Source organism: Nilaparvata lugens, chromosome X (assembly GCF_014356525.2).
Source record: "Nilaparvata lugens isolate BPH chromosome X, ASM1435652v1, whole genome shotgun sequence".
In the NCBI taxonomy this organism is placed as follows: domain Eukaryota; kingdom Metazoa; phylum Arthropoda; class Insecta; order Hemiptera; family Delphacidae; genus Nilaparvata; species Nilaparvata lugens.
The window spans coordinates 71,964,105-72,108,283 of record NC_052518.1 but is presented as its reverse complement, the minus strand read 5'-3'; the positions used below and the strand labels follow the sequence as shown (position 1 = coordinate 72,108,283).

Below are 144,179 nucleotides of genomic sequence, written 5' to 3'. Positions count from 1 at the left end.
ATGCTTTAGTTATTCAAAGTTCAAAAAGCTATCAAGGCTTCTAATGGGTATAACATTTGATGAATTTAATGAACTGGCAAATAGTGTAAGATATTCAAAGTACTGTTTAGATAATGACACTGACAGTAAGGAGGTTAAGCATAACAATCAAAATTCAAACAATGTAAATACAAACAATTCAAGATTCTCTATATTATCCGAAATATATGATTTACTAGATATTGTGATTGATGGTTATTGTCATTTTCATTATGGCTGTAGCTGTGAATGTCCAGTTATGACAATAACTGATGTTAATGAGCTCTGGGAAGCATTATTTGATCTAGCTGAGCGTAAGTGTATGAAAAAGTAAAAAACATTAAGCTTAAAGGCGGGCGGCGGCGGGTGGCGGCATAGGGGGTGACGGGGGGGGACTTGTTTGGAAGGAGGATCTTGCAAGTGTCTATTTATTTTTTTAAAATAAGTACTTGAACAAAAATGGTGGTCTTCAGTAGGAGGAGGAGATTTGGTTTAGGCTGGGGGGGTCCGCAAAGTGTGGGGGATTGCTTGGAGGGGGATTCTGCAATTGGTACGCCCATAAATTTGTTTTTTTCAAATAAATACTTGAAATAAAATGGCGGTTTTAGTATCGGTGGGAGAACTGGTCCAGGCGAGGGGTTAGAAAATGGAGTTTTCCCGCGTGGAGCGTGGGGGGATTTGGGCGGGGTTTAGAGCCCCCCTGGGGGATTAGGCTCCGCCCCCTAATTAAAATACTGCTCTGTGATTGGTGCGTTCAAACAGCAATACCTTACTACTTAGTATTTTGTTTATATATCCTCCAGTAGTATATATCTACTATCTTCTATTTATATATACCTTCTATTTAGGCATTAGAGCCTCACATAATAAGATGGATGTGGTAATCTGTTTGAGAACTCAAGTTGATGGTTAGTAATGCGTTCTAGCCCTAGAGGATGAGGCACTTAGATAATACTCTATCTTTCAAAAGTAACTCATACTATACTGTTCATGCAAATTGCCACATCTATCATCACTATTGCGCTACTCCATTCCTGTCTAATTATTCAAGGACATATTTATACAATAAATAGATATGAAATTCACACAGTGTACTACATTACACCAACAATTGATTATCTTCAATGATGATCATTATAAACTAGATCAAACAAAGTTACATTGTTCCATAGTACATTCTAGCCCATTCTTCACATTTATTCAAGAATATTGTTAATCTCCAAAGATAATTATGTCATTTCATATTCGAATTAACTTATATCTACAAATACCGTACCAACTTACTGAATGGAGACTAATATTATGTATCCTTCTTCCTTTCTATAATAGGCTACTGTATTGTTGTTAATTCTATCAGATTGAGCCTTTTCTTTTGTGTACAAAATTCAAGCAGTTTATACTATTCTTAAAAACATTCAATAACAGCCTTAACGATACGCATATTGAGGAATGGAGTGAGGAAAGAAGAAGATTGTTGCTCAGAGAGCAAATATATACTTTTATATAGCCTACTGTCTTCCACTGGTAAGGTTCACTAAAAAAGAGGCCTACAAAAGGTGGTCAAATTCTTATCGTTGGAATTCGATAAACAGGCCTTCAGCACTAAAACCTAGTCCCATGCAGCTTATCGCTACTCAATTGCAAACGTTCATAATCTGCGTGAAAGCAAAGGAATATAATAGTATCAAAGTCAACTTTGTTTCAATATTTATCCTTCCTTTCTTGTTTTTCATTTATCTTACATATTTGAAAGGTACTCACTATGTTCATATGAATATTCCTTTATGCGGTCAATTACCCTCTCAACGTTTTCACTGCTGGTTGGACGGCTTGACGTCGTTCGTTTTATTATTTCTTCTTTTTCTCTTATTATGATAAGAGATGCAGTAGAATTATTAGATACAGCACCTATAGATTGTGTTGAGTGTACAGATATTCAAAATTTCCGTTGTAAATTTCTTGAGAACGGGGGACCCGGGAGTGCAACCCATCAAAAGTTTACAGTTATCCAACAAAATATTAGGAGTTATAAGAAAAATATTGATGAATTTAGCATATTATTACAAAGCCTCAATTATTATCGTTTTACATGTATAATTGTAACTGAAGCTTGGTTAGGTGATGAGAGTGATTTGATGGAAATCCCAGGTTATAGTTTGTTCAGATCATTCAATAATATCAATCAAAGCGATGGAGTAGTAGTTTATATACATAGTGAAATATCTGCTGCTTGTCGCGAGCTTCAATTAGGCGGTATTTCAACTTCTCTCTCCCTTACATTCGACTGGGCCGGGGTGCCATGTGAACTATTAGCTTGCTATCGTAGTCCCAATTCTAGTCTTGGCATTTTCATTGACTCAATTGATTCGTATTATAACAATCAGAGGAATACGATAAGTGTATAAAAATTCTTGCTGGTGATATGAATTGTAATGTTTTAAATGTCAATTCCCAATCAATAGAAGAGAGGTTTGTAGATGTGCTGAACGATGCAGGTCTCGTTTGCTGTGTTGACAAAGTAACCAGGTCAGCTAGCAACACCTGCATTAATCACTATTTTATCAAGCTGCCTCCCTTATTTGAGGTGGAATCAGTAGTAATTCAAACCTCAATCACCGATCACTATACTGTTTGCATGAAATTTTCTACTCCGGAACCTATCCCATCTCTTAAGAGGCAGTATAGCAGCCGATGTCAGCTCTGGAAGCCCATCCCATTAGCCAGGCAAGGGCTGAAAACCAGTGAGGATAGAATCTTAACATTCTATACTCTCTGCTAAAAACAGTACAGTGTGAGAAGCGAGAGCGCTAGAAGAGAGAGTGAGTGAATGGAAGTGCAAATACAAAGGCAGATGGCCGTAACCAATCGATTGTTGAGAAGTCTGTCTAGTCTAGAAGCAAAGAGAACATAATACTTCTTCTATTCTTTTGTCTCTGCAAAAAGCAACAAACAAGTCTAGAACTTAAGTCGAAATCACAGGCAAACACCTTGAAAACAAGATGACAACAAAAAGTTTCATGGTCCTTTTATATCGCTTGTATTTTGATAATCATTCAAGATATATTACCGTCTTTTGCTCAAACATTTCTGGAAAACCTTCCTTTATAATTTTCGATATGTGCAGTTTACCCCTATAACTCAAATTTTATCCAGTTATTACGTTGTAAAAGACGGAAAAACGTTTTCTGACATCTGTTTTTTATGATCAAAAATATTATTTTTGAGATTTCCATCATGGATATTATAATATGTATGCTAATGCTGGAAACTATTTGGAAAGTAGTTTTTATAGTGAAGCGTACAAGAGAACATCACGTAGGGCTATACTGAATTAGACTGGTTACTATATTACAGTATACTATTCTTTCGTTTTTTCCAAACTCTTGGCTTTGCTTGAAAGCCTATGTTATAGAAATTCTTGGAAAAAATCTTTTCATATATTTCTAGAATCTAGTATTTTAAACTTGATTGTGGAGGAATAAAAAATTATTAAAACAAAACACAAGCTCAATTCTTACATTACTGTACCGTACCCTTCAAAAGGAGAAGATTCAATTTTGGAAAAATTGTAAACATCAACAGTAACTACTTGTAAGGTTTTAGAAATGTAAATAGACTTTAATTCTTAGATTAAAAAATCATTTGGTTGAAAATTTCTTTATTTTCTCCATATGAAGAAATTTGAATGAAAAAAAAATTATTAATATAAATTTGGTTCCTTTTATTTTTGAATGGAAGTTGATTAGTTCAGACCTACTTGAACAGAAGCATAATCACAATAATATCACAAATCATGAGTAGTAGTCATTGAGTAAATCAAATCATCATATCAAATCATTGAGTACATTATATGAACACTTAAACAAACTAATAGAATGTAAAAATTGGAATTGATTAGAATATTATTCAATTAATTATAAATCATTATTGCTATAAAAAGAAACAAAATCCTACAAGAACGGTTTCTGAAAAACATCGAAACTGTCTCTCGAACTGTCAGTTGTCCTGTAAATCTTCTCTGAATAAGTATAATACAAGAATAATTATTCGGAAACATTAGATCATAACACACTATAGCTCACGTACTAATAACACAATTTCATATAATACAAGATTGAACCGCACAGAATTTGTATAAAACCCTACATACTTATACACCCATAGGCATTCAAACATGTTATTTCAACTATAATAGAACAATAATTATTCGAGAGCATTAGATCATAACATATTATAAGCTTACGTACTAATAACACAAGTTTATTTTAATCACAATCATATAATTCAAGATTGAACTGCAAAGAATTTGTATAAAACCCTACAAACGTATACACCCATAGAATTTCAAACAAGTTATTTTCCATCACGAACTGCTTATTATTAAATCACTTTTTGCTTTTAGAAAAAACGACTAGCAGTCAGATATTTTACAATAAATGAATGAATCTCTCACTGGACAACGAGATCTTTTGGCAGTTCCGCCATCTTCTTGGTTGTACTCATAGACAAGTAGAAGGATAGGATGGCAATTTTTAGTGTGCTGTTGGTGTCTATTGGATTGGTGTCTGTTGGTTCTGATGGTGTCTATTGGGTTTGTTGTGGCTAGGAAAGTAATCAAAGAGGATGTGGGATTTGAAGTTGGTTTGTTCATTTAATATACATTGTCTATTGCTTTTAAATTGGGTGTATATTTCAAATTGTTCTATTGTGTCTAATTCTGGTCCTTTGTTTTTTATGTGTATGATTTGTAGATCAGTATTTATGTTTGTGTGATTGTGATTTTCTTGAATCAGGTGGTCGGTGAATGCAGATTCTGTTTTTGTTTTTAGTCCCTGAATATGTTTCTTGTATCTTTGATTGAAAGAACGGCCTGTCTGTCCGATATAGAATTTATAACATTCAGAGCATTTTAGCTTGTATACTCCTGGGAGTTTGAGTTTTTTGTTGTCTTGAATTTTTTCTCTTTTATTGATTTGCTTGTAGATTTTATTTTTTGTTCTAAATGCTACTTTAAATGCTGATTTTCGAAACATACTTCCTATTCTGTTGGATTTGTTGTTTATATATGTCAGTGCTATGAACTTTTCAGTTTTGTCCTTCTCTTGTTTTTGACTTTTGATTTTTTGGAGTAGCTTGTCGATTAGGTTGTGTTTGTATCTGTTCTGTTGTGCTAGATATTTTATGGTATTGAGTTCTGCTTTGTAGTGTTTAGGTGAGAGGGGGATGGTTTGAAGTCTGTGTAGCAAAGATAGGAAAGCAGTAATGATTGAGAGCTCGACGAGAGCGGTCGTATCGGAGTGGTTGCTGAGTCAGCTGTGCAAAGTTTAAACGTTCCGTAACAAAATATTTCGTGCTAGTGAACCGTGCTGTAGTGAATATTTTATTTGAAGATTTAAAAATGTCTTGTTTTATTTGCTCTAAATCCGTTCGGAATTCAGGTGAGCTGATTTCATGTGTTGACTGTGAAGCGAATTTTCATATAGGATGTGTGAAAATGACCAAGGACGATGCGGACTACATAAAGAGAAACAAACAAATTTGGAGATGTAGCAGCTGTTCCTCTACACGTCGCAAAAGTATGGTGAGTGAATCGACAACAGGAAACAAGGACGTGACTCTCCAAGAACTCGCAGGAGTTCTTGAGGTAATTGCAGGAAATCAGACGTCAATGAAGGAGAATATTAAGAAAATGGAGTTGGAGCTTGGTCAATCAATTGAATCATGTCATCAGGCGATTAACGACATAAATAGGAAGTTTGATGAACAAAGCAAGCAAATTAGCACATGCCTCATCAACATCGATAAGCTTTCAACAGAAGTAGCTAGCCTCAGGAAAGAAAATGCAGAACTGAAGGAACGCGTCGAGGATATGGAACAATACTCAAGATCGAACATGCTGGAAATAAATGGTATACCCAAAAAACAGGATGAAGATGTAACAGAAATCATTTGTAGAAAGAGCGAAGCATTAGGACACAAAAAAAAAGCAGATGCAATCGACATTTGTCACAGACTTAAACAACGAAATGAAAACCTACCTCCACCAATCGTTGTCAAGTTCGTTCGTAGAACAGACAAACAAGTAATATTGAATAAAAGGAAAGTTACGAGGCAGTTTTCTACAAAGCAGATGGGAGAAACAACGGACCATCCAGTCTATGTGAATGAAAGTCTAGCACCTAGCACCTACGCGAAGAAGGATTTTCACCATGGCGAGAGAGATCTTCAAAAGAGGCGACATCAAATACCTATGGATCAAGGAAGGGAAGATTCTAGCTAGGAAAGAAGACGGAACACCAGTTATTGAACTCAAGAACAGTGAACAAGTGAAAAAGTTGAGCGTGATAAGTGCATCTAAGCAGCCAGGTAACCAAGAAAATAACAGTGTCAGTACCGTAAATAAAAATGTCATCAGAGATAAGTAGCAGAGAAACACTAATTATTCATCAAAATATACGCAGTCTGCAAAGTAATTTCGATTTATTCTTAGTGCAAATGAGGAAATTAGAAAACAACCCGCTAATAATAGTCTTGACAGAAATATGGATACTAGAGAATGAAATAGACTTATATCATATAGAGGGCTATTCCGTACATGGTAATTGCAATCATAACTACAGAGCAGGAGGAACTTTGGTTTATATAAGCAGTGAGATAACGTTCAAAACAAAGACAATAGTTTTTATTTCAGCGGACTGTGTACATATATCTTGTTCATATAATAATTTTGAATTTCAGTTGTTGGCTGCTTACAGGTTGCAATCAAACTCACCCAAAATATTTCTTAACGAATTAACCTTGTACTTAGAAGAAATATTTAATATTAACGAAAACAATGAGGTCCCTTTCTTTTTCATGGGAGATATAAATATAGATCTTTTTCAGAACACCAGAATTATTGACGATTACAAATATTTAATGAATAGTTTTGGATTTGAATCACTCAATACTGATTACACTCATAGGTCCCGATTTTCCAACTCTTTAATAGATCATCTTTACTTAAAATCCGGCAAAAATAGAACAAAACTGAATAAAATTAATCTAATTCCAGAAATACTACATTTAGATATAACTGATCACAGTACAATCATACTTAAAGTTGAAGGATTGAAGAGATCCAACGAAGAAGCAGATACAAATTATAAAAAAATATGCCTAATCAATTACCGGAAGTTGAATAATATTTTATCATCGATTGATTGGGATAGAGAAATACCAGCAGTATCAGTTGATGAGGGATGGGAAAATTTCATTGACATTTTAAAAAGCGCTATCAAAGATTCACATGAAAATCTTCTTTTAGAAAATAACTTGACACAGAAATATAGGTCGCCATGGATAAATAGTTATCTGATCAAGCAAATAAACTTAAGAAATGAGTTATTCAAGAATGTTATCAAACAACCTAATAATGACGACTTAAAACAAATATACAATACATTCAAAAATAACTTACGTAATGAACTGAGAGAAAGAAAACAATACTATTATTCAAAACTGTTTAGAGAAAGCCAGGGAAACATTAGAGAGACATGGAAAACAATTGACGCGTTAATAGGATTGAAAAAAAATAAAGAACCACTAAAACTGATTGTTGATGAGCAGGGAAATAGCATACATGATAGTAATAAAATTTCTAATTCGTTTAATTCTTATTTTCTAAATGTTGTGGATAAAATGAATGATGAATTGGAACAAACCACATTGCAAACCAGGGAAGAGTCTGCTAGAATATCAAAAATAAGGTTTCCATACAATTCTCCAACAAATTCAATTTTTCTCCACCCTACAAATCCGGAGGAAGTAGCAAGTACAATAAGAAAATTGAAAAATAAATCTTAGCCAGGTGTAGATGGGATAAGCACAAGCATGATTAAAAAAACTTACATGAATTATTTGAACAAATTAACCGATCTAATTAACCTAAGTATTGCCAAAGGAAAATTCCCAAGCATGTTCCAACACAGCGTAGTTATACCTATTCCTAAAAAGCCAAATTGTAAAAACATAGATCAGTTCCGCCCAATTTCACTTTTACCGGTTTTTTCCAAGATTTTAGAAAAAATATTCAAGATTAGACTTGAAAACTTTTATAAAAATAATAACTTTTTTAGTGATAACCAATATGGTTTCCGTGAAGGAAGAAGTACAGAAGCGGCAATTAAAAATCTCATTTCAAAAATAAATGACAGTTTTAGTGTTAATAATAAGTGTGCAGCTCTGTTTCTTGATATATCTAAAGCATATGATGCAATTGATAAGAACATGCTTCTAAAAAAACTTGATTTATCAGGAGTAAGAGGAATTGCCAATGATTGGTTAAGATGCTACCTATCTAATAGGAGTCAAAGGGTCAGAATTAACGATACGTTGAGTGAACCCGGGGACATTACCATAGGTATTCCTCAAGGATCAGTGTTATCAAGTACTTTATTCCTGGTCTTTATTAACGATTTGACGGATGGTGACTTACAGGGAAAGATTACATCTTTTGCAGACGATACAGTTATATTTTATTCGGCCAAAACAAATCAAGAACTTAAAAATAAATTAGAAATGGATCTTAAGCACCTTAGGTGGTGGTTTTGCGAAAATAAATTAACTATCAACACAGACAAATCTAATCTAATACAATTTAATCTTCAAAACACGGATCAGGAGTTAACTAGTATTTACTTCCATAAATTAGATTGTGCGCAACAGGTGAATAATATATTGTGTAACTGTGAAACTATAAAACAAGCATGTACAGTTAAATATCTGGGCCTCATATTGGATAGTAGGCTCAATTGGTCAGATCATGTACAGAAGATAAAAAATGAGTTATTTGTATACATAAGGAAGTTCTATTACCTCAGACAGTTATGTCCAAAAGAAGTATTGTTACAATTATACCATGCAATTATTGGTTCTAGAATAAATTATGGAATAATATGCTATGGGAGTGCATACAATGTACATATTAAACCCGTGATTACTGGTCAGAAACATATATTAAAAATAATTTGTAATAAACCTAAACAATATAGTTCAATGATGCTCTTCAGAGAACTGTCAATATTATCAGTGAGACATTCTTTTCTATTCAAAGCATTGCTGGATTTAGCTGAAAATAATTTCGATATTCAACAGATGAGAGAAAGAATAAACCTCAGGAATTCACAGGACATTAACCTCCCAAAACCAAGATTAGAACATTCCAGACGACACTTCAAATACATAGCTATAAAAATATTCAATTCACTTCCAGTAACAACAAGGAATATAACGTCACGTCAGTTATTTAGAAAAGAAATCAAGAAATTCATTTTACAACTAGACAACCCGAATGATTTTTTTACTAAATTAATATATGTCTAAATTTAGTATAATTTACACATTACACGACATGAACACTGCAACAATCAAAGATCATTGAACTCACAAATCCCGTCCGGTATGCGTAAACAGTAAGACAGTATCAAATTTCAATCACTGTATCTTTCTTCAAAACGCATTCATTTATGGTATAATTACATCAGCACTTTGAAAAAAAACGAAACGTTAACTATGAATAAAATTGAACTAAATATGAAAAAAAAAACAGCAACCACTCCGTACATAGTTTTAAGTTTTGTGTAAGTGTGTGTGTGTGTGTGTGTGTGTGTGTGTGTGTGTGTGTGTGTGTGTGTGTGTGTGTGTGTGTGTGTGTGTGTGTGTGTGTGTGTGTGTGTGTGTGTGTGTGTGTGTGTGTGTGTGTGTGTGTGTGTGTGTGTGTGTGTGTGTGTGTGTGTGTGTGTGTGTGTGTGTGTGTTGTGTGTGTGTGTGTGTGTTTGTGCGCATGTGTGAATGTGTGTGCGTATGAATGTGTGCGCATATGTGAATGTGTGTGCGTATGAATGTGTGCAAGAATGATTATAAATATTGACATATTGATTTATTTCAATATAATACCATATTCAATTATTATGTTCTTCATGATATAATATTTAAATTTGTATATAAATATTTTATTATATATATTCAAGTGTCCCCACACAGGGTAGCCTATAGGGAACACATATTAGAAATTAGGAAACAATATTGTATTTGATTTTTGGAATGCATTTGATTGTATAATTATTTTTTTTGAATAAAGAATTTGAATAAAGAATTTTATGTGTGTTTGTGTTGAACAGGATGATTTGAGGAGTTGTGAATAAGGGTATCTGTCATGGTTGGCTTCCTGAATATGTTGAAGGAGTGTTGTTGGTTGTGTTTTGTAATACTTAAATCTAGGAAATTGAGGGTGTTTTTATGTTCATATTCAGCTGTTAATTGGAGTTTTTTATCGATTTTGTTAATTTTTGTTCTGAACTGTTCACATTGTCTTTTATTGCCATTGTATAAGAGGATGATGTCATCAACATATCTGAACCAATATATTATTTTTTTGCTGTGAGTGTTGTTTTTCAAGATTTGGTTCTGTTCTATGTGTTGGAGGTATATTTCAGCAAAGATACTTGATATTAGAGAGCCCATTGGGAGGCCGTCAGGTTGGGTACCTATAGTATCTGTTGTTGAAAGTGAAGTAGTTTTGAGTGGTGATAGTTTTTAGAATTGATATGATTTCATTGATTTTTTCAGTGGGCATCTGTTTGTTAGTGAGGGTGTTTTTGATTATGTCTATGGTGGTTTGGATGGGAATATTTGTGTAGAGGTTTGTTAAATCAAAGGATGCCAGGGTGGAGTTGTTGGGTTTTTTCTTGTCTTTTATTTTATCTATTAAATCAATGCTATTTTTCAAATAAGAAGTGTTTTCTATGTCTATCAATTATCTTAGTGTTTTGTCCATGTGCTTTGCTAATTTGTAAGCTGGTGCTCCTTGATAATTTACTATTGGACGAATGGGTGTGTCAGGTTTGTGGATTTTGGGTAAGGTTTGGAGAGTTGGGGCAGTAGGGTGGATTTGTTTCAGGCACCTTTTCTGGTGTTTGTTGATCATGTCGATTGAGTTGTTGATAGTTTCTTTACTGTTTTTTGATATGTTTCTGTGGGATCTTTTTCAAGTTCAATTATATTGTTTTTTGTGATGAATTCTATTGTTTTTTTGGATCATCATTGTTCATTATTACTGTGCTGTTACTCTTATCTGCCTTTAAGAATGTGATGTTGTGTTCCTCTCCTTTTTCTCTCAATTTTTCAGCTGTGTTGTTCTCTGATTGATTTCATGATGTTTTTATTTTGTTTTCTATTTTTAGAATTCGACAGGCTTCATATGATTTCAGAGTTTGTATGTTGTGGTCCTATTTGTGTCAATAATAAATTATGTCTTTTTAAGTTTTTGTGTTGGTTTTGTATTTGAGGTTGTGCTTCAGTCCTTTATTTAGGAGATTAATTTCAGAGTCAGAGAAGGTTACATTTGTCAGGTTGATTGTTCTGGGGCTAAAGTTGTGGTTAGGTTGTATTGTTTGTGTTTTTGTTTTGAAGTTATCAATTTGTTTAGCATATTTCTTCCTAATTTCTCTTATTCTTGGTTGAATCCAGTTATTGGATGCTTTTTTCTGATTTTCAAAGTAAACATTGCCAGATGTGTTTGTTATTTTGAGGTGGAGTTTCAGAAGTTTTGCATTCAGTTGGTCTTTCTGTTTGTATAAGTGTTTGATGTTTTCTTTTATGAACATTTTTTGAGCTTTCTGTTGTGTTTTTTGTGCTGGAATGGATTTGTTTTTTATTTTTATTTTTGCATATGTAGGTGTGATTCCCATATTTAAACATGTTTTGTTGAAATTTATGTGTTCTATTGCTTTCCTAACCTTAAAGTTACCTGTCTGTAGAGTGTGGAATCAGCTTGTCTGGCAGAAAAGAATTCTTTAATGTTGTTTTACATCACGAACTGCTTATTATTAAATCACTTCAAGTTATTTCAACTATAATTTGATGAATAATTATAATAATGTGAAACCAAAACTTCGGAATGTCCTTTTCGCATAGAGGATTGCTTCCAATAATAGACAATAGTGCAGGAATGTTGTCTTTTCTATGGATATTATATCTTCCAGGAAGTATAGCGGTATACACCTGTCATTCCGCTATTTCCATTGAGGTGTGTTTCACCCTTTCACACTATGGTATAGAGCTAATGAATAACTAGTTTCTGGTTCCTTTCTCATGATCAGACTTGGAAAAACCTGACTAATGAAATCAGAGAATAGTTATTGCAAGTTTGATTTGGTATCGTTATTGGTTAGCCTAGTGGTTTGAAGAAAAGCTAAAAGAAAAGTTATTGCAAATCTGAATTTGACTACCAAAAAATTGATGAATATTGTAAGTTGATACTACAACCGAACAATTTCTTGAATATTCATTCTTGAATAATAAACTAGAATTTATTCTAAATACTCATAATTATTTTTTTTCTTTTTGTGTAGTTGAGAAGTTGATATTGTGGTAATTATTCATATTGAATGAAAAAGACTTAGAAATTGTAAATTTTTTGACAATTTCCTAGTCTTTTTCATTCAATACTCATAATTATTATCAATCAGAGTATAAGTATAACATCCAATTGCATTGCTACCACAAAATGTTAAATAAACCTAAAAGTGAGTCAGAGATAAATGCAATGACCTCATTATACTTTCACGATTGCTAAGATCAATTGGATTTTGAAAAATATATATATGTACCGTGGATGATTGTTAATTGTTATTGTTCGAGAATGGATCAAGAAATCAACAAAACTATAAAAATGATCCTACATATAATTATAAGACTGGCCGTAGTCGAGTGGATCAGATTCAGAGGCCCGGGTTCAAATCCGGGCCCGGGCAAGATATTTATCTCGGGCCACTCCCGTGTTTTGGATGGACACGTTAAGTCGTCGGTCCCGGCTGCCTAAAAAGCAGTTGTTAGGTCATGTCAGAGGCCCTGAAATTGATCAGTGCGACCTGAAAACTCTTACACCAGACCTGAGCCAGCCAGGTCACTTGATATTATTATTATAAGACTTTTTTTTTACTTCTACAGAGTTACTTGATAGCTTTATTATGTAATAATTAGCTTGATCTGATAATTATTATTACATTGAATCACTAGCACACTTTTTGCCATTTTCGGCTAATCAAGTGTCAAAATGAATTATTAGTATTAGAAAGTAAACCTTGATTACCCTAGTAAACCTACATTACCTCAGTAAACCTTAGTTTATTTCCATATAGCTCATATTGACACTTTAATAGCTTCATTGACACTCTACATCGTAGCATCAAAGGAAGTAGAAGGGTACTTATTTTTGTGGGAACAGTAGGATACTTTATTTCTGGGTTTCTCCATGTTAGGCAATCCTCTCACTCTATAAGAGTTATATACACAATACTTGGGAGTCAAATATTAATAACTTAGCAAACGAGATTAACTAATACCGCACTCTTGTAGAAAAAAATGAAGACTAATTTTGTAGAAACATCGTCACCCATCTGGGAATATTGACAAACCAAAACTCTTGACTGTTATTTTTAGTAGAGGAATGCTACTAATAATAGACAATACTGGAAGAATGCCTTTTCTTCTGCTGTCTTCCTAGCTCTGACATTCCGCTATTCAAGGGTTGGTTAGGCTATATATTTAGGGAGTGCAATCAATATACCTGTAACGGACTATCCTTCAGTGGGGCGATCTCTCACACAAGTGGTGAACTTCCAGCAAAGAATTTCGGAAAGGAAGTACATTGTATTTTGTTAATACTCTGAATACTTCATTTCACTGGTATTTCCAATTAAGATATCAATTATTTCTATCACATTTTTGACTGTCAAAGAATTGATCTCTAATTCATTTTTTGTTTGAAGGAGATCGTATGACCCAGCAACTCACAGTTTATAAAGTAAAATGAGTCAATTTGGCTTTTTTTCTTATGGGAAACTGAAATTTTATTTCATAAATCTAGGAATAATCCATTGGTTGAGAGATTTGAATGTCTTATATACATCTATTTTTTATTCATTGATTCATTATAACTGTTAATTTTTTTTATACAAGGCTTCTTTAAGGAGATGGAAACATTTTTCTAGAAATCCCCATGTATAAGCACCGCTTGGTTTCTTCTTCACCAAAGCCAAGTCCGACGCTCTCTTAACGAAGCTAAATATTACGTGAAAACTGATTGGGAAGGTGTGAAAGATTCTCTGTCTTGCCAAAACTGGAACCATGTCATCAATGAAAACAATATCAATCAGGCTACTAATTCATTTATACAAACAATTCAGGAGATAATCTGTGAAAAGTCATCAAAAATTAAAATTTCAGCAAAAAACACAAAAATAAAACCATGGATCACTAGCGCCCTCATAAACTCTATCAGACATTGCGACAAAATTAAAAGGAGACTCATTAGACAACCTTAAAATATCGCATTGGAAGAAGAATATTTATCCGTTTCAGAAATATATTACATTCTGCTATTAAAAAAGCCAAATATAATTATTATTGGAGTAAGGTTGATGAAGTATCTAGTAACCCTAAAAAGTTCTGGGCTGTAGTTGAGGAAATGCTTTCCCGTTGGGAAAGCCAAAGGGGCGAAATCATTTCCAAAAAATGCATTTTCCAGAGATAGTGAAACGACCCTATAACAAAATATCAATGTTATTTGTAAAAATTTCAATAAATATTTCACCTCAGTTGGAACCTCACTAGCCACATCATTGAACCCAATTGGAGAACCAGAAATTAATGATAATGATTGTAGAGTTGATTCAGTATTTGAATTTAAGATTGTAACACTTGAAGAAGTTGCAAATGTAAAAAATAGTCTTAAAGGCTGGAGTGCACCTGGGTACAACCTTATCCCAACAAAAATCATTGAAGATAACATAAATTCATTAAAATGAAACACCACACACATCACATTGTTAATTTGAGCCATCATTTGGGGCAGTTTCCAGAGAACATAAAAATTGCAAAAATTATACCAATCCACAAATCCAGACCCAAAAACGAACTCACAAATTACAGACCGATTTCCCTTCTAGCTTCTGTTTCAAAAATTATTGAGAAGTGTGTCAAAGTACAATTGATGGAATACTTGACAAGTAATGATATTCTAGCAAAGAACCAATATGGCTTTCAAAAATCCAAAAATACTAATGATGCCCTTTTTGAGGTAACTAGATACGTGATAAAATCGAAAAAAAATGTAATTATTTCTTTCCTTGACATGGCTAATGCATTTGATTGGGTCGATAGGGGAAAGCTATTGAAAAAACTTGAAGCTGTGGGAATTAAAAACTCTGCACTCCATTGGTTCATCAGTTACTTTGACAAGCGTTTACAATTTGTGCAGATTGAAGGGGAATTTAGTGAGAGGGATGGTGTTGAATATGGTGTCATTCAGGGCAGCACCCTGGGCCCAATATTGTTCCTGATTTATATTAACAAAATTTCCCAACTGAACACAAGAAGCAAAGTACTCCTATTTGCTGCTGATACAATTGTTATTTCAGCAGGTAGAGAGTGGGAAGAAGCCTATGAGAATGCCTGTTCTGACCTATCAAAAATTAAAAATTTGTTTGACCTCAATTGGTAAACTTGAGCAAAACCAAATATATGCCCATTGTGACAAGGAATCAACCAGACCCAGGCTCAAGGCAAATCAAGTTGCACTCCTGTAGAAATATAGGATCATCAACCTGCTCTTGTGGATCTATTAATAGAGTGGACCAGTATAAGTATCTTGGGATCATGTTTGATTATCGTCTAAGTTGGGTTCCTCATATTCAGTGTTTAAAACCGAGACTGAGAAGATTGTTGTATGGGTTTTCCCAATGAGCCATGTGCTGAATATCAGACTGTGCAGGAGGATCTATCATGCCTATGCACAGTCAGTATTGGAGTATGGCATTATTGTTTGGGGGGGAGTGTTGTCTGCAGGTCTTGAACCTCTTGCTGTCACCCAGAGAACAATTATAAAAACAATTTTGAAAAAGGAATCAAGATACCCCACAGCGCTGCTGTTCTCGGACTTCCCTGTGCTCAACATCAGACAACTATAAATCAAAACATTACTCAGTCATATTAGGAAACATAAAGCAGATCTATTCATCAATATCGAACATAATATTATCAAACACGACATAGGAACAACCATGGATATCATATTTAGCTCAGATTTTATACAGGAATGATCCAGATAATGTGAGGGAGGCCGAGAGCAGCAGCAATGTGATTTTTAAAAGCTCGTTGAAAGAATGGCTCTTAAGCATAGGCTGGATTGGAGCTGAGAGGCTAATTCACTCACCTTACACCTAGGAAGAGTAAATGCATTGGGGAATAACTTTATACATTAATATTTCGAAATGCTAAATTCATTTATACACTCATACCTCACGTTCAAGTATTTAGAGTTTCAAAACATAATAGAGGCTTATAAAACAATGAATTACCTCCGGTTCTTGGGTCCTCTTGCTCTCCCACTTTAGATATCAAGCTACACCCAACACTATATTATGTTATCACTTATAATTCACCTACTGTTATCTGAATTTTAGTTGTGTAATTTTAATCACACATATTGTAATTTATAGTAAATATAATACCATATAACTACTTATTGAATAATACTGCTTGCAGGAACTGTCCCCCAATCTCAGATGCATAGTCTTACTGGGGGAATTCCACTCAATCAATATGTTCTTTCTACTGTTTTTGTAAAAATGTGATTCTTATTTTGTTGAATATCAAATATAAATATGTACATGTATTGTATGCCAAGTGGAAATAAACGAATTGAACGAAACTATCTTGAAAAGATAATTTTTTTAAAAGAAAGCAATATAGTTTGTAATACGCCTTCAACCAGTTGTTGTACGTAAGCATTCTCCAACTAAATGGTTGGAAGTGGGAGATGTCAGTATACACCACCGTCAAAGTCAGACACATCCATCCTAGCACTGAAAATCAGTCTTGTTTTGGCGGTGGCTGCTTTTGTCGTTCTTGTGCTGAAAAAGAAGTGTCTTGTTTTGGCGGTGCGAGTCCGTGACTAATAATTTCTCTACCTGGAAAACAGTCTCTGGTTGTTGCTATCATTTCTTGTCGTCTATGCCAGTTTTGCGGGAAGAATGGCGAGGAAGTAAACTGGTTTGCATTTTGGCACAGACTGTACCTTCTTGGAAATATTCTCTTTATAACTTAGTGTGACTGGAGAAGTGTGTGTGACCATTCATAAGACAATACTCCTGCGTGACATTGTCTCTTATCTCAACCTTATTCAGTTCTGTTGCTTCCTCACACTCACTCACACTCTCTCACTCTATCTCTCTCTCTCCTCTCTCTCTCTCTCTCTCTCTCTCTCATCTCTCTCTCTCTCTCTCTCTCTCTCTCTCTCTCTCTCTCTCTCTCTCCTCTCTTCGGTTATGTCGAGTGAGTAAACGTGTGTCAGTTCGGCTCCGTCTTCTAACAGATATTTCGTAGGGTTATACAGTTCAATTCACTTCAAATTATACATCTAGTTATTCAGTTTCTCGAGCTTAATTCAATAGTGAAATTATATTTTTGATTAACTCACACTCTTTTCATTTATCTTGAAAAAACATTCCTAAATCTTCAGTTCACCTTCTCGCCTATAAAAGTGTAAATCCACCTAATGGTACACGATGGTTCGACCGAATAGAGGCACACCGAAGAATGAGGTCAATGCTCCGAAGCCAGCTATTTCTGGAGCATTGTCCGAAGAGACCCTCCTCATTATTCGACAGCAAATCGAAGAGTCTGTCCACAGTGCTGTATCAATGGCTGTGAAATCTATTTTCGAGGAACTTCAGGCATTGAAGGAGGAGAACAAACAGCTGCACGATAGAATTCGTGAGCTGGAGGTGTCTTGTCACCTGAAGGTCGACGACCTCGAGCAATATGGGCGCCGACATTCTATACGTATTTTTGGGATCCCGGAGAGTGACAAAGAAGACACGGACCTGCTGGCGCTCGATGTCTTTAACAAGAAGCTGAACGTGCCCGTGACTTTGGCGGATGTCAACCGCTCGCATCGCGTTGGAAGGCGTCAACCACCTCAACAAGGGCAAGCTAAACCCAAGGACCGACCCATCATAGTTCGACTCTGCAGCTACCGGACCAGGAAGATGATCTTCGACGCTAAGAGGAAGCTGAAGGGTTCCGGCGTCACCATTCGCGAGGATCTGACTGCGGAGCGCCTCAAGATCCTCAACGCTGCGGCCGACCGTCATGGGCATAGGAATGTCTGGTCATCGGACGGGAGGATCAAGATCTCTATCGGCGAGGGAGGATCCAAGAGGGTCCACACAGTCGAGAGGATGACCGACCTTCAAAAAATAAAGGTAAATTAAATCATTTCAGGATTCGATTACTAAGGTGCCCTTCACTACAAAAATAGGAAATTCGTATTAAAACATTTCACAATAGATATACCTTGGCATTTTTCATGAGCTGGCTTTCTGTTCTATAAATGAATCTTTCCACTGCTATTTATGATTATGTATGAGGCAATTATTTCAAACTAAGGAGATCCACATTTGTTAATACTGATTAATAATTTATCTTGATATTAATTCCCAAAACTACGTTCAATGCATCAACTACTATACTCCAGAGGGTACTTAGAGAATCATTATCTCTATTCTTACTAATAATTATTACATCTCTTACCAAAATTATTTCCATAATTAATAATTTTCGAAATGCTGAATTTCAAATAAATTGGATGATTAACATACGTTATAGATATGGATGTAATCTATAGGTAAAGATAGTAATCTCTTCTATATTAGGTGTACATAATGATATCTCCTACTGTTGCCACAGCTCGAGCAATAGAAGCAAATGTGTGAAGAATTATTGATAGAACGGAGGGGTGGGTAGTCTGTTCATATGCTTATATAGGGGCTGTGTTTCATTTAATGTTATCTTAGACATTCATCACTAAAATATTACAGTTCTCAATTTACTACTTTTATTGTTATTGCAACTCCCAATAGTTAGTTATACTTCTAATACTATATAATATTTTTCACACTTCACCGTTCAATCCTATTTAAAACTCATCTAAAATAATCTAGCACTTTCTCCATCGTCTCCTCTACTTCTTATTTTTCTTTCTAATTTCTCTTCTTGATCTTATATTTATAATGATTACTTGAATATTGTTGTTTGCAATGATGATTATTATTCTTTTCTATTCTTCTTCTTCTTCTTCGTCTTCTTCTTCTTCTTCTTCTTCTTCTTCTCCCTTCTTCTTCTTCTCTTTCTTTTTCTTTTCTTCTTTTCTTCTTCTTCTCTCCTTGATTAATTCAAGATCACAATACGATGTTCTATTTCTTATTCTATAGTTCAGTTTCATAAGTTCTTCTCAATTTGTGCACATTCCTTCTTTCTCTTCTTTTCTTCCCCATTGTTATCATTATTTTCCCTGTGATTTTTTCACTAGCTATCCAGCATGTTCAAATGTTTATTTCTCTTTCTATATCTATTTATCTTCCTACCTTTTCGCTTTCTATCTGATTACCTTCTACTAGTATCCATATATTATATTATAATATCCATATATTTATCCATATAATATTCGATTCTTTCCCACATTGAATCATACTATTCCTCTTCAATTTTATGGGGATATTATTCATTATCAGTTGTATTATGTATCTTTTCTCAATTGATAACTTTCTTCAAAGATTTTTCGTTTTTCTGCTGGCTTTTTCTTCTCTTTTTCAGTTTTTACTGGATCCCATTTCGCTCTATCTCCACCATGAACACGATCTTCCACTACTGGATTCCATCTCTCTCTATCTCCACTTGGACTCGATTTTCCACCACTGGATTCCATCTCTCTCTGTCTCCACTTGGACTCGATCTTCCACTACTGGATTCCTTCTCGCTTACCTCCACTTGGACCCGATTCTTCCACTACTGGATACCTACTCGCTCTATCTCCACTTGGACCAGATCTCCCACTACCAGTTCTTCCTCAATCTTCGTCTTATTCACCATTAGGATTATTCATCACCGGAACTCCACACATCTACATCTTATTGTGTTTAGTGAATTTTGTTTTGAACTAGTGCTTTAAATAGTGAAGGGAGCCGAACTGTCAAGGCATGCTGAATGCACTCGAATCAAGAGACTTTTTCATTTAGGTTAAGTTTTATCAGTTTCATCCCCATTTTCCCCGTCATGTGTTGTTCTGAGGTCGGTTCACGATTGGTCTGCTGCTTCCATGATGCCTCTCACTGACACGTCAGCTCGCTCGCCCTCAAGTAGGTATGATTATTTCAATAATAGTAATAATGACGCAGGTATGTTTCTAGCAAATAAGCTCCACTCTTTCAAAAAACTTTTCAAGGCTGCTCACCTTAACGTACAATCCCTCAGTTGCCACATTGATGAACTCAGAGCAATCTTCCGTTTTCAGGACTTCAATATAATCGGAATTTCCGAATCATTTTTGAAGCCTAGTATTTCATCAAATTTTGTTGCATTGCCTGGATATAATCTTTTCCGGAATGATAGATTAAATAAAGCTTGTGGGGGTGTAGCAATTTATGTGAAAGAAGGTATCAAAACAAAAGTTTTAATCACATCTAAACAAGAGTATTGTTCCAGACCAGAGTTTATGCTACTTGAATTATCCTTATCTAGTACTGATAAATTACTCGTTGGTATCTGTTATCGCCCACCAAAAATAGGTCATTTCACAGATTTCGAAAGTGCCTTGCTTTCTCTTATGCCTTGTTATAACCGTATACTAGTTATGGGGGATATGAACACCGACTTGAACATGACAAATCGTAACTTTGACTACTTTCAACTGACTACAATTTTCCAATGCCTAAACATGACTATTTTACCTCTCGATCCAACTCATCATACTAATGAATCAGACACACTCATTGACCTTCTCATTGTTAGTGATCCCAATGAGGTTGTTCAAGCAGGCCAAATCTCAGTCCCAGCTATTTCTAGACATGATTTGATCTACTGTGTACTTTCCCATAAGATACCCAAGCCAGAACAGAAAATTATCACTTATAGAGACTTCAAAAACTTTGATGAAGCCGCCTTCCTGACTGATGTGGCTCAGACTCCATGGCATCAAATTGAAGCATTACCCTCAGTTGATGACATGGTCAAGACTTTCGAGAATTGGACTTTGACTTTGTATGACAAACATGCACCTTATGTGACAAGGAGGATTAATAGAAAACGACGAGTACCGTGGATGACTGAAGACATACTTAAGATGATGGGACGTAGAGACAAAGCACATAGAAAATTTAAAAAGACATTTGACTTGGACAGTTTGATAGAGTATAGGAGCCTTAGAAATAGGGTTAAACAGGAATTACGGAACTCAAAGATTAGGTACTTGAATTCGTTTATGACAAACAATAGACAAGACTCTAAATCACTTTGGCAGGGAATAAAAGAATTCGGGCTTGGCAAAGAGAAATCGAATCCACAAATTGACTTACCATTGAATAATATAAATGACCATTTCGTTTCACACTCTAACCAACGCGACGAAGTTGTCATTGCTAATCACATTGATGATCTTGAAGAGCAGGTTACAAACTTAGATTTACCAATCACTGATCAATTTCATTTCCATCCAATCTCAGAAGAAGACACTTTCAGAGCAATTCAACGTATTCATAGTAATGCTATGGGTGTAGACAAAATTCCTATTAAATTTATCAAGAAGATGTTATTTGCTGTTTTACCAACCATTACATACATTTTCAACAAGTCACTTGAAGAAGGCATTTTCCCTGAAAACTGGAAGTTTGCTCTGGTTCGCCCTCTAAATAAAGTTCCATCACCCAATAAAGTTGAGGATTTTAGACCAATCAGTATTTTACCTGCATTGTCCAAAGTGCTAGAAAGACTCATTCATGCTCAAGTTGTAAAATTTCTAGACAACAATAGTAAGCTTCATAACTTTCAATCAGGCTTTAGAAAATTCCATTCAACTGAGACAGCTCTGCTTCGTGTCACTGATGATATAAGGTTAGCTATGGACCAAAGAAAATGCACCATCCTCACCCTATTTGATTTTTCTAAAGCATTCGATACTGTTGATCATACAGTCCTTCTGAATAAGTTGGCTATTCTTGGTTTCAGTCACAACTCGTTAGTTTGGTTTAAATCCTATCTATTAGGTAGGAAACAATGTGTATCTGTCGGTGACAAAAAGTCAACTTGGAAAAACGTTATGCATGGAGTACCACAAGGTTCAATTTTAGGCCCTCTCCTCTTCACTTTGTATGCTAATGACCTTTCTTCCATTATCAAATTCTCCAGTTTCCATACTTATGCAGACGACCTTCAAATCTATTTAAGCTGTCCCATAACAAAAATTAATGAAACAGTTGGAATAATGAATCAGGATATCAATTCGATAGTGGAATGGACAAAGAAAAATGGCCTTAAGCTTAATCCCATCAAAACACAACCCATTATAATTGGATATTCTCGTCTTATAAACAATATTGACCTTGAATCGATTCACAAAATTAGTGTAGACGGTAATGACATTCCTTACTGTAGCTCAGTTAAAAATTTAGGCATTATTATGAATAATACTCTTGACTGGTCAGAACAAGTGAACAAAACTTGTAAAAAGGTATTCTCAGCCATGCATGCATTGAAGAAAATGCACGATATCCTCCCTAGAAACATTAAATTATTATTGGTTCAATCTCTCATCTTCCCACATTTAATGTATTGTAATTCTGTTCTTAACGATATGCAAGTCACTCTGAATGATAAACTACAGCGTTGCCAAAATTATTGTCTACGTTTCGTCTACTCTCTCCAACGCCATGATCATATCACCCCAGCCCACATTGCTAGTTCAACATTAAAGCTTCCCGATCAGAGGCTTTTTCGAATAGTCAAGCTTGTTAGAGATATCTTGATATACGGTAATCCGAACTATTTTAAAGATGATTTCAAATTTGTCTCTGAAGGTAGGAGGATAGATGCTTCACATACTAGAACCGGAGAAAGTACTTTAAGGATACCCAATCATCGAACTACTATTTTCACAAAATCCTTCTTAGTCAGTGCCTGTCGTGCATGGAATGCACTTCCTGTTTCTATCAGGTCCATCGAGAGCCGAGCGAGCTTCATCCTAACTTTAAAAAAACATCTTTTGGAACAAATGACTGAAACTGTCCGGCCCTAGAACGATCACATGACATCCATCCCCCACCCATCCCACAAATACAAACCTTTAAACCATGTTATAGAACGAATTGTATATATATATATATATATATATATATATATATATATATATATATATATATATATATAAACTCATGTTATTTCAATTATCCACTGCATAATGCTGTATATTACTGAAAGTTGATACCCTGATCTACTTTCAGCCTACTTCATTTTATTAATCAATTATTTGATCTTATCTACCTATATAATTATTTTACTCTATCAATTTTCTGTTTTTTTTTCTCTTTAATATTCATATTGATTAAAACTTTTACAATATTTCCATTAATAAATAAATCCTTAGTTTAAATAACGAAATTAACGTTTTGGTAGAGAGTTAGTGGGGAGGATATTTTTAATATTCTTTCCGAAGAATGGACATTGATATGTCCAAAGCTCCGCCAATTTATGTAGATGCATAACAATATGATTATTATCTATAGTTATTATATTACAAACTGCTTTTTCATATCATATACAGTTCAATAATTATTTTCTTAGTCTATATTATGTAAATTCATCTATAATTTTGCTGTATTGTAAGCTATTGTATATAAGTGTATAAGCCAGTATATATTGTAATCTACATAAATAAAGTACTCAATCAATCAATCAATCTCTCTCTCTCTCTCTCTCTCTCTCTCTCTCTCTCTCTCTCTCTCTCTCTCTCTCTCTCTCTCTCTCTCTCTCTCTCTCCTCTCTTACCCGTATTGTGTGGCTGATGGGAATGATACTATTTTATATCCTTCTCAAGAATCGAAAATTCAAATGGCATTTAATCATTATTCTAATTATTAAATTTTTCATACAAGGAAATTCGTTGTTTATATGATACTGTCATTTGATGTAAATCAATGTATAAGGTACAGTTTATAGTTCACTATATTATTATATTATCGACATTCAATTTGCATTTTATATTCATCGTGATTAGAAATATTTTTCATACTTCTCTCCTTTCTTTTCCCTCAGGGTTTTGTTATTATTTCATACAATGCTTCAGAGATATCTTCTACCTTTGACTTTCCCATGCCTACATTTGTAATTTCTTTTGAGTCAATTATATCCATTACTATCAACTCTTGCTTGTAACATTGTGAATTCCCCCATTCCACTGAGTAGGATTGTATAATATAATATTGATGTAACATCATACTGGAGAATGCGAGAGGTTGAATGTGAGAGAGGGCCGGCTGTGCAACAAAACTAAAGCAGCGATTCAATTGAATCCTCTCTTCTTCACTTTCTCGCTATAGGACTATATCCCTCAGACACATACTCTCTTGTAAAATATACAATCCCCTACACTGAAATAATTTGACTCCTTCAAGTTATGTGCTTCCAATTTGAGCATACCGCCCGTTGTTCTCTCAATAATATTTATTGAACGAGCGTTAGCAAGTTCTCACTTTTTACCCAAGTTCAAAGTTGTTGCCAGTCTGTGGGTTTGTTTGTTTGAATGTACTACAATAACTTTGGAAAGAGTTGATCAATCAGCTTTAAATTTTTAATACTCACTCTACAAAACTTTTTACAGGTCAAGTTCATTGAACAACAAAATATTTTACTCACCTTTTTCAGAAAACAAAAGTAACATGTCTGCCTTACTATTATCCTTCAATAACATACGCGTAATATTAATAATACAAATTCCGATGGCAGTTTGCTCTGACGTTTGTATTATTAATTTTACGAATTTGAATTTTGATTCTGAATCATTCACCCATACGGAGAAATCTATGAAGTTCTATGGATTCATATAGGCCTACAGCTTAATATTGATAGGAAAACAACTTAATGCTCCTTTTCGAAAGATAATTTGACAGTGGGCTCCACTGGGAAATCCTATTCAAATTAAAAAAAAAATCTGTAGGTAGCTTCAAAATTTTGGTCTTCCATCTTGGTTCATTTGGTCATTGAATCTAACATTTTTTATGGAAAGGTTTTAATATAAGATTCAAAAATAGAATTTCAAGAGATAATGAATGGTGGAAATCGCCCATCAATTTATATCAAACCGTTTCAAAGAATATTCACATTCTAGTGTTGAAGTTTCTGGATATCTGTGATACAGAAATATTGCTCGCCTGGAACAGGATAGATTATTCATCACATATTCTTATTATTATCGTTCCCTAACAACCCATGTTAAGCGTTTATATAGTCGCTGCTGAGAGAGATTTCTGTGATAGATATATAACCGAATAATACTATATAAATACTTTATAATCGTACTATATTCGACTAAACAACGAGAGACCCAAATGAAGGGATTCAATATATATAAAAAAATGAGAAATGGGAATGTGAAAAATATTATAATAATTGAAACTCCAGAACTTATCATTTAATTAAGAGACATTTATGGCATTAATAATTTTCTGAAAAACATTAATAATTCAGCAATATAGCACTAATAGTTTTAATTTTAGTACGCTCTCCTGGGTTATTGAAATCTGTGTTGGAGATTCCTCAGTGATTGCTGCATCATCTGAGAAAACCCCGTGAAAGTGAGCTCTGTTCGAAATTAACAGAATGCTCAAGTATAGAGATTTAGAAGAAAACAACCATTTCATTTAATGTTCATTGAAATCGACCACATCAGTATTTCACTTTTTGTGTAGTTGAGAAGTAGATATTGTGGTAATTATTCATATTGAATGAAAAAGACTAAGAAATTGTAAAAACCACAGATTTTTCTTAATCAGATTAATCTGTGGTTTTTCGACAATTTCTTAGTCTTTTTCATTCAACATCAGTATTTACTCATGAATTACCGGTAGCGTATTGTTAATGTATTAAGATTTGACAAGATAATATGAGAAACTTATTGGTTTTTCTCTCAATGATTGTAATGGACGGCTTGATTGCTTTTAAATAATTATAAAAATATCACAGTTTATTGACCGAACGTAGTGAGGTCTATGTTTTAACTCGGATTTTCTTATGTCTGTCTGTATGTAACGCAATTACGGCCAAACGCGTTGATAGAATTCGATGAGATTTGGCAGGAATATTCCTTTTTCAACTGCGCTTCGATGTATACACAAGTTTCTTTGAAATTTTGAATTTTAAGGATAATATGAAAAGAAAAGGAATTCCTCCATGCTCTGGTATCACTGTATATATATCAGCATCTATTCTGAAGATAGGATTAATCAGACTATAGTATTAATCATAACAATCAGCTGACAAGTGGATTACACAGATGTCTGGAAAAACCGTGTCAATTTCTATAAGGTCTACAGTTTCAATCAAATACCTTAAAGAGATATGCATCTTTAAGGTCTTTGGCTTTGATAACTTGTTTTGCAGTCATCCTATTACATTAAGCAAGCAATTTCTGTATAACTGTTTATATTCTTATATCTGGTTATTTATGTTCAACGGATCTCGAAAACGGCTCTGAAAATTTTCACGAAATTTGGAACATATACCGTAGTAGGTTTATGATATAAAAATTTGATTGCACTAGGTCTCAACCCTGGGAAAACTCACTGAAGGACATGAAAAGGATAACAATAATTCATCCTTGGATAATCTTGTCGTCTGTCGAAACAGAAGATGCGTGTGTGGGAGAGAGACAGAATTATTTCCAGCTGTGTAATCAATCTGCGAGAAATATTATCTAGAAATTTTAATCGACTTGATCAAAATAATCTGATTTGTTGACATGACATGATAATCATTCTAAACTAGAGTATATCATAATTTTCAAAGTTATTCATTATTTGACAATTTTAAGTGATTAGTGAGTGTTATTTTGTTATTCAATTTGTTTGTAAATAATCTAAATTGGACCTTTTTTGTTTTTAAATTTGTGGACTGAAAATTGAACCTGAATGGAAGTGTATGTAACATAGCCTACTTTCTGGACTATTCATAGTATACAAAAAAATTAATGTATAAATAAAAATTCGGGGAAGAAACAGTTTTGTGCTGTGCCTGTTAGTCCTTTCCCAATCATTTTAAAGAATTGTGTTCTGTTTATCAATAGTTTACGAGGTAGTTTTACCACGAAATTTGGAATATAGTAGGTTTATGATATAAAAATTCGATTGCACTAGGTCTCATCCCTGGTAAAACTCGCTGAAGGACATTAAAAGGATCATTCATCCTTGGAAAAATAGCTGAGATTTCCGTCGTCTGTGGATAATAAAGTGAGTGAGCGAGTGCATCTGTGGAAAATCAAAATATCTCATCCCCGAAATTCGTAAACTGACGTATAGCCAGCTGTAAAATATAAACACGACCTCAAAATAAAAAATCAGGGAAGAAACAATTTTGGGCTGTGCATGGTAGTCCTTCCTCAATCATTTTGTTCTGTTTATCAATAGGCTAAATAAAATAATAACGAGCGAAGCTCGGTGCCCTGATATTGGATTGTGAAACAAGATAATTGTACTGGAATGTATTTAGTAGTTCTGTGAACAGTAGACCTTACGCAGTTTTCTCATCCACAAGTATCCAATGTCACCTGTTTGAAAAGAAACTCAGTTCACGTTTGAATTTGTATTCCATATGATATAATCCATCCAGTTCTGTGATAATCTTTCTATCTGATGAGAATTATTTTTTTACAATAAAAAATATCATAATCTCTTCAGCATTATTAAGTTCATTTGATTATTTTTAATCAACTATTAAATAAGTTTTTTTCAAAAGAGCTTCGCTCGTTATTTAATTATAAACTATTGATAAACAGAACACAATTCTTTAAAATGATTGGGAAAGGACTAACAGGCACAGCCCAAAACTGTTTCTTCCCCGAATTTTTATTTATACATTAATTTTTTTGTATACTATAAATAGTCCAGAAAGTAGGCTATGTTACATACACTTCCATTCAGGTTCAATTTTCAGTCCAAAAATTTAAAAACGAAAAAGGTCTAATTTAGATTATTTACAAACAAATTGAATAACAAAATAACACTCACTAATCACTTACAATTGTCAAATAATGAATTACTTTGAAAATTATTATATACTCTAGTTTAGAATGGAACTACCAGAGAAGTTGCACACTCTCTTATTTCGGTTGGCGACCAGACTAGCAAAAGTAGTGAAAATTAGATGTTATGGAGTGCGTCAGAGAAACTTTATTTAAAAAAGTGAAAAAACTAAAGCACTTTAAACGCTCAAATACTGTTCTGACTTTTTTAAATTGAGAACACTAGGCTATCCCCAATATGGATAAATGGAGACATTCGCTGAGCATTTTTTCAAGTTTTTCCCTACTCATTGCAGCATAGTGTTTGAAATTTTAGCAATGGCGTTGCAAATATTATTCTTAAAGCTCGCTTTTAAATTCTCCAGCTGGTTTTTCCCTGATAATTATTCACCTTTCAATCAATTTGAAAAATGAGTATATCAGTAGTACGGTAACTAACTTTATGGTTGGTGGTGAGGGCTGTTAGTGGTGGTAACGTCGTGTAGACTCTTCAATCTAGCAAATTTCAATTTTTCCAATATGAACAATTTTTATTTTTCATAGGTGTCTTTTAAAAATTTTATTCAACTTTCATCAAGAGCGATTGAGAAAGTTCAAACTAGAAATAAAAAAGGTAGCCTATAAACTTTTTTAATTCAATAGTAGTATTTGAAATATATGTTTCAATTTTCACGTGAGATTCATTTTTATGATTTCTGCTTCCAAAATAGCAACGACAAAAGGAGGATATATATTTTTTGTGGAAAATTAAAAATTGGGAATAAAAATAAAGCAGTTTCCAATAAAGGTGATAGTTATCGCAGAGAAATTGGACTATATTGTTTATTCCCCAATCATTTTATTTTGCCACTTGATAATGGCATCATTGCCAAAAAAAATGCCGTGTCTGCGGGAACACAAAAAGGATGAATTCATGAAAAAGTGAGTGACACTAGAAAATACTAAAAACCAATTTCCACCAATATAATGTCCTTACTAATGTACCGGTATATAATATTTTATTATCTATCAGCTTAAAGTGCGCATCATCTGGCGAAAAACGATTTGAGGAATATTCTATTGGTTTACGTTCTGGTTGAATGTACTATTTCCAATTCCAAATCTGATTTGACTGAGAAAAAAATCTCAACTAATTCAAGCAGCAAAATTGTTTCAAAATGGAATGACTAGAGAATTGGCCATTCATTGTAGTCTCAATTTAGATTTAGACAATACTAGAATCTTTCCACTTTTTAATACAGTAGTTATTATTTAGGGCTTCCCTGATGGTTTCTATTTATAGTGCCTTGAACGTGAAAGCATTGGCTCCAAGTCTAGTTATCTATTTTAGTTCGGAGTCGACTGGTAGCGAAGTAGCTTCTAGACGCGACTCTACTTTTATATTTGTCACTTTTTCTGCCAACTCGATCACAAAAAATACTCATCGATATTGTTCACTGGTAAATAATTGTGTCTTCAGGTGAGTAACACTCTTTTCCCGTTCGTTAGCTAACAAACTCAACGTCAAATATAAAAAACACACAATTCCCATGTCAGCAGCTACGATACTCATTCATCCTGCATTGTACACTCAACATAATCAACGAGCATCGGCATCAACATTTCCAATTTACAGTAACTTATTATTTATGTGAAAATTAAAATATCAAAGTATACTTTTTTTAAACTTCATATTAATACTTACGACGTAAGTGATAAAATAAAATTAAAAAAAAAATGGTACTTCGATTTTTTGATTTTCACATAAATACGAGCAGCCCTCACCAAAATAGTAAACTTATTATTGTATAAGTAGAGTGAATTCTCAGTCTTCATGTACCTACAAGCACACACCATGTTCAAGCATATACCCAAGTACCGTAACCCAATTCAATTCCAAGTAGCCTATACTTATCAAAGTATTATTCTTTCGGATATATAAGGTAAATCTATTCTTTAAATCATGGAATAATAAAATGTTGTATTATAATTTAATCTATGATATTCTGTAGGCCTTGAATGACAAAATCACATAGATATTTCATTAAATTTCAATAGTTGATGCATATGGTTACACAAATATTTAATCCAATATATTCACACATTCTCTGAATACCTATGCCAATAATGCAATCTATTCCTGGTTTGATAGTTGTGTTCAATGTTTGTGAATATATTCCCGCTTCAAAATATACATATACATATATAAATATATATTTTGAAGAGGTTTCAAAATAGCCGAAGATGGACCACCCAATGCTAGGATGCCGTATTCTATACATTAGTCATTTTCATGATGGCCTTAGTGACTATACATTATTTACTGATCAGTGAAATCATTAATACCTTCCATGCTAGACATAAAACACGATCAAAAAAACGGAAAATAGCCGGTCACTTATAAATATACGGTATTCTAATACTTCCCATTACCCTAAAGGCTCCAGATTCTACCAATCGTGAGAAATTTGATTCAACTGGATTCTTCTAACATAAATTCGGAAGAAAATAATAGCACAAGGATTTCCTTATATTCCAATGCTACTTATTTAGTGTAATTTGCAAACATTTATAAATTAATGAAGAATATATATATATATTATCATTATTTATCATGTAAGCATCTGTAACAAAATGATAGTCTCTCAAACAATGAATGAATTATTCTGTTGGTTATAAATTTATTTGATAGTAAATATATGTTTGTAACGTGAAATAGATTATTTTCACAAAACAGCTTAGAATAAACAACCTATAGTTGACCAAGCGAAAATGGGTCCCTCAAGGCCACTGCAATGTTGCCACTGGTGGCCATCCCTCACTCGACCAGTCTATATACATTGACTATATTTCTACATCCTGAACATCGTTCTTTCCTTCTCATACCTTCCCTCTTCCTCTTTTCCGTCACTACCTGTCACAAATTCTTTTGAGCACGTCAGGTTCAAAAGTTCTATTGTGTCATTCTTTGAAGTTAGAACAATAACATCCCCTGTTACCTCCTCTCATCATCCGCTATATTCTTCAACATCATGAAATGAAGGAAAGAATATTGTTATGTATAATGTATAACTCTTTCTTGAGTCATGACATCAAGAAATCCAATTTCATAATGATGATTAGATTTTTCTTTATAAATGCAACTATTTATAAACTGAGCTATTACTTCATAAAGGTTACTTAAAGACTTTTATAATAATCAATTGGAAGTGGAGTGATGTAATTTTATTTATTTTAGTCAATATTCTTGTAGTGCCCACTTCACTCTGCATTTTTCAAATTTGCATGAATTCTCATTTGATTCCCATCACACTTCATCCAGGTTTTGGACAGAGAAGACAAACAATACTCCCCACAATAACAATACTTCACTATCACACCCTCTCTCACACACACATTCACTTTTCTCTTACTAGCCACCCTTAGTACAAAGTGGCAACAGTGTTGGTAGAGACGGGTGGTGGTGTCAAGAGCAAGCTTTGACCTTGAAGGACCCATTTTCGTTTGGCCAACTATAATTCCAGTAGATCCATCTTTTTGAAATTGTCTTCTCTGATTAGGTTCACGTGAAATTAATCAGGATTAAAATTTAACCGGCTTTTGTGCAACCGGGCCTTTGTGAGGGGAATTTTTGCATTCCTCTGGGAATTAATCTCAATTTACTGTGATTAGATAGAACATTTCTGTATGAACTATGAATGTTATTATAATTCCTTCTTTTGTAATAAATGTTTTATGCTTTTGTACTCCAGAGCGAAGCTCGGTCCCCGATATACAACTCGAAATAATAATTATGTATCGTTTAAAAAATCTCAATTAGCACAAGGAAATTAGTTCTTTGATACTATTAGAATAGGCTCAAAATTGTGTTCTATAATGATGGAATTCAACTATTTTTCTGAATTTTAATAAGAATGAATTAAAAATTCTGTTATGAAACAATATGAACATCTCTGATAACCTGATATGAGTTATAAAATCGTTATATACTAAAATTATTTATTGCGTGAAACACACCATTTGATTACAGGGTTTGATTTTTACCACACGACATCCTTTAATCAGCAATTCGATTGTACATCAATAAAAACTGGTATATGCCTTCACGGTTTAGATCTTTGTCGCATCTTGATAAGCTCTGCAAGAACTCCATGTTATACCAAGAGCTACAGAGTATAGACTGTCTAATAGTTGGAAATTATAACTTTGATGGACCTGTACAGAACACGGAAATGGGAATCCCGCAGTAAAAGTCTAAGTGTGGAATAACGTCACTAAACTTAACAGGATGGGGGCATACGCTTCATTGCACAAGGGTCGACAATGTGCTAAATCTACCTGCTAAAGGGTTTCGCAGTTGTATTGTTCTAACTTGACCGTCCCATGCCCCCATTGAGATAGGTTTTACCCGTTTCCTCTGATTACAGTCACTCCCTTGTGTACGTTCACAGAATACGCTAAAGCAACTATTATATAGACATAATTGAAGTGTATGAATAGGCTAAGCCATTGTGATCGATATTAAAATTGTTTCAGATGGAGAGAAAAAGAGGTGGATCACGGAGATCGTATGGAGCAGGTGCCGGTGGAGTGGGTGGTGGGGGTAGACGACGCAAAGCGTGGACCGAACAATGCAAAGACTATGTGCGCAATTTTGTTGCGTTCATGTTCAGCAACATCGGAATAATTGGACTGGTGATCGGCTACACAATAGCTGGCTCATTCATGTTTATGGCGATTGAAAAAGAATCAGTAAACACGAAGGTGGACCAAGTGGTGAGAGCTAGGAACACAACTGTTGCCAACTTATGGCAGGCTACATGTTGCACGATCAATTTGTTCTCCGAGGAGACATGGCGCAACACAGTGCATGTTGAGCTGCTTGCCTTCCAGAAGAGCGTCGTCAATGCCGTGCAAAATGATGGCTATGAAGGCGAACAGCTTAATGGCAACCGATGGTCGTTCTCTGGTGCATTTCTCTACTCGCTCAGTGTCATCACCACAATTGGTAAGCTGAATTTCTTATTATCTATTCAAACTTCTCATTATTCTAGAATATTTCATTCATTCAACCTACCGGTATCGAATACTGTATATGGAATTCAAATATTTATTGTATCCTCGAAAATGCATGAATTCAAAAAGGTCCAACTATAAATGAATAATTCTTCTCACCTAAAATGAGTCTGTGTGTAAAGAAGGGTTGCTTGTGAAATATTGTACTCATGACATAGAAAAATGTTTTCCTAAACAACAAATAGTTATAGAATTCCATTTCAACTTTCCGGTAGTCGCGCCCTACTCAATCAGACGAGCAGTCGCGTGTTGTAATTTTTACAACATCCAATTTTCCAAGTGTTATGTTCTTTGTTTACTGTCAAAACATATTAATTTATTGTATAATTACTATTCCCATCTCATTGGATTATTTTACGCCTATAAACATTTGGATGATTACCATTTCGTTGCCCAAAAAGGTACACCAAGCAAAGCCATCAATTCTGTGTTATTGGTTCGTATATTGGTTACAGTCCCCCTATACAGTCTTTCCCTATCATACGTATGCACTGTCGCGACTAAATAGCACCTAAAGACTTAACCATTGCTCGGTTGATATTGCAACTCAGCCGAGTGATGGGGGGGGGAGTTTTGGAATGCACAGGTGACTCATTCACTGACACCACCCCATTCAATAGTTTTGTGCAGCAAAAAACTGACACTTGTACTTTTTACAACAGCGGGACTGCCGGAAGGTTAATCATATCGCAAGTCAAGATATATATGTTTGAAAAAAGCCAAAAAACAAACAATTTAACTATCAAAATTAAGTTGAATTGATAAATTAAAATAAGCCTATAACCCTCCTCGATGTAAATTCAGAATCTTTGTGCAAAATTAATCATTCGTATACTTATAAAATTCAGGTAAAAACAACAGGCACTCGCCCAAAACTGCTTCAAACTTAAATTTAGAATACACAGTCTAGAGGTTATGTAAAAGAGATAACTTGATTCACACTTAATTTTGTGCCCAAAAAATGTATCTACTAAAATGTTGAATTTATCAGATCAATTAATTTCAAAATACGAAATACAAATGAAAAACTTCCACCACAATTGCAAAAAATATTTGAAATTTCACTTTGAACCACGATAAAAATAAAATTTTACCCTGTACTTATCATACACAATCAGTTCGATAATAGTTCAGGCGTGATAATTCGTCAAAAACGATCATTCAAAGCTTTAAACTTATTCATAATAATGCTTGATTGACACTTGGAATTACAAGCTTTTTGGAATTTAAAATTCAAGAATGATAAAAGAAACAAGAATTTGTAGTCATACAATAATTTAAGATCAGCAAAATAAAGGATAATATAGGCTAAAAAGAATAGAATGTATTCATTTAAATTCATTCAATCAATAACATTTTCATAGGAATGTTTTTATACAATTAAGCTAGAATTATATATATATATATATATATATATATATATATATATATATATATATATATATATATATATATACTTAATTTTCATATTAAGTAAATTTTGACATTTGAATTATAAAAAGAAAGTTTTTATACAGTACTATGCACCATAATTACTATGTAGTACTATGCAGTACTATGCTAATATAATTAATTTATTATGCAACTAAAATAATTAAATAAATTATTGAAGTATTCCAATAGGGCTTCTTGATTTGTAAATTAATAAAAGATAATTCCATAGTCAGGTGAAATAAAAACGATGTTGTAAGTTCCACATAATTAATTTGAGCCTGTGGAACTGACAACATCTTTTTTATTTCACCTTACTAATGAGAAATTCCACAATATCTCTGTTCATAGTGTAAATAATTCCATAGTAGCCTATTGTGTTTTATACATAAAGGTTTTGGAAAGGCTGTTATGGAATTATTTTCATTTATTAATAGATTAAAAATATATTTTACTGTAAAGTTTCACTTTACAATTGAAAATTATATATCACTTTTCGATTAAAAATAATTTTAGTTGAATTTATTGAAAACTCAAAAACGATTCGTACGAACAATAATGCGCCATATGTAGTGATGGATATTTAGTGTACATCCGTGTGTAGTATTTGTACCCAAGTATTTTGGTTTAATCTTTCATTTGAATGTAGAAATACTTGTTACTGAAAAAATGTTTCAGTACTGCAGACGAGCTTTATTGCCAATCAAACATAATCTTTTTGTGAAAAGTTTTTGGGTTTGAATGTAGGAGTGTTGTGGAATTCCAGAGCTGGAAAACTCTGTTTTTGGTAGGAAAACTAATTAGGGTACAGAGAACTCATAAAACGTTCAACTTGCCCTCCCCAGTCCAGTCGGACAAAGTTTGGACCTTATCGTCAACTTTGTTCATTTCAATCTCTCATCTCCTTTTCCACTGCTTTTGATATTGAGTTTGAAAATCCAGAATCTAGATACCGTAACTTATTTTTCATAGAGACTGTGGATACATGAAGGCTACAGTTAATATGAAAAAGCATATAACTTAATCGAATTGAATCGAATTTACTATTTTCAGAGATGAACAATACAGATTAAAGAAAATCAATTTGAACTATCATCCAAGTCAGTTTATTTTATGATACAGCCCATTTTGTTAAGCCCATGTCTCGATTAGATCAGGTCCTGTGTCTCGATTAGACCAGGTATCGTTTAGACCACCTGTGTAATCGAATACCTGCAGTAATCGAAGAATTCAGTCTCGTTTAGCCGAGGTGTGCGTTTAGACCAGAGATAGATTCAAATAACTTTAAATTCGGTTTTTGAAAAATGATTTTTATTGAATAACATGATGTTAACACAACGAGAGCTGAGCACCGACTGACGGTCCGGGCGCTCCGAGCGGCTCATGACAATAAAGACAATGCAAATCTAAAATTGATTACTAATGACTTATTACACTATTGATCTACATAACTCCTCCCTCCTAAAATTCAAGTTCGCTCACGAACTTCCAAAAATGACTAAAAGCTATGAATTACCAAAAATTTCAGTTAATTATGATAGAGCTGGAGGAGCGTATACTAGGTCTACAGTTGAAGGCATATGAATAATCTTTGGATTATCAACATCACTACACAAACAATTCTTCAATTTGGGATAGAGAACAATAACAATAACAATGATTATCAATAGACCAGAAAAACTGATACCATGTGGGTAGATGACCCAAATATCATACAAATCCTCTTCTTCTGTATCAACATTTGATAAATGAATGTTTTCTATTTTTTCTAAATTTCTCATGTCAAACTTTTGTTTATGAGTAATTTCAGGAATGAATGACAATTTTTGACCAAAAGTAGTGATTGAAGAGAAAGGTAATCTTATATCTGTCATCAAGTCATCAAGTTCTAAATTTAACAAAAATGAGATTGGCGAATTGATTTTGACATTATTGATGTTAATTTGATTTACTCTAAAGCCAATTACACAATTACATCTTTCATAGTATTTCAAGTATGGTTCAACATTTAATTATTCGATCTTCTTACATTGTTTCAAAGGTTCATTATGGAATGATAGAATAAATTCGTCAGTTACAATTTTAGAATCTTTACAAAAAGAATTATTTGAGAAGTCCTTACAATTATACAATTTCAAAATTTTGTTATCTTTCGAAACAGATAAAACATCTTCAGTTAATTTCATTGTGAATACTTTCGAACCATTTTGTACAGGATATGAGAGTAAATCGTACCTATCAAAAATCACATTGAGCTTAGGAATATCAATTATATAAGTTAATAGATTTTTCGGCAATATGCATGTAGCTTTGCTTATCTCCCACAACACTTTCAAATCATTACTGGCTAAAGAATAATTCTTATTATTTACAATTTTTTGTGATAATATGGAAGGTTGAAGCTTTCTATTTTCACAATACAAAATTGAATCAATTATGTCGTTAATTTCATCATCCAAAAGCTCTAAAGTAACAGAAATAAAAGATACAATTTAAAGTTTTTCAATTGAATCCAAAGTTTCGTTTGTAATTTTATTCAAAATCTTTAAAAAAAAAATCTGCAAAATCTGCATTATTAGAATTAATTCTCTTAATATAATAATTGTACTTTTTTATCATATTTTCGTTCAAGGCAAGGCAATGTTTGCTCTTTCATTTTTCACTAGATGCAATTCATTATTTTCAATTTTCTCGATTATATCATTAAAATGAGATTTATCATCAGCAGTTATCAGACCGGTTATCCAAGAGATTGCGTTTCCTAATCCATCGAATTAGCCTCTTTTTATCCGTCCACTGTGTGACATGTCTTTATGAGAGATTGATTCTAATTTGAAATACAATTTTTTGTTTAATTTTTGCAAAGAGGATACAATGTCATAAATCGATTAGAGAAGGGAAATAAGTTCAGTCTGTAAATCAGTTATATTTGAATAGTGGATGATTTTATAAGTCTCATTGATTATCGTCAATTGTCCAGTCTTAATCGGAATTATTCCCGCTGAGTCAGTCAAGTCTGTCAAGTGGTACGTCAACACCAGAGCCGGAAGGCAAAGGACTAGTCCTATCATTATTCTTATCTGCATCTGAAACAACATTTTTGGTTTTAACTATTCTTGGTCTCTTAAGTCTATTAGGGTGAAGTTTCAGAACTCCTCTCTTACTTTGATATTTATTTGGTCCAATTCGAGTAGCTGGGAAATATTTTGGCAAGTGCTTTTTATTTTGGATATTTCTCACGAGCTTTTGATTTTCTTCATATTCCGATTTTTCACGATTTTTGTTAAGCTTTTCTGTTCTAGTATGTTTTTCGTTCTCGATTTTAGCTCTATTTATCTCATGTAACATTTCAAGTTCCTTGAAATGTTCATTAGCGCTAAGTTCTGTGATTTGTGCTTATGAAACGTTTTACCTTCGTGATATCTTTGAATTGTCAAGCTGTTCGTCTTTGTCGGTCACATCAATCAATTTCTTCAAATGAATTATGAATTTAATCTCGTCCAACGCTTGGGTTAGTTCTTCAGTGAAAGTCTGAATTATTTTGTTTTTCCAATCTTTAAGTGTACTTCCATGAACGTCGCCATAAATTCCATAAGTCAGTATAGGATTAAGGTACGTTTTAATTTCGTCAACGTTATTTTTAATGTCGTCAGGATTATTTTGTAAAGAAGAAAGTTATTCTTTGTTTACCAAAAACTTTTTTGAAATTCGGTTTGGATTTACCACGCTTTATAATCAATTGATTATGTTCAATATTCACGGGTCTAGTCTCATCTGTAATGTGAACTCTATAGCATTAGAACTTTCCTGTGAATGAACTGTCATTAAACTATCATTGTCACTGTCATTATGTATGTCTTGTTCTTGATTGAATTCAGGTAAAGGGGCTGTCAAAAAGTTATTTAAACTATTATTGTCACTGTCGTTACGATCGTCTCGTTAATTGTCATGTTTCTGTCAGTTACACAATCAAGTATTTCGTCCAACATTTCTTGGTCAATTACGTACAGGAGCAGGAGCATTTTCGGTATTATTTAGCATGTCGTCTAACATCTGTTGAGCAAGTTGTGGATTTGTTCCTGTTTCTTTATTTTGGACTTCAATAGGATTTCTGCTAAGAGCATCGGCAACTATAAATTCGATTTGCCTTGTAGGTATTCAATGTCAAAGTTGAATTGTTCTAATAACAATTTCCATCGAACTAGCTTAGAGTTGGGCTCTTTTAATGAATGAAGCCACACTAGCGGCTTGTGATTAGTTCTCACGGTCAACTTGTTTCCGTACAAATAAGGACGATGCTTAATAGACCAAACTACAGCGAGCAACTCTTTTTCAATTGTTGACGAGTTGGTTTCCGCTGGGTTCAAAGTTCTTGGTGCAAACGAGATCGGATGTTCACCATCATCAAACTTCTGAGAAAGAACGGAACCAATAGCTTTGTTTGAAGCATCGGTACAAAGAATGTATGGTCTATTCAAATCGGGTAATCTGAGTACAGGAGTGGTTATGATGTGATCTTTAAACGCTCATTGAACGTTGATAAAGAAGCGTTTATGATGTGATCTTTAAACGATCATTGAACGCTGATAAAGATCATTGAACGCTTCAACAACTAAGGATTCATCTTTATTATTGAACGTGACATTTTTTCTGAGAGAATGAGATAGAGGCTGTGCTATTTTAGCAAAATTCTTAATTAACTTTCTGTAATAACCACAAAGTCCTAAAAATTGTTTCACATTTTACTGATTTTGGGGAATAGGAGAATTTTTAATTGCTTGCACTCTCAATGGATTTGGTTTTATACCTTCACGAGAAATCACATGACATAAAAATAATAATTATTCTCTATGGAAGAATTCAGTTTTGTCAAGTTGAAATTTACAATTATTGAATTTCTGCAATCTTTTGAAAACAGTTTCCAAGTGTCTCATATGTTCTTTTAGAGAGTCGGAAACACAATTATATCATCAATATAAACTAACACATTTGGTAAATCAGCAAAAATCATATTTACAGCACGTTGAAAACAAGGTGGTCCATTTTTGAGACCAAAAGGGAGTCGCAAAAATTCATAATGCCCTGTTTCAGTGGAAAAGGCTGTTTTGAGAATGGATTCCTCTTCTAATTCAATTTGATGGAATCCGGATTTCAGGTCAATAGTTGAGAAATAATTAGCCTATTTTACCAAATAAGTCTTCAATATTCGGCAGTGGAAAACGATCGTCTTTAGTTTTCAGATTCAATTTACGATAATCAACTACTTATCTCACCTTTCTTTTGCCTGATGCATCAGGCTTTTTGGGGACAACCCACAAAGGTGAATTATATGAAGAGTTTGAATTTCGTATTATCTTATTCTCTAATAGTTTGTCAATTTCTTCTTTTATATCTTGTTGGAATGCATAGGGATACCTGTAATTTTTTGTGTACACGGGTTCCTCATCAGTTGTATTAATTCTATGTTTCAAAATATTTGTAGCTGTTAACGGTTCATTGTTATATTTGATAATTTGCGGATACTTTAATATCAGATCAACTATTTTGATCCTTTTCCTCACTGTTCATGTGATCAGGTCTTAACAATGGAGGTAAATTTTCGTTTGGACAATTGGTCGACTCATTTACGAAAATTTCAACTGGTTCCAACTTGAATTTTTCAAGTTGTGTCTCTTTGCAATCATCAGAATGAAAATCAATACTTATAACATTATCTACAGATTCTACTAATACTTCCTTAAAATCTAAATCAACATTTTCAAGCACAAATATTTCATTTTCACTTTCACAAGGAATAAACAATTTATTCCAACCCTTTTTTATTTTCAAAGGGCCCACTCCATACTATGGTAGGATAGTAGACGAGTCAAATCTAAGGCAATTGGCCGTGAAATCTACTTGTGCTTCCAATTGCTGTAGTGTTTCATACCCTAGCAAAATGTCATACTTCTGGGAAAACTCATGCAACAAAAAATCAGATTCTAAATCTTTTCCTAAAATATACATGGAATTCATCTTAACTTTATATTCTCCATAGGAATTTCCTGCTGGAGTACTTATGCAAAACTTACAAGATATCAATTCGGTTTTTTCATTTAGTACATGTTTCCTAACAAAATTATATCGACTACCAGTATCAACTAAAATTTTCAAATTGTTTTTCTGAAGATATGGTAGTTCTGTATGCATAGAGTTCAATTCAACATTTAACCTGGGTTTTTGTTGTTCATGCTTAGCTCTAAAAAATTAATTCGCTCGGTCAAATCAGCAATGATTTGATCTTTTTCGTCCATATGCTCAACATCCATTTCGGTGGTGTGCATTGGTGTCTTGAATTTGGGGTTGGTCGAAGCAGTTCTCATGGAAACGTCCGTATTCGGCAACTGTTGTCTGAACTTTTTAGAGCCTGTCCCTCTACATTCTCAAGTTTGTATTTAGTCACAATTGTTGTTCGTTTCGCTACTAACCTGTTCAGGAAATGAAAGGGATGTTCATTAGGATCTCATATTTATCAACTCAGACATCAGTTGAGGGATTGACCTACTATCTGCGAATTTTTTAAAGCTGTAATAAGTTCTGGAATGGTGGAACACTCGTTGTTATGTGCTACTTGTTTAGCTTCACCATGTAATTTTTTCAAATTTGTGTAAAATTGTCCAATGATTTCCCTTAGCTTCTTCAATATTATCTACGGTATATTCCCCATGAAGCTGAGAAACCACTTCCACAAAATTCAGTAATTCACTAGGGTCTCCAGAATAGTCCGATATTAGATTGAGAAGTAACTAAGGTATAAGTTTTTACACTTTGGCCATGGTTAGATTAATTTGCGAAAGCTTATGTTCAAGAAGTTGAGTTGAAGATGGTGGTATTGAGTCGGTGTCAGGTTCTTCATCCTCCACAAATCTCCTTGCTCCTTGACCCACTCCAATTGATAAGGAAGGGAATCGATGACTTGATGATCTCGATCCACCAGGACTAGAGATCTGAGGTGAATCCAGACTGGAGTTGAAGATGAAGTTCTTGGCGACTCACAATTAAGAGTTGTCACTCATTTTTTCCAAAAATATTTCAAAGTCCCAATTTGGATAAAAGTTCGAAAATTCGGCACTTTAAATTACCAAAAAATCTGTGGGTCCCTGTTTGGGCGCCAGATAGATTTAAATAACTTTAAATTCGGTTTAAGAAAATGATTTTTATTGAATAACATGATGTACACAATACGAGAGCTGAGCACTGACTGACGGTCTGGGCGCTCCAAGCGGCTCATGACAATAAAGACTATGCAAATTTAAAATTGACTAATAATGACTAATTGATCTAATAATGACTAATTACACTATTGATCTACATAACTCAGGTCCTATTTAAACCTGGAGTAATCGGAAAAGTTCGACCTTTGGTAAACGAACACCTACACTAATCGAAACGGGCACCTGAACTAAGCGAAACATGCCCTTTGTGAGTAAGAGTTAGTGCACTAGTATAATCCAGCGATATATCTATATTATATAGAGAATTTGAATTCACTATTCAAAATAAATACCAAACATTTCTAATATTGAGAAATACATATTATTATTGGAACTATGAAATTCAAAAATAGACTCATTTGAGGAACTTTGAAACTTGGACTAAATAAATAAAAAATAATAAATATCCTTATTTATCTTAATTGGGGCTAAGACCCATACAAAGAGTCACTATCACTTGGATTAACTTCATGAAACTTATGAAAAAGTGTGTACAGTAGAACAGTGGGTACCATAAAATTATAAAATACAGTAATAAAATATTGCTGGGTTGTATCTATAAATATCATCAAAAGATAAAATTCATACAAAAGAGCAGTATAAACTTTAGTTTGTATAAATACAGTAATAAAATATTGCTGGGTTGTATCTATAAATATCATCAAAAGATAAAATTCATACAAAAGAGCAGTATAAACTTTAGTTTGTATTTATTGACATATTCTAAAAAAATCATTACCAGTACCTTACCATAACTTCTTTCAATGTAGGCTATTTCTCATATTCTTATATTACCATTGAAAAATCAATAATTTCGATTTTCCAGGCTATGGAAATGTGGCCCCAAGAACGGAATGGGGGAAGCTGGCTACAATTCTATACGCCATAGCTGGAATGCCTTTGTTTCTTCTCTACTTGTCAAATATTGGTGATTTACTTGCAAAAAGCTTCAAATGGACTTATGCCAAATGCTGTCTTTGTCGTGGCTGTGCTAGGAGGCGGCGCCAAATGTCCACTGTAAATAACTGTAGTCAGGTAAGAGAAAAACAAAGTATAAAAATCAACTAAACCTCTCTAATCATCAGCTCCTATTGAAATACGTTTACCATACGTTTATTGTTCACAACCCATCGAAGGCATCAGATCCAGTAGGGTACTACACGAAATCTAACAACTTTATTTCATATGTATTTGGATATTGCAATTATTCAAATGCTTATGAATTCATTATTATTATTAAACAAAAATAAATAAATTATTTTCAAATAATAATAATCATATTTGATGATTTTATGTAGTGGTTCATATCAATATCCTGATGCTTTAATTTGGGTGAAATACGGTATCTCTCAACTACTATTCTTGCTCCAACAATGACTTAAGCATATTCGAATTGCGTTATAACTTATTAGGTACTGTATACTGTACACGCTATTATATTTTTTGAATTATCAAAAACGACCTCATGCACGATCTCAACACAGCTTATCACTTTGTAATGAACTAATCACTTTGTAATGAAGAGTACTAATTGTTATCTTGCGTTATTTAGATCAATCCAACAATCAATGTTGTTTCTGTTTTCAGGCAGCTGCATCTGACTCAGCAGTGGCAGCTGAAGACAGCTGCTCGAGTCGAGAGAGCAGTGGAAGTGCAACGGTCAGTGATGACGATGATGATCCTCAAACTGTCACCGTGCCTATCACACTCTGCTTAGCAATCATGGTCGGGTGAGTAAAAAAAAATAGTTATTTGTGCAACTAGTGCGCAAAGTGACAGTTTGCTGCACCAAAAGAAACGTTTACGCACGAGCCGTAGGCGAGGGCGGAATGGTTTCTTGAGTGAACTTTGCGCACGTATTTCACTTTAAATTTCTCCTACAGTTACCATTGAATATGAAAAGAGTGGTTGATTATGGCTAAAATGATGGCTGAAATCCATCAAATGTTTGTCTGTATAATTTTGTTATTAATAACAACTTTAATTCATTTTAAACTTGATAATCCAATTGAAAATTAATAATAGATAATTTATTCTAATTAAAAGTTAAATTAATTAATTCAATTAATTTGGAAATTTGAATAATTTTTAATAAATATTAATTTTTCAACCAATCAATTTATGAATGAAAAAATATTATTTGAAATAATGAATATTCAAATGTATAATTCAATGAGTTCTCATTTTTATTTATTTGAAAATCAGAAAAAATATAGATAGAACAAATTCGCATTCAAAATACACGCCAACAATGTCAACAGCTGATTGAGATGGCTGCAAGATAATACGCAAAGTATTAAGAGTACGGTACGCAAAGTAATACTTTGCACACTAGTGCGGAAAAGTGATTCTTTACGTTCTGTAATCAGTGCAGGAATGGTCACTTTTCAAGGTAACTGTAGGAAAAAAACATTTTCAGAACAATTTTGGGTGTAAATTGCTACTGTATATAATATTTTGCTATTCTCGAAAAATATTACACATCGAACTTTCAATTTGTTTTAATTTTTCTTTGAGGTACCTCGATGATATTTTCATTTTAATATCATACAATATACAATATATCATACTCTGGATCACAGAAATTTTTTTTAATAAAATATATTTCTATAAATAAATATTATGATAATACAGTGAACATTTCTCATACTATTGTAGATTGACTTCCATTATATTATTTAGCTCATGACTTCAAAGCAAAATATGATTTCAAGTATAAATATTTCTAATATTATATTGTACCCACATCTATGTATAATATTGCTTTATTCACACGTTTTAATCGCCAAAAAAAGTTGAACATCTGACTATAAGTTTGCTCACTTGTACACTCCAAAGCACTATGATTTCAAGTATAAATATTGCTAATATTATATTGTACCCACATCTATGTATAATATTGCATTATACAGAGTTTTTACGAACTCCCTACCAATACTCTAGGACATTGTTCCTGGTTAAGAAACATATCTGAATATCATATTTAAATTGTCCGGAAGTCTTCAGTTACTCACACAGCGGCCATTTTGCTTTTTTCACTTATTATTTTTTCTAAATAATTATTGAACATACGAAATTCAAACTTTGCACAATCATTCATAACAACTAGACAAAGCTACAAAAAAATTATGATAATTTTTCAAATTCATAAAACAAAATGGCGGCCATTTAAAATTGTGTTTCTTAAATAACTAAGAAACCGATGGTTTTACAAAAAATTACAACAATAACTTTTTTTAGTAAATTCAAGTACCTATCGATTGATTCCTGATTTTTCAAGGTTTGGCCAATATTAACTGATATATGGCAGCTTTAGTGATAGATGACTTAATTTTTAATTTTGATTTTTTTTTTAATTTTATAAAATTATTTCATTAAGAAATATTTAGTTATAAAAGTATTATCAGTATGATTCAAGACTATTTGTTGTACCATTCACTTTGAAAAATGTAGCCAGAAACACCTTAAATCTATAATTATCGAATCAAAAAAAGGAATGATTTATCAGATAATTGTGCTGAGTTTGATAATATTTGCTTACTGAAAAGAAATTTGAAAATTTTGTTGGGTAAATTATACTTTAGATAAGGCATAATGAAATTCATGAATAATGTATTGTTTTGTTGTAATACAATTTGTTCTATTTTTTTCTATGTAAGTTCAGGCTGAGAGCTGAAGTTCAAAGTTTCTTAAGAGTTGAGTCAACAATTTATCAGTTTATATCATGATAATATTCATTGTTGGGCCGCGGTAAATTCTTGTAAAAATAACTTTCACTAATATATAGCCTATATTTATATTTGAATTTACAGGTTTTGTAAATGGTACTTTGTCATGCAGCCTCTTTAAGGTTTGCTTAAGGTAGCTTATATTAAGTCAATAAACGTTTTCTCTGTTCTATTCTATTAAAAATGTGTCATTAAATATGTCAAATTTGAAGGAAAATTAAACTGACATATGACAATTTGAACAGGTATGTGTACGGTGGGGCCGTGCTATTTTCGCGTTGGGAGTCTTGGGACCTTCTAGACGGTTCCTACTTCTGTTTCATTTCTCTGAGCACGATTGGCTTTGGAGATATTGTTCCGAGAGACGACAAGATTACCTCATTGCAGGGCGTAGGTCTCAGCTTCATCTTCTGCTCCATGTACCTGATGCTTGGCATGGCTTTGATTGCCATGTGCTTCAATCTGATGCAGGAGGAGGTTGTTCATAAGTTCAGAACTTGTGGCGATGTGCTTAGAAGGATTGTTCGTTGTCGGAGGTAGCAGGTCCCAGGTAAATCTTATACACAGGCTTATCAAAAATCATACGGAAAACGAGTTTTGGGAGTTGATTCTGCATTTATACAGTATATGATAATAAAATTATCATAGCATATAGAGGCCCAGGTATGCTTTGTTACCATCTAGCTTACCGGGTCTAAGATTACACAGAACTCTTATAAAACTTTCAATAGGCACAGTTAAAAAAGTCATATATAGAAATGTTCAAGGTTTTTACAACAATGATGCAAATACAATAGTGTTCATTTTATTTGAACAATCGAATGAAATTGGTGTCAAAGCTGTAAATGCCTACCGGTACTATAACATTTTCGTGTTTAACGTGAGATTAATATTTTCAACACTATTTCATAAATATTAAATGACAGTGAATTTTTAAAATACTTTTTTGGAATTTCAATTCTGAGATTTGTTTGTTTGTTTGTTTGTTTTTAATATCTTCCCAGAGACTCTTAAAGATAGGCCCAAAGTGATGTACATTTTTCAGGAAAAAATTATGACTATTCAAATTTCGCTTCATAATAACGAATCAAAACAAACGCACATTTATTCGCCATATAGTGGAGTCTGAATGAGTTCCAAAACACTGGGACACTATTTTCGGCGAAGGGAGTACCTACAGTACCATCGCCCATGACATAGAATTTCTTTTTTTTTCTAAAGGTAGGTAGCCTATTATAGGGGTTGTAGCCCATACCTCAACGCTAACAAAAATTATAGATGCAGTTCCCTGTATGCTGAAAATAGGGCCTAGCACTTTTAAACTCGTCCGGACTGAATAAGTAGGCCTACACATCTCAAAACATCCTAGTATTTGGGAGAAGTGAAATTCGTAACTAAACGTATTAGAGAATTGTTTGAACAGCATTTGAATATCTTCAAGTCTTTGGATTGTCTAATATTTTGTCGTATTTTGCTGTGTGAGATTTTGTTGTATTTATTATTCAAGTAAATTTATTGTTGATACACAAATGAATCAATACCGTATCGAATGAAGCAGTAGTAGCCTAGTTTGTTTGAATTACGGTATCTAACTCCACCCATTCATTCTTTGCCAACCATGAAATGAACTTATCTTGCTAAAATATTATTCATTAATTAATCGATTGATTTTTAATCGATATTTGATAATTATCATAATTAACTAATAATATTTCAAATTATTTATTTATTTGCTTTGCAGGTGAATGTAAACCACGGGTAACCTTGAACAATTTTAGGACTACCGTAGCTACATTCCATTCAATGTAGCTCCGACCTATATTGATACGTATACGTCACCAACATATGTATACATCAGCCTGTATAAATCTTATATCATCAATGATAGTGAAGATTGCATGCAGGCAAGGGTAGCTTGACAGAAGGAGAAAAGCTTCCACAGATGAACTCAACTCTATGCGACGATGCAAAAATGTGCAGAAGCAGAAACAACAAATACAAGGATCAAATGATCTGATAACACATGCGCAATCCTTCTAGGCATCGCTGAGTCTACATTATCTCACAGAGACTCACCTACAAACTATATCAAGTCACAAATTCACAATATATTTAGACTAGCTTACGTTATTTGAATTTATATTAGCCATTATGATCCTGTACAAATTTAACTGGCGCAACACCTGTTTTAATACCCTAGGCATATTACAGATAAATAATATTTTTTTTAGTCTACCATATAATTAAAGTTACATTCATGTATATAATTCAATTACATCACTAAAAAATTTACATGAGAGTTAATCAATCGAGTACCCTCATGAGACCTCAACAATATGATAACATAATAAGTTTGGAGAAAAATATGCAATCTTCCCTCGCCATCATTATTTCGGTAACAGAACATTTTAAGACAAAAGTTTACTACAACTATACTTTCAACTTGTAAGAAAAGCATTCAATCACGAAATTTTGGGGTCTATTACACTCTTTACAGTATAATATATATGATTAATTAGCCTGTGAGTTGATTTTTGTATTAAAAAATGAGCTCAGGCAATATTAAAATAGAAATATCATAAAGGAAGATTGTGTAAGGAATGTTGTCGACTCCTGTCAGGTTCTGGGTTTATCTGACGCATTCCCAGATAATATACATGGAGAACGTAATTAATTTCTACTCATATATATGCTCTGTACTATTAAAAAGTCATTCATTGCTGTCATTAAAAAATCTTTAAAAGGCAGTATAATAAGATAATATATTGTGTATTGACTCGGCCACTAAAAAATAGATGAAATTTTCTCGTACTTCTCCAGTTATTTGAAATACAGACAATTTTTGAATGATTTAGATTGATTTAAATTCTCAAGAGACGGTTCTAAACATTCAAATTGAACAGACTTTCTGGATTATTGAGCATGTTATTTTTCAATTTAAATTGATAGTGATATACTTTTGCTTTTCAAGTTCACAATCCTCATTGACTTTGTAATTAATATACTGATTGTATATCAACCTAATTGTATGTTTCAAGGGAACAAACACAAATAAAATATTATATTCACTCATTGCAGTCATTACTGTTTTATTAATTTTTTGACCATGCCTGTTTTAAACTTTCATAAGTAATTTTTCACGAGAAAATATTGAAATTAGAAATTTATTTGTTTGCCAGAAAATTCATACTTCACAAATTTGGAATAGACTAGTTCAAGTTCAACAAACAAACGCAATATTTCAAACTGAAACAAAAACATAAAAGAAAACTTGACTCATCATGAAAATATATTATAAAATAGAAATAATCAGTTTTAGGCACCACCAGCAAAAAAAATAAATCTTGCCCACTGGTGGGAGTAGAAAAAGCCAAGAACAATTTAAATCAACTAACAAGAATAAATTATTGAAATTATGGATAGTTGAAGAGCAATAAAAACAAAATTGAATGGAAAAAACAATCAAATTGGCTTTACCACCATTCTGCACCCAGCGAAAAAAGAAACTCTCCTTAAACCAGGTATCAATCATTCTATCACGAACTGTCAATTAAGAATCAAATGGAACTTATGAATCTAGTGCTCATATACATGATATATCTTTTTATGTAGCTCAACCTTGAATCGTGTACAATATGTTTTAATGATGTGTCAGGTCTTAAGTTAAAAAAGGTTTATCAGTCCTGATAAACTCATATTTGTTTTCAACAACATATGTTTAAAAACTCTTTTGAAATAGAGTCGCCTTATCGTCATTACATTAAACTCAACAAATAGGGATTCATTTGGATATAACCTGGGTTTTTTCAAAATTGCCTTAATTATGTTCCGTACTTTTGAATAAAAACAAATTAAGAAGGTGCGTGTCGTAGGCTCCACTCCATACAACTAAACCATATCTTTTCAAGTTAAAAATGTTAATTTTGTAGAATTATAGTTTCCATATTTTAGTTTACTATTGTACAAAGAAAAGTTATATGTGGACCCCACTTCAAATACTCGTCTTTTATTACACCTAGATACCTAATTTCATCAACTTTTTCAATAGATGGTCAGTTACATGTGAGAGTATCTGTGCAGTTCAAGTGCAGCTTCGCTATTAAATCAGCATTTGGTTGACCACCTGCATTTGCAGCAAAACTTATGATTTTGAATCTCGTCATAATTAAGACTAAGGGTACCGTATTTGAGTACAACCATTTTTAACTATATTTATGTCATTCTCAGCAAACCTTGAATAAATCGGTACAACTCTCATGTTTCATCGGCTGAATAAACTATTTTCTCATTATAAGGAGTGAGTCTAAAGGGAGATCATTTATATAGTACGTACTGAAGAAAAATAAGAGAGGATGGAACTGTTCCTTGAGGCAATCCAAAAGGGGGTATAACCTCTCAGCACTCTCACGTGAATTTAAATTGTTTAATGAAAGAGTTTGCGACCTATCACACAAATAGCTTTTCAAAAAATCAAGAGCAATGCCTCATATTCAAAAATTTTCTAATTTTCCGAATAAACTATCATGGGGAACCGTATCGAAAGCCTTCGAGAGGTCAAGAAAAATAGCCGTCACCGTATTAGATGATAAGTGGGCATAGGCAGTTATAGGTAAATCATACACAATCATTCCTGATTGATTAAAAAAAACACTTTTGAATTACAGTGTTGAAAATGGACGTGGAGTATTCGAAAGCACTCCACGCGTGAGTACTAGTTTTAAAACTAATATTCAAAAATTTAGACTGGAGTGTCATCAAATTTAAATCAAAAGTGAAATATTGACTAGCAGTTCGTCATGGAATGTGAGATAGATGAATTTCAAAAATAAACTGAATATTCAAATATGTCGAGTATATTATAAGATATAACAAGTCATGAATATGCTGTACTATTTACTTTAATCATGCATTGCATTAAATAGGCCTAATTATGTTATAATGAGACAAACACAATATGTGGAAACTTTATTTTTACAAAATAATTTATTCTGTTCAACTACATATATACTCATTCAACAAGAAATAATATTTATTTGTAATTTAGTTTTGTGAATTTATCTTTTTACTAAAATGGTGCTAAGCCTACATTATCCGGCGATTACATTATCCGGAAACTGGGTTTAAACGTGTTTGCTAACTTCAAATGTTTATAGTAAAATTATGAATAGAATATTAGAATGTTGCATTTCTCTCATCAATTACAATATATTTAATCAGGAATATTTTATCCCAATCTATTGGTTGGGCTTGCATGATTATTAATCACTGCCACTTGATTTTCATTCAAATACTGAGCAAAAAAGAGATAACATTCATAGTGTTGTTATAGTTGGGATGACGGTATATTCTGTAAAGGATTTTTTTAAACTGGTGACCCCTCTACTTTCACTGTTTTGAATACTACGTATATTTATATAATATAATGTGTTGTTATCTTATTTGTATTGTTAATTGGATATCCATTTATGAAGCAGGTACCCCATATTACATAAAAAATAGAGCACGAAGTTAAGAGTAGTAGAAGAAACTCATTAATTCAGTACGGTACGGTTTTGCTCAATCTTTATCTGTAGAACAGTTTTATCATAATTTATTAAACAGTTACTGTATCTGTAGAAAATAACATTTTCAAATATATATATTTATTTTTTTAAAGGCATTATAGTTTCAAAAATTTGGATTGATTTTGTCCTACTTTTAAAATCCACAATTTCAGCCACAAACATATAGTGACAAAAGCATATTAAATATTGAAATATACTATAGAGAATGTATCTTCTAGGCTTACTAAAATTACGGTAATGTCTCAATTACACAGATTTAAAAATTGGCTCAACATGATATACTGTTAAAGTGATAGACATTGAATCTAAACATAAGTTTACAAAATCTTCTTTCCAAAGTAGAATACTATATAGCAACCAATATAATAAAATCAGTGTATAATAATAAATTTGTACCACCTATGTAGTTTATATCTGTCAATACATAGAGTATGACTGCAACATGTAGCATATTTTATAGAAATGTTATCTAATTTGAATAACTTCCAGTGTTGTTGTGGAGTCGTTTTTATTTTAATCATAAGTGAAATAATATTGATCGATATTCTTTTTATTTCTATTGTAGACGGTAGGCCAAATAGTATATGTTTATGTATAAGAGCTTGACTGATAAAATTATCCACCTCCACGGAATGATACGGTTATGGAATATATAATATATTTTTCAGATATCAATGCATCTACTTCGAAAAATCGATAAGGATTTCCAACTGATTCAACGTACATTTTCGGGGGAAGGGTTTTACATCCTTCTTTTTCTCACTTCTCACCATTATAAAGCACCTGTTTACAAGTGATTATTTTTTGGATGGTTCGATGAAAATAGACCGCAAAACAGGGCTGTAGTATAATCGCCAATTCCAGATTATCCGTCAACTGAAACTAGTAGAATAATTTTGCATCATTCGATGTTTGACTGTTCGAAGCATGGAAAATGTCGTTCAGTAGGAGTACTGGCAACCAGCAATCAATTGCAAAGGCAAATGCGTGCTGCGCATGCTCTGTTGAAGCACCCCTAGTCACCCCGCCCACTACTATGGGCAACTGAGGGGTGCGGTGCTCTTGCATTGGACAAAAACTCACACACACTCGCATCTCACACATATCTCATAGCGAGGGGAGACTCTATCGTTCGAGTATTTCATTTTGCATGTAAGTACCCAGGCTTGATTTCCATAACAAGGTGTCGAATTTAGTTTTAATGTTATTTCCAAGAAACCAGGGTTCCTCATAAAGCATGTCAAGGAATGCAACGTTACCAATAAATCAATGCGATTCGGTGACATTCGTTATTTCTATTCTAACCCTGACAATCATATGTATATATTATATTACTTGCTTCTGTTGGTCAGTGATATAATAAATCAGTCAGTAAATACAGATTATCTCCTACTGAATCTCAATTCACGATGAAACAATCATTCTAGTATATTATAAATTGGAAATGGGGCAATTTTGGGCATGAGCCTGTTTTGGCTTTCCTCAAGTCAAGTATTATTTGTACACAATATGATAAATATATATGAATAGGCTTTCCTAAAATTCTAATCTTTTCAAATTTGTAACCATTTCTGAATGGATGACAGTAATAGCAGAGAAGAAGGAATACAGTATATACTTATAAATTCCATCTCTGGTAGGTAATAGTCAAGTCCAAGATATATCTGCATTATCAACATAAAATATTATTGCAAATGCTCCATTTGAAATACAGTTTTTTCTTGTGATTCAATCTTTATTTGATTTAAGCAATACACATATAGGTAGGTTACCGTACTGATTATTCCGAATTAAACAGCTATAGGTCATCTATTCACAAAGTGATTCTTCAAATTTAATTTTCAGTAGACCTACTAATAAAGAACTAATGACTGCACATATACTTCGCTGGAACTTTTTGTCTCAAATCAATTGTCACAGACAATAAATTATTCAGTATACATACGGTACAACAATCGGAAGTAAAAAGCAATTTACAGTACCCTACCGTAGTTAGTGCTTCTCTAGTAGGCTACTTTTGCCACTGTGCTTACTTAAATAGTACAGTACTTTACTTGCTCAACATTACTTAATTGTAATTAATGTTTATTGTTAATTGTTTATTATTATAATGTACTAATGATTATGTATATTTTTTGTGCGTTATAATATGTTATAATTATTCTCATATAGGCTACTACGGTGGTAGTCTAGAAAATGGATGCTCTTTGTGTATAGATTAATATAAGAAGGTTATCCAAAAAAAACTTGAAATTTTATTTATACAGAGAAAAAACACACACACTTTGGAAGCAGCCAAGAGTGGTGCATTGGAAAGAGTAAAATATTGAAATCAGTAACTATGAGCTCTACTTCTATTTATTGAGTGTATTACTACGTACCAAACATACCTTTACTACTGTGTGTATAGTGTATACGGTAGCGGTACCAAACAAAAATGTAGCCTACAGTATATATATATATATATATATATATATATATATATATATATATATATATATATTTCTATTTCTAGATACCTACAGATTTCGGCCCTTCAAATATTCGATTTAATCTTAAATACACATAATATTATAAATATACATAATCTTCGATAATATGGAGCAAAGATTTTTAATTCAGCCTACAAAGTTTGCTCATATGAACTGAAAATCATTATCAGATAGTATATAAAGTTCAACTGCTTAATCATTGCTTTTCATTTCTATACATATGCAAGTATAACTTAATCCTATTTTCAATATATGTTTCAACTTGTAAGTTATAACATTGAATCTCATTAGGTTATTTAATATGCTTTATAACGGTAACTCCGTTACCAATTTCAATTTCTTCTCCAATTTTTTCTTGATCTTTGATAGTCACAATTTAGACTTTACAAGAAGGTGGAATCAATAAAATTATTGCATATCTGCGTATGAATAAAGCCTACAGTAGTAAGATACATTAGATATTTTGTTGGTTAAATATCAATCATTTGAATATTTCAGAAGAGATCAACGTATGGAGCGAAAAAGAGCGTCAAAATATAAGGTGAATATACATACTCTTATTGCAAAGTAGCTTAGACCTACTCGTTATTTTATTTATAAAGAATATTGGGTCTACTTGATTGATGATCCAATTCACAAGAAAATATCGAAAATAATTCAATTGAAGCTCTTATATAAAACAAAGAGATAGTTTGATATTCAATATTATTATATTAGTTATATTATTAAATATGGTTTAAGATGAAGAATTCACCTCCAATTTTTCACTCGACGTTTTGCTCTTTCAGTACAATCATAGCTCTCCAACAGTGCGTCGAAAAAATAAATGCTGATCGTAGGCTTGTAAAGCATAATTGTTCTACAAATTCTCTTCACTTTGATGTATAACTTAACTCCACTGTTTCACGCGTTCTGTTACGACTGTTACAGCAGTTCTATTGTTAAGTATGAAATCCTTATAATTTAACAGCAATAGATAATTCATTTGACGATGGAACTTGGAGGGAATGTTTTGAGCACAATTTTCGTCTCTGCAACTTTATTAGGCCTAAATATAGCCAGGTCCACGTTATAATGGCAGCATTAACATTTGTGTTGCTTTCCTTGTCTATCATTCAACAAAGCAGATAGCGCTATCCTTTTCCACCTCCGCAAGGTTGCCACATAGTTTTTCAACAATGTATAAATATAGTTAATAAACAAAATATTCAATTTCAATCATGAAATTTATTATTTAATCATTAAAAAATATATTTCCTTGGTGAATACAATAGAATTGATAATTTTCAACAAGAATGAATGGAGAATGAATCTTTTTACACTGCCATTATAACGTGAAACGTGGACCACACTATAGTAATATTACTGTATCTTATGGTGAGGTCCACGTTATAATGGCAGAGTAGAAAGGTAGGAGAAAAACGTTGATCAAATACTGTCATTATAACGTGGACCTCACTATAAAGGTAGTTGCCAACCAATTATTGAATTAACTACTATCATAGCCACCAAAATTTTTCATAAACAATGAGTATATTGAGAAAAATTCTGGAAAATTGAATAAACAAATATCCACTAAATTAGTTATCCATTACTTACAATAATCTTACTTTTAGATCCTATTTGTTCAGCAATCTTTGTCCACAGATTCCTTTGAACATCACGACGATGATATCTTTTGTCTCGCATATCCCACAATGGAACATGCTCTTGAACCATACTTATCAACTTTTCATTGTCCATAGTTACAACTTCAAGAAACAAAAACAAACAAGACTGTGTAACAATTTTAGGTTAGGGACATTTTGTTGTCTCAGCTGGACTAGTTAGGCCTAGTTCGGCTGGATAGAGCCCATTCAATTCGGATTGGAAAATTGATCGGCCGTATAAGCCTGTTGCAATGGACGAGCATCTATTCCTTTCTTTGTTGGGGGATCGTTCGGACGAGTTCGGTAGTTTTCGGTCGATGCTAGTTCGGACGAAAACGGTTCTAGTGGACGGCGCATCTTATAGAAACTACAATTTGCACCCATCTGGATAGTTGGATTCTAGGATAAGGTATAAGGTTATTAGTGACGAAATAGATATTACAGGAATGATAATTGTAGTAGGCTCTAGTAATCAACCTTGAATGTATTGAATGGCAATCATCAAAGGCAAACAATAACAACTTGACATTCGTACAGTAATTTGACTAACAACTACAAGAGACGACTAGAAAAACGATTGCTTATAAAATCATGAAAGTCACTACAGTTATACTAAAATGACTAGACAAAGTTTGACAAAAATGTTGTTGAATAATCTATAAAAACGATTAGTCAATGATCTAGAATGAATGTCGGCTAAACAAGAATTGCTTCTAGTTTTCAACTACGTTCAAAGCTGGCAGTGATGAGCTTTGCAAAATATTTGAAACAATTTTCAGTTTTCACTTATTTTGCTTTCCGTTTGATGATTTCTTTACGCTGCTGTTCCATCAACTTTTCAAGGTGGGCGCATTGCTCAAGGGCTGTATCTCTCTCTTTCGCCATCAAACTTATGGTGTCATCTTTTTTCGTAATTGCCTCTCTCACTCTGAAAATACAAAATGATTTAGAAAACTCACAATAATTATAAAAGAGAAAAGACTGAGAATTGAGATCAGAATAAGCACCTTCACCTTATATTATACATAGCCTAGTAGAAGCGAGCTTCTTGCCTCTACCTCAATAATTATGAGTATTACTTCCAGATATTCGTTTCAGGAAACTAATGTCAAAACATTATTTGGTAGCCTATAAACCAAATTAATTTAGATTTAGAAACTAAAGTCAAATATATGACCAAAGGCTTCTTCATTATCAAAACTGTAGATAATTTTATAGGAAGATTTTAAATAGGATTGTAAAAGCAAAAATGTAATTAACTCCCAAATATTTTTCTCTCTAAATATTACTCAGATAAGAATTTCAATTCACCTTCAACTGCTCATTTCATATTAAGTTCAATCCTGCTGGAGAAAACAAAAACATGTTGAACAGCATGGGGAATCACCAGTATTGTGGATGAAATTCCATTTTTTAGAGTCATTTGTAACTAAATGATTATGATATCTAGCTATTACTGTATTAGTTTGATTATCTACTCACCTTGCATAAACTTGCTGTAATTCTCGCTCCTTCTCATTCTGCACAGTGTTAATTTGTTCTCGGAGAGCCAGTCTGGCTTGAGCGAGCTCCCTTTCCAATCCTGCAACCCGTTTTCTAGTCTCCTCCTCCCCCAACAGCTGCAGTTCATGTTTCTCCCTCGCCAATTTCTCAGTAATCAATTTCAGCGATTCAATCTCGCCCATGGCCTGTTGCAAATCCGACGCGAGCCGAGAGCTTTGCTGTTCAGCCAAACTCAAATCCGTCCTAGCCTGTTTCAACTTGTCCCTAACATCGTTGTGAGCTTTCTCCATGTCTTTCAGTTCACACTCGAACCGTTCCTTTTCACGCTTCAGTTTGTTCTCGGCCGCTTCTTCCCTTCCCGAGGCTTCGGACTCTAATTTCCTTATAGCCACTTCTATATGTCTATCTCGTTCCCGTTTCAATTCCTCGCGAATCTGTTTCTCTTTTTCGCAGTTGAGCGTTTTCTGTCTGGTCAGCCAGGCTTCTTTCTCGGCTTCCATAACGTTTCTCACCCTCTCCACCTCCTCCTGGAAACGTTTCTCCTGTTGCTCGTATTTCTCATGACTTTCCTGTGTTATTTTCTCTAGTTTCTGTAGCAGTTCTCTCTCTTTCTCGAGAATAATGTTGGCGTTCTCCCGCTGCATCTGTTCTCGCTCAGCACGGAGTTCATTGATCATTCTCTTGCGTTGGTCTTGGTAGCTCTTCTCCATTTCAGTGGTCTCATGCTCGAGGCGACGCCTCATCATGTCTCGCTCCTGCATCAGAGCTGCCTCTTTGTCGGCTTCCATCTGCATCCGGGCAGATGCCAATCGTCTAGCGGCTGCTTTCTCGGCTTCATCCATCTGATGCTGGTGAGCTCGCCTTAATTCGGACAGCTCTTCCTGATGGACGTTCGCCATCCGGTTAAGTTCAGGCTCCAATCCTTTCACAGTCAACTCCTTGATCTTTTTCGTCTTCAAATCGATCCACCTCTCCCGCTTGATCTTCTCAGTGGCCGCCTGCTTTTCACACGCTTTTTTCAACTCAACCGCATGTCGATCCTCCAGCACCTTGATGGCTTGTGCTTGTTTACATTCCATATCTTTCATAACCGTTGCACATTTATCACTCAATTGCTTCTTCTCATTGATTAACTGATCAATAAACTTCTGGTGTCTTTCCAAGGCAGCTTTTGTCTCCGATTTGTATTTCTCAAAAGAGGCCTTGACTGACACCAGCTGTTCCTCAGTTGCTTTTTTCGCTTCAACATTTTCCTCCAACTCCAAACTCAAATTCATGACGCATTGAGCAAGCTCAGGACTAGGAATCGAGAGAAGTTCTCCCAGCCTTCCACGTCTACTATCACCTCTATTATCCATCTGAAACACCGGTTTATCGTTTGTTAATTTCGGTTGTGGATTTCTTTGTAATGTTATCTCAGAATTACGATTGACCTCATCAAGATAGCTTAGAATAGCTTGACTAGTTTCAGTAGAGCCTTCCAAAACTCCTGTATTCTGACTAATATTTGTAACAGATCCTGAGTTGTTTGAATTATTGACAGTAGTTTGTCTTTCTTCTTCCTGCTCTAGAACTTTGAGAATATCAACAATATCATCGTATGTTCCTATAAAATCATTATCTCTTTCCGGTACTTCATTGATGTCATGCAACTTTCCAAATGCATTTTGGTCTTTCTGTTTATAAACATCAAAATCCCGCGGTCGGTAGACTTGATTTTCAGGTAGAGTATTTTGGTTCATTAAACCTAAAAAGGAGTTGGAATTTTGACCAGATGGTGGAAAGGGATAATTATCAAAAGAAGCAGTATTGTTTGCACCATTGTTCGACTGCTCTGGCACTCGAAATCGTTCACAGGAGGTCTGAGGTTTTTCATTACGATCAGTATGTGTTGCATTGAAGTCCTCTCCATTTTTTCTCAGATCAGATACATTTCCGCTATTGTAATGTTCATAAGAAGATGTATTCAAAACAGAGTTGTTGTGTATGATTTTACCAACTCCCTTACGCGCTTCACCCTGCACCGTTTCAACCAAGCATTCGCTGACTGCTACACGAGTTTGAAAAAACTTTCTCATACCGTCCTCTTCTCGGTGGAAGTTGGCAACAATGGAACGACTACTACTAGTGACAGGGCCGTTGGCGAATTCAGCCTGAGGGAAGAAGTTATCCTGCAACGGAGAATTCATATTATCGCGATTGAAATGTGACTGTGATTGATTCAAGTAGCTGTGGTTATTTATGAGATTAGAACTGATCTCAATTTCACCGATTGCTGCATCTCTAGGAACAACAAGATAGTTCTTCTCAGTGTCATCAACCGTTAAGCGGTCAGGAACATCTTTAGATTTCGAACCAACCTCTGCACTAAGATCAGTAACACTTATGCTAGGAACCAGTTTTTTCTCATTATTAACATTTGACTCAATATCTGAATATTTTACTCTTTCGTCATGTTTAGTACCCGCACCTTGTACAGAGTGAAAATAATATTTATCTTTTGAAGAATTATCACTGAAATTGCCGTTAGTTCCAATAACACAGTTTACAGGTGTTGAAGAGTTGTAGAGAAGATTACCATTGTTTGAAAAATTTGTTGTCGATGTAGAAGGCCTAGTATGGGAAATGGGTCTTATCAGATCGTAATCAGCAAATGAAAAAGGAGGAAAATTTTCTGTACTGGCTTGTAATCCTTTTTCATAATTATATTCTTCAGTGTTTGCTGATTTTCTATTACTAATTTCAACATAGTTATCAGGAATATTTGAAACATCAGATAATTGACGAATATTTGATGAGGTTTTATCGTTAATATTTGGCTTTTTCTGTGCAGTTTTATTAGTTTTCATTGATCCGGTTTTAGAAGCATCAACATGTTTTCTGCTCAAATCTTTATCACTTAGCGATTGACTCAACTTTGGTTTCTCCTTACTGTTGCGAACGTACGACTTCGAGATGACTCTCTTTTCTCTCACAGACGAACTTTTATTAACTTTAACAGTTTCTTTCCCTTGATTGAACGATGAAGAAGAGGAGACATATTTCTTCCCTTTCTCCCCTTTCTGATTCTTTTTCGTTTTCGGTTTGACACCCGAATCTTCTGACAATTCACCTTCGGAAAGACTATTTCTAGAACCAGCTAACGATTCCGAGTCTGTCGCTTCCATGTGGACTGATTTATTCTCATCGATGGTATTTGTGAACAGATGCTTCATATCTATGTTCACTTTACTAATACGATCCTCATCTATTGATGAATAGCTGCTAGTATTCAAAACTGAATCTGGAAACCATCGCTGAAATTTCAAATTAATGATGTCATCATCGTTCATTGCTTTCTCTGCAGAACTACTGGTGGTGCCTTCGGCTTCAGTCAATGAACTCCACGAACATGAGTTATACTTCATAGTTTTTTGTTCTGCAGTGGGAGGTAGCGGTGGTTTAGACACTAGTCCTGGTTCTAAGCCAGGTACCAAGCTTGAATTGCTTCCTTTCTCTGATTTCAAACATTTTTCATCCTTTAATTTGTCTCTCTTTTTGCTGTCGTCATTACTTTCTTGCGAATTCACATAACCGTCACTTCTATCCTTGGAAAAGTCTTCGATATCTTCTTTGGCCTTAGTGAGTCTGGGACTCGGAGTGAGAGAGATGTCTGAATCGAGAGGCACGTCTATGGAAGAGCTGCCCATCAGGCTCTGTAGCAGATTCGACGATGATACTGTATAAGTTGCTCCCAAATTTCTGAAGAGATCTGCAATTCAATAAAATCATTAAACATGAAACTCAGAGAAAATAAAAAGAAGAAAAATGACAAGTATGCCAACTTGCCATTCAGAAAAAAGTGAATGACAAACATTTTGAATTTGGCAAAATTTTCAGTTCTACATAAATAATCAGTTATTAGTTTCTCGGAGCATCTATTAATCTACTATATTTTCAAATTGTGCTCGGATGGACACTACTTTACCAAAGTTCTCCATTACTTTTCAATACATTGAGTAAAAAACCACATTTTAATACAAGAAACATTATTTAGAGAGAAATACATATTTTGTGTGGATGAGATTTAAAATATTCTAACCTTGATCTTCTTCAGTGTGTAGAAGATTGAATCTGGCGGCAAGTTTGTTTCTACGGGTGATTGCTGTGCAGTTATCAGCTGACTGCGGTCTGGTCCAAGCTGGGGTCGATTTCTTCACTCGGTTCTGTAATTCAATCATTCAACAGATTAAGTTGACGTCATTCGATCAGCACCATAAAAACTAACGAATTTATACCGCATACACTCGGTTGCACAAACGTCTGTTTACTTTTAATCCCGATCAAATGGCACTAGAACTAACCAGAGGAGCTGGAAAACCTTCTTCTCTGAAAAACCTTTTCTTATTGATTCTCTTGGAAGTCAGTTATGATTGAAATTTCACGGGTTTTTATACAACCGGGTGATAAACTTGCAAAAATATTCCAATTGAAAGGATAGCTTAAGATCTTAAGCTATACTATTTTAGATCTTAGATCTTAGCTTATACTATCTTTTCTTTGTGGTTATTTATAATAAAGTAAACCAGTCAAGTACTGTTCTCTCCTTTAGATTGAATTAGAAGTAGAACTACAGTTCAACTAGCCCAAATGAAGCCCTAGATTACACACTCAAAGTCACATGGGAAGCCCTCAAGAAATTTCAATATTAAGAGTACTTTTAGTGCCGGTACTTATTACCAGAGGTTGATTGTAAAAGTACCGGTTATGAGTTTTTCAATTTATTGGAAATTCACACACATAGTGTATTCTTATAAAACTTTAAAGTAAAAAAAAACACTCACATTCTTTGGTGTGGCGACGCGTTTCGTGCTGGTGTTGCACATTCTCAAGCCAAACAGAATGTGCAAGCTTGAGAATGTGCAACACCAGCACGAAAAGCGTCGCCACACAAAAGAATGTGAGTGTTTTTTCACTTTAAAAATTTATAAGAATACACATTCTTTGGTTTTCTCACAGTTTCACACTGTGAGAAACACAGAGTTTCAGATTGGCTTGAGAATGTGCAACACCAGCATGAAACGCGTCGCCACACCAAAGAATGTGAGTGTTTTTTCACTTTGAAGTTTTATGAAATACGATAGTAATAATCATAGTGAAAACAAGATGGGTAACCAACAACGAAATATTGTAGCCTATTTATTCTAACAGTGCATTCAACTAGAACTCTCACAAGAATCAAATTGTCGAGTACCGGTAACAGATTATTAAATAATATGTTATCTATTCTGTATCATGAAGAATTTCTAATGCGTGGAAGTGCTGAAAAACAATGTAAGTGCCATGAAAATAGAAAGTAAATACAGTAAAATTATAATATTTAAAATATCACTTGTGCATAGAGCTCAAAAACACAAAGTGATTAAATAGAGGGAAATAGTATTGTGATAAAGATACGTTTTGACATTTCTACATATTTTATTATTACCTATTACCAGTAATTAGGAAATGAAAATAGAATTTCATGATTCAATGTGGAGAGATTGGAAGAATAATTGAGCACTACTACTCTCTCGATCAGTATAAAAATAGACTAATAGTTCACTTGAAATACCACTCACCGATTTACCTAATACTTTTGAATACACCTCAGAATCAAACAATATTTTTTGATACGGTAGCTTCAGAGAAGAAGTAGTAGTAGAATTTGTTTCCAAAGGCCTTGATTACATAAGGATATTCGTCAAAAAGGTTGAAAGTGAAATTCGTGCAAAAAATAACAACTTGAATGAATAAGAAAATAATAAGAGAATTACATACAGTTCAGACATTGAAGAATAACCTGGAGAAAAAAAGAATATTAATAGAATTGTAAATTCTCAAAGATATAATTGAATAGTGTAAATAATAAAATCAATAATAATTATGATTAAATTTATGAATTCCAGAATAAGATAGGCTACATATTGATTTCTATGATTCTTAAAGTTCTTATCAATAGTATTAATAGCCTACCTATATAAGCTAGTTACCGTAATCTACTTTAATTAAACATTAATATTATATATAATACTATAACATTATGTAATATGTTATAACATATTATATAAACAATAATAGGCCCATTCTAGGGATTGTCAAGCTAGAGATTGCTCGTTCCTCACTGTACCAGCTTTCATTTCTCCATGCAAGTGAATCTAAGCTTAATTTCCAGTTATTTATTGGATTATAATTCGCTTTTTCTTTCCCTTTTTTATGAGAATAAAATTCACAGAGAACAGGTAAAATGTAAGGTCTAAATTATAATGTTAGTGGAAAAGATAGAACAAGAGCATTGCCAATTTTCTGCCTTGCCAGCCTTCTAAAGAAAATAGCTGATACCGGTACCTAATATGGTATCTAATATGATATCAACTGTTTATTCTTGTTAAAAATAGTTAATTCTATTCCAATGGTTTAATAATAAAATTTCATAATTAAGATCAATTGATATTTTATACATAAAAACAATCTGACAACGTTGCAAAGTTGAAAAATCTGGTGTCGCGCACTCACACAACTTTCCTTGCCGTTATGAAAATTGATCACCTGACGCTAGTGTTCCCGCGCATTCAAAGATTTGAGCCAGCTGGTGACAGGGCAATAACGCTGGAGACACACAATCATGAGGTCTGCTATCTCTTCATAGTGAATGATTTAATAGAATCAACAATAATTTGCAATTGAATAATCACATTTTCTCGAATTTGAAGCTTATTTTCAATTTTAGGTGAAAATGTTACTGAACATTAATTGTAGAGATTTTCATGCTCAATCTACTCCACTTGATTTTTTTTTGTCTCAATTGTATCTGAAGCCTGATAATTGGGAATCTATCTGCATTGATGGGGCGGAGCTCCTGAAATTTTTACAGATATGGGACTCGTGGCAGTTGATAGAGCTTATCGATGACTATTTTAGGTATGAATTTGATCAAAATCGTTGGAGCAGTTTCCGAGAAAATCACGAAAAATCCTGTTTTTGACAACATTTTTGCCATTTTAGCCGCCATCTTGAATTGCATTTGATCGAAATTCGTGTCGGATCCTTATAGTGAAAGGACCTTAAGTTCCAAATTTCAAGTCATTCCGTTTATTGGGAGATGAGATATCGTGTACACAGACGCACATACACTCATACACACACACACACACACACACACACACACACACACACACACACACACACACACACACACACACACACACACACACACATACAGACCAATACCCAAAAACCAGATTTTTGGACTCAGGGGACCTTGAAACGTATAGAAATTTAGAAATTGGGGTACCTTAATTTTTTTCGGATAGCAATACTTTCCTTACCTATGGTAATAGGGCAAGGAAAGTAATAAGCTCGAGACATAATAAATAAATTCGAGAAAATGTGATTATCCAATTGCAAACTGTTGGCAACTGTTGATTCTATTAGATGATTCACTATGGAGAGATAGCAGACCTCGTGTGTCTCCAGCGTTATTGCCCTGTCACCAGCTGGCTCGAATCTTTGAATAGTAGACTGAGATGCGCGGGAACACTAGCGTCAGGTGATAACGGCAAGGAAAGTTGTGTGAGTGCGCTACACCAGATTTTTCCAGAAGGGGAACTGCATGAACAATTCTGTACTTCTTATCTCTCGAGTATTCTTAACATCAACAATGAGTGAAATTCAATGAGAAAATCAATTTTGATGAATTTTACTTTTTGATCAACAATATCTTCCGATTGTTACAATTTAGATGTATAATTAGAAATCCTTCTGGGCGTATTTTTGTGCTCTACAATCTGAGGTCAGGTAGAGCGCTCCATCTCATATAGATTTCCAGGTACACCTGACAACAATGCTTCTTGCATTGTGAAAAACACCAAATTTTCAGCTTCAACCAACATCACCAATTACATTGTCCTCACATTGATATTTCGCACAATGACATAAGTTCATGAGACTATAAGAATCACCCGTTTCTTAGATGCACTTCATTTCAGAATTTCTTAGTGGAGAGGCACGTCCAACTCGTCCATCTTTCTTTACTGCCATTATAGCGTGCACCTCACTATCAATAGTGTCCTTGGCTGTTCCCGTGTTGCATTCTGTTGCATGTCGAATGATACAGTATCACGGTGGTTTGTATCATGTTTGCTGCCAGCGCCGTCTAGCGTCACACTCTACAACTACATTAAGCTTTACTCGATTTTGCGTTACTGCAACTTTGATCACTCATTTTCATCAAATTTGAAGATGAGTTTTGAAAATTTTACTATCGAGAAACCTTCTTTGTTGCATGGAGAGCTTACAAAATAAATTTCAATGCAATATTGATACAGAATATATCACTTTAACTGACTTCATAGGTGCTGCCTCTCGCCAGAGTTCTGTGCAAATGTTTGAATGGAAAGGGCACTAAACCGTTAATAGTTACTACTTACTAAGTCTAACTACGTTTATTACCTTTATAATTTTTTTTGGAGGATCATTGTGATTTAGAGTAACTTATCAGTTACTTACACAATGATTCCATACTTCATGCAATGTAATTCTCTAATCTTCTCTTCTCCCAACACCCGACTCCTTCGTTGGATGGAGGGCCAAGCCTCAACTTATTTTACTATAACTTCTAACTCAAAATAAGAAGAATACACCCTACGCTATAATGATCAATTCTATAATCATTAATTTTAATTACATTATTCAATAGAAATAGTTTTAGTAAAAAACAGCAACTAGTAAATATTTTCAATAGCAGTAAACAAAGAAAAGAATACTTTGAATGCATTTTGCGTTTGTTTATATAGCTTACAACACTACAACTCACCTGAGAACCACTCAACTGCAAGTCCAGACTCTTCTGAAGCACCAATTTATTACAATGTTTGATACTTTTATCAAGAAGAGGAGGCATAATTTCAAATATTCAAGTCTGTAAAGCATACATTTGATGGGAAAATGCTTATCCAATAAATAGAACTTTATTTACTACAGAGTTGTTACTTGGTTACATGTTGTCTGTTGTGGTTTGGTTGCTAGGCAACGACAAAACACGTTCCCGTACCTTCAAGTATATTGGTAGTATGCTGGCTTGTAGTGGCAAACCTGCAACCCTCTACTTTGCACAATTTTTCAATAATTTGTGAGTTTCATATTAGTTGGAAATGAAAGTAGACAAATTATTTGACATTTTTAAATCAAAAAAGTATTTACATTCTTATTAGCAATCAAATAAGTCATTCCATCATCATCACCTAGGCTTAAAATACTTCTAGAAAGTCGCCTTTGTGAAATAATAAAATAGTAAGATAATTCAGGAACATGTGTTATAATAATTCAAGGTACAGTACTGTTATACTCTTCTTAATATAATATTATAGTAATATATTATTTAGTTAGAAGCTATTTAATTTATTTTTTGCATTCAAGAGTCAACACTGTTGAAATTAAATTTTCTTGAAATAGCATACTACCGTATTGTTAATTGATAAAAATTTAAAATGTGTGATTTTCATAGACTGTGCCAGACTTATAAAAATATACCTAATGGAAAAAATTCTGGAAAAGGTTGATTACTAGTAAAGTTTTTATTTATCAAACTAATGTTATCAACAGTATTTTTTTTTTTTAGTTATTATCACCGTACGGTATTGCTATGAATAATATTTCCCATTAAATTATATGAGGGAGAGAAGTGAAATAAGCTTACCGTACCTTAATATTAGAGTTGAGAAAAATAAAAGATGTACATACATAGTAGTTTGATTTTTATTTCAATAGACAGTTCAGTATCTTAGAGAAAACAGAATATGAAAATGCAATTAGTAATAGCCTACCTACCATACTCCATGTCAATGAGACGGGGTGAAGCCCCGTACTCCAGGTCATATTCTGATAGAAAGGTAATATATGTTACAAAAAATGGAGATTGATACGTGTTCATAAAAATAAGTAGAAATGTTAATATTTGATGAGTGCATTATGCTCCTGGGAAGTTCTTTTTCATTTCAAAATTTCCTTCAGTAGTGATTGACAAGTAGTCAACGTCCTTAGAACTTGGAGTCCAAATGCTAGGTTCTGACTTCGAATTTGGATTTCTGTAAAATTTAAAACGTTTCAGTTTTATTCACATGACAAAGCTATTTTAAACAAATAAGTTTGCTAAGATGATTTAATTATATTACATAGCATTCCATATTCTAATTTACCAATTTGTTTAAAACTTTACTTCAGAATTTTCAGAGGAAATCTCCTCTTAAAAATATATTATAATGATGAAGGGGAATTATTCTCGCTGCAGAATCTGAAGTCGAGAATCGCCTTACCAAAATCTTCAGTTAAAATTACAAGTGAAATAAAATCAAAATTTTTATATACCTATGTATAAATGGCGAATTTTTCTATAATAATAGAAGAGATGACTCCCTGATTACTTTCGATGAGATTGAATAACATGTCTTGTCAATAATATGGTGCCTCTTTCGAAACTCAAGATGTCTATTGATTAAAATACAGCAATGGATTAGCTCATTATTGAAAAGGTAAAATAATTTCATATTGTTAGCTCAGGAATTATTCATTTCTAATGATTGATCATAAGTAAAATGTTGTCTTCAATTTATTTTTTTATAAGGATCATTTTTTTCATTGTGTTTTTACAGTTGAGTCTCGCGCCAAAAAATAGCGCATCAGGAAACCTTTTGCTGTGAAAACCAGCTTTTTGCTTCAAACTCGAAAAATCCGTGTCAGAGACCCTTGCCTTTGTCAAGCAGGCTTATGGCGATGATACCTCGAACAGCAAAAGAGTTCTTGAGGATTTTGATTTTTCAAGGATGACTGCGAACTTGTCCAGTTCTGATATTACGGTAACGCTTTACATAACAAAGAATTTACCCTTCAATTACGAAGTTGGTGACTACGTCGACAAATTTAGCGCTCATCTCTTTATCCTTCTCCGTCTCACTTACAACATAAATATCAAGGTTTGGCTTCGTAGGAAACAAATAAAACAGATCATCGGCATGACAAACACCTGCAAAGTTATAATTTATATAAGTATAGTAAGCAGTTGAAGCTCAAGAGACTAAATAATGACAAATATTCAAATTTAATACAGCACTCAAAAATTTGTCTTTAGTTGGATTTTTATTTATTTGAAAATATACATATTAATTTGATGGCACAAGGAGCTCAATCCCTCTCATGACGCACATTGAGCAGTACAGTTAAAAAGCATCAATACATGAAAAAGAAAAAGTACATAAATAATACTTTCAATTGAGGAAAACTGAAATAAACTACAGAATAATAGAACACCTTACATACATGAGATTTATAATAGTGGAAAATCAATAAATCTAGAATTAAATATTAGAGTAACCACTAATTTTGTGAAGATAATTAAGAGATTATGTATTGGTATAAACTATCTATTGTGGAAATCAGAACGATTAAACCAGAAATACAAAATAGTATAAACTGAAAGAATATGCACTATGAAAGTAAACTGTACAAAAAATAAAGATAATCCGAAAAAAAATAAAATCTAGGTACTTATTAGAGTGGCCTCACCATTCCTGTAAGTCGGGTCTCCAGATAACTCCTGTGTATTTGAATACGACCCTTCGTATCCAAATTTATAAACGTATTTTTCTCCTTCGTGTCTAGATATGGTACTTTTTATTCCATTCAAGAAGTAAATATCACTGAACAGCTGTAAATGAGATAAAGATTGAAGTAAATGGATAAAACGAACATAACAATCTTTACTACACATTAGTTTTTATTTATTGTTGATGAATCGAAATATTATGTGTATATGAAACTATCTGTACTCTGAATTTTCTTTAGTTTCTGATAGATTGTAATTGACCGAACGCAGTGAGGTCTATGTTTTAACTCGAATTTGCTTTCGTCTGTCTGTATGTATGTAACGCATTTACGGTCAAACTCGTTGAAAGAATTCTATGAAATTTGGCAGGTCCTTTTTTAACTGCGCGTCGATGTAAACACAAGGTATTTTAATTTTTTTTATTTTAAGGATAATATGAAAGGAAAGGTAATTTCCTCCATACTCCGATATCACTATATATATCATCTACTCTGAAGATAGGATTAATCAAACTATAGAATTATTTCACTAGTAGTTCTGTGAACAGTAGACTTCACGCAGTTTTCTCATACACAAGTATCAGGGGTCACCTGTTCACTGGATTCTCCAGACATCTGTGTAATGCATGCAATGAATAATCCACTTGTCAGCTAATTGATTATGAATAATTCTATAGTCTGATTAATCCTATCTTCAGAGTATATGATATAATATAGTGATATCGGATTATGGAAGAAATTCTTTTTCCTTTCATACTATCCTTAAAATGCAAAATTTCAAAAAAACCTTATGTATACATCGACGCGCAGTTAAAACAAAGAATATTCCTGCCAAATCTCATAGAATTCTATCAACGCGTTTGGCTGTAAATGCGTTACATACATACAGACAGATGAAAGAAAATCTGAGTTGAAAGATAGACCTCACTGCGTTCGGTCAATATCAATCAGCTGACAAGTGGATTATCCATTGCATGCATTACACAGATGTCTGGAGAGTCCAGTGAACAGGTGACCCCTGTTACTTGTGGATGAGAAAACTATACGTGAGGTCTACTGTTCACAGAACTACTAGTAGAAACTGGAATGGGATTAAAGCACCAAGTAATGAAGGTGGATGTCATGTCTGAACGCACTCCAGATGGTCAGTGATAGTTTTTACCAAGATAATTAGAATTGTATTAAAATAAAAATATAAATCTTAGTACTCTTTTAAAATTATTTGAAATGAAATGATTCAAAAAGGGTACTCAGATTTATATTCAAAAGTAGCCCTGAAGAAAAAATACAATATTAGAATTTATTGTATTGCATCGTAATAACGTTGATTCAACTATTATTTACTCAGAACTCATACTACTATGTCGATTTGTGAAGTAATTATAGCCTATACTTTTTCACAATAAACGTCAAGAAATTTCTGATTCATAGCTGGCCTGTCATGGGAAATTTGAAAAATGAGGATCAAAGTCTCAATTAGGACAAACGTACAGAATGTAGCGAAGGTTGAAAACGTTTTTCAATTTCTTAACATAATAATACTGATGATACATGATTCTGATGATGCTGATGGTACTTATCAGAGCTTAAAATGTTGAATTGAAATCATGAAAAGATTTAAGGAAATAATATAACCTTGGTCAGTTGAGGCATGGTTTCATTGCTTATTGTCGAGTTACCGAAGTATTCGGTTTTTAGTTTTGCAGCTCTTTGCTTATGGTCAGGATCATCGAGGAAATCTCCTTCGTCCGGCATTATTTCAGTGAATCTCTTGTCAAGCTCAGACAGCGCAGCTTCAAGGCTTCTTATCTTGCCTCTCTTCAATACTGAAATCAGAAACATTTGTTCATTTTATCTAAAAATATGGAAAGAGCTGTATATTAATTAGACTGCACAATTAATTTTGAGAACAATTTTTGCTTGGATGCATTGATTGAAATTTATTACAATCCTGATGAGCGCAATAATGCAAAGTAGTGGAATGAAATTGCAAGAGGATGCGGATGAGCAAGCAAAAGAAGATTTCTATGATGTATTGACAAACAAGATGGATCAGATCGGGCAACATGATATGGTACTGGTGCTGGGAGATTTGAATGCTCAGGTGGGTAGAGAGAGTGCAGTGAGGACTGTGGCAGGAAACTTTTCACTTCATGATGAATCGAATAATAATGGCTTCCTACTTGCACAGTTTGCTGAGAGCAACAGGTTGGTTATTAGAAGCACCAGTTTCCCACATAAAAGAATTCATCTGGGCACGTGGAAAGTACCAGGGAGTGAAGTGGTAAACCAGATTGATCATGTGTTAGTATCTGCCAGGCATGCTTCAGGAGTTCTAGATGTGCGTACAATGAGAGGTCCAAATTGTGACTCTGACCACTTCTTGGTTAGAGCTGTGGTACGATTCAGGCTGGCCAATATACGCAAGGAAAGAGGAATAAGAAGATGCAAGTGGGATATTGATAAGTTGCAGGTAGATGATGAAAGGCAAATCTTTCAAAACAATTTGGAAGGGAAGTTTATGCAGAATAACATGGAAAGGGTGAATTTGGAGGTGCAATGGGAAAGGATACGGAATAGTTTAGACAGTGCTGCTCAAGAAACCATAGGAGTGAAGGTAGTGGAAAGAAATCAGGAGTGGTTTGATGACGAGTGTGAAGAAGCTTTAAGGGAGAGAGATGAAGCTAGGAAAAAAATGTTGCAAAGGAACACAAGAAATGCTAGAAATAACTACAATGAGCTAAGAAGGAGAGCAAAATCAATTATAAGATCCAAAAAGCGAGAAGCAATGAAACAAAAGGTACTAAACTTAGAAACATTGAGTAATACTAACCAGAGCAGAAAATTATACAGGGAAGTGAATTGGTTCAGGAAGGGGTTTCAGGCAAGATTGAATGGGTGTAAGGACAAAAATGGATGTGTTGTTAGTAATGAGATGGTTCTAGAGAGGTGGACTGAACATTTCGAAGGAGTGCTGAACGAGGGGGAAGAAGAACAACCAAGCCAGGTGTTTGAACCTCTTGTGAGAGAAGAGGGAGAAACTGCAGAACCCACCTTTGCTGAACTAGAGAAGGCAATAACAATCCTGAAAAATAACAAAGCTCCTGGTGAGGATGGCATACTAAGTGAGATGATCAAGAAAGGAGGGGATAGATTGAAGAAAGAGATCTTTGAGTTGATTTTAATGGTCTGGAGAGAGGAAAGAATGCCAGATGACTGGAAGACAAGTATAATCTGTCCAATTTTAAAAAAGGGAGATAAAATGATTTGTGATAATTATCGAGGCATTTCTCTGCTTAGCATTGTATACAAGTTGTTCACAAATATACTTCTGCAAAGGCTCATCCCATATGCTGAGGCGATATTGGGCGATTACCAGGGGGGTTTCAGGAAAGGCAGAAGCACAGTTGACCAGATTTTTACATTGAGGCAGGCAATGGAGAAGTGCATAGAGCATGACATAGTTCTACACTTGCTTTTTGTGGATTATAAAAGAGCATTTGATAGTCTTTGCAGAACGAAGTTACTTGAAGCCATGAACAATAACGGTTTGCCATCAAAACTAATTAAGCTGGTGTCGGCTACCCTGAACGAGACATACTCTAGGGTAAGGATAGGCAAGTCTGTTGGAAGGCGTTTTCCTGTGAAGTATGGAGTAAGGCAGGGAGACGCTCTCTCGGCATTGTTGTTCAATTTAGCTCTGCACGAGGCAGTAAAGGACATTGCACATGAAAGTACTGTTGTGAATAGATTGTGGCAGGTCTGTGGATACGCAGATGACTTGGTCATAATAGCAAGAACTGTGCCGGCCTTGAGAGAAGCTTTCACTCTACTGGTGAACAATAGTGTGCCAATGGGTTTGAAAATCAATGAGGCCAAGACAAAGTATTTAAGAGTGTCACCAGCCGTAGTTAGGGGAGCTACTAGAAATATGAAAATTGGACCCTACACATTTCAGCAGGTGGATGACTTTGTATACCTGGGAACGCTTGTGACAAGTAGTGGTAAGATCACAGCTGAGATACAAAATAGAATAATGGCAGGTAACAGGTCATTCTATGCAAGTATAAAGTTATTCAAGTCTCGACTACTATCAAGAGCTACAAAGGTGAAGTTGTATAAGGCATTAGTCAGGCCTGTAGTATGCTATGGCTCTGAGACTTGGGTACTTAATGCTGGTGACATGGAAAGGCTACGAATTTTTGAAAGAAAGGTGATAAGAAGGATCCTTGGCCCTGTGTGTGAAAATGGACACTGGAAACGGAGAAAAAATTGTGAAATTGAGCGTTTCTTGGGCAGTGAGGATATCGTCAGATTTATCAAGGCTGGCAGGATTAGATGGATAGGACATATGGTAAGGATGAATGATGAAAGAGTTGCAAAATGTATATGGAGGGAAAGGCTATACAATAGAAGAAGAAGAGGTAGGCCTAGGAGTAGATGGACGGATGATGTGGAGAATGATTTAAGGACGCTTGGAGTTCGTAACTGGAGAAGGCAGGCACAGGATCGGGAGAGATGGAGGGGCTATGTCTGGGAGGCCAAGGGTTGTAACGACCTGTAGCGCTGAGGAGTAAGTAAGTAAGTAAGTAAGTAAGTGGAATGAAATAAAAAATCTTTATATGTTAGTTAGAACTTTTGAGTTCTTTCTACTACTCAAACTCACTAGTGTATAATCAGATGAATCAAGGTGGTTGGTGTAAGCATGTTAGCAAAAATTTTAAAAAATCAAGTTTTAAACCACTGAAACCTGAAAGAGCAAAAAGTCGAGTGATTTTTTTTTCAAAATAAACACTTTCCAAGAGTGGATATCTCGAAAACTATTGAAGATATCACAAAACTCTACTGGACAATACTTGAAGGAAATTTATCTAGCACTTCTTGTTTGAGTATAATATTGAGTATAATTGAGCTTAAATAGAGAGTGTGTATTGACAAGTAATTGTATAATCTATATGCCAAATATAAAAGTATAGTGTTATATAATCTATTATAATATAGGCTTACTGTAGAAGAATACAAACTAAGTGATAAATGATTTCAGAAGTCTTTCTAATTTAGCTTTCATCTTCCACATTGTATCATTATGAATGATACAACCTGCTGCATATAATAATATAGGCTACCCAACTCTCTTATTTGAAAAATAATTTAAGAAATGCTAAGAGTCACTATTGGTATTAAAAAGTCATTTTATAATGAAGCCTATTTCATTAAAAAATAATGATTAATCATCGATATATTTATTCTAAAATTGCTTTATCGTTTCCAAATTTAGAAGAATATCATTGGAGTAAGAAGGAATCTAATTCAATATTTTTTATGGTTTTGTGTTGTGTTTTGGTGTAGGAAAGGAATGCTTGGTCAGGACTGTAGGGAGTATCACCATTACCAGCAGCAGGCGCCTCCTTCAGTGCCAGCTGCCACGGCTTCATCCTGTCCACCGTCTTCTAGCATTCTCAAAAAATGTTCTTCAAAGCAGAAGTAATTGGAACTCATTCATTTATAGTCTTTACTAGATAGGTAATAAATATCAGGAGACCGAGTGTGTGGTTCAGAAGTTTGTAAGCCTATTCAGAATCATTAGAAAGGGAACAGAACCCAAAACAATTTCATAACATTAATAATTTTATTCAGTTGAGTAGCCTTAATAAAACAGGGTTCCTTGGAAAAGAATAATTGAACAACCAGCAAGATAGAATTCCGAAATGATCTACTAAAAACAGATTCAAAAAAAACATTATTAGGAAAAGCAATAGTCGTGAATTACCAATTTGAGATAACACTAGCATTCAAGATAACTACTAGGACAGAATAAATTCTGACAGTTTCCTTCTTTTTTCTTTCCAAGTGGATTTGACAAAAAAAGGAGTTACTTTTTCTCCCTTGGGAGTTTTTCTTACTTTTAGACTCAAGGGCGAAAAAGTGACATTTTTACTATTATGTTCTAGGGATTAAAGTAAGTATTACTTCATACAGTAGGTGGAGGAAAAATAGTTTTTTAAGATTATTATAATATATTATTGTATGTATAGAACTTATATAAGTTTATAAAGAAAAATAGATTTAAAAACTTACATTATACTGAAATTTTCGGTGGATTGGCTCACCTTTCTCAATTGCTACAACTAAGCATTTGAGAAAGGTGGGCCCAGCCACCGAAAATTTCAGTATAATGTAAGTTTTTTTGAATCTATCTGTGTTATGTGTTCTGTATATATAATCATTATGAAACTCTAAATTGTCTATTATGTGCATTATTGTATGTATGAAAATATACTGTTTATAAGTGTTCAAGTGAATCAAGAGAAATACTAAAGTTATATTGTATAAAATAGCTTCATTATATTTGAATTATTTTAGTTATTAATTCCATTATCTCAAGCTACTGTATAACTAGCTTAGTTATTGAATTTATCATGAGATATTAATAGGGGCTACTAAATATTCCAAATAAAATTTGATGATAAAAAAGTCCTGTACAACAGCTCAAGAAGAAGATTTTAATTCCCGATCAGAGCTCAATTTGTGACTAAATTTTATATAGAAGAATACTATGAATACAGAATCAATTGAAACATAAAACGATTGAAATATCATTGATATATAATTCAAACAACAAACTCAAGAAGAAAATTGTATGAATTCCCGAGCATATCTCAATAATTGAGATGGATGGATGGATTTTATTCATTTGAGAACTATCAATACCGAATCAATGATAGAGCATGCGCAGAATGAATATTTGAAATAAAATGTTATATTATGATTATATAAATTTTTTTTAAATAAACATTTCAAATAAATTTGAATGTTGAATGTAATATTTTTATTTAGTGATTAGTTTGTTTGTACTTTCCATTAGCATTAGGATAATTTTGAATGGTGTGATTACAGAAAATTGTCATGCTGCAGCCTTATTTCTTCACTATTATCTAGTGTGGGCATTTGTCTATTGGTGGTTGCCTACACGGTTCTCGGGGCGATCACGTTCACAACTCTGGAAGCCGAATCCAGAAGTGGAATAGGAACCGGAACCGGAAGTAACACCGTCCATACTGCTGCGCCTCCATCCGATGACAAACTCCTCCGCTCGCAAACCGTCGAAAAGCTCTGGAGCATCACTGAAGATCTCAACATTCTCTACAAAGAGAACTGGACTCGACTCGCCGAGCAGGAGGTGCTCAAGTTTCAGGACTCTTTGGTCAGGAGATACAAGAAAACGACAGGAGCAAAAACCAATCATATATGGAGCTTTGCTTCGTCGTTCCTCTACTCGCTCACGCTAATAACGACAATAGGTAGGCTTTCACAATAGCATCCTTATTTATTGTGTGGTTGGTGTTAAATCTACCGAAGTCCACTCAACTAACTTTCTTGTTGGGTTATGGTGATACTAGTTGAAGTTGGTGAACTATTAACTGGTTTTACTTCTGAATAAAATAATATTCAGGACTCAAGTAAATTAAATTGTGTTATGAGTTAAAGCTGAAAAATATAAATCTGATTAGTTCAATTTGAAAAGTATTTGTAAAAATGGATGATGACGCCATCTCCCAAATGTTTTAGATCTGAAAGAAAGATTAGAAGAAAGTGCTGATAAAGTACTAAGCAAAGTGGTGATAGATTTTAACGGGGCCTTTTGCTCTGTATTCAGATAAAAATTGAAACTCCTTGATCAAAGAGACGAAAATTTGTCACATCTTCTCAAGTACTTATTTTTTTACAAGAAAATATTGCCGGTTTGTAGGGTACATAATTATCAATATGTACCTAGTGGAATTAAGACTTATGATAGTATTTGCTTTATATAATAATTTCAAGGTTATGGAAATATCAAGTAATCTCAATGTTGTGCGGTTTCACCAGTAGTGCACTGATAATAGTTTTTTTGAAAAAAATAGTTCTTACTAACTATTTTTGGAAACTATCAAACTGATGATTTTGGGCGCTTTAGGATTGTGACGATGACTTGTGATTTCTTTTCAATTTTTGAATTGAGAAACACTTTTACATCAAACAAGCATTCATTCTATCTCTATATACTGCATCCCTTCGCAAATTCTGTAGTTTTTTCTGGAGAAATTATCATCATTGACAACTGTTAATTCATCATTTTGTATTGAATTAACTTATATACAGTAGTCATTCATTTCCACGTTTTTCAGATCAAATCCTATTTACCGTATACCTTCTAAACACTACTCAATTAGAACATTTTCCTCGTACTTATTAAAATATTATTAAATTCTTGGGTCTCATAATCTCTATTTGAAGATAAATAAATATAATATATAAATAAATATAATAATTCTTATTTATAAAATAGTATTATAGTACCCTTTTTTGAAATTTATATATACAGAGTGATTCTTAATTATGGTAAAATAATTTGATACGTGATAGTAGAGGTGAAAATAAGAAAAAAAAATCTTATAAACATATATCCATAAACGCTTCATTAGCGAGCTATACAGAGTGAAAGATTTCGCCCGGAATTCAGTTTCTCTGGTGAAGTACACCGATGCTGAATTGTTTGGGGGACTAGTTTTTGAAAAACTTATGCTGGATTCATATGGAAAAATATCTGAAAAATTTAATAAAACTAGTCTGGAAGCTGTAGTGTAAGTAGTTTTTGAGAAAAAAGTTGAAATATGCAAAAAAATCTAAGTAGAAAAACACAGACTTCTACGTATGATGCCCAATAACTTTCTTTAATGACCAGTAAACAAATAATTTTTCGCAATAAAAATTGTAGAAAATTAAATTCTGAAAAAAATTATGTAAGCTGTGTGAACTCAATTTGAATAAAAGTTGAATAAAATGTAGCCTATTCTTATGTAGTACATTACACCACAAAAAGTTGCTGTTTTATGAGGAGAGAGCTAATAACTCATAAGTTGTAGCTGATTGCAATTAATATATTCGGTTTCTTATGAAAAGTTTTATTCTTATATGAAAGTAACATATCTAAATGACATAAATCTTATACCAAAAGACTAAAGATGATGTTCAAAGTGACCTCCGTTGCTCTGAATGCATATATTCAGACAGCATCGATTGTCGGACCTGTTCAAATATTCCAGGAGTCTGCTTTATCATTTCTATCCCGTTCAAAATCCTTAATCGGAGTTCTTCAATAGTATCAATCGAAGTATTGTATACTAAGATTTTCAAATGTCCCCAAAGATAAAAATCCAAAGGATTTAAGTCTGGTGACCTAGCTGGCCATGGTACTGGCCCACCTCGGCCAATTCATTGATTTGGAAAGCTGTGATTCAGGTGTTCACGAACAGCAACACTGAAGTGTGCTGGAGCTCCATCATGTATAAACCAAATGTTTTGGTGCAACTGAAGAGGTAAATGTTCAAGTAAGATAAATAGCTCCTCTCTCAAAAAGTTCAAGTAGATCATGCCAAGAAGTAGATGATCTCCTATGATTCCTGCCCAAATGTTTACTGAAAACTGATGTTGTGGACGGTTAGGATTGATGGCATGAGGATTCTCATCTGCCCGAATATGTTGGTTGTGGACGTTAACGATAGCTGTTCTTGTAAAGTGTGCCTCGTCGGTGAATAAGACAGTTGTTAAAAAGTTTGGGTTAACAAGTTTTACTAAAAACCATCGGCAAATACCAGCACGGGGAATACAGTTTCGTGGCAATAGAGTATGAACTTTCTGGAGGTGGTATGGATGTAATTGTTGCTCTTTTAGTATCCTCCAAATAATAGATTGATTGACATTAAACTGCACTGACAATTCTCTAGTGCTCTTCTCTGGATGTTCATAAATTTCATTAAGAGCTTGTTCTTCTAACTCAACAGTCATAGTAGATAGGGGTCTGCCTGCATAAATGTGCTATTTGGATATCAAAGAACCTGTTTCAGACAGACGTTGATGAATAGTGGCAAAAAACCTTGAACTTGGACATACTCGGTTAGGAAAGTTCTCTTGATACAAACGTCTTGCTTCAGTACTGAATTGAATTGAAAAAATCTTTATTCATAAACATGTAAAAATACATATGAATAGTGTCACAGAATACTAAGGAATATAGCCTAAATACTAATTACAAACAAATGTCATACACATAAAATATTATAAAAACTCCTGTAACGAGTACAGGGATAATCTTACCAAATATTCATTTAACTCAATACCAAACCTTTTAACATCTTATTCTAAAATTTTCAAATCATTTGGCAATTTTGAAAAAAATGACCTTCCTCTAAAAACGGTTTTCCTCTCGAATAGGTATAATCTATGTCTTTCAACAATTCTGCCATAACGGGTAAAGTAGCTGTGAGTCTGGTTTCTTATTTCTGTATTAGTCTTTCTAAAAAAACATGATGATATAATATATATATATACTGCCCATACACTGTCAAAATCCCAAGCTGCGAGAAAAACAATCCTACTGAATTACATCTTTCAAGCTTAAGGATTATTCTGATAGCTCTCTTTTGCTGCTTGAGTATCTTGTCCAAATTCTTTTTGGTTGTACTGCCATAGATACAAAGTCCATACGCCAAAGGTGAATGAATTACAGCATGGTATACCGATTTCAATGTCTGGACACTACAAACATTGGACATCTGCCTTAGAGCATAAAGACCTGTGGAAATCTTTTTCATAACATGGCAAACATGACTATCCCATGTGAGATTACAGTCCACTAATAATCCCAAAAACTTTGTACTCTCTTTTGTTGCTATAATTTCATTATTCAATGTCACCCTAGGATATAGATTTTGGTTCCTACTCTGCTTTGTCATAAATGGGATAACTATTGATTTACTTGAGTTCAAAATAAGATTATAGCAATTCAGATTATTATTAATAGAGACTAATCCAATAGCAGATGAGATTTCTACATCCTGAACTGATCTACCAGAGAATATCATATTTGCATCATCGGCATATAGACAGACAGACGCTCTATCTTGGACCATACTAGGCATACCTGTAACATAACACAGGAATAGTAAAGGACCTAAGATGGATCCTTGGGGAACTCTATAATTCAAGCTTCTTAGGTCGGAGCAATAGATATTTTTATATTTATATCTTTGAGACTCTTCTAAATGCTCTATTTGAACGAATTGCTGTCTGCCTTTCAAGAAAGATGAAAACCAATTCAGCTCCTTACCATGCACTCCCATAGACTCTATTTTTTTCAACAGAGTATTGTGACACACACTGTCAAACGCACGACTTAAGTCTAAAAAGGCGCCGATAACCTTTTCCCCTTTGTCAATAGCATCAATCACAGTACTTATAAAATCCACTCCTTCAGTGATAGTAGATTTTCTAGATCTTCTTTATCTTGTTTATCATGTGTCTCTAGATAATCCATCAGCTGAATATATACAACACGCTCATATATTTTCGAAAACACAGATAATAGTGTCACTAGTCTGTAACAAGCAGGATCTTTCAAATTATCTTTTTTAAAAATTGGTATAACTTTGGCTGTCTTCAAATTGTTAGGAAATTGGCCTGAAATTAGAGAGGAGTTTATTATATGTATTAATGGCTTAATTATAGCTGGCAGAATCTGTTTTACTACTGTTATTGGTATGTCATCCGGTCCAGTCGAGAGTTTATTAACTTTTATTACAAAATTCATAACAATTTCCTGCAACTCAAATTCTAAGATTGTTTTAAATTTGAATTTCGGAGATGGCTGGCAGTTTTGAATGTTTGGGAAATATACAGGTCCATAATTATTTTCAGGAATATTTGTTATCACAAAATTGTCCACTGCTGTAGCAAAAAGTCATTAGATATATTGTTTACTCTAATAGGATCAGTTGTATGCGTTTCATTACTTATTATACTTATATTTGAATGATTACAATTTTGTTGTTTGCCTATCTCAGCTTTTATCATTTTCCAGGCTACTCGATTCTTATTTTTTGCATAAAAAATTTTCTTGTCAAAATATTTTTGCTTATCTTTTTGCATAATGAGTTTCAAAGCTTTCCTTTTAGATTTAAGTTGAAATTTCACATCCTCTGATTTATACTGTCTGAATATGTTCTCCAACTCTAACAGCTCCTTCTTTTTATTATTAACTGCCTTAGCACTAGACAATTTTTTACTACTGTACTCTTTTTCATTCCTGAATAGTTTTGGAAAGTTAATGTTGGAGTAATAAGAGAAAAGCGACATGAAAGTATTGAATTTGTCAGTAACTGGAGATTGAAAAACTTCAACCCAGTTCAAAAATAACAGCTGTTTGTAGAACATGTCAACATAACATTCACTAAGATTCCGACGCAGTTTCATAATTGGTTTATATAAAAAACTATTCACATTCAGAATTTCGAGAAGTTTGGCGTCGTGATCTGATATATGGGTAATTATACCAGATATCGTTAAAATATTGTCTGTGATAAAGTTGTGTCAATATGTTTGTGATAAAGTTATCAATCGCTGTTTCGGAGGTAGCAGTAATTCTAGTAGCAAAATCAACCTTGTACTTCATATTAAACATTCTTAAAACGTTCATGAACTTATTGTGAACATTATCTCTCTCTCAAACATTAATATTTATGTCTCCTGCTAAAACAACACATTAATATTTAAATTTTATAAAATGTCAAGTAAGATTTCTAGCTTTTCTAGAAACGGGTCAAGATAACAATGCTGAGGCGTTCTATATAAGCATGCCAGTACAAATGTGATATTGTTTAGTGAAAATTCCGAAACGCAACATTCAAATTCTTTTTCAGTTGTGATAGATGCAATTGCAGGTAAGTTTACAGGTTTACATTTGGAAACAATATTATTATGCACTAAGATCATGACCCCGCCCCCTATACTAGCCTATTGATTCTAGAAAATTTAGAGCTTAAGCAATAATTAGGTAAATTCAGCAATTCTGTTTCTGCTTCCGATATTTTGTGTTCTGATAGGGTTAGTATCTCAGGTTTTATCTCTTCTAAATTTATTCCCAACAAATCGAGGCTTGATGGTAGGTGCTGAACATTCTGATGCATTATTGAAATATGGTTTAAGTGATCATTTTCTAGATATTTACAATAAGGAGAAGTAGCTATCACAAGATCCTTGTCATTATCTTCACTACATACATTATCTTGTACTAAATTTCTAACACAATTTGCACTAACTCCATCTTATCTCAAATCATTGCATGACAGATTCAAAACGTTGGGCTCTAGCCCAACCCTGAAGAAGATTCACTGTCATACTTTAAAAGTAAAGGATCGGGCATTTTTTCCATTTAAGAAGCCAGCATGTTTGTCACACTCAGGATTCTATCACAAACATATTTTTTCCTATAGAATTCAGATGCAGACCATTTTTTGTGTGGAATCTTTGACCCATATCACTTATATTTATAAAAGTTACATTATTAAAATGCTTACATAAGTTGAAATTTTCTTTGTTAGCCCTGTGAATCTCCTTGTTGATGGCTGACCATGTTGGTAGATCATGTCTGTGTGGCACGGATAACACAATCACGTGTCTGGATCGACCACTTTGCAGCTGCCGTAGCTTACCCTGAAGAGAGGTGTGAAGTTCTCTTCTTTCATTATGGGCAACATCATTTGTTCCAGCTAAGAAGACACTTACATCATTGGCATTTGGTTGGAGAGTTCCATCAACCACATCTCTGAATCGAGCACCCGGTTTCACCATACCAAAGAATGTGTGGTTCTTATCATTGAAGTACTTATAGACATCCCTGCCCTGGCTATCAGTGTAAAGACCTACGTTCATAGACCTAGACCTTTTATTTTGTGGACGTTTTCCTAGATTAGGTGTAGAAGCCAGCTCTTCACTCTGAATTACCTCCTCAACAGGCAGATGAATATCCGGTGGATCATGTACTTCTAAAATAGAAAATCTATTCTGAGTTCGCACTGAGGTGTTGGGAGCACTCTTTTTTGTTCTGGTAGAGTACTTAGGTATAACAAATTCTCTGTCATTAACATCCGGTTGTATTGTAAGAGATCATTTCTCGCCTTAGCCAGACATTAATCCGTGAGACATTGTTGCAAATTGTTATTCACTTTAATACAAGCATCATACCTATTCAATAGTGTCGTCATTTCTGGGATTGAATCAATAATTGCGTCACTGGAATATCTATCACATAATACTGACATAATTCCATGTACATTCATTACAGTAGTATGGAAGCTGTCATTAGAGTACTATTACAGTAGTGTCCCATTCCATACATTGAATGCATGACAGCTAATTCGGAGTATGAATAATGTCTAAAATTACCTGCCATTTTTTAAAAAGTCATGACTTAACACAAAAGCAAAGTGAAATGGTTACAAATAACTGGTTAATAGATTAAACAAAAAACACAGTACCATAGGCCTGACTTACAGTCTGTTGTTTTGTTCAGCAGTGAGCTAAAATATTTCTGAAAATAGTTTTCAGCTGATAATTTCTTTTAAATATTTCCTCATTTAAAACAAAATGAATCAGCTGTTTTGGAACAGCTGTTATGAAAATCCATGTTTTATTTGCAATCAGCTACAACTTATGAGTTATTAGTTCTCTCCTCATAAAACAGCAAATTTTTGTGGTGTAATGTACTACATAAGAATACATTTTATTCAACTTTCATTCAAATTAAGTTCACACAGCTTACATAATTTTTTAGCTCGCTAATGAAGCGTTTATGGATATATGTTTTTAAGATTTTTTATTCTTATTTTTACCTCTACTATCACGTATTAAATTATTTTACCATAATTATGAATCACTCTGTATAATAATACATTATGTATTTAATGTTAATTTGTATTATTGTTTTATTATTTGAAAGGGTACTATAATTCTCTTTTATAAATGAAATAATAGATTAAAAATACAAATTATTTTATTTTATAATCTATTACTTTATATACCGTACATTTCAAAAAAATGTACTATAGAACTATTTTATAAGTTATTTAAAAATAAGTAGTCCTGCTTACATACACTTTAAGAAGATAATGATTCTTATTTGAAAATAGAAATAAAATTATTATTCCATTCAGAATAGACTACACTTGTATGATTAAAATAGTAGACTTCTGTATTGTCAATACCGCATTAATAATGGATATTGTTAAGAAGTTTACTTCTTTATAATATATCCAAATAAAAGGAATAAGGCAGCTGGTCTTAAAGGTAGGTAATGATAGCATGAAACATGATATCTATTCATCTGCTTATTCTGGTGAAGTGGGTAAAAATGAATTTTCCATTTCAAAATCGAGCTATAACCTAAAAGGACTAATAATACTAAGATAAAAGTATAAAATATCATACGTTTCAATAGCATTACCGTACTTTTGAACCAGTTATTTCTCTTTATATAGGTACAGCAGATTTTATATTTTTAAAGTATAAAAATCAAATGATTTCTTGTTACAGGTTATGGTAGTATCTCTCCAAGAACATCATGGGGTCGCTTGATGACCATAATCTATGCTCTGATAGGAATTCCTTTGATGTTGGTATATCTCTCAACTGTGGGTGACAGCCTTGCGAAAAATTTCCGCCGCTTATATGCAAGATTCCACTGTTCGAGTTCGAATAGCAAGTCACAGAAAAAGACTGACATGGCAAAACCAGCTCTACAAAATCACATTCCGGTCGATAAGAAGTCAGACAACATGATTGATAAAATGCATAACATCAAAATGTGTGTTGCTGGTGAAGTTCATTCTCCTTATCACATAGATTCTCACCAACAGAGAGTTCCCATTTCAATAACTTTATCCGTTGTAATAGTGTACATTTCTGGTGGAGCCCTACTTTTCAACAGATTAGAGAATTGGACATTTTTGGAAGGATCGTTTTTCTGTTTCACTAGCTTGGGAACAATCGGCTTTGGTGAGCTTGTTCCTGGCACAATAGACTCCAACAGTGAGGAAATCTCTGTGTTCATTTCGTCAGCATACATACTGATAGGCATGGCAGTGATTGCAATGTGCTTCAATCTAGTGCAGGATGAAACAGTTCTGTTTGCACGGAAGGTGATGCTGTGGATGCAGAGGAATGATAAAATGACCAAAGAAGAGCCGGATGCTGTAGCAATGTCGGTTGTTCCGTCCTGACACAGGGAACCTCCCTCAGGATGCGAGACGTTGCAGTCTGTACCAAACAAGCCGCCATTACCACCGATGCTACTCACAAGAGACTTGAAGCATTACAGTCTACCTCGCAGGAAACCGACCTCTTTGCATAGTGACACACCGTTCACTCGTGCCACACCAATTCGAAACTCCACAACTGGTGCAAGAACCAGTTGTCAACAACAAACTACTGCTGTTGAGTACTTTGTGCCACGCAGTGTCAGCGAGTTCAACTTATCCATTCTGGTCGATCCTCCTCTACCCCCCTCAGCTCTAAGATCTTCCAACATTCGCTCCAGAGACAAAATGGTCACTTTTGAAGATGACCAACTGTCAGGGCAGCAGCAAAACATTAAACCCATTGCTCTTGAGGACGTTTTTATGTAGCCTCAATCGCCTAGTGTAATCTAGTATACTTCTAAGCATCTAAACATTTAGAAGAGCTAGACTACTGCTAAATATCTATATTTCGAACAGCTGAATTTATTCCAAGCTAGAGAAACGTTGTACTATTCTGTTATTTTTCCTTTCAATCTGTAGTTTCTTTCTGCTAGTTTTAGAACTGTCATACATGTAATATTTAATTGATATGACACCATATGTCTTTGAAATAGACGTTGTTTTTGACAAAGTACTGTATTTTAATAGGCCTACCGGTACTCCTAATGTTGATGTAGAAATGATATGAAGTTAATGAATTTATCATTAATGAAGTACAAATTATCATAACTGTAGTCCAATAAAATATAGTAAGAAAATATGCTTACTCCCATATATTACAATATGTCCAATAAAATATTATTCAATGAAAATCATAACAATGATATTTTTCACTCAGTATAAAGTCAGTGACTTCATCCTATACATGCTCAATAATGGATTTCATAATTTTTACTAATATTTAAAATGTTTTGTGATTTTGAAATGTTGAGGTTCCTGCTAGTTCTCCTGATTGGTCGAATTATTTTCATATTCTACACTAATAATTAATAATATTGATTGATGAAAGGATAAATCAAACCAATTTGGTAGGCCTACTCCTCCCAATACACACTTTCAAGTGTTCAACACTGAACTTGTGTAGTCCACTTATTACAAAACTAATCATTTAAATTACTAATTTGAACAATCACAATCATTCTAGAATGAAGGGATCCTACCATATTGGTTTAAAAATAAGCGTATACGGTAGCCTAGGCTATATATTTTAACAAAAACACTCTCGCTACCATTTTGTTAATCTTGAAATGTATTATATATTTTCCACGCTGTTCATGAATGAAACGACTTGAATAAGTTGCTGTCCATAACCACCTATACATCGGAAACTGTTGTAACATTATGGTCTGGCCAGAGAATTCGAACTGTAGTGCCAAAATCCCAGACTGCAGTTCTGCCAATAGCAGGCTTGTGTTTGCGCCAGCGCAGACCGTCCAGCTGTTTTGACCTTGTCGATGTCTTTTTCCCAGTCTGTCTTGTCTTGTCAGCCCGTTGTCTTGTTGCAAGACCAAAATTGTGTGTTTGTCATGTAATTTCGATCGGAAATTTCTTGTAAATAATTGTTTGAGTGTAGTGTGTGTGAATTATGAGTATAACAGTGTGAATAGTGTTAAATTGAATTAATTTGAATCGGATTTGAATTTATAAAGAATCCAGTTTGAGCTTTGTTCGAAACACAGTGTATGACCTGCAAGTTGAACACAGAATCAACGCGAAAAGGCAGCCCGGAAGCAAACCTGTCTTTTTCCCAGATTTCATCCCACCCTGAATCTGACCAAAACACCTAATAAAGGCTTCGAAGGGCAAGTAGACAAGATTGGAATCAATCTGGTGAGTTTTTGCTCTTTTGCATCGTTTTGCGATTCGCGCTCACGTTTCTCACCTCTCGGTTGCATTGAAACGAATTTATCCATCGCGATTAATTTTACTGGAAATAAACACTCGTAAATCACTTGTGAAACTTGTAAAAATACTCGTAAAACTCGTAATTCACTTGTTTCAACCAAAACTTTCCGATCGACCGAAATTTATCTCATTGATAACGGAGCAACAAAAACAACGTCTGTTCTGTTCGACTGCTGAAACTCAACTCTCTTGTCACCGTTTACATTATTTCTCAAGTGTCTTGTCCAGAAACTGTGGAAATTAGGAGTGGATTGGGACGAGAAGCCGCCTGAGTCTATCTGCACTCTTTGGGAGAATTGTCAAAAAGAGTTGCCTCTATTGTTGAAATTTGCTGTTCCACGTCACGTTGGTTTGTTTCAGGATTCCCACATCAGTTTGATTGGTTTTTGTGACGCATCATTGTCTGGTTATGGTGCAGTTATCTATGTGAAGTTGCAGAAGGAGAGCGAGGAGCCAAGAGTTGTATGGTATTATTGTGTTTAAAGTCCAAGGTAGCACCATCTAAAGTTGTTTCAATACCTCGTTTGGAGTTGTGTGCGGCACTCTTGTTGGCAGAACTCATGAACTCAGTAGTCACTATTATTAGTGAACGTTGTCATGTGTCTCGTATTGTCGCACTCTCTGATTCTACAGTCACCTTGTGTTGGATTAATGCTCCATCCGCGAAATGGCAAACTTTTGTTGGTAATTGCGTCGCAAAAATACAGGATTCTTGTATACAGGAGTGGATGCATGTTGCCGGAATTGAAAATCCCGCTGATTGTTTGTCTAGAGGTTTATCACCAGTTGAGCTTGTGAACTTTCTTTTGTGGCTCTCAGGTCCATCATGGATAGCAGAGGACGAATGTGATTGGCCCATTCGAACTCAAATGGAAGAGATAGTGGATCCACCGGAGGCGAAAAAACCGTCAGTGTTGACAGTCACAAAATCTCCTGATTGTAACAGCAATGCAATATATTCATTGATTGGTCGTTGTTTGGATTATGGTCGTCTTTTGAGAATTGTAATTCTTGTTCTCAAATTCTTATGAATCTTACCCCAATCAGAAGAATCAGATTTCGATGTTGCTGAGAGGTATCTATGTAAGGTGGTACAGAAGATACATTTTTCATCTGAATTTGTGCAATTAGAGAAGGGAGAGGATTTTTCTATGCGCCTACGTCGCCTGTCTCCATTCATTGATAGAGGTGTGATTCGCGTCGGCGGTCGTTTGTCTCATGCTGGACTGGAATTTGAGACTTGTCATCAGATGATCTTACCAAAATCCGACACTTTCGTATCGATGTTGATTGATTATCATCACAAGAAGAATTGTCATGCTGGACCTTCGTTATTGTTGTCCTTGATCAGACAGAAATTCTGGATACTGTCTGCTCGCTCTATTATTCGTATTTGTGTCTTTAAGTGTAATCGTTGTTTCCGTGTTCGACCTAGTAATAATGCAATTATTCCAAAAATGGGTGAACTGCCTGCTTGTCGAGTGTCAAAATGCAAACCATTTGAAAATTGTGGTGTGGATTATGCTGGTCCTCTGCATATTACTATGACGAGACGTCGTAATCCTTGTGTTTTCAAAGCCTACATTTGTCTGTTTGTGTGTATGGCAACAAAGACGGTACATATTGAGTTGGTATCGGATCTATCAACGCCCATGTTTTAGCTGCATTTCGTCGTTTTTTGTCACATCGTGGACCCTGTCGTGTGATGTATTCCGATTGTGGTACTAATTTTGTTGGTGCCAAGGAACAGTTGCGAAAAATATCTCAACTTTTGAACTCGTCCGAGTTTCAAACCACATTGACTAGTCAACTCGCCGAACACAAAATTGATTGGAAATTCATTCCCCCTGGTTCACCGCATTTTGGAGGTCTGTGGGAGGCAAATGTTAAATCTGTAAAGTTGCATCTGTTCCGAGTAATTGGCAATCAACTTCTCACCTATGAGGAACTGAACACTGTATTGGTGCAGATTGAAGGTGTCCTGAATTCCCGCCCACTGTGTGTACTGAGTGAGGATCCATGTGAACCGCTGGCTTTAACCCCAGCGCACTTTTTGACTCTAACACCGTTGAAATTGTTTCCCATGCGGGACGTGGACAGTGTCTCTGTGAATCGTCTCACCAGGTATGAATTGATCAGTCAACTTATTCAATCGTTCTGGAACCGATGGAGAAGAGAGTACCTGCACGAACTTCAAAGTCGTAAAAAATGGTTGAAATCACCCACTTCTATCAGTGTGGGAACGGTTGTGGTAGTTGACCAACCAAACACACCTCCATTGCAGTGGCCACTGGGTGTCATTGAGCAAGTGTTTCCGGGAAGTGACGGCGAGGTTCGAGTGGCGAGTGTTTGCCTAAAAACTGGTATTTATAAAAGACCAGTAACAAAATTGTATCCACTCCCAACTCAATAGTTGTTGTGCTTGTTGCATTTTCTTTGTGTTGTTTTTTGGTGTTGGTGTTTTTTGTTCTTTTTGGCATGTCTGGATTTTTTCCTTTCTGTGGTTTTTTCAGTTTTTGTAACTTGGCTGAAAAATAGTTTTTCAGAGGCGGGGGTATGGTCTGGCCAGAGAATTCGAACTGTAGCGCCAAAATCCCAGACTGCAGTTCTGCCAATAGCAGGCTTGTGTTTGTGCCAGTGCAGACCGTCCAGCTGTTTTGACCTTGTCGATGTCTTTTTCCTAGTCTGTCTTGTCTTGTCAGCCCGTTGTCTTGTTGCAAGACCAAAATTGTGTGTTTGTCATGTAATTTCGATCGGAAATTTCTTGTAAATAATTGTTTGAGTGTAGTGTGTGTGAATTATGAGTATAACAGTGTGAATAGTGTTAAATTGAATTAATTTGAATCGGATTTGAATTTATAAAGAATCCAGTTTTAGCTTTGTTCGAAACACAGTGTATGACCTGCAAGTTGAACACAGAATCAATGCGAAAAGGCAGCCCGGAAGCAAACCTGTCTTTTTCCCAGGTTTCATCCCACCCTGAATCTGACCAAAACACCTAATAAAGGCTTCGAAGGGCAAGTAGACAAGATTGGAATCAATCTGGTGAGTTTTTGCTCTTTTTATTGTTCATTAACTGAACAAATAACCTGGCTCAAATTGAAGATTAAATTTTGCCCCTTGTTTGTATTTGATTATTTGAATAGTAAATTACAGTCCTCTGGTAGCTCTAGCCTGAGCTTTGTTCAGAACACATTATTATCAGTTTCTAAAACTATGGGGAGGTCCACGTTATATTGGCAGTGTTCGTTTAGCAATATATGGTGTACGGTATTGCTATCCTTGTCTAACATTCAACAAAGCGGGTAGCGCTATCTTTTTCTCACTTTGCTCGGTTGCCAGATCAGCTTTTAACAATGTAGAATTAATAATTGACAAAATATTTCATCTAGATTATGAAATTATTGAAAAATATAATTTCTTGCTTGATAAAATATAATTGATTATTTTAAACGAAAACGAGTTGATATTGCATAAACCTGTATGAGCTACCGTCTTTGATGTACTATGTATACTACGTAGTATACAGGTAGGCAGACCGTCCCTTTACTCACACACACAAAATAAAGAGACTGCGCTTATTGTGTGTGTTAGTAGTAGGAGGGTCGGCCTAATCCTTCAGAGCTCATGCATGTTTGGACAGAGAATAATTCTATATGGATATCTAGCACAATACCAACCATCCTCACTTCTGCACAGAAACACAGAAAATATTCATTTGATGAAATTACCTTGTAACGTTGAAGTTCTGTTTGTGGAGATCAGACATGAGAGGTACCGTACCATTCAAAATTTTCATGACTCAATCTGATTTTTTTACGATGATGGTATGTAGGTTTAGAAATATTATTTAAATAAAATAAAAGCACGAGGTAATAGCCTAAGTCGCCCGGGGCAGTATTCAGTTTCCTTTCATCAAATATTTGGAAATCTCTATTCATAAATTATTGGGACAGTGCATAATAATGAGCTTTGAATTAAAGGGAATCAAGAGAAACTCGTGAATTAATAGATTACACACTGCTATGAAACAGCAGTCAAGCAGAAAATTAGACAGCAGTCGTTGCTTTTTATTAGCAAGCAGAAGCCACCTCGTTATCCTTCAGACCAGCTATAAACTTGAGTGTTGATAGGAAATGACATTGGGTAATACGGCAAGGCAGAACATAAGAAAGGATCTCTCTGCCAATAAAAGCCATAAAAGTAAATAAATAAAAAATAATACCAGCTCTACAATGAGTTTGGTGTGATGGACGCAAGACATGTAACTCTACTCTCTAGAAATTATTTGCAGACTACACAAAAACCCAGAAAGCTTTCAAAACAGGAACCATTGTCACAACACAAGAAATAGAAGCCTTCTTATCACGAACGTGGCTAGGAAGGCAACATACCAACGACACTTCAACCACCAAGCATCAAAACTCCACAATTTACTTCCTGTACACATTAAGATAATAGAAAACTCAGGAAAATTTAAATGCGCCGTTAAAAACTGGATCACAACAACTGGAAGACATGATAGCCTATAGAAAACATAATTTCGAACAATATGTGAGCTCACTTACCCAATGTATTTGCAGCCCCACTCTAAATTTAATGTATTACTACTACACCTGCTCTAGAACATGGGAACATGGGTTTCCCATAGTTGAGTAGGTTAATAATTTCCGAAAAAATGCAATCTATTTATATTTGTAATAAATTTCATATATTGTGTACATTTTTTGTATTAATGGAAATAAATTTATTATTATTATTATGAAGGACACTTGATTATTACTGATGGGCATAGCCTACAAATCCAGTCATTTGGTATGCTCAATTGAAAAAGGAACGTTACCTACCTTATCTAGGTAGCCTAGCTTTCTTATGAGAATCCAAATTTACCTTCACACGAATTTGAAGGAAATACAGCAAATATAGTGTCTTCTAGGTTTAGGCTAACTTGGAAATCATCAATTTTTCGGTATTCTTTTGATATTAGCATAGAATAATAAACTTAAGTATTGTTACTCTATTATATTACAAAAGGCAAACTATTTCGCAGCAGAAGTTCAAATGCAACCAGAAACTTCCAAGTGACTTATATGACTGATTTTTTTTTTCTATATTAAATGACTCTTTTTGACACTAATCAACCAAGAAATTTGTGATGTACAATTTTTAATCAGTTTTCTAAAATCGCATGATTTTTTATGAGGTATCAGGATGAATTTGGAGAATCGCCATCAATTGAGTTATTAATAATAACGGTAAGGATACGCTTTCAGAAGTATTCAATATTATACTTATTAATCTACATAACATAAGTTACATATCTTGGCCGGCCAGGATAGCTGAGACAACTGCTTTGCAACCTCCAGTCTGCTAGTGCTACCTGGTCGCGGCTTCGAATCCCGCCGAAGTCCATCGAATAGACATGGACGTTTGGTCATCTCATCATCAAATCACCTTTGCACTTATCATTACCCATGCACAAGCGAAAAGCTCATGTGGGCATCATCCACTATAAAAAAACAATGGCGGTCATGGTTTTAAATATATTGGCATGCTACCAATTTATCCTAATAGGTTGGATAGCATTCACCTATCACCTAAGGAAAGTCATCGGTTCCTAATAAGCTAATATCTTGATATATCATGAATGGATTTAATGCTTATGAATAAGAAATCCAGTTCAGAGAAAATTAAATTTTAATTTATTAAAAAATGATTGAAAAATTTCAGTTTACACCAGAGCAAATAATCATACATGGATTGAACATAGATTGAACATGATTGAGGTTACTAATATGTTTGCTCTGTTCATCAAAACAGATTCCAACAGCTCTCACAAAAACTCAGGAATTATTACTTCAAAATCAAAATTGAAATATATAACTTATAGATTAAGAATACTTATCTATTGTTTACAGGTTTCAAAACAGGCTTATGGCTTTCAACATTAAATGAGAAATTCAGCACTACATGAAAAGAAAAATTGAAATCTACATTTCATGTATGTTCAATAACATTAATAAACTTTACAGAAACATTTAGATCACAAATAACACATCTTAAATTTCAATTATTTAGGAGAATTTCAACAGAAGCCAACACTCCTAACATAAGCCAGCCATTAAAAAGTTTGAGAGAGACACGTCATCATCGATTGCCAATTGGCAAAGAACACAAGTCTACAAACATTATATCTATTGTTTCCAATAAAACTTTATTTTTTAAGTTATTATAAATTTAATTAACCGATATGTTGTTTAGAATTATTCGTTTATTTAGAAATAGAACTTTGTTACAGTGATTCAGTGGAATGTTCAACACTAGTATATATGATTAATTCCCTGTGAAAAGTTTAGTCCGTATATCGATTACACCAATATTTGCTATCAAGTTTTATTAATATTTTGAATATTGAATTGAAGATTCAATTTTAATTGAGAAAAAATGTAATATTACAAATACCCCCCTCTCAACATAAAAAATTCTACTGTTTGAGAATTTAAAAAAAAATTAACATTACATTGTAACAAATGGAAATTGTTGAAATTAAATTTGAGAACAGGAACAATTTTTTTCTACACAAACATTACATGTCAACTTATAATTGAAAATTACTATAAAAATTCATCAATAGCATTTGTTATATATCTCCAAACCATATTTGAAAGTATAGAATATCAAAATTATTTTTTGATTTAGCTTTATAATTCAAGGAAATTATCTCAACAGAAAATTTAATATATTCAAAGAATAATTATTTAAATTTTACATAAGTTTAATCGATAGAAAATTCAAATGTTATTGCATAAAAATTTAGTATGTTGAACAGAATTTTTTTAATGAATTGATGGATTGTTACATTAAATTTTTACATAAAATTGCAATAAATTAAAAAATGTCCATTTCTTTCACTGTTGACGTGGTTGATTTTTTATCGATGCGAATTTTCAAAACAGTCCATTTCTTTCACTGTTGATGCAGTTGATTTTTTATTGATGCAACTTTTGAAAACAGTCCATTTCTTTTACTGTTGACGCAGTTGATTTTTTATTGATGCGAATTTTGAAAACAGTCCATTTCTTTTACTGTTGACGCAGTTGATTTTTTATTGATGCGAATTTTGAAAACAGTCCATTTCTTTCACTGTTGACACAGTTGAATTTTTATCGATGCGAATTTTGAAAACAGTCCGTTAAGGCACTCAGTATGAATTTCAGTTAAGTGTGACTCCAGTGTTGGGCTGATCTGGATACGCGTAGACATCTATTAGCATGGCCTCATGCTTGTAGTCGACTGATGCATGCCAAGCTCGGTACAGGTGACATATGTTAGCATTGCCTCATGCTTGTAGTAGACGGGTGCATGTCAAGCTCACTCAAAGTCACGTGAATTGTGTATCACCCATACAGTGTACATTTCAGGCTTGAAATGACAATGTAACTTGTTTTTTTGGAAAAGAGATAGACGCTGCATACAGGATTAACTTAGGTGAGGATTAACTTAGGTAGGGTTTGGTTTTTTGATATTTTCAGCTTTCAAGGTTTAGAGTTCAGCATACAGGATTAATTTAGGTGAGGATTTTTCGTTTTGAATCAGTTCCTTTCATGATACAGTGACTGTTATTTGAGTTTAAAGTTGCGAACTTGGACATGGATGGCAATTACCTCCAGGTAATGAGTAGTGCAGAAGCTTGAGTTGCGTAGTCAGCAATAGGCGTAGTCATTGGCGTCGACATTGGCGTAGCATTGGCGTCGGCAATCCATTGATGAGTCACACCAGTTCGAAAATCACCCAAATGTTCTTAACACTCTTCATGGCATTCACTTGTGTTGTAGATTTTGAGATTCACGCGATAATTATTTTGAAGTTAACGTCCATGCTGTACCTGTTATTTCAATATGCTTATAAACTAAAAAGAAAAATTTGATTAGGCTACCAATACAATCTAATGCACATAAACGTTATTTACAAATATGTAATCAGTATAAAAATGAAATTTATTGTTAACATCTTATTATACAGTCAGCAACACATCAATTTTGAAATTTCTTCAAATTCAATAGAGACATTATTTACAAAAACTTTAATAAAGTATTCAATAATTTCATTTCCATTTATTCACTGTTCAAATAATAATAAAATTTGATCCATTCTTAAAAAATTTAGAGCATAATCAAATACATGTTACATAAATGTCATAACAGCCTGTATCATTATCAAAAATGCAAAAAACATCAGATCATCACAACAAAATAATTTTACTACATACTTCAATATATTCATACAATTGGTCTTCCACTTAACATCATTTCATAATACAATATATCTGCATTTCATTATCATTCCATTACCATACCATTAGGCAATAATGGTTTTCCATCTCAAAAACAATCATATACCAGCAAAATACTAATCATCAAACCTCACTAAAATTTCTACATACACCCCAGCATCCATTTTAAACGATAATTAATTATATCAAAATTTATAAAGAAAAACAGTTTTAAAATTTAGAAAAAAAGACATCAATTCAATATTCAAATTTAGAAGAAATTCAAACTTCAACTCATTTCAATTAATAATATGACAAAACGTTTACATTCAATAAAATCATCATTATTCAAATTAACTTTCATTTATCTTGAACAATTCATATTTATGGCAACACAATTCATTAATACTTTCAAATTTTAAAGTTTTTATGATTATAACAAAAGAATTTATACATCAGATTAAATTTCAACATTTTCTAAATTGAACCATTCATTTTTCATATAATTTATGAATTTGAAGACTGTATAATAACTAAAAACCATTTCAACAATATAAAAAAAATCAAGATGATAATGGGTAAATAAGTTCCCTAAAAAATACAAATAAGAGAAAAAGGAAAAATGGCTAAATAAATTCCCTAAAACAATATACACATGAGATTGATACACTTCACATAAGTGATACATGATGAAAAAATATATGGCAAGCACACAATTATTTACACTACAATGGATAGATTTTAGAAGAGTTAAGTTTCATCAACAATTAAAGATTGGGAAAATAAGCTATTTAACTTAATAATACTATTAATACTATTTTAATACTATTTCAACTTCTAACATTATTTCAGAAGAATACAAATTTAAATTTACAAATTCAAATGACTATGGACAAGATTGGTAAAGATATGCATAATAGAAGAAATTTACTAAATACTACACAAAGACAGGAAAGAATCGAAATTTGAAAAGATTAAGGGCCAAGAAAATAGGCTACAGGAAAGAAAAAAGAAAAGTGATTCACTTTCATCATCTCAGTAAACAACTTGAAACAACCTTTGAATACTAACACATCAATGGTGACTTTGTGCTTTGTTTTCTTCAAGAACATGATCTTATTCATGGGTTCATTTGTTTCAACAAAGCCATTTTGCTTACAAAAGTCGGTCATGTTCACTAGATAATGCTTTGCATACACCTTTTCAATTTTCAGTTGAAAGTTAAATTCATCAACTTGATACAAAGCAAGATTCATTTTGTTTACATTGTTCCTAACCTCTACAGAAACCTGTCTCATGTAAACATTCACTTTATTTACTGTTTTCCTAACCTTCAATTTGGCAATACTACTTTCTTTACTGTTGACTTTCAATAAAGACAACTCCCTACCTACTACTCAACTCAATTCTACTCTATTCTCTACTCAATTCTACTACCGTATTTCACTAGGATTTACTTTTTCAATAACAGTAACTAGGACTACATTATCTGAAACTTGAAATAATTGATCTTGTATCTTAAACTACTATCATCCTGCTTCAATTTGCTTTCACCTTCATGATTATCGATCAATGTTTCATGTGTATCTTTTAATAGAAGGTTTATACTAACCTGCTCTAGTCTAATGCTAGCAATTTCTTGCTTCATCTCATCAAACTTTTGTGTTAAAAACGCTATAAGATTTGGATAATTTTTAATGTTTGACATTTTGTTAGCATGCACAAATAGCATAAATATGCACATCTATTCATAAGGACTTGATTGCTCTTGAACCGACCCCACACTCAGTCAGCATTTCACCATTCATAAACCATCAAGATATCAGCCTACACATAATTTCTATAACCAGGGATTTCATGGTGTACCGTTTGGGACACATTTATTTTGTAATTCGGTCCCACCACAGGGGTTTGTGTAGCATGCTAACAAAATGTCAAACATTAAAAATTATCCAAATCTTATAGCGTTTTTAACACAAAAATTTGGCGTGCTACCAATTTATCCTAATAGGTTGGATAGCATTCACCTATCACTTAAGGAAAGTCATCGGTTCCTAATAAGCTAATCCTTTTCTAGGTCCAGAACGATGCCAATTATGTTTTTGACAGTGTAGAAATATAATTAATTAATGCAGAGAATCGGCATAGCCATTCCTCTATCTCTATCCACTGCCATTATAACGTGGACCTCACTATAGTATATATGATAAATTCCCTGTGAAAAGTTTAGTCCGTATATCGATTACACCGATATTTGCTATCAAGTTTTATTAATATTTTGAATATCGAATTGAAGATTCAAATTTAATCGAGAAAAAATGTAATATTACAATATATATTCATATTATGTATAGATTAAATGATTTAATGTATAGATTATGAGAACCTACTTATAAATCATATACCTATGTAATCATCCCGGGATTTTATGTTATTGAATTATAAAAAGCCAGGCTAGTCAGGTTACTTTGTGACACCTGTTACTTTACTCTTACGTTGCTATCAATTTCTATTACAATAAGATGTTTCAAAAAATTTCAACTTAGAGAAATTATATACTAGGTATAGGAAAGAATAAATGAGATAAATATAAATTATTCATTTATTCCTCAGAATTACAAAGGATAAATGAGAAGAACAAATCACTGATGTTTTACATTCAACTTTCTAAAACTTTAGAATACATAGTCATTGAACTATGAAATGTACAAGTTAAATTAGAGGATTAGGAAAGATACGTTTTTCATTCAAATACAATATAGCTGGTGACTATGAGTAAGATTAAATAAATTTTGAGCTGTTCTTCCCCAACACATAATAAAGAGCTTGAAAGGAGCCTACCTTATATTTATGGATAGGAACTCAAAAATTAAATTACCGTACCGATACAGAAATTTCTCTTTAAGGTGAAGAAAGAGTGGAGCAAAAACCACCTCGGAAAAACAATGGCCATCAAAGTAAGATACAGAATAATGCAGGTGAAGAATACAAGAGAAATAAAATGATAATAATGATAAATTAATCCATGAGTGAAATGGTATCGAATAGATTTAACTGACGAGCTCGATTAATTATAATTTTAATTTCCTGTCAGTTATTCACAAGGAAGTAGCAAAGGGTTGTGCGGTTAAGGGAGTATTCATTTATTTTGTTTCTGTATTGAATATAAGCCTTTTGTGCTAAATTACACTAAATTAATCCGATGAATTTATGAAAAATGAAACAAATACAAATAATAAAAGTCAAGAATTGGTTTATTATTATTTTCTTCTCTCAGAGAGAATTATTACATTTTGATGAAAAATTAAATTATAAAGATCAATATATAACACAGTAGAGCACCGATTAAACGGATTAATTGATGCAAGACAGTATACGGATAATCGATTCTAACTCTATTTTACCTTAGCTCTCAAGTTCATACGTGATGAAAACGTTGCATTCTAGCCTACAGTGCTTAGTAGTACGTGTTGTATGTAATAAGACATGTATAATATACTTAGCTTATTTCACTCACTTTCAAGTTAAGGCTGTGTTAAGGCTAAAAATAAACTTTTTACTCGTGATATTTTTCAAAGTTTTCTGATTTGTATATCATCAAGGTATCAAAATGAAAAAGCTTTCTCAGGAAAACATTATTTTTCTGATCATTACTTTTTGAAATATGAGCGCCTAAAGTTTAAATTTTTGGGACAACATTTCAAATTCGGTAAGAGATAAATCCATGAGATTTAGAGGATGGATTCTTCATGGTATTGTTGATCTAGTAAAACAAAAATTTTCTGAAAATATCAATTTTTAATAGTTATTAAATTTACTAAAAATAACTTTTAGTTGAGTTGTTTTTTGGTAAATTGAATTACTTTTCCAAAAATTGATATTTTCAGAAAATTTTTGTTTTACTAGATCAACAATACCATGAAGAATCCATCTTCAAAATCTCATGGATTTATATCGTACCGAATTTGAAATGTTCTGTCCCAAAAATTCAAACTTCAGTCTCTCATATCTCAAAAAGTAATGATCGGAAAAAAATGTTTTCCTGAGAAAACTTTTTTATTTTGATAGCTTGATGATATACAAATCGAAAAACTTTGAGAAATATCACGAGAAAAAAGTTTATTTTTAGCCTTTGCACAGCCTTAACTTGAAAGTGAGTGAAAGCTAAGTGTATACATGTTTTATTACATACAACACGTACTACTAACTAAATTGGTAAATTGAATTACTTTTCCAAAAATTGATATTTTCAGAAAATTTTTGTTTTACTAGATCAACAATACCATGAAGAATCCATCCTCTAAATCTCATAGATTTATATCGAACCGAATTTGAAATGTCCTGTCCCAAAAATTTAAACTTCAGTCTCTCATATCTCAAAAAGTAATGATCGGAAAAAAATGTTTTCCTGAGAAAACTTTTTTATTTTGATACCTTGATGATATACAAATCGAAAAACTTTGAGAAATATCACGAGAAAAAAGTTTATTTTTAGACTTTGCACAGCCTTAAAATAGAAACCATGTTGTGTAATTCAATAAGGTACGGTACAGTAACTCAAATCTTTGTACTCAAAATATTGTACTAAAACTTGATTGCGGCGGACCAATTAGCCGGTTGAAATACAGAATTTGTTAGGTTTTTAGAGGATTTCAATTTTTTTGTATCACCCATTGGACGTCTGGATAACCCGTCATCCGGATAACTGATGTCCGGATAATCGGTGCTCTACTGTAATTGCATGGAGACCTGTAGAAAAATACACTCAACTGGATTTACATTCTATTGGAATGAACCTTTCCACCATATTCCTAAAATCAATAAATTATTAGAAAGAATGATAACGCAGCTTCAGTTTGGTAGAGTTCAAATTTATGGCATTAAGAATATTTTAGGCTGAAAGCAAAAGCTCTCTAAGTTGCGATAAGATACAGGACGAGCCTCTCTCATAAGGAATTAATACTGGATAATAAGATAATCGGAAACCAGATAATCCTATCAGCAGTTTATTATTGTTTGCATATGCAAGAAATTGTGAAGATTATTTAAGTTGGACCCAAAAAATACTCAGTTTTTACGAAAATTTCGCTACTGATGTTAAGCGCCAGTGAACTGTACTAATAGTCTACGTATTAGTACTTTCGATGATCTACTTATTGTATTAATGAATGAAGAATATATCAAAGAATAAGTACATGCAATTAAATTCAAGTATTATGATATTAAGAGTAACCACAATTTCTCTTAAGAATGCTATTTTATTGTACATGAAATTAATACGAGGATTTGTGATTTTCACTTGAGATATTTTTTATAATTGGATATTCGATACTTCATTAATTTTTGAACAAGTTTTGGAGCAATTATCTTAATACTATGATTTTACATTTTTGAGTATTTTTATGTTGAGTGGAATCCCGAAATGGTAATAGTTTAGTACTATAATATTCTGCCTTTGGGAGGAAAAAAATACTGTATTTATGGAACTGTAGGTGACTAGATAAATAATTTTCCAACATTTAGTGCTGGTTGCACAACAGCCGGTTAAATTTTACCCGTGATTAATTAATTACCCGTTATTAATTAATCACGGGTAAAATTTAACCGGCTGTTGTGCAACCGGGCCTGAGTGTTTACTGACAACAAAAGTACTGACTACAAAAAATGGTGAATAAAAAAAAACTGTTGACAAAAATATGCAAATTAGTATCTCAAGTCAAAATCAGAAGTGTTGAAATCACACTTAGCAATGAATCAAGAGCTTCACATCTTTAATGATTTTAAGGAGAGATAAGCTGATCGGAATCTAAACATAATTCATAGTACTAAGGGTAGATAAGTATGAATAGAGAGAAAAGAACAATACAGAATATAATAATAATTATTGTTTTTACATGGGACAGGAAAAACGAATTACATTCGCGAAGCTTACGGCAACAATTATTACAATATCATACAGAATAGTAATGTTCGTTATTTGATACACAGACATAAAAAGTGAATCTCTAAAATATCAGATGAATAGATTGATTAAAAATGTAATCAGAATTTATCAAACATCAATGATTACTTCTATTTATTTAGAATTTCAATTATGGCTGTAGCGCGTACGTTGTACTTTTCCCACATTACATACATTATTAAGGCATTATTATAGTTGCAACAGTAACAAGCAATCTGTTTTATACAATTTTGAATTTTGATCTACATTGACACTTCAAATAAAAACAGATGAATGATTCTACTGTTCCAATACTCCTCTACTTGTAAAAGCAAGGTAAAATTACATCATGGTAGAATAAATTATATCAGTAATTAATCAAACTTTTTGGGAATGATAAATCTAAATTCGTGGACTATCGCCAACTGCCTAATTCGTGGACTAGACTTGTAGGCTACTATTGCATGGGATGATGAGTAAACTAACCGTTTTAGGTGTTTTCCGATCCATCTTTAAGTGAGTGTGAACATATTCTCAACTATAAACTACAAATTCGTGGGACAACTCACACGTGATTTTTACCACAAAAGCAATACGAAACCAATGTAGTAAGTCAGCTGCAGCTTTACAATTATTATTTGCGACGTTGCAAAATTAATATAATTGAATATTTGTTAACAACCGAGCTTCTGGAAGCGTCCATAGATTTCTATTCTCATTACAAATAAATCTATGAATATCAATCGACGAACTGAAAACTTTAATAAATCAAAAACGGATCGAATGTAGGGTACCTAGTACTTGTAATACAGGAATAAACTCACGCAAGCTAGACCTTCATAGCACCACTTGATATGTACCGAATTCACCCGTCTATACTTTAAGGCATATAATACAGGAATAAGCTACTTACACTCTTGCACACTACCTAAAAGGCCTCCAACAGTGAAATGTTTGTCATTTTGTGAGCTGACAGACAGTACAGTTCAACACGTATATTCTTTTGTTATTTTATAGTCTATAAGTTGAATAGTAATCAGTTGACCGAGCTTCTTGTAACAAACAAAAGAACATATTAACCAGGGTTTTCAAGCCTGTCAATTAGTTGTCTAATAATTACTTTGATCTCTGTAAAAAATACTATCTCGGGGATGAAACAAACTCAGGAATGCAGATAAGCAAGAATCGAATAAATGAGGTGGGGTCTGATATAGATTCAACGGGTATAAAAGCTGACAATCCAGAATCTGAATGAATGTAGAACCCAGATATAAGCCTCAATAATTATATTTTCCTACAGTTACCTTGAAAAGTGGCCATTCCTGCACTGATTACAGAACGCAAAGAATCACTTTTCCGCTCTAGTGCGGGAAAAAATTTTTCTGCACTACAGATTTGCAACATGGCAATACAAAATAGTTGGTGGGTTATATGGAGGATTAATGCACGAACACAAACATTCAGTTGGTAACAGTGACTGTGGTTAGATTTAGATGAGAATCATTTCAATGGCTACCCTACATTTATGATAAAATCCCAATCTAGAAATCCAAAACAAGAATAATATTCATCTAAATCATAATAAATAATCATCGTTTACGAATTCTCATAATTTAATAATAAATAATAGTTCTTTTCTATTTATAATTATTATTTCAACTGCAAGCAATGACAAAAGTAGCAAATATACATTAGAAAATTCGAATTTTGAGGTTAAATGATTACCGTTCGATATCCATATAAATAAAAAAACATAAGAATACTACAATAAATATTCTCTGTTGTCTATGTTATTTTTATGAATATTTTTCAGTTTACTTTGAGCATTTTTCTCGGTAATTTGGGCAAACGTCTAAATTTCTGAATCCTGTTTCTGTAGTTTTTAGCTGGATGAAACAAACTTAGGTACGATTCTTCCCGCTAGGTCGCGCGCTTGTCGGTTCAGCCATCTTGCAGCTTTTGTTCAGCCATCTTGCATCCCAATCAGCTTTTGGCGTGTATTTCGAATGTGAATTTTTTGTTCTATCTGTATTATTTCTGATTCTTGAATGAATAAAGATGAGAACTTTGGCTGAGAAATTTCAACTTCAATTGGTTTATTAATTTTTAATGAATTAAGGTTGTTATTAATAACAGCACCACACACACAAACATTTGATGGATTTCAGCCATCATTTTACCCATAATTACCTACTTTTCATATTCAATGGTAACTGTAGGAAAAATTTAATGTGAAATACGTGCGCAAAGTTCCTCTGCTGCACTCAAGAAGCCATTCCGCAAACGTTTCTTTCGGTGCAGCAAACTGTTACTTTGCACACTAGTTGCACAAATAACTATTTTAAACCAAGTTTCATAGCTATTTTCAGATTGCTTGCCTGTGCAGAATAACATTGATAATCTTAGCTTAACAAATAATAATAACATACATTACCACGATGCAGAATATAGGAACCTGGTTAATTTTAATTACATACTTACTTCCTTATATCTTAAATAAAATTTCAACAATTCCCTAATACTTCAGAAATCAATTAATACACTAAGTTTCAAAATAATCTGAATGCTGGATTTTTTAATTCAACTTCATATAAATTGAAATGATTAAATACTTTCGGTATATATTACATATTATGATTAGGAGGCACACTACCAAATCGATTAATAATTGGGGAAAATATTACTGCAACTACAATCCAAATCGCATTTAAAATTGAGCGTGACAAGTATCTTCTTAGCCTAAGCGAATAGTACTGAAGATCGATTGAAAGAAATTTGTTAATTTTCAATACAAAATTGCTAAGAAATTTTGCAGTGGGTGGGACAGCCTATGGAGCTGAGTATCGCTAAAAAATTATCCAAATTTAAAATTTTGACGTAGCTCAAAATTCCTCATTTATAATAAATATAGTTTCGCGGAAATAATGCGCACTTGAAGCTTCAAGTTGTGCTTGAGTGAAGTGTTGAATGGTCGGATAGGTTTTGAGGATTCTGACGTTATTTTGAAATTATTGTAAGTTGGAGATACTGTAACTACATCACTTTGGTGATCACTCAGTAACCCCACCGTGACTTATCTTGACTGAGTAATCAGGTACCTTACGGCGCAGATCATTCGGACAATCACTTATCTTATCGGATATAATTGGATTTTGAAAACGTCGATGCGCTGTGCCCCACCCACTGATAAAAACTGAAAAATATTTTTGGTGCAGAAAATTTTATAAACTGATAAATTAATATTATCTCATTGAATGAGTAAAAAAAACATGATGTAGTAATATCAGTAATATAAGTTTGATATAACAATACGCAGTCAAAGACTTATATAAATATATCAAGTAAAGTGAAGATTGCCTTCAACTTAATCTCTCAATGGCAAGCTAATATATTCTTAATATCATGAAATGATCTTAAAAACTACAGTATTAGACCATGATCTGTTTGACATGCAAGCGTAATCGATTACATCTAACCCATTATGAGCAGCAAAAAATCTAAACAATACTAATTTCAAAATTGTAACAGTTCTCAATTTTTTATTTTTTAAACTATAGTACACATTTTACAAACGATAAAACAATCCTAACTCCAAAGTTTTCACAGCACTGTAAAATGGTACCGTATAACAGTAAGCATGCATGAAAATTACATATTATATTCACAATAAAAACCAATAAATTGTTCTTCAGCTTACCAATACATTTTACAATGAATAAAATTCCATTACAATTGCCTAATAATGCACTTTCTTATTTCTGAGGTAAATTCCTATTCCCATTCCTATTCTAGTTTTAGAATAGTAATAATATCATGTTTGCTGAGGAGAAGCAAGTCACTAATAATGAGACCGGTTCATGGATTTAAATATTTGTTCCAAAAACTTTTATAAAATTCATGTGATTTGTTTTAAAAACTATAACCATACAATAATTGACCAAAGAGCAGTGATTTTTAATTATAATGAACAGTAAAAATAACGAATTAGTTAAAAAATATACACGCACTGTTTTAAAATTAATAATAACTTGGATAAAAATAAATTTTTCAATTTGAATAATTAAAAACAATAATATCGTTTATGAAGTACCGTTTTTCAACTATAACTAATGGTGAGAATTAAAAGAACAATGATTTCGTACTAATATCCAACATTAAAAATAACTAAATATTGTACATAATTAAAATTTTATAAAATAAATATAAATTTTATAAAATGTACATGGACCGTTTGAACAATAAAGCAATGATCATGTGTGACGTGAAATTGATAGAGACTAAGCTGTACAGTAGAAGATTGCTCGCAGTGTTGATTTATTGCATTTATTTACACTAGCTAAATCGATGATCACGTAATGCAAATAATGCATACTTTAGAGTAAATAAATTAGACCATACATTTATCAATATACACTGATATACGACTCACATCGAAATTTCATCTACAATTAAAAAAATTATTTGATGTGTATTAATAGACGACGTTGATCATTCCGTATTTAAACAATATACAACATAAACAATAAATATACAATGTACATTCAATTGAATCCACCACAAAAACGATAGATTGGTGCCAATAATTCACAATATCGAATAAATTAGATCCATTACCTAATTATATAATGCATGCAGATTAAGTCACAGCTTTATCTTGGGTTTATGTTCTTCGGCAATGCCCCCCCAGCGTAATTTGTATGTACGAGATCGCCATGAGATCGCAGGATCCCAAATTGCACAAGTGAATAGATATGGTCCGTTAACCTCACGAAATATCCAGCCCACAACAAATTCGAATTTGTTGAATGGAAGAGAGCCATTCTGTAATCAGACAATTAGAACAAAATAAAATTATTACCTTGAAACATACAATACCCAAATATCAAATGTACAGCAGTGATTCTTGTTGAGTAGCCTACGTAATTTTCACATTTTCTAGACGTATAGAATAGAATAGAATAGAATAGAATGACTTCTTTATTTGTTCACGTGGCTAAGTTTGGACAGAAATATAGGAATACAGGGCATATAAGGGGCAACATCTGTACAGAGGTTCCTTCCCCATTCATCATATACATTTTATAATTAATCCAATAAACTAGATATACATTATTTTGGTATCAATAATCACGATATTAATTGAGAAATTTTAAAAATACTATTTTATAGACAATACTTATCAATACTTCATTCTATATACTAGTAGTCTAAAGTATCTACTCGTAGTAGTATAAGTAGTTAGTTAAATAGATAGATTGAATCGATGTATGTTTTACATTTTACAAAAAGTGGAGAAGTTGAGACAATAAGTAAAATGGTAGTACATTAATAATAGTATGATACTACTAGTATAAACGTTCTCTGGATTAATATAATTGATAATATTGATATCTATAATATAATAAATGAAAGAATCGGCTTATACATTTACGGTATAGGAAATTCACGAATAACGCATCATCACGTCTGAACTACTGAACTGATTTACTTGAAATTTTGCATATAGATTCTTGATTTGGATGATTATAGGCCTATTTTAAATTCTTCAAGATTTCATTACATCAAGATATCAGTTTGTCAAGTTTTCAATTCGTCATTCTTCCTGTTTCTTATACTTTGCTTGAGAATGGTCATAGATAAAATTTTATTTTCTGTCTTCTCATTCTTCTTCTATCTATATCCTCTTTTTCCATATCTATACTATACTATAAACTGAGTTGGTGAAAAGTATGGAAACAGCTGAATATTTCATTTAAAAGTAAAATTTGAAGATAGGTCGGATAGGGGATTCTATTGTTTTTCATATCTATCATGGTTCTTCCATGATATAACATGGAAAAGGCTTGTGGAGGAGGCCAAGGCTCTTCAAGGGCCGTAGAGTCAAAGAGTAGTAGTAGTAGTATGGGAATAACGTCCTGAACAATAGATATACGATGTAATGTTATATGGCATTAATTTTGCATCCTTAAAAAGATTGAATCAAAGTTAGATCGATATTTTGATTTGGAGCCAAGATATACTTGATTTACAAAACTAATGCAGTATTAGGATACCCTATTCCACCCCCTAGGTTATCTAATAATTGCGAAGTATTGCTACGACGCGGACTAGCTACAGCCGGATAAAGGTCGGGGTCAGTAGCCGTACTGACAGGTGGAGTTACCGGACCTACACTTCTCCCCCTATCCTGATTCTTTACCCTCTGCCTCTTTCGCGAGATTTTGAATTTCAGGGGAAGAGTACTTGCCCGTGCCGTTACTGGCCGATTCGGCCCTCGGCCTTTGGAATACAGGGTGGGTGTTAAGGGAGATTAAGATAACCCTATACAAGGAGACGGATCTGACTATCAGATCCCTACAAATAATTCTATTTATAAAGGTAGTACGCAATCTGAACCAATTGCGAGTTTACGGCGGGCAGACTGGATCTGCGAGCCCCGGAAAGAGGTTTTTCTATGGGATTTAAGGTAAGGGCTATGGAGTAACGGTATGGCGGAACTATGGTGTTGTTAGTGGTATTTAAGATACAGTTAAATAGGGTACGGTATAGGGTGTAAGCTATAGAAGATAGGGTGCAGGGTATGAGGTATACAGTATAGGGTATAGGGAACAGAGAATCAATAATAAGATTATTATTCTCTACAGCAAACAGATATCTGTTCAATAATCCGCAATCTGACAATTGCGCTCTAGCTCTCAGCAAGCTGGACCTGCTAGCTAAATACAGAGTATAAATTTCAGCTATGTGGAAATCAAAGTTTAGAGTATAGGGTTTTGGGTATGGGATTTCTGAATCGCGAGCCTGTAGCTGCGAAAGGATTCTCAGCAATTCTGAAACTGCTAAATAGGATTTCCGCGCAAGTCTAGCAACTGCGCGCCGGTTATTAAGGGCTAATCTGTGACAGCCCATATGGGAATGGGAATCACTCTCAATCGTCCGAAACGCTTTTAAATTAATAGTCATTATGTCAACTATTATGAGAGGATAGAAAAGGATTTTCACAGACACAATCTGTAGAATAATATCGGGAAGAGAACAGTATGTCATTGTCAGGATAGGAAAGGATTTTTCCAGGACTTTCCACAAGGAAAATATCGAGTCAGAGACTCATAATTCAGGAAAAGATTTCAATGGGCGTATCCAAGCAATTGTCAGTCTAAGGACTACAACAAAATCGACCTCTAATTTGCAACTGAGATCACGGGAAAATTCGTGAATTTTCTAGCAAATAATATTTGCTATTGAAGGAGACAGGTTTCTAGGAATTTTAGAAAGGATTCGCGGGTCTGAAAACCCGCGGCCGGGACGATCTCGAATCTGGAACTGAGATCAGGAAGGATTTTAGAACAGGAAGAATTGAGAGAAAGTAAGAGGAAGCTTGTCGCAGTCTGATGACTTCGACTAGGAAGTTCTCAAGCTGTACCTGAGAGCTGGAAGGATTTTAGAATAGGAAAACAAATTAAGAGAGAGAAAGAGAAAGGACGTCGCAGTCTGAATGACTTCGACAAGGAAGTTCTCAAGCTGTACCTGAGAGCTGGAAGGATTTTAGAACAGGAAAAGTTAAGAGAGAGAAAGAGAAAGGACGTCGCAGTCTGAACGACTTCAACCAGGACGAACTCAAGCTGCACCTGAGTTCTCTAGGAAAAGGACTGGAATTTTCCTACTAGGAATTACAGCAAGTCCGAAACTGCTATGCAAAATAAATACAGGGGCCACTCTACAATATGAAAATTAAGCAAGGAAAATTTACTTAAAATGATAAGAATTTCTCTACAAGGATAAAAATTAATCGAGAAAACTAGTCTTAAAAAGGACAGGGATCTCCCCACAAGAATAAACATTAAATGAGAAAAACTATTCTTAAAAAGGACAGGGATTTCCCTACAAGAGTAAAAATTCAATTGAGAAAAATTACTCTTTAAATTGAAGGCCACCTTACTACAGAGAAGGAAAAACATACGGACTACCAGTCCTGACATACAATTACCTGAATCGACGTGGATACTGTTATGGAGAATAACGAACCGATTCTCAATCCCCGTATTATAATTAAAAACGTCGTGAAGCGACAGAGTCAAGACTTATAAATTAAGTACTCAAAAATAACCCGCTACAAGAGCCTAGTTAAATTTACCACTTAACTGTTTGTAGCACAAACTTAAGATCCCTTACAGGTTTTCAAAACCAAGGATAACTCGTCCACCCCCAGTGATACGAATTTAGGAAAAATAAATGACAAGAGAGAAAATCCCCAAGGAAGATCTATCTTCGAGTTGTCCGGAGCTCGTCCTACACTATTCTATTCCAACACATACAATAGAATAATTCCCCTAGTAATAAACTAGTACCGGGAATGCTGTAAGGAGAGGAGATTCGCGATCCGTTCACACGCTCCACTACCAAACAACTGCACTGTAAATAAAACCTACAAGGACAGAAAATCCCCCAGGAAAATCCACCTTCAAACAGTCGGTAATTCGACTCACAATATTCTATTCAATAAAATAGAGAATAGAATATTATCCCTCTAGAAAACCACTATTGGGAGCACTGCACGGAACGCGGCCGTACACAAACACGATCACCGAACTACTGCACTATATATAAAATCTACAAGGACAGAAAATCCCCCAGGAAAATCTACCTTCAACTAGTCGGTAATTCGACTTACAATATTCTATTCAATAAAATAGAGAATAGAATATTATCCCTCTAGAAAACCACTATTGGGAGCGCCGCTCGGAACGCGGCCGTACACAAACTCGATCGCTGAACAACTGCCTCATGCCTAGGCCTCCTCGAAGCAGAACAGGGTTGCTGAAAATTGGGAGGCCAGGGGAAAAGAGATTACCGACCAATAGGAGTCTCAGGAGACGATCATGCCACTGACCATATGACAGGGTATGATTCAGATGATCTTGATGCTAAGGGTGTAACCATGATGACAATACTGCTAATTACTATAATAGATTAGGCTGGTAAACAATCTTTCTCACCAGAAATTACAAGAAGCGGCCGCTCTGGTGCGACTGATGCTGCCTGCATGTTAGATAACAGATCGCTCAAACCAGTAAACAAGATCTGGAAATTTCTGGTTCAGATGAATCCGCTGATGATCATTTATAGGGGTTGACGGCGATGATGATGATGATGTACATACTCAGCTACAAGCTAAGCAAAATAAATTCGGCTGGCGACCCTATTTTTCCTCTAAAATAAAGATAATTATCCAAATCATATGCAAAATTATGCTTCTCCTTTCATCACAAAATTCACTTTGTGACACCAGTTTCGAATTTCAGGGGTGGGGTGTCCTGGATGGAAACAAGCGGTGTAACGATGAGGGCTCTTCACTACTTCAGTTCCAGGCTATGTACTATGTACTTACCTAACAGTGTAAAATACTTTGTCAATGCCGTATATTTCCCACCTGATGCACGACTATGTATTTATCAAGACTATTTTTATTTGCTTGAGACTATAATAAATATTTTGTTTAGTTTACTATGAGACTGAATTTTTGAGAGAAACTAAAAGAGTGATGAGTAAAAGGAAGGGAGGTAACGTTGAAGTGCTTCAAAATGTTTCGTGGCAGGGTAATAGGTTGGTGAGTCATTGGTTGATGCTTTCAGATTCTACTTCTCTTACACTTACCTAGAAAGTAATTCTACAAATTATGATCTTGACTTTATCCTTGATTTTACAACAAGAAGCGGTGGCTCAGATGGATGGAACATTGCAGAGTTCTTTGTGATGGATGCCATTAATAAGTTGAATGCCAGGAAATCTTCAGGACCTGAAGATAATTACATATTTTCTCAGGGGTAGTGATATTCTTGCTTAACATTTGCTTTTTATTTTCAATCTGGCCGTCAGAACGTAAACCATTCCTGAGGCCCTGAAACTTGCTCGTGTGACTCCCATATTTATTCTGGTAGCAGGGAGAGTGTTGAGAACTATCGACCTATTTCAATTATCAGCTTTTTTAGCAAAGTTATTTCAATGTTTGTTGCAGAATCTTACATTCTGGCAAACTAGGTCAAAGATAGTTGAAAATCAGCATGGCTTTATGCCTGGACGCTTCACGAGTTACTTTTTAGTCATGAGGTGCACTCTGTGCCTGTATGGATGAAAGCTTTCGATACTGTGGACCAGTATCCACTATCCACAGACTATGAATACCATGAACCAATGAAGAGAATGCAGCCTAATCACAGCTTGAAAAGTGGGCATACAGACATTTTTGATGGGTCGGTGGAATTGGTCGTGAACAGGTGTAGAGGGCTAGTGAGCAGCTTTCATAGACGTTGAAGCATCAGCCAACAACCAGTATTCAACTTTTCTAACTTCTTTTTCTTAAAAATATTTATTACCTATGAATAATTATTTTCACGTATTAACATATTAAATTATCTGATTGTTAATATTTTTATATTAATCATATTGACATTTTTAATATTAAAATGACATATTCTGTTCTACTGTGTTTCCTTCTTATAATGTAGGCCTATTGTAGTTTTAATTTTTTTTGGTATTTCTGAATCGGAAACAGTTTTGGGCTGACAAAGCCTGTTGTTTCCAAGGCTGTAGGTAGAATGCTTTTTTAACAAAAAAATAAATAAATAGACAATGGAATAAGAATGAAATTCGCCTATAATAGTAGCCAAGTGGGCCAATAAAACCAATTCGCTGAAATACAAAATTTAAACCAAGAATAAAACAAACACGAAACAAGGAGTGCCGTTATAGGAAACAACCAAAGTGGTGTCATATTAGAATATAGGCCTACCGAGTTTATATCTTAAAGATCGAATTGTACCTAATGGTAATGGGACAACATATTGTACGATATGATGGCAAAATTGGGAATTACTAACAGATAATAAAAATAAGTGATAAATACTATGAAAAATCAACGAATATTGTTATTGCGATCTGCCCTAGAATTATGATCGGTTAGGATAGAGCTTGAAGAAAGTCGACTGTAATGAACTAGACAGAAATTTGTATGTTATTGTAATAATAATGTTTTTCATATGTGTAATCGCGGATGATATGATTACAATATTTTATCGAATGCTAGAGAGAAACTTAAGATGAACATCATAATATGAAGTTTGCACTTACCTGGATAACAGAAAGTAGTACCCAATCACACAGAAACCACAAAAGTATATGAACTAAATAGAAGACTAGAGGGTCCCAGTGAAACAGGAAGTATGCCGACCAGGACGCGAATCCACCAATAATCATGCATTCCGACAGAGGTTCTAAAAGAATTGTCAATGGAACCATTGCAACTCTTAATTTGGTCCACCTGTAATCGAGAAAAAATGCAATAAGCTGACTTGAGAATAATTCTAGACATAGTCTACTCATTTTTCACAATAAAGCAAAGTTAAACTAAATTAAAAAAAAACACAATAATTATGTACAAGAACAATATGAGAGAAAATTTATTATACTTTCTGGATAGAACAAAAACTCAATTGGAAACATCTTTTCTTAAAAGTGAGTTTTTTGAGAAGTACAACCTGCAACAAAGTTGTACCAAGACGATATCCCACCCACAGCCTTTTTGCAGAGTTCCCAGTTTCAACAGTGAGACAACTTTACGTGAAAATTTAATTATAGCCGTTCATAAGCATAAAAATCTCTTTGAAACTAACATTCTGTCGTATAATTTCCGTTCATTATCTCATTACCGCATTCCTAGAACAAATTTAACAGTATGCCGCAGACAGTTCATATACATGAGTAATAAATTGATGAATATTTTGCCAGAAAAAATAATTTCAGATAGAATTCAGTTAGAATCTACTTTATTGGAAAACAATTTTTCCTTTGATATTATTTTCACTAAGTTACATTTTTTCAGATATTATAATACAATTTATTATTCATTTATTTATTTATTATTACTACTATTTGAATAAAATAATCAATCATATTTTATGTTTATGTTAAATTAAATGACTAATGACATCTTTTGGTACTTGTTGCTAGCACACAAACTTAGGTTTTGCTGCCAACGCCAATTAAAAGTTTAATTTCATTTTTATTCTGTATAAGTTTGAAGTATTTGTTTTATTTACTATTGTTATCTTTATGATTGGCAAATGAATGATTTTGATTTGAAAAAAGTACAACTCCGAAGTTTCCTCAAATCTGCCAAATATGATGATGTAATTATTACATAATAATCAAGTGTTTAGTTAATATAATTTAATTATTATATTAGAGTAATTTAATACAACTCAATCCTATTAAATGATATTTTTAAATTGCATAGTAATCATAAATTGTAAGTTCATATTCATAAATTGAACGGCCTCTTTGTTGTTCGCTGTGTAATGTTATCCTTCCTTCAACAGAGAATTGGCACAAACGAGATACAATTGGCATCGACACCATACACACTAAACAACTCGCGGTGAATTTCAGTTGCATTTTTATTCTTTCCCGTTAAAAAACAGATGACACTACGTATTTTTCAATCGGCGGTAGGAGTGAGTGGTAGCTCCATATTGGATTGCTCGTAACTGACGAATGAATCATGGTAGCCGCTTGAAAATTGTACAGCACTGCCACTAAACCTGGAAGAAATATCCCTAAAAAAATGCCATTTCCTGCCATGTACAGGTTATAAAAAATATAGTTCAACTGAATTCTGAAACAAACTTCGTGTATGGTAAGACAAGATACATGGTATTAGATCATGATAAGTAGTGAATGATACATTTTTAGCTTTGAACTTAACAAGCTGCCACAGATTTAATATTATTTAAAAATCCCAAAATGAAGATAATTGCGATTATATTATAGGCTAATATAGTTCAAAGCATCGAATTTTGATAGTCTTTTTTATGATTTGAGCAACGAAATCATTTTTCAGATAGACCATGTTGAACAACAAACCTCTGCAATCTAGCTTGGAAGCTGGTGATCTCACAGTAACCGGAGTTTTGCCAGGCAGGCTGTCCGCTAATCCTGATTTTCCAGCCCCTATCGGTGAACGATTTGGCAAAGAAGAAATCCTCGGCCAGGTAGCATCCGAAGGCTTGGATCCCTCCCACCTCATCAAGTAATTCTTTCTTCATCAGTGCCGACATTCCAGTATGACAATTGATCCCAAGTAGGTCGGCAACTAGATAAATACGCGCTTGAACCGTTCCGAAAAATATCTTCTCAAAATTTGATGCGAAATTGTTCTCTCTATCACACACGAATGGCATCTGATGCACGAGACCGACTTCATCAGCCATATGATGCACCATATCTAGGAGAGTATCTTCCTTCACTGCAAAAATTACAAGCAAACAAGCTTACATTAGAATACATCAATTAAAATCAAGTAAATCCTGCAGAATATAATTTTGCAAATATCACACACAGGAAGACAGTATTACTCAGCAAAGCAAGTAAGATTGAATTTAGAAAACTTCAATCTTCAATCATGTACGACTGGAATTCTTATAAATTATACAGCTGAGCTTTAGTATATAAAAGTTTTTGTTTCTTCATAGTTTTAAATGTTCTTAAATAATTCAATATTTTTTCGTTCCAAGTGAGAATTGAGAGAAATATTTCTAATTAATTTAATCCAAAATTTATAGTTTGCATTTTTATTTTCAACTAAAATTGCATATAAATTTTGCTTGAAAGACCTTACCGTATTTTGAACTAGAAAAGCACAAGGATTGTCCTATTATTTTATCTACCAATTTTTTTTAGATCGGTGTCATTTTAAACACAAATAGAGAATAAAGACTCATTTTTATTTGTAGGGTTACTGAAGGTATCAACTAAAATTGCATATAAATTTTGCTTGAAAGACCTTACCGTATTTTGAACTAGAAAAGCACAAGGAGTGTCCTATTATTTTATCTACCAATGTTTTTTTTTTTAGATCGGTGTCATTTTAAACACAAATAGAGAATAAAGACTCATTTTTATTTGTAGGGTTACTGAAAGTATTGAAGCACAATAGAATATATTAAGTGCTTTCTATTTTATCACAACACGACTAGTTTCAACTCTTCAAGAGCCATTTTCATTTCTATGAACTGCAAAACATTACTGAAAATGGGGTTGTCTAAATAAAATTAAATCAAGTTCATTAATTAATTTCTATTTAATTTACCTACCTAATCATATTATGGATACTTATCATATGAACATGAACTAGCATTAATTAAATGTTGTTTATTTACACTTGAAAATGGCTCTTGAAGGGTTGAAACTATAGTGAGGTCTACGTTATAATGGCAGTGGATGAAGATAGAAGAACAGCGTTGTTTGTTCTCTGCCTTAATTAATCATATTTCTACATTAGTCAAAAACAGATTTGGGATTGTTGCGGAGCTAGAAAAGAATAGTACTACCTGCTTTGTCGAATTATAGACAAGGATAGCAACATCAAAATTAATCAAATACTGTCATTATAACGTGGACCTCACTATAGTTGTGTTATAATAAAATAGAAGGGCATTTGATTTAAATTCTATTGTGTTTCAATAATTTCAGTAAACCTGAAAATAAAAGTGAGTCTTTATTATCTATTTGTAAAATAAAAGGGTACTTGATGTATTCTATTGTGTTTCAGAAAATAAAGAATATTCATGAAGCTGAGTCTTAAGAAGATGGAAAAGAAGGCTCAACACTAACCGCCAATTTCTTGAATTGAAAAAAATATATATATTTAACAGGCTGATAAATATATATATATTTATAAATATATATATTTAAGGCTGATAAAAAATTTTCTAATCATTGCGGAAAAGAAAAGAAAATATCAGCCCCTGTGAGCTGAGTTGAAAAATGTGTATAATTTTTTAAGACAGGTGATAGATAATCCCTGTAGTTTGTCTGCCAATGGGCTTGTTACAAAGCAGTAGACACTTGCAAAGGAGCGGCTGCAACTGGCAAACGAGAATGATGCAAAAGATCAACCTTTAATTTAAAGTAAATATGTTAAGTAGATACTTTTTTCTTATAGTCTTGGGATCAGCCCTGGCTACTTAGTAATGGAGAAAGTTGATAGAAACAATAATACTATAGTAAAAATAAGATATAATTAGTAATGGATAAAGTTGATAGAAACAATAATACTATAGTAAAATTAAGATATAATTTCCACTTCTAACAATTAACACAAAAATTTATATTGAGATGTTTCTTTAAAAATGAACGTTTTATGTTCAATGTCCACTTCCAATTAACTCATTCTTGTTTTTATTAATACTCATATTTCAAAATCTCTCATAATTTTTATTTTGAGCTGCCCTTATAATGATTTCCAACTCATATTGACAATCAATATCTATTCACTTATGACTAGTTTAAATTCTTCGATTTCCGATGGTGAAAAGTAAATATATTACTTATTTTTCTAAATGATTTTATGATTTGAATTATGATTTATCAATTTGGTTATAATTTTTCCTACTGAACAGTTCTATTGGTAAATCTATCATGAAAGTCAAATAAGCTGAAGGTAATTCGCATGATTAATTCTAGATAATTCATTAATAGATTGCAAAATATTGACATCAAGTCATTCTCTATCATAAGTACATTTCAAATAAAACAAATATAACAATTTCCAACTCTTATCAACAAGCAATATCTATTCACTAGTCACTAGTGAATACTTATACTCATTAGTAAACAATTAGATAAAGCAATCATCATATTATTGACTAACATTCAGCTTATTCTCATGGAAGATAATGCAGTTTCTGGAATTGATTATAATTATTGTTGGAATATTGAGAAATATATGTTGCAGAAGCAGCTCAGTTTTGAAAAATATTGAGAAACATGAGCTATGGTCTTTATTTGGTTAGATAGATACGAGTAGATAGACAATTGCCTTTATGTATCACACTTTAAAATATTACAAGTGTCGTGAGCGAAGTTGATGCAATTAGAGCCCCATCTTCCACTTGACCCGAAATTGATTTTGGTAATACACTTACCATTAATTAGTTATGGGAGAGTAAAGAGTAAAGTAATGCAAGTTTCAAGTAATGAGCCGACTTCATTGTAATAGATAAAGAAGTTCGGAATGAAGTTGCGGACTACGGTGACCTACTTGAAGCAAGAAATCATCACCCATCTTATTAACCACGGATGAGTAACGTGGGCATATAAGTATTAGCTCGTATAAAAGATAGTAGATTTATGTTAGAATCTAAGGAAAAATGACCAAAATTTAAAATAAAGATTGGAAGATAACATTTAGTTCTTCCGATGTGTTTTGTTCCACTTTCAATTTTACACTTATGAAATTTATGATTACTCACTTCTTATTCCACTATCAGAAACCAAGATGAAAGGATACTTGGCTGACAAATAGCCCGGTTGCATGTTATTTATTTTTGGGTTGACTCCGACGTCAGCTCCTCCTGTGAAATAAACGATTACTCTCAATTAATACTTTTTAATGGAACCTCCTAAATGTTATTCAACTTGAAACATTAAGTACTTGGTTGGTACCAAAGCCAGTTGCCCAATATATTTATTTAGGAAAGCTATATTACCAACTGGAAGACTTGTCTCTTGATTCACTCTTCATGTACAATCACTCACGCCTAACAATCAACTCTATAAAAGGCATCCTATTTCAATTTATTTTGGGTGAAATGAGGTGACGCAATAGTTTTCAATGTGAAAAAACAATCTAAAATGAAGCAAGATTCAGTTCTAGAAATATCAATAGCATAATTGAAACAAAACTTTTTAAATTTATCTATACAAAGGTAGAACAAAACTTGATCTTTCTATTCTATCTATACATCTACTAACTACAATCTTTTGTGAAGTTGGGATAAAAATAAGAAACAATTTTGAAGATGTATATTTCCACCTATATCAAATTACACAGAATATGTTAGAGTATAACCTTATTATCAAATAATACAATTGAGTAAAAAATGTGAGTACAGTATATGAATGAATTAACAAAATTAAACTTTCAACTTACCAATGAATAGCTGAGTATCAACCTGAGGATACTTCTCCATCAAACGTTTTACAGGCATTATGGCTGGATCATTCTTATCTTCTATACAAAATAATATTTCATACTGTAAAAAATCAAATATTTCACACGTAATTAATCTATAGAAAATACAGTTTGCAATCAAAATGTTCAGTTACGTGATATGTAGGATTTTATTTTGTCTTTTTTCATTAGAGCTACTTTTGAATATAAATCTGAGTATCCTTTTTGAATTATTTCGTCACGACATGTTTCGGCTACTAATGCCATTTTCAAGTGATTGGAGAATAAATAAATACTAATGCAAGATTCTCATTTTTGATCATATGTTAGTATATTCATATGATTTTTTTATATACTAGGACTGTAAATTTTGGATTTAAATTTGCATGATTCTATCAAAAATGGGGTTATTGATTTCTAATTGAATTAGATTTATTATTTTATCTCTGTTTAATTTTGCCACCGCATAAATGTGAAATTCTACTTTAACATTCAGTTTTCCAATTTTATTACCATAATTTAGTATTTTCATATTGGAATTCATATCTGTGAAATTATGGCCGGAATCTATCAAGTGTTCAGCAAATGCCGACTTTTGTGTATTATTTTTAGATTTTAGTGCTTGAATGTGCTCTTATATGGAAACCTTATATGGAAATATCTACCCGTTTGTCCGATATAAAATTTGTTGCAATCACTAAATTTAAGTTCATAGATTCCAGATTATTTTTTCAACTTATCTTGCTGCACACTTAAATTTGATTTCTTTTTTATCAGTTGGAATGCATTATTTGTGGTCCTATAACCTAAAATGAATTTGTTTTTTGTGAAGGTCTTTCTTATAGCTCTATTACATATTGTGTTAGATGGAACACAAATACATTGTTTATTTCCTACATTTTCTTGATTATTTTGAAATCTATTCTGTATTACTTTTTCTTTTTGTTTGTAAATCATTCTATCAATAGTTTTAGTATTATATCCACTTTGTTCCTGCATATATTTTATTATCTTCTTCTTTTTCTACAATTATCTTTTGACATAGGAATATTAGCCAGAATATCATTGAATTAGAAGTTGAAATTTGTTGTTGCCAAGGATGATTTGAATTTCTAGGAATTATACAATCTGTGTGTGTAGATTGACTGCAAATGCTAAAATCATGTTTGTTATAATTCATACTAATCATTAAATCAAGAAAATTTATTTCCTGTTCTTGAGCTTCCATCGTAAATTTTACAGAAGGTGATATTGAATTTGAATATAATTCAAAATCTTCATTATTATACAGACATATTATATCATCGACATAACTGTGCCAATAAATAATATTTTTCTTTAGACGAATATTATTATTATTCATTTTAGAAGTTTATTTTAGACAACTTATTTGAACAAATATTAAGCGAGATATGGCAGATTTAGTGATAGGTGACCACTGAAGGTTTGTTGCAGTGCACACCAAGACATGCTGATAAAGTCGCCTGAATAATCCAACAAACTCCATTTGCATAGCATGTTATTAGTAAGGGATTTTAGTTTATTTCGAACAAAAATCAATAATATAATGTTACATAGCTCTATAGATTGGTGAATTTATACATAATTGAAAAATAATTGAGTGAATTTGTAAACTGTAGAATTTGTAGACAGGTTTGAGGTTTTCAATTCCAGGGAAGTAGGTGGTACAGAGCTTTGGAGTTTGCGAATTTTTTGTGGTTGGATTAGTGCCAGTTTTGGAGGAGATTTGTTTCTGTAACAACCTTTCTGGATAGTTACATTTCAGGAGGGATTGGTGGAGTTTTTTGAGGTACTGGTCAAGGTGGTGGGGATCACTGCAAATTTTTTGGCCTCGGATTGAGAGGGAACGTGGGAGGGATCTTTTGATGTGGAAGGGATGGCAACTCTCAAAGTGTGGGAACTGTTGAGTGTGGGTTGATTTGGTGAAAGTATTGGTGGATAAGGTATTTGAGTTGGAAAGGATCTGAATCCTCCATCAACTTCCTAGATGTCAATGTAATCCTTTCCAACTCCAATACCTTATTATACCTTAATTTTACTTCTTTTCTGTCTCACTGAACTCAATGATGTGATCAAATTTTCTTATGCCAGAAGTAGCATTTTCTTATGAAAATTTGTTACACAAATGATATGAAAGTTTGTTATTTGTGTTTGTGGCATCTGGCAATAGAATTTATTCTTTTTCTTATGTTGGAGTTATCAAATTAGGTTTTATCTATTTCTATGGATTCAAATCGTAAAAAGTAGCAAACTAGATTGCTTTTTATAAAATTAATGTACTCGTGAGACAAAATTAATCATCTAATAACAAAGTTTTCCTAAATTCGGTTAAAATTTACTACATGTAAATCCCATCATCAACCTGAATTTACATTCAAGCAACACAAAGAATATTCTATGGAATGACTGTCAACTCATTGTGTGTGTTTACAATGTATTTTTGATCACGCTTGGCAAAACTACAATGATTACAATGGCAATCAATCAAATTGTGAAATTTTGAATTTATTACCATAATTCAGTCAAATTATTATGTTGTTTCAATCACATAAAGTAGGCTAAATATTCCTCATCCAACCTTACCATGACATTGTACAGAAAGATTATATCCTGAATTCATGACTGTAAAATGTGAAATAATTGCATGAATTGAAATTTACAGTGAAATTCAAATACTTTCTCCAAGCTAAAAAAAAACAGAGTTTGCTATCGGTAGGACTATTATTATTATCTATGAATATTAATGAATAATTTGATTGGAATGTGAGTAAGTGTATTCAAATGTGAGTATGGGTATGAATAATTATACTTGATAAGTATAATAATAACAACAAATATTTTATTTATTTATTCGTGGACAGAATCACAAATCATAAAAATATGATTAGGAAGGAACAACAGGCTTGGCCCAAATCTATACCATTCCCAAATTTTGATAAATTTGTACCATATAATTTTTTATATGTACCAAGTATAAATAAATGTAAAATTGTCGGCCAGTTTGGTCTAGTGGTTTGGACCATAACAGCCTACAGTATGCTGTCACTACCTGGTCGTGGTTTAGTGTTAGGTATGGACTTACACTAGAGCCTCCAGCCGATAAACAGCTGGACGCTAACAATAAAATTGAAGTAATAGTCAGAATTGTTCAAGAAATTTCAACTTACCAAAGGATAATTCATTGTAAAAAATGTTTCAAGGTTACTAGAAAGATTAGGATCAACTCCCATCAGTGGTTTCAAAATTGTTACCCCAGGATATGGTGTTTCGTTTGGTAGGGCATTTGTCTTCTTATTAAGTTTGCATTTACTGGAAATAGAATAAAATAATTATTATATATGTTAAATGACAGCGAAATAAAAAATGAAGATGGTAATTTTTCAAAAACATTTTCTCTCTTTTGCAGGCCGAATGTAGAATAGCAACCTTTAGCTGGAGTGAAAAATCGTATTAAGCACTCAAGTTTAATAATATCTTCTCAGTTATTTGATTCCTCAATATAATTATGATAACATATAATGCAGAACATTTAGAAAAATGTAAGATATTCTGCTGTCGAACAATCAAAAAATGCTGTATCTAGGGTTTATACATTCAATTAACGTAATATTCATTTATTCCAAACATCTACACAATAAGAATATATAAATTGATAAAAAACGAGTGACCCATGGGTTGGAGAACTCGCTCATGAACTGTAGTATAGTAATCTTTGAAACCCCCAACTTTTATATTTATACAGAGTTGGTAAAAATTATTAACAGCTATTTTTTTTTTTTACAAGAATAATTTACAGTAGATTTTATTGGGGATCCTATAGCCTACTTGAAATGAAAACTTTCTCTTCAGTAATTACTCTGTCGCTTCAGCATCTTTGACTCTCATATGAATCAAAATTCATTTTTCCAATGAGAAGTTGGGTATGTGATACATGATTTCCATACAGAGTTCCAAGAGAAAATGAATCACGAAAACCTCACATTGATATCTCAACCCGTATCAATTTGTTGATGTAGAAGTTGTAAATTATGTTGTATATTGACCAGCTGAAATCAAGTCAGTGTGATAGCTCCCAAATAGCCTCAGCTGATGTTATGTGTCAAATACGTGTTCAAAATTTGAAGCTCATTGATAAATTCTTTCGAAAGTTATTCTAGAATATAGAAATTGGCCATTTTTTTGTGTATTGGGATATGGGCTTAAGTAAACTCAACAATAAATTTTCAATTTTTCGGCCGAACCTGACTTATGATGCATGATTTTGGAACGCCTTGACGAGCCGAGAAGAATGAAGTACGATGAGATCTGAGCATTGCGTCAAAAGTTGTGTTTGAAATTTTGATTTTTGATGTGTCCATATGCGCGCCTCTCCACTAGGAAATACTGAAATGAAGTGCATCTAACGGGTGATTCTCATAGAACATAATCTATTGAACTTATATCATTGTGTGAATGATCAATGGGAGGACAATGATAGTTGGTGATGATAATTGAAGCTGGAAATAAGGTGTTTTCACAATACAAGGAGCATTGTTGTCAGGTGTACCTGGAAATCTATATGAGATAGAGCGCTCTACCTGATCTCAGATTGTAGAGCACAAAAATACGCCCAGAGGGATTTTGAATTATACAACTAAATGGTAACAATCTGAAGATATTGTTGATCAAAAACTAAAATTCATCAGAATTGATTTTTTTCTTTGAAATTTTACTGATTTTTGAAAAATTATAACTCAGTACTCATTGGAAATAGAGTTCCGAATAATCTCATTTTATTGAGAATTTTATAATCTAAAAAAAAGCGAGAGCAAATTTTTCTGTCCGATTACTGGATTTGGCAGAAATAGCTGAAAACTGGAAAATGAACCGAAAATACGAGGGTTTTGGGCCACTCTGTATTAGCACAAGGAAATTTTGCATGAAGAAATTGGTTCTGGACTTCTCTCATGTATACAAACAATATATTAAAAAATCAGAACTTCAATATAAATTGCAAGCACCAATGATTTATAGTTCAATTCAATTCAATTTATTTCACCAAAACACAGAAAAAAGTACAAAGATGTGACAAAAAAAACAATAATTATTATTCTAAATATCTATATCAACTATCTGTAAAATACGGCTGGAGGTGAAGAGCTACTGGCATAAGTGAAACACTTGTTCGCCAGTAGGAGTACAGACCTAACTGTTTCTAAATCTTTAGCTAATAATTTAAAATAGAATCTTTTTATTCAGACAATGGTAAGTATATTATTAAAATAAACGCTATCAATTGTGAATTAATCCTGACAATAATGAATATAGTTTTAATAGCTGAAAAAAATGTTGAACTCATAAAATATTAAGATGGAAGTGCTAGTTGTGAAGTATCCAGTTTTTAATATTATTTATTGGAACAAACTTAATAGGTACACCTATGAGCTCGACTGAACTGTAGTGACTGAGCTAAGGGAAGAACGTTTTTTAAGGTGAGAGATTTGGTATTTCTCTTTTTTTTTCGATGAGTTGGCTATCAGCCACGGCAGAGGTCGGTCGACTTTAGTTACTGTCTCTTATCACTTTATCTACTAGTTGTTGAAATTCTTGTGATGTTGAAATTCTAGAGATGTTGAAATTGAAATTCGTGTTAAAATTCTAACCTATTTGTGACGGTTTGTTTTGTTGTGAAAGTTATAATTACTGGTGATTTACTGAACGTTTAAACGAATGCAAAATACGGTTGATAAATATTTTGCATCATCGAGCAGTAAAAGAGAGAAACGTGTTCTCAGTTCGCCGGACGGTGAGAAGCAGGAGAAAAAACGTGCTACAGTTTCTTCGTCAGGTGTTAATTCATCATAGAGTGCTCTTCCACGCATGGATCAACAATTAGAAAACATGGGATCTGTACTTAGCAAGTTGCTTGATGAGAAACTGTGTTCGTTGACTACAAAATCAGATTTAAAGGGCATAATGCAGTGCTTCGAGGAGCTCAACGCAGAAAACAAAAAGATCAAGGACGAACTGCGATCGCTAAAAGAAGTAAATTATAAACTGTTAAGAAGTGTGAATAACTTAGAGGATCGGTCCAGACGAAATAACTTGATTTTTAAGGGACTTAAGTACAGAAAATAAAAGAGATGTTTCATTTGGACTTTGAAAAGTGTTTCAAGAAAATTGTGGATGGAGGGAGAGCGTTAGTAGTGCATCGAGACGGAACTGACACGGACATTGTATCTAATAAATAGGATAGTGTTGTCTGCCAGGGTTTTGAGGACAGATTTTCCAACGTAAGACATAATAATGATTGTTCTAATTATAAATTGTTAGGCTACAATGTAGCATGTCTGAAAGTAAGGTGCATGATTATGATTTTATAAGATTTATTAAGAGCTATGATATTTTTTGTTTGTGAGAAACTTTTTTAGAAGAATCGGATAGTGAATTAATTGTGAATGTATTCTCCGAATACGATATGCGTTTTATGCCGGCCTTGAGAGCGAGTAATGGAGGTAGAGCTAGCGGGGGAACGTTGCTGGGGTACAGTAAGAAAAAATTACAGAAAAAGGCGAGGTTTGAGGTTGTGGGCGATACAAACGTACTATCAGTCAACTTTGATGGGGTATATTCATATGTAGTTCCAGTATATTTGAATAGTTCACAGGATAGATGGGATGGGGACTTGTTAAAATTGTGGGATTTGCTGGAGGAAAGTGCGCTAGATAAGAATTCTACTAGGCGATTTTAACTGTAGGGTAGGAAATTGTCAAATAATTCCTAATGAGTTAACAGGACATGGGGTGAGAGTTAACAACAGCAGGGAATCAAAGGATGTTATAGTGAATAGAAGGGGTAGAACAGTTTTAGATCTGTGCGAAAGACATGATCTGGTAATAGTAAATGGTAGAACAGAGAGTGACGTCAAAGGGGAATTAACATTTGTTAACAGCATGGGAGCATCTGTGATCGATCTTTGATGTGTATCTGGAAAAATGTTAAACCTAATAGATGACTTCAAAGTGGATTCAGTTATATTTTCAGATCATTTTCCCATCGAACTACAAATTACCAGTTCTGAGTTGCAAGAGGGTGAAGCTTATCTGCCTCTTCTACCGAGATACAGGTGGATAGAGGGTGAAAAAGAAATTTATAAAAGACGTGTGAGAAGGAAATTACAGGATTTAGTAATCGATGTTAATAACTCTGAAGCTGGGACCGCGCAAGTTTTGAACGAGATAAAAAGAGGTTTAAATGGAATGCATCATAGAAGTGGAATGAAGCGCGAATTGAAACAAGTGTGGTATGACTGGGAGTGTGAAAGAGCACGAGTACCTAGTTTTAAGAATCTTAAATTATTCAGGAGAACCAATGCTTGTTGTGTTGAAGATGTATATTTACAGGCCAAGAATGAATATATGAATTTGTGCCGAAATAAGAAAAAGAGCTATTTTCAGAATATGTGCAATAAATTAGTGAACATTAGAGACTCCAAAACATTTTGGGATACAGTAAAAATGTTTAAAAGCAACAAACGAGTAATAAATAGAATAATAAATGCAGAGGACTGGATTGAACATTTTAAGAATCTTTTCACCCCAAATAAATCTGCAATGTCAGTAGATTATGCAATTCCGTTTAGAAGAGATGATATATTGGATGGTTTAATAGAAATATCAGAGATTGAGAGTGCGCTTAGAAGATTGAAAGATAACAAGGCACCGGGTACAGATGGTCTTCCAATTGAATTTTTCAAAAATATGCCAGTTGAATTAATAGATAAATTGTGCTATTTATTTGATCACGTTTTGCGGAATGCAGATGTACCATTCAACTTTACAGAGACAGTAATATTCCCGATCCATAAAAACGGTGACACGTCAAATGTACAAGATTACAGAGGTATATCATTTGTTAATGCTTTTTCGAAATGGTTTGCAACAATTTTACTGGCAAGACTCGAAAAGTGGGTGCATATGAATAATGTTCTGTGTGAATACCAGGCTGGTTTCAGAAAGGGGTACTCCACAGTGGATAATGTATTTAACCTCTCGTGTATCATTAGCTTGAAATTGCAAAGGAAAGGTGGTAAAGTTTACTGTTTCTTTGTGGATTTGAGAGCCGCATTCGATAAAGTTGATAGAAATGCACTCATCCATAAACTGTACGATTTAGGGCTATCCAATCAGTTTCATCAAAATAATCCACCAATTGTACAAGTCTACCAAAGCTAGCATATGGTGTGGTACGAAGATGACCAGCTATTTTGAGACATTAAGCGGCTTAAAGCAAGGATGTATCTTATCACCAATTCTATTTTCTCTGTTAGTGAATGATTTATGTGAAAATATGGATGAGGGAGTTTGGATGGACGAACTTATTAATGTGAAGGCCCTGCTATACGCCGACGACCTTGTCTTGTTTGCCACAACGCCAAAAGCTTTACAACGCATGATAGATAATTTGAGTGAATACTGCGACAGATGGGGGTTGGAGATCAATACTGATAAGTCTAAGATTATGGTTTTCAGGAGAGGAGGTCACTTGGCTAGCTATGAGAAATGATTTTTGAATGAGAATAGAATTGAAGTGGTTAATAGGTATAAGTACTTGGGCTCATGCCGAAGATGTCATTTGCTGAGCATGTGAAAGAACGCGTATCTGTGGCTAAGTTTGCAATAAATGGGGTCTGGAGAAGTTTCATAGCGAAAAATGAAATTGGAATAGAAGCGAAGTGGAAGGTGTATGAAGCAGTAATGAAGGCGGTGGCGGTCTATGGAGCACAAGAGTATGGGGATACAAGTATTGCGACATACTCGAATCATTACCTATATTTTTCGTTAAGAAGATGTTATCATTGCCAAGATCCACACCCAACTATATATTGCAGTTGGAGCTCGACATGGAACCAGCATCTCTAAATGTTTTAAGAATGCATGTTGAATATAATGCCGTTCAAGGCATTGAATATGGTACGGAATAGACTGCCTAGAAAGCTAGCGGAGAAAATAATAGAGAATAGGACATCTTGGTTTAAGGAATGGATACGTTGGGATGAGAAATATGGATGTAGGTTGGCGGGACGTGCAATAGACAGGAATGAATGGAAACGAGAGCTCGAATTGTTGTGTGAGAGAATGAAAGAGGAAAATGTTATGTCTAGCTTACAAAGAGCAACTTCTGCGCAATTTCATAGCCTATATATCCTACTGGACAAGGAAAAATGAAGAAACTATCTGAAACTGAATTTTGATAAAAAGATGATGGGCTGCATACTCAAGGCACGTGGCGCGCTGTTAAATTTGAACTTTGGTAGTGGTAGGGAAGAGGCACAATGGCAATGCTCTATGTGTAATTTGAGACAAAGAGAGGACATAAAGCATTTCCTAGGGGTTTGTCCAGTTCTAGTGGGGGTACGGAAAATGTATCTGGGCAAAAACATACTAACAGATTCAGAGATGATAGAATGGTTAAATGGAAAAGATTGGAGTATGCTAGCGCGGTATGTGGAAAGGGCAGCTTCTGTTAGAAATGAGTTAATAAGGGAGTTCAATTATTGAAATATGTAGTCGTGGAGCAAGTAGAATTGTATTTATTTTTCGGTTAAAAGTAAGTTATGATTTTTCTGAGAAAGTTAATAGATTATTTTTGTTCTGTTTAATCATTTAATTGCATGTGTGTAAATTGTTGCATTATTTTGAAATTTTTAGTAGATGGAAATGAAATGTATACAGTATAATTATGAAATGATAGCATGATACCGACTCCTGGCAGACAACCTTTCGGGTTATGTCAAAACTTTTGTCTTGTGTTACATTTCTGATATACATTCTCTTGTAGTGTATGGTTTTATTGTTTTATTATGTAACTAAAGGCATTTTCAATTCAATTCAATATTGATTTTTCCCCTCTATCAATGCATTACATTATAAAATAAATACAGGACGCGAACTCACAGCCTCCTTCATTCCCTGGGATTTCTTGGCCTTCGCAAGAAATGAAATCAATGGCCTACTAAGTTTAGTTAATATTTTTCTTTTTATCTTTTATTTCTTAATTAATTATTATTTATTATTTTACTATTATTTGAGTTCGTATTTAATCAATTATTATCATTATTCTATTTTGAAGCTTATCTTTTATTTTATAATTATTCTATATTGTGACTGCTTGTGTTGTCTATGGAACTCTCCTCCACACGCAGACGTTTAGTCTTTGTGGAGGAATTCCGTAATATTGAGTTTTTCACTGTAAATACTTGAAGGAATAAAAAATATTTGAGTTTGAATTATAGTTAATGTTTTCCTCTTCAACCTACATGATTGGCCTCCCCCTCCTCCTTCTTCATAGCCTCTTTAATTCGTACTCTCCATTATTCGTGGTGAATGCTTGGACCCGTCAACTACGAATTATACAGGTTCTACAGTACCTTTTTGCTTACATGATAGGACATACATCATAACTCTGCTACTGCTTCTAAAAATGTTGGAACAGATTATATGACTTTGATATTATCCAATCTCAATTTTCTAATTTATGATCATTTTTCACATTTTGATCTGATAAAACACATTATCTACAGATTACATAATACTATTAATATGAGAAAACTCATTCTTGAGCCGCGTTCACAAAAAATTTATCAACAAAATATTAATAACTTAATCCTTATAGATTCTATTAGATTGAACGGAACTTGACAAACACATGATCATGTGTAGGCCTATAAGTTGAGTTCAATAGAATATAATCTATAAGGATTAAGTTATTAACATTTTGTTAATAACTTTTGTGTAAACGCAGCTTTAGTGACATAAAAATAGGCAGCCTAAATGAGTGATAAAACTTAATTTTACAATATTTATAAATATATTTGAAATTCAATGTAAGTAATATAAATCAGGCCAAAAATTTAATTTTATAATCAAAAGCTGAAGTATTGAAGGGAATAGGGTGTGTATTTATTGAAAAATACCTGATACGTCCGTTCTCAAAACCATGACTCAAAAAGGTTAATCTACCCGTTGTAGTAAAAGGGTGTCAACCATAGCTATGAGATAGCCTATCAGCAATAATGAAGTTTTGTTTCACCAAGTTCAAAAAGGTTCAATTAGTTCATGATGGGAGAAATTGAGAGTAACTCATATCATTATTTTTAGAAAAGCGCTTCCTGAATATAATTATCGCATCATCAAACTACGGAAAGGACGGTAATCGGCCTTACATAAGGCTGAAAACATAACCTAATACGGTTACTGATACATTAATAACTGAATAGAAATCAAGGATGATAATGTAATATTCATATATCTTACCCATAAATAATGGCAGTGAGATGAATAAGCCATAATCCACACCAAAATACAAGAAAAAAAGCAGCGAATCCGCACAAAGTGTACAACACTGGGAACATTGTTTTGACTAATTCGGTTGTTTCAAATAGATTAATTTACTATTTATAACATTATTACTATCGAATTCACCAAATAGATGCCTAGGTTTTGTGTAATGCATCACTCTCATTGGAAAACAAACAGTATCAACTCATGATAAGGAAATAATCATTCAACATTATAATTATAACTATATTGTTACAATAATTACACATGACAGGACTCATAGAGAAGTAAAGTCAGAGTATACAGAGATACAGTATGGAAACTTGGCTACTACCCTGACGTAAAACTTAGACTAGTTATAGAATAGACAAGGCTCATTGTATATTCATACTGAATGTAGATGAAGCCAACATCTACTGCCAAATCCACCCATCTTGACGTCACAACAGTGACGTCACGCATAATAAAGAAATATTATAGAAAACTTTTTTGAGTTTGTTGTGTAAATGTTTGTGGTGTTTAACTTACATTGTTGTTGAACAATACATTGTTGTTAGCTTGGTTGTGACGTCAAAATGGGTGGATTTGGCAGTAGATGTTGGCTTCAGAGGCTAGACTTCCCAACGTGTCTATTCTATAACTGGTCTAAGACGCAAACTGACGCAATAGAATAGACACGGCCCATTGTATAATTCTTCGACCATTAATATAATAGACACGACTTGAGCGTAGTCGCTGAAGCAAACATGAATTGGGTGTGTGACGTCACATGAGAGAGCCTTCGAACTACACGCCATAATCAGCCTATGCTAAATGAGCACTTTCATAGCTTCTGAATCAGAATTTGAACTGATTTATTATTCTATTTGAAAAATTAATTATGGAAGTTAATTTATCCATTATTTATTCATATAATTGCATATGTAAAGCCTATGTTTATATTGCCTAGTAAACGTATTTAAACAGATTATGTTGTATTGAGATTTATTTCAGGGCTTTATCAAGCCGATAATAACTTGCTTCTTGAATCTATGAACAAGTATGAATAGACTTATTGAAAATTCAGGAATTATTGTATGTTATGCACACAATCAATAACATAATCTTGAGCCTGTTCAAAAGAATAATATTGACATTGAGTTTGAATTCTCGACCTAGACACAACAGATTTTCTTATCACACATAGAAACACAATAAAATTATGATGGTAAAAAACTGGAATACAAGGATTAGGGATTGGATGATTTGAATGAACATATCAATATTGAAATGAAATATTATTACTACATTATATAATATCAATATAATATAATAATCATGATATAATTTCTTTGTAGAAAATATATTGGCAGTAACAATAATTTATTGCATTCTATGATTAATAGAGTAGTAGTTTACATATATGTTAACAGAAGAGTAGATGGAGAGCATGAAAAATTACTTAACAAAATTAAGTAGGTACATGTGGTAATATTAATAGTACTAATATATTCAGCTTCATTGAGCTGAAGGAACGCTTAATTCTACAACTTTGTCCATAGAACTTTTGTGAATTATTATTAAGTGCATTAATAAAGGCAGTGATCTGGCTATCTGCTATGATGAATAATATTTTCAAAACTAGAACACTACATATAATTATATTACAATCAGAATTAATATTAGGCCAGCAAAAAGTACATTCTTCATGAAGATTTAGATGAGTAAATGAAGAGCTTAAAAAACTAGACTACTTATAGAAATTAGGCACATAACATTAATAATACAAATCTATATGATAAGTGATAGAGGGAGCTCTTAATTCTAAAACTTCGTTTGGTATACAACTTTCGTAAATTATTAAGTGCATTAATAGAGGCAGTGATCTTTGCTATCTACTATTATGAATATTTTTTCAAAAATAAAACTACATAGGCCTTTTATATTACAAAAAGTACATTCTTCATGAAGATTTAGATGAGTAGATGAAGAGCTTAAAAAACTAGACTACTTATAGAAATTAGGCACATAATATTAATAATACAAATCTATATTATAAGTGATAGAGGGAGCTCTTAATTCTACAACTTTCGTGAATTATTAAGTGCAATTATTAGTCGCAGTGATCTTTGCTATCTACTATTATGAATAATTTTTTCAAAAAAAAACTCTACATATTATATCACAAAAAGTACATTCTTCATGAAGATTTAGATGAGTAGATGAAGAGCTTAAAAAAACTAGACTACTTATAGAAATTAGGTACATAATATTAATAATACTCATCTATATGATAAGTGATAGAGGGAGCTCTTAATTCTACAACTTCTGAGGCAGTGATCTTTGCTATCTACTATTATGAATAATTATTACAAAAATAAAACTCTACATATTACATTACAAAAAGTACATTCTTCATGAAGATGTATGTCCGGTTTGTCAGACTCTGGTTAGAGTATTCATTGGTTAACTAATCCACCAATGAAATAGGCCCGTGATAAAATTCTATTGGTGGTTAGTTAAATGAGGAATTAACTCGGAGAGTAATGAAGTGGGCAGTAGACTGTTAATCCAAGTAGGTACTCAACTAATAAGCAAATAACTAAATAAGAAATATAAGACAAATTTTACTGGTTCTTAACATTGACTTATTGAATGATAACTTGAGCCTAATTTGAAAAGAATGTAACTTAGATACGGTAATTACTTACCTGTGAAAAGAAATCCCACTTCCTTTTTTATCACTCTCTGTGCAGTTATATGCACAGCAACTTCTCACCATTTTTTTAAAGAAATCACCATCTGGTGATTGATTAAAATACAAAAATATGATAGCATGCCTATACCTACAAGAATATCCAGCCATTTTGCTCCTTCATGTGACGTCATACGGCTGTTTATGTTTGCTTCTGCCCAATGTATTGTGGAGGTATTGAGAAGCCGTGTCTATTATATTAATGGTCGAAGGTATAATTATTCCATTGATATAGAGACTAAGATTAAGAAGAGCGAAGTCCGCTATGATGCCACTGCGCTAGTGTAGCTACCAGAAATTTCGGGCAAGAAGTCGGGTATTTGTATTCGCTGTGTAGAAAAAGAGCCTTTTTCAAATGATAATATTTTTTTATTGAAGCAATAAAAATTATTCAAAGTATGGTAGTTTCATGCAGTGCTTATGGATGTACGAATCTGCATGCACCAGATAAAAATATTTCTTTTCATACATAAGTATTTTTATATTTTCATCGGTCATGTTTCATGCAGGCTAAGCCTAGTGCCAAATGATCGTTTCAAGGAATATTGTGCTTAGGTTGATTCATTATCATTATTTGCCAAGTAATAAAATATAAGTTTCGGTAATATTATATTATAATATTTTATTTCCATAGATTCAATATAGGTATCCATATTCCATTCAATTAATTTGTCTTATATTGTAATATTTTGTGAACTATGAAAATATTGTATGCTAAATTTGTATTATAAAAAATATTATTTGCTAAAATTGTCTATAAATTCTTCATCATTGCTATTGTTTTATTTTTCCCATTCTTATAATATGTAGTTATTTATTATCTTATATTTAATATAGGAGTATAGAGTATAGTTAGGTACCTACACTTAAGTTGCAAAACGAATGAGAAACAGTTTCACGAAATATTGTGATAACGGTTAATTTATTATTATTTGCCATCTAATAGAATACATGGTAATATTAGACCTAGCGATTTATAATTTTTGTTTTTTTTCCCATTCTTATATGTAGTTATTTATTATCTTATATTAACTATAGGAGTATAGAGTATAGTTAGGTAGGTACCTATACTTAAGTCGCAAAACGAATGAGAAACAGTTTCACGAAATATTGTAATAATGGTTAATTTATTATTATTTGCCGTCTAATAAGATATACAGTAATATTAGCGATCTATAATTTTTGTTTTATTTTTCCCGTTCTTATAATATGTAGTTATTTATTATCTTATATTAAATATAGGAGTACAGAGTATATTTTTAGGTACCTATACTTAAGTTGCAAAACGAATGGAAACAGTTTCACGAAATATTGTGATAACAGTTGATTTATTATTATTTGCCATCTAATAAAATATACAGTAATATTAGCGATCTATAATAAATGTTTTATTTTCCATATCCTAAATACATGGTAATAGGAAAATATTGTAAAAATGAGATTCATTTTCTAATAGAATGGATCAAAATCTGTAGTGAGGTAGGTTCACTAAATTAGATGTTTGGTCGAGTTAAAAATAATGTTCAATGAACAAATCATTTTGTATCATATGGTAATGGAAATGACGAAAAGTTGAAAAAAAAATTATATTGAAATCCATCAAGTATGTCGAAAGATATAACGCAATGAAAGTCGATGTTTTCCCATATAAGTCTGTCTGGGCGCCTGACTTCTTGCCCGATATTCAATGGCGACGAGAAATGAAGGAGGCATCATGCTTCCAAACGCTTGAAGGTATAGCTTAGTCATCTAACTATATAATTATATCAATGGTATATTCATACTGAAAGTCGATGAAGCCAGCATCTACTGCCGAATCCACCCATCTTGACGTCACAACAGGAACGTCACTCATCGTATAGAAATAATTACATTGTTGAACAATGCATTGTTGTTAAACATAGCTTGTTTTCCATAGCAGATTGTTATTCATCTATGTAATTATTATTTATGAACACAATATAACTTAACCGATATCGATTCTGCCCATAGCTAGAAATAACCTAAAAACACCATGAATCTGAAATAGACACAATCTGGGGTCGCCTGAATTGGGAATATCTGGAACTCAAAATATCTTGCAGCTGGCCGGAATTGGAAATATATGAAACTCCGAATATGTTGACAGGCGGAAATCCGAATATCGTGCAGGCCGGCGGAACTCAAAATATCTTGTCAGCTGGTGGAATTGAAAGTATGTGGAATTGGAAATATATCGAACTCACAGTATCGATCGTTATTAGCGAGACTGTGTAAATGTGTAATGAAACAAATTTATCGCAAGACAAATATGAAGGGTTCTATAGTGAGGTCCACGTTTTAATGACTATTAGATCAACTTTGGTTTTGCTATCCTTGTCTATCATTCGACAAAGCCGGTGGTATTATCCTTTTCTAGGTCCACAACAATGCCAATTATGTTTATGACAGTGTAGAAATATAATTAATTAATGCAGAGAATCGGCATCGCTATTCTTCTATCTTTATCCACTGCCATTATAACGTGGACCTCACTATATATAGACAAGGATAGCAAAACCAAAGTTGATCTAATAGTCATTAAAACGTGGACCTCACTATAGAACCCTTCATATTTGTCTTGCGATAAATTTGTTTCATTACACATTTACACAGTCTCGCTAATAACGATCGATACTGTGAGTTCGATATATTTCCAATTCCACATACTTTCAATTCCACCAGCTGACAAGATATTTTGAGTTCCGCCGGCCTGCACGATATTCGGATTTCCGCCTGTCAACATATTCGGAGTTTCATATATTTCCAATTCCGGCCAGCTGCAAGATATTTTGAGTTCCAGATATTCCCAATTCAGGCGACCCTGTCAATTCGAGAGATCGAGAGGCTAAAAGTTAAAACGGAGGTCATCCCTTTAGGCGTTTTGTCAACTACTTACTACAATGATGAAATCTCTAATTCGTGAATGTTGAATGATTGAATAATAATTCCTGAATTATTCTCACCAGCCTACTGCTATCAAAAATCTACAGCCCAATCTCGTATTTCTCTTATAACCATAATATTTTCTCATAACTCTAACCTATCCTAACCTAATCTGAATACCCCAATTTGGTTTTTTAGCTGTCAGTTTTCGTATGCATTGTGGGACTGTAGATTCTAGTTTGCTTATTTTAATTTTTATTCATGTGATGGAGATCTTGGTTCTTGTGCTGATGTGCTCTAGTCTGGTTGTTGTTGATGCTTTGTGATGAGAAGCATCATTTATTTATAATTTTGTTCATTTCTTTAGTTTTTTCGTGCAGCATGAAGATGCTGTAAGCTTGTAACTATTACATTTGATTATTCAATGAGACTGTAATAATGCCCGGTGTAATAGTGGAAAACTTGAGTGGCAAAAAACTAGCAACGCTTGTTGCCGTACTCCTTGTTTGTCAATTCTGTTGCTTTTTATTTGGTGGATTAATTGGTAAGTATTGGAAGAATCTAGGATATGACTATATTTTTCTGTTTTTCTTTTAGAACATTTATTTGTTACTGATCACGTTTGATAAACTTAAGTTATAATGATCCCATTCTAACCATTACAGGTTCTCTGTGCCTTTTACTTGAGGTTATTCCATGATTCATCTCAGACTCAGTCACTCAGTTGTTCTATCTTGGTCTAACGCAAGTTTGAACTTGATTTGAACTCACTGCTTTTATTAATTCGCTAACATTAGACATTAGAGTCATTCATTAATTTTGATTCGGAATTATTGTTTTATTGAAATATAAACCCACTGGTTTGCGGGTAAAGATTTACTTAAATTAGGGGCTGCACTTTAGTATATGGGACGCGGAATCTAGCATTGAGACCTACATAGATCGATAGAGGAGATCAACCATGTATAACTTTGTTGTCGATTTCCAAGGATCAGCTGAAAAAACATGGCGGAAAGTTAAAAATTTTTATATCAATTTTTATTTTCAATAATTTTTTTATGGCTAAAATATGTTTAAAACTAGTGCAATCTTATGTAAAATTTGACGAGGAATCTAATTTCAGGTTCGTAACTTCAGTAGTTTTTGAGATATTGCAAAAATGTGTGAAAAAGTGCAAATTTTTGGTTTAAAAGAGGTGAACCTGTTTGCATGGTGATTGATAGGTATTTTAAACTATTGGATTTAGTAGAATGAAAAATTCTAAAGAAAAAATGTCCAGTCACTTGATTACCTAAACTCAAAATTGTTCTAGATATTTGGGCAAATAAAAATATTGCAACTCCATTTTTTGCTACCTCGGAACTTAGGTTAGAAAAAGCTTAGATTGGGGAAAGCTTAGGTTAGGAGGAGTTTGGATCAGGAAAAGCTTAGGTTAGGGTAATCTTAGTTTAGGAAAAGCTTAGGTTGGGAAAAGCTTAGATTAGGAAAAGGTCTGGTTGGGAAAAAGCTTAGGTTAGGGGAAGCTGGGTCTGAGAAAAGCTCAGGTCAGGGAAAGATGGGTTAGGAAAACTTGCATTAAAAAGAGCTCAACTTAGGAAAAGCTTAGGTTAGGAAAAAACTTAGGTTAGGAAAAGCTTAGATTAGGGAAAGCATAGGTTAGGAAAGAGCTAAGGTTAGAAAAAGCTTAGGTTAGGGGAAGCTGGGTCTGGGGAAAGCTTGGGTTAGGAAAAGTTTGGATTAGAAAAAGCTCAAGTTAGGAGAAGCTTAGGTTAGGGGAAGCTGGGTCTAAGAAAAGCTTAGGTTGAGGAAAGCTTGGGTTGAGAAAACGTAGATAAGGAAAAGCTTAGGTTAGGAAAAAGTTGAGGTTGGGTAAAGCTTAGGTTAGGGGAAGCTGGGTTTGGGAAAAGCTTAGGTTGGGGAAAGCTTAGGTTGGGGAAAGCTTGGGTTAGGAAAAGCTCAGATTAGAAAAAGTTAAGGTTAGGGAAAGCATAGGTTAGGAAAGAGCTAAGGTTAGAAAAAGCTTAGGTTAGGGGAAGCTGGGTCTGGGGAAAGCTTGGGTTAGGAAAAGTTTGGATTAGAAAAAGCTCAAGTTAGGAGAAGCTTAGGTTAGGGGAAGCTGGGTCTAAGAAAAGCTTAGGTTGAGGAAAGCTTGGGTTGAGAAAACGTAGATAAGGAAAAGCTTAGGTTAGGAAAAAGTTGAGGTTGGGAAAAGCTTGGGTTGGGTAAAGCTTAGGTTAGGGGAAGCTGGGTTTGGGAAAAGCTTAGGTTGGGGAAAGCTTGGGTTAGGAAAAGCTCAGATTAGAAAAAGTTAAGGTTAGGAAAAGCTTAGGTTAGAGAAGGCTGGGTCTGGAATAAACGTAGGTTAGGAAAAGCTTAGGTTCGGGGAAGCTGGGTCTGAGAAAAGCTTAGGTTGGGGGAGCTTGGGTTAGTAAAACTTAGATTAGAAAAAGCTTAGGTTAGAAAAAATCTTAGGTTAAGAAAAGCTTAGGCTATGAAAAGCTTAGATTAGGAAAAATCTAAGGTTAGGAAAAGCTAAGATTGGGAAAAGCTTAGGTTAGGAAAAACTTAGGTTAGGGGAAGCTTAGGTTAGGAAAAGCTTAGATTAGGAAAAGCTTACATTGGGAAAAAGCGTAGGTTAGGAAAAGCTTGATTTGATTCAATTATTTTTACAATATTTTAAAGCTTCTGAATTGCATTGGAAGCTGAATAAAATGTGATCTCAATATCGGTCTGCACTATGCCTATGCAAACATATTGAACTCTTCTAAAGCTAAAATACTACATTTTCTTGTATTTTTTCCAAATATCTTAATAATCTATAAAATTTTCTAACCTCAAATCTATTTTAATGAATTCCCTGCAAAAATCCCAATGAGATTTAGCCAATTAAGTAGTCACTAAAAGTAGTAAAAAAAATTAAATTTGAGAATTGAAGAGTATTGAGTGTGCAATTTTTTTTATTTTCCCAAATATCTCGAACAATTTTGAGTTTAGGCTATCAAGTGACTGGACATTTTTTCTTTAGAATTTATCATTCTACTAAATCCAATAGTTTAAAATACCTATTAATCATCATGAAAACAAGTTAACCTTTTTTTAAAGCAAAAAATTGCATTTTTCTGCACATTTTTTGTAATATCTCAAAAACTACTGAAGTTACGAACCTGGAATTAGTTTCATTTGATTCCTCGTCAAACTTTACATAAGATTGCACTAGTTTTAAACATATTTTAGTCATAAAAAAATTATTGAAAATAAAAATTGATATAAAAATTTTGAACTTTCCGCCATGTTTTTTCAGCTAATCCTTGGAAATCGACAACAATGTTATACATGGTTGATCTCGTATTGATCTCCTCTATCGATCTATGTAGGTCTCAATGCTAGATTCCGCGGCCCATAAACTAAAGTGCCCCCATTATTTTACCAGTATCACAATATTACTACTATTCTTGCTGTCTACTTTGGTGGTGACACTCTGTAGATGTTGGAAAGTCATCTAACCTATTTCTTATTACCGACTCGTAAGCCTATAGAGCTTCTGTGGATATCACTCTGAAGAAAGAATTGAGCTAGATTCCCACACACCAGTTATTTATTTATTATATTTCCAACGGTATACACCAATTTCAAAAGAATACAATAGTAAGAAGATAGACAAAAAAAACAAGACAAATATAAATATGAGATAGGCTACATAACATAAAGTCAAATAAGTAACTTAGCAATCATTCAGAAGTATAACAACTAATAACAGTAATATGAATGAAATATACAAATATGCATTAGAAACTATTAGCGCAAATTCAACAACTTGAAGCAATTGCAAATAAAATATTTTTAGCAATAGCAAACACAGTAATTCAACAGCAGCAAGCGCAACAATAGAATAATAGCTATAACAATAATACAATAACACTAACACTGTAACAAAACACAGTCAACTAATACAAATGATAACAAAATAGGAAAAAATACCAAAAGTGCAATGAAACAAGCAAAAAAAAAGCTTTCAATACATTGGAACTCTTCAAAATAGAAAAGCTATAGACCCAGCTGTAAAGCCGCTCTCTTGAAAGCCATTGCAGACACACCAAAGAATTCTATCCCAGCTGCAGCAGCCTCACAGCCCGATCGCAATACCAATAGTATAGTCCACTGTTATAGGCATAGGCAGTAGTATGAAGGCGTCTGCGGAAAATGGTCCTGGAACAGTGACAGTGAAAGTCACCGACACAGTGAACATTTAATTTCCATGAGACTGTTCCCACTCAGCACGGTACATAGCGAGAATGAATAGTCGTATTTGAACTTATGCTAATAATCTTCTCTCTGGTGTGTGGGACCCAGTTGAAGGTATTATTTCACATCAGTGAATGTGTCCGGTACAATGAAAATATAATTTTCATTTGTTCTAATGAGACTATTCAAACCGCTTGGCCGGGCTGAGTGAGAATAGTACTTTAAGAACTCATTAAAAATTCACTGAGACGGACACGTTCGCTGATATAGGAATCCTACTGATACGTGGGAATCAACCTTTATACCGGAGAAATAATTCTACAAAATATGATGAATTTGACTGAAAATTAATCCGACTGGCTTATCTAATAATATAAAGTAGAGCGATACCTAGAAAGCTTCAACAGCTACCTAATCCAGATTCTCTTCAACTAATAGTAGAGGTAGATTCAATTAGTTCAATCAAGTCAACATCAAAATGAATTAATTATAAATTGCTTTTGTTTATGACATGGACATGGACATACCACTCGGGCATGTACAAAAGTGAACATGTTAAAAAAGAAAAAATTGCCATGTCAAGTAATTTGTAGTCTACATGTCAACAAAGTAAAATAAAAACATCATAATAAATAGTGTTACATGCATTGCAACTAACCAACTTAATTTATTAAGACTTGAGTTGATATTTACTGTCGAAATTGTGGCAAAGGTAACTTATTAGAACTTTTTTCTAACAATTTGGTTTAATTGAAATTGAATAATTCCATTCCAACTAAGTTATTCCACCAACAACAAAGAAATAGCTGTTTGTTAGTCGAACTGGTCACTGACGAGTCGGTAGAGGTTACTCGTCTATTGTTTGTTACTAAGATTGTGTACAGCATCACATCAATGACTCTCAGTACTGTAAGAATAATTATAAGTAAACATAGATTCCGTTTCTAATTTGTATTTCGGATCGATCAATATAGTGATATAGCAAAATGATTTAATTTTTGAAAATGAATTATTTATCATTTGTAGCACCTAAACCATCGATTGCCGATACCGTATTGGCCACGAAATGCCATGATTCTGGTAACAATTCTGATGCTTGGTTTTATGTGAGAGGTAAAGGAAAATGTAAATCTATCGATTTACATACATTCAACACCGAGGAACACATGATGTTGGCAAACCAAATAGTTTTCGCTTTTCAGGTATTTATAGCTTCCATTTTTCAAATCTGCTATTATTACTTCTTATTAAAAACTCTGTATCTTTTTCAAATCTAGTAGTTTATTTGCATTGTTCTAGTCAGTAGCACAATAATTGTTGAATTATTCATCTCCATATTCCCGAATATTCATTATAAAATATCTATATTTCATTCAACGAAGGTTTATAGAGGTAAATTGTGTGACAATTTTTAACCCCGCAGCTCTTTTAGGGTGTAACCTTATCATAACTTTGAACCCCTACACCCTGTGATGAAGAGGTGATGGTCTCAAGGTATCATTTCCTGGTTTTTCACATATATCTCGAAAACTATGCGTTTTGAGGACATGACCATCCTAAAAAAAACATTGAAGCTTGCAAAATTTTCTTCAAGTTTTATCTGTTAAATTTTGTTTATAGCTTGTGCAGTTTTCAAGATATCCGCTCTCGAACATTTTTTCAAAAAAATTGCAGAATAAATGCTTGATGATTGTTAAGTTATTTCGTTTGTGTTTTCACTTTTTTCTGTCAATACGAGTTATGATAGGTATTAGGTTATAGATTCTGTTCATATAAACCCTTGATGACTCAATTATATCGATTATGGAAAGTGATCCAATTACTACGCGACCCAGAAATAAGATTAATGAAATCTGTGTTTTTCCAAGTAACACAGTATTTGATGCACTATATTCAAGTTTTTCACAATGGATCTAGGAAATAGATCCATTGATTGCTACTATAATCGTTTCAACTGAAATTATACATTCTTTCGTGATGGGTTATTATCTTATTTCACTTATACTGGGCTTCATCTTGAATGTTTTACTGAGGGTGAATTTCACCAAATTCACGTTAACGTTTCGCTTAGTAATTTCCAGTTAACACTAAAGGACTCGCCACACCAAGCTCGCCAGTACCGCCGAGGTAGTACCGCTGGTGGTAGTTTTCTCGGCTGAGCACGCCACACCGAAAAACGTCCGCTAGCGGTAGTCTCCGAGTAGTGAGTCTAGTAGTGGGGGGTGAGACGTACTAGTGTGTTGTGTTGCAAGGAGGAGAGGTGCGCATGCGCTACCTCTTCGAATCGCCTGCCATGTATTCAGGTTGAGCGCGCCACACTGAGCTCGCTTTGTCCGCCATACTACCTCTCAGCGAACTTTTGTTGAATCGCCTAGCAAGCGGTCGTAGGTGGTAGTGCGCCGTACTACCGCCGCGGTAGCGAAGTCGGTGTGGCGCGCTCAACCTGAATACATGGCTAGCGATTTTTAAAACTTCGCTACCGCCGCGGTAGCGAGCTTGGTGTGGCGTGCCCTTAACTGATGACTTTAACGTAAGATTAAGGGCCGGTTTCCGAGCTCGGCATTTAGCTAAGTTCTAGACTTTAACTGGCTTTAAACTCTGCAGTCAGAAAATTGGCTTACAGTATTGTATTGTAATATTCATTACCGATACAAAATTTACCAATGAAAATAACCCAAGACCTTATTGGGGAGAACAGATTTATAAGCCCTTATTGTATAGAATGTCATAGAGAGTATTCTCCCCAATAAGGGCTTTCAACATACTTCCATAGTATATTAATTGAAAATGAAGTATCTTGATATAAAATTTGTTTTAATTAATTTAGCATAGAGAACATATTTTCAAAAGAATTGAACCATCTATATTTGAGCAGTGTTAACCAAATTTACAAGATATATGTGTAAAAACTTTGGATCTTCATATCTCAGAATGATAGTTTTGAGTTACAGCCCTTATTGCACCTACCGCCTCAATTTTAAAGAGAATTACAAGTCACATTTCACATCTTTATTGAACATAATAAATTACTGAGATTACCGGTACATCAATCCCTTATCTGGTTACTTTTTTTATTTATACTATTTCAAGTCTATCACAACTAATCCTAACTTTTTGGCTAACTGTCTGACTATCGTTTGTGAGGTAATTTGTTTCTTGTCAAGAAGATCTAATAGTCATTATATTTTGTAGTAGGCAATACAACGCTCGAGAAGTACTGACCAGAACTATTGTTAAGTTGCAAAAAAAAAAGATTTTACTCAACGATAATTCCTTTTGCCTACTACTTTTGCTAGTTTGCCGATGACATAGAAATTTTTTATAGTGGTAGAAATCCTCAGGATATTTACAATAAGGTAGTTCAGGACCTTGTGCTGCTGAGTGACTGGTGTTTTAAAAATAATATGGCATAACATGCTGGGGTGGAACCTTTAAAACGTTGATAAAACCAATTAGAACTACTCAAAATCACTTTATAAGAATAGTTCTGAAGAAACCAAGGCGTGAAAGCTCTTTTCCACTTTATAAAACAATTAGGGCCGGTTCCCGAGCTCGGGATTTAGCTAAGCTCTAGACTTCAACGGGCTTTAAACTCAAGTCAGAAAATTGGCTTTCCGAGTCAGAGCGTTAACGTAGTCGAGGACTTAAATAATAGACTCTGGAGTTTAGAGATCACGTTAGACCCTGGAGTTTATAATTTCACTTTCTGAGTGAAGGGCTTATATGTCCAGCACTTGAATTAGATTCTCGCCTCTTTCCGAGTCAAGGATTTATCAAAAATCCTTAAGTCCAGGACTTGAAACAGCGTGATTTTAAACCCTCGACTGGGGTAGGGGTTAAATTCAAGTTCTAGACTTAACTGAGCAAACACAATTTAGTTATTGTTTTGGAGTGCATAAAAAGCCAAATAGATGTCATAGAATACCTAAATTATTTGGATTAGTCCATCTAAATTCATAATTTATAGTTTGCAACTTCATTTTGGAATAAAATTGTATCAGAATTATGCGTAAAAAACTAACCTCATTTTACGACTGTGACATAACCTAAAAATGTTCAAGCAAAATAATACAAGGATTGCCTTGGAATTTATATTCCAATCTGAATGTTATTGATCAATGTCATATTCAACATATTAATAATAATATAACAATAATAAATTATTATTCCAGTTTTTTTTAAACAAATACGCTTTCAAACTCAATAGCCTAATGAAATTATTATTCCAAAATCACTGGTTAGGATTAATGATCAATAAAGTTAAATCAATTAAAAGAAATGAAATGTTTATTCATTCACCTTTCAAAGAGTGAAATTCTAATGAAATTATTATTCCAAAATCACTGGTTAGGATTAATGATCAATAAAGTTAAATCAATTAAAAGAAATGAAATGTTTATTCATTCACCTTTCAAAGGTTTTGCTTTGAATAGGCCTACTAAGAAATCGAAACGTATTTTTACAAAATAGTTTGGAGAGCATGCTCATTTGAATTATCCCGCTGCAATCAGCTGTTTTCGTTTTGCTATAATGCCAACAATACAACAGCAAAATATTGTGAATTCCCCTCATGTTTACTGTGTTAAAGTCCTGGACTCAAATAAGTCGAGAACTTGATAGACTCCGGAGTTTAGAAGATAAAATCGTGACTCAGAAAGTCAATTTAGACCCGAGAGCTTATTTTAGTCCTGGACTCTGTAAGTCCAGAACTTATAGATCCCGATCTCGGAAACAGGCCCTCAATGTCTTGCTGGTTCAGTATCTTTTTGTATTCAGGGTTCTGCGATTATTCTATGAAAAAAGTGGAAATACGGGTACAGATAACTTGATTTATAATACTAGACGAGCAGTTTCAAATTTTTTCAGATCTCAAAAAGTTAGTACAATGATTTTCAAAAATTCTTTTAGTTACTTGGGTACACAATATTTTATTAGTTTGCCAATAGATATCAGGAAATGTAATAATAAGAATAAACTTTTAAAGAAAATTAAAGCATGGCTATGGGTCCAAACGGCTGTTGATGTTCTAAGAATTAACCCGGTATGAAATTTTTGGTATTACTGTTTATTTAGAGTTGATTATGTTGATTAGAAATTCATGAATCCAGTTGTCTTTCAGTTTAGGTATTGTTTTGTATGCTGCTTTGTTTTTTTTTTGTTAATTGTATGTTTGTATATCATTGTGCTGTACGGAGATCTACTCATGTATGTCTTGTTTTATTTAATTTTTTGCTTCTTGCTGGTTATT

General features: G+C 33.5%; 6 protein-coding genes across 10 annotated transcripts in view; 3 read left to right on the top strand and 3 right to left on the bottom strand.

The window, feature by feature from the left end:
• LOC111044778 (TWiK family of potassium channels protein 18) overlaps nucleotides 1–48,731 on the top strand; it is a 146,849-nt gene extending 98,118 nt beyond the window's left edge. The window contains exons 1-6 of one of the 2 annotated variants that reach the window (XM_022329999.2): nucleotides 29,496–29,642; nucleotides 32,699–33,170; nucleotides 42,749–42,957; nucleotides 43,510–43,652; nucleotides 45,896–46,200; nucleotides 47,392–48,731. In XM_022329999.2, the coding sequence (XP_022185691.1) occupies nucleotides 32,699–33,170; nucleotides 42,749–42,957; nucleotides 43,510–43,652; nucleotides 45,896–46,190 (1,119 nt within the window). In that variant the 5' untranslated portion in view covers nucleotides 29,496–29,642 and the 3' untranslated portion in view covers nucleotides 46,191–46,200; nucleotides 47,392–48,731. Of the gene's footprint in view, nucleotides 1–29,495; nucleotides 29,643–32,698; nucleotides 33,171–42,748; nucleotides 42,958–43,509; nucleotides 43,653–45,895; nucleotides 46,201–47,391 lie in introns of those variants that run through there. The other variant, XM_039441580.1, reaches the window with a different exon arrangement.
• A 2,943-nt stretch (nucleotides 48,732–51,674) lies between these two features.
• On the top strand, nucleotides 51,675–85,217 carry LOC111044777 (TWiK family of potassium channels protein 7). 2 transcript variants are annotated; one of them, XM_039441579.1, is made up of 5 exons: nucleotides 51,675–52,366; nucleotides 54,205–54,247; nucleotides 73,818–73,958; nucleotides 75,372–75,775; nucleotides 83,883–85,217. In XM_039441579.1, the coding sequence occupies exons 3-5, from the start codon at nucleotides 73,831–73,833 to the stop codon at nucleotides 84,566–84,568; spliced, it is 1,218 nt and encodes a 405-aa protein (XP_039297513.1). In that variant the 5' UTR covers nucleotides 51,675–52,366; nucleotides 54,205–54,247; nucleotides 73,818–73,830; the 3' UTR covers nucleotides 84,569–85,217. The 2 variants fall into 2 exon arrangements, with proteins under 2 accessions (XP_039297513.1, XP_039297512.1); XM_039441578.1 differs by having other exon boundaries at nucleotides 51,681–52,366; nucleotides 73,824–73,958.
• On the bottom strand, nucleotides 55,820–65,778 carry LOC120348921 (centrosomal protein of 131 kDa-like). Its single transcript, XM_039442036.1, has 4 exons — nucleotides 65,692–65,778; nucleotides 60,940–61,063; nucleotides 56,838–60,609; nucleotides 55,820–56,283 (listed from the first exon to the last, which is right to left on the bottom strand). The coding sequence occupies exons 1-4, from the start codon at nucleotides 65,776–65,778 to the stop codon at nucleotides 56,142–56,144; spliced, it is 4,125 nt and encodes a 1,374-aa protein (XP_039297970.1). The 3' UTR covers nucleotides 55,820–56,141.
• Nucleotides 66,615–70,327, bottom strand: LOC120354429 (esterase E4-like). Its single transcript, XM_039441581.1, has 4 exons — nucleotides 70,110–70,327; nucleotides 68,436–68,577; nucleotides 67,758–67,896; nucleotides 66,615–66,961 (listed from the first exon to the last, which is right to left on the bottom strand). Exons 1-4 carry the CDS (start codon nucleotides 70,314–70,316, stop codon nucleotides 66,844–66,846), a joined length of 606 nt encoding a protein of 201 aa, XP_039297515.1. The 5' UTR covers nucleotides 70,317–70,327; the 3' UTR covers nucleotides 66,615–66,843.
• Nucleotides 85,218–102,970: 17,753 nt separating the features above from the next.
• Nucleotides 102,971–129,364, bottom strand: LOC111044779 (ceramide glucosyltransferase). 2 transcript variants are annotated; one of them, XR_005573010.1, is made up of 8 exons: nucleotides 129,028–129,364; nucleotides 120,901–121,042; nucleotides 117,692–117,794; nucleotides 117,012–117,113; nucleotides 113,623–114,004; nucleotides 111,832–112,021; nucleotides 109,701–109,914; nucleotides 104,243–105,525 (listed from the first exon to the last, which is right to left on the bottom strand). XR_005573010.1 is itself a non-coding variant. In XM_022330000.2 (7 exons), exons 1-7 carry the CDS (start codon nucleotides 129,123–129,125, stop codon nucleotides 105,346–105,348), a joined length of 1,197 nt encoding a protein of 398 aa, XP_022185692.1. In that variant the 5' UTR covers nucleotides 129,126–129,361; the 3' UTR covers nucleotides 102,971–105,345. The 2 variants fall into 2 exon arrangements, 1 of the variants encoding a protein (XP_022185692.1); XM_022330000.2 differs by lacking the exon at nucleotides 109,701–109,914 and having other exon boundaries at nucleotides 102,971–105,525; nucleotides 129,028–129,361.
• A 5,571-nt stretch (nucleotides 129,365–134,935) lies between these two features.
• Nucleotides 134,936–144,179, top strand: part of LOC111058070 (protein wntless-like) — a 94,239-nt gene continuing 84,995 nt past the window's right edge. For both annotated transcript variants that reach the window (XM_039441571.1, XM_039441572.1), the window contains exons 1-2: nucleotides 134,936–135,233; nucleotides 139,958–140,133. In XM_039441571.1, the coding sequence (XP_039297505.1) occupies nucleotides 135,128–135,233; nucleotides 139,958–140,133 (282 nt within the window). In that variant the 5' untranslated portion in view covers nucleotides 134,936–135,127. The remainder of the gene's footprint in view (nucleotides 135,234–139,957; nucleotides 140,134–144,179) is intronic.

Bases quoted from the DNA above. Each gene is read 5' to 3' on its own strand.
- LOC120348921 (XM_039442036.1), bottom strand. From the start codon at position 65,778: ATGCCTCCTCTTCTTGATAAAAGTATCAAACATTGTAATAAATTGGTG. The intron at 61,064-65,691 runs GTGAGTTGTAGT...ATTGAATTACAG, and splicing joins TGCAGTTGAGTGGTTCTCAG to AACCGAGTGAAGAAATCGAC. The intron at 56,284-56,837 runs GTGAGTAGATAA...TTGTATTTTCAG, and splicing joins TTACAGCAAGTTTATGCAAG to AGTGAGAGAGGCAATTACGA.
- LOC120354429 (XM_039441581.1), bottom strand. From the start codon at position 70,316: ATGTTTCTGATTTCAGTATTGAAGAGAGGCAAGATAAGAAGCCTTGAA. The intron at 67,897-68,435 runs GTGAGGCCACTC...ATAACTTTGCAG, and splicing joins AGACCCGACTTACAGGAATG to GTGTTTGTCATGCCGATGAT. The intron at 66,962-67,757 runs GTAAATTCTTTG...TAAATTTTACAG, and splicing joins ACCAACTTCGTAATTGAAGG to AAATCCAAATTCGAAGTCAG.
- LOC111044777 (XM_039441579.1), top strand. From the start codon at position 73,831: ATGCTTGGTCAGGACTGTAGGGAGTATCACCATTACCAGCAGCAGGCG. The intron at 73,959-75,371 runs GTAATTGGAACT...GTGTGATTACAG, and splicing joins AAATGTTCTTCAAAGCAGAA to AAAATTGTCATGCTGCAGCC. The intron at 75,776-83,882 runs GTAGGCTTTCAC...TTCTTGTTACAG, and splicing joins CACGCTAATAACGACAATAG to GTTATGGTAGTATCTCTCCA.
- LOC111044779 (XM_022330000.2), bottom strand. From the start codon at position 129,125: ATGTTCCCAGTGTTGTACACTTTGTGCGGATTCGCTGCTTTTTTTCTT. The intron at 117,114-117,691 runs GTAAGTTGAAAG...TTTATTTCACAG, and splicing joins TGATACTCAGCTATTCATTG to GAGGAGCTGACGTCGGAGTC. The intron at 114,005-117,011 runs GTGAGTAATCAT...TAATTTTTGCAG, and splicing joins TTCTGATAGTGGAATAAGAA to TGAAGGAAGATACTCTCCTA.